Here is a 144,179-nt window from a genome sequence, read left to right on the forward strand (position 1 = left end):
TGTGTGTGTGTGTGTGTGTGTGTTCACTGATCTGATGCCATTGTAAATCACTCAATAAGACAGGATGGAAGGCTGTGCTGCTGTCCAGCCACTGTCTGCTTGGCTCAGACTGCATCTTTTCAGGTAGATGCAGGATATCATGCACAGCAAATTATCACGTGTTAAATCAACACCGACAGTGTTAAATTAACACTGTACTTAGTGCTGACGTTGTCATACTTTATCAGTGTTAGGGAATTAACACGTTCATTGTTACGCAATAACATCTTATATTGTATTTTTAACCATTACACCAAGAGGTATCTCTTGACAAGGCCACTCAGTGTTGAGTTAAGGACAATACAATAATATTTACAAGCCTTTATTGCCACATGCTCTTATGTAAGCATTTACAAAGACTTCAGAACTGGCAGCCGACATGCTCAAATTGTAATTAACATAACCATAGACCCCTTAAACTGGTACAACACTTCCAGTCACAGGTGGCCAAAAATAAATATTTGAATGCCACGCACCCACTAACGAATCGAATATAATTTCCCAGTGTGCGTTGCCTTTGAGTGATTTGCAGTTACCACCCATGACTGTATTTGTTATTGACAGAGACATGGCTGTGGAATTCGTTCATTTTCAGTCCTGTGGACTTCACCAAGTGTTCCTGCTGTAGGTGAATGTTATTATTAAAATTAAACTGTTTATGACAATACTTTACATATATCATAAGGCCTTACTTTGATGGCCAAGTTTTCCCCTAACTGTAAGGAGAAGGAGAGGAGGACCAAGGTGCAGCGTGGTAAGTGTTCATTCTTTTAATAAAACAACTGAACACTGAACAAAACAACAAAAATGACAAACGAACAGTCCTGTAAGGTGACGAAAAACACTAAACAAAAAATAATCACCCACAACTCGAAGTGGGAAAACAGGGTACCTAAATATGGTTCTCAATCAGAGACAACGATAGACAGCTGCCTCTGATTGAGAACCACACACGGCCAAACACAAAGAAATAGACAACATAGACATACAAACATAGAATGCCCACCCACATCACACCCTGACCAAACAAAAAATAGAAACATACAAAGCAATCTATGGTCAGGGCGTGACACTAACCCAATGGCGTTAGGCACCTCCTGGTTTACAGGCCACATCAGGCCTGCAAGTCACATTATACTGGCTTGCAAAGTGATGTGTAATTCCTATTAGAATCCAGCCAGAGTTAGGACATCCAACAATTGGAATTTTTATTCACCCGCAACCTGCATTCACAATTACTGTCAGGGTTTGGAGACTGCCTAAACCATTCAAAAAATCAACACTAGTTAACACTGGCCAATTTGCTGTGTATGTCTATATGTCTATGTGTTCATGCACTAGTACTGTATGGGTGTAATATGTTTTTATGTGTGTGTAGTGTGTAATGTGTTACATGTATATGTAATGAGCCTGTTGAGTAAATGTATGTTCGTGATATGGTAGCACATGGTTTGACCTATAGATATTAATACCATGTAACCTGAAATGATGGTTTGCCAATGCACACTGAGGCAGAACAGTACAGAAGCACGAGAAGTGAATAGTGAGTTGAGATAAGAGAAGCGAAACTGGGGGTTCTAGTATCATTAAATCATTTCATCCACTTCTTTGATTATGTAATTATTCCCTACACCGCATCATCATCTCCTTCAGTCCTCTTTTCTCTCATTCTCCCACTTCCCTCTGTGAGAATGGTGGTGTTTATGGTAGGTGTGTAGTTACAGATGGTTCTGGAACAAGTCAGAGGTATTAACAGACAATTCCTGACTGCGGTCAGTTTAGGAGAGGTGATGACGACCATCATGTGAGCTGCCGACCCCCCATCCTTCTCTCTCTCTCTCCCCCTTTCCATCATATTTTCTATTTCTTACTTTTTCAGGAGATCTGTCTCTCTCTGTTTCCCTCCCTCACTACAGAGACTTGGAGGCATGTCAGGACCAGCAGCCACACAGACCGGTTGCAGCTGAGCTTCAGCTGTGACAGCCTTTTTGCTTCTGGGGAGAGGAAGAGGGAGAGAGAGAGAGAGAGAGTGAGAGAGAGAGAGAGAGAGAGAGAGAGAGAGAGAGAGAGAGAGAGAGAGAGAGAGAGAGAGAGAGAGAGAGAGAGAGAGAGAGAGAGAGAGAGAGAGAGGGGGCTAGAGAAACTCTAATACTGACAGCTCATTGAAGATCCTCTTCAAGTCTCTCCTATTCAAAGGATCTTCCTCTCTCACAACTAAAATAGCTTCTGCTCACAGCGTTTCGGATTTGTAACCGGTTTTCCAAATGTAGCAAATTTTTTAAGTAGCTACAGTCACAATGGCACCCGCAATAAAAGGCAACAAAAAAACTAAAACAATTCTGATTGTACACTAAAAAGAGGGATAATGGTGGAGAGGAGAAGAGGAATGAAGAGCATGGGAGGGAGGGAGGGAGGGAGGGAGGGAGGGAGGGAGGGAGGGAGGGAGGGAGGGAGGGAGGGAGGGAGGGAGGGAGGGAGGGAGGGAGGGAGGGAGGGAGGGAGGGAGGGAGGGAGGGAGGGAGGGAGGGAATGGGAATGCCAGCAGGAGAGTCATGGAGTAAGGGAGGGTAGAGGGTTACAGAAGCACAGAGGCAGAAAAAAGAGAGTTTGAAATGGGGAGAGGAAGCGGTGCACAGAGTGAGGGAGCGAGAGAGAGAGAGAGAGAGAAAGTGAGAGAGGAATACGGGGGAGCTAGGTTGATATCTGCAGCGCTCCAGCTGTGAGCTTAGCCTCCCCCGTCACAGTAGACTCAAGTGAAAGCTTTCACCACTGCTTAACCGCCAGAGAGAATGCAGGGGGAGGGAGGGATGGATAGAGAGAAGGTTTGAGGGAGAGAGAGCACAGGAGAAGAGAAGGGGAGAGGAAAGGGATGATGCAGAGTGGATGTCTGTGTTTATTCTGTCTCTCAGAGGAGCTGGGCTCAGAGGGAATGGCTGATTAGAGGAGAGGTGGATGTCAAGTGTAGAGCTAGTCTTTACCCCCCCCATCTCTCTCTCTTTCTTTCTCATTCTCTCTCTCTCTTTCGCTCTCAATCTAGTCTCTGAGATGCTGTTAGTTAGTGATTGAGGAGAGGGGGGATTGAGCAGAGTACTGAGTGAGTCCTTCTATAGGTGTCCTTCTATAAGTGTCTGTCTGTGTGTGTGTGTGTGTGTGTGTGTGTGTGTGTGTGTGTGTGTGTGTGTGTGTGTGTGTGTGTGTGTGTGTGTGTGTGTGTGTGTGTGTGTGTGTGTGTGTGTGTTACATTGACAAACAATAGAAAAATACCACTGACTGTTTAGATATATTCTGAATAAACCATCTCTCTCCCTCTGTCTGTCTCTCTCCAGGCAGCATGAACCGTCCGGGGGCGGTCCCTGCCTTCCTCAGGACCCCCACGGTGATCCCGCCCCCACTGGACATGAAGCAGTTCCTGCAGTTCCCCATGGACACAGCTCCACCACAACACAGCATGGGCCTGTTCCACAACTTCAACACCAACAGTTACTCAACAGTGAGTAAACGGACTCCACACACACATGCGCACACACACACACACACACACACACACACACACACACACACACACACACACACACACACACACACACACACACACACACACACACACACACACACACACACACACACACACACACACACACACACACACACACACACACACACCTCATACTAACACATCATAGACACAGACTAACACAGCATACACACACATGTAGACTCCCCATCCCCCTGTGTCAGCTTCTTTTACAACTTCAGGACTGTGGCTGAGTGGACAGCAGCAGGCAGGCACACATACACAGGGTCACCTCTCCACTTGGCCAGGTTCCCAAGAGCACGAAAATAAAGCATACACAATGAGTTTCCACCCTGACTGTATATTCAGAGGTCATACACTCTGTTTTAGCAGGGGAAATATAGCCTACTGTTTACTGTAAAAATACATCTATACACTGTACGTGTTTGTTGCCAACTTCATATTCTGCCTTATGCAGTACATTGTGAATAGTCAATGCTATCTATCTAATGACGTGGCACTGACTAGTCAGACCAAGGGGAAGATTTCACACATCAACTCTAATGTCTCAACACATCAAACAGATTAGCATTCCACAGAACATCCAGCTGCATGGTTGTTTCCATGTGTGTGTTTACATTGAAAAGCATATACACAAAAACAGTCATATTCAAAACAACATGGTCATGTTTACAACAACACAGGACAGAACGCAGCAGAGAGATATAGTAAATGACTAGCCCATAACTTGAAATATACCACTAGTGCAGTCTTGATGCAGGCTGTCTGACAGAATATTATTTGTACTTGTACCTGTCGCAGTGTGTCTGACAGATTATTAATCGTAATTGGCTTTGGTTTCGCATAATATTCCTGGATAGAGGACAGTGGGATGAATGTGCCTGTCATTTAGAGGTGTCTTCTCATGAATGAAGACAGGGGATGTATTCTAATGAAGTGGTGTGGTTTTATAGGATGACCCTCAATAATCAGTGGACAAGTGATTACAACTCCCTGTGGCAGCATGAGGCTCTGCATATACACAAAATGACCAGGCAAGCGTTTTACTGCAATACAATAAGTTATGGCTAATCAATTATAAGTGGCACAGCCAGCGTTCCACATAGTCAGCGTTTTTAGACAAGGCCCCATTCAGTTCATTTCCAGATTGGGTTTCAAGTGAAGGTCAGCGACAAACAGTGGTGCACACGCACGCGTGAGAGCGGCACACACACAGATGGGCTCACACATGCGCGCACACACACGCGCAGCAGACCAGGTTACCATCCAATCATTTTATGCACGTAAAGTTCGTCCGATAAAAATGTAATGAAAGGAAACAGCAATGATGGAAACAGCAAATTTGTCGGTAACCTTCCAAATGTCGACAAAACCAAATTCGCTAGTCAAGGTGGGATCTTTTTGTGTCTGTGAAATTGATTATGCTAGAAATGGCGGTGGAAACGCTATTATGTCCAAGTGTTGATATAATAACCGTCATATGGAAGTAAAGTTGGAGTCAAGCGATGACATGTTGTGTGGTCCCTCCCACTACAACTCGGGAAGGCAAGTTATGATGAATTTAACAGGGTGGTGAAAGGTGATGAGCTTGATGCTCCTTTCCAATAAATATCAAGGGTTTTATTTTGGTGACATGATGATTACTTGGTGTTACCTTAGATTGTAAACTGTCATGGTCAAAACATAGAGGGTGGGTTGCACCAACATGGTTTAAATTCATCTAGGATTAGAGCTAATCTAGGTTTTGTAAATTTAGATTTTAAATTAATCAGAGATGTGTTGTTCCACTTCATTTTAAATCTGATCATTAAATCTATGATTAACGGTTTTAAACTATGATTAGTGACATGTTACACCAATATATGATGTATTTTGTGAGTTGAAGCGAAGTAGCTAGCCTACTTGACAAATGAGGCCACAAAGTTGCTGTTCCTTGATAAAATAAACAATGTAATGTTAGAACTACTGAAACTCCATCGTGAAAGGTTCTCATGGGTTGGCGGATTTGAAATAAAATCTGTTATTTGCCAGTACTAGACAGAAAACGAATTGGTTAGCTAACATTAGCTACTGTAGCTAGCTAGTTTATAAACTGAGCTAGCTAGCATACACTATAATTTATAATTGTCATTACTTAAGGTTATTTAGACATGTATTATTTGTCCGCTAGCCACCTCATCATGGCATGTCAAAGAAGTTCAAAATTCTTCATTTAGGAAAAAAAACTATAGTTGGAGCTGATGGAGGAATTTAGTAACGTACTGGAGGATTAAAAGACAGACAACACGACTGTCAAAAAGAAGGAAAAGACCTGGGCCATTTTATGCAACAAATGCAATGGATCGACATAGATTAAAGCAAAAGCCAAAAAGGATGTGGCAGAGAAGAGGCGGGGGCTATTTCAGACCGGAGCCGGATAGGGGCCTCCGTCCAAGGGATTAATCCTATCACCCAGAAGATATGCGAGATGATTCCCAAACAGTTTGCCCCTCTCCATAACCCCAATGATGACAACGGACAACTTGACCCACCAATATTTAGTAAGCATAAATAACTGGTAAATATCAATGCCTATAATGCACGTTAAAACTAATGTTAATGCTACTTCAAATCAAATCAAATCAAATTTAACTATATAGCCCTTCGTACATCAGCTGATATCTCAAAGTGCTGTACAGAAACCCAGCCTATAACCCCAAACAGCAAGCAATGCAGGTGTAGAAGCACGGTGGCTAGGAAAAACTCCCTAGAAAGGCCAAAACCCAGGAAGAAACCTAGAGAGGAACCAGGCTATGAGGGGTGGCCAGTCCTCTTCTGGCTGTGCCAGGTGAAGATTATAACAGAACATGGCCAAGATGTTCAAATGTTCATAAATGACCAGCATGGTCAAATAATAATAATCACAGTAGTTGTCGAGGGTGCAGCACGTCAGGAGTAAATGTCAGTTGGCTTTTCATAGCTGATCATTAAGAGTATCTCTACCGCTCCTGCGGTCTCTAGAGAGTTGAAAACAGCAGGTCTGGGACAGGTAGCACGTCCAGTGAACAGGTCAGGGTTCCATAGCCGCAGGCAGAACAGTTGAAACTGGAGCAGCAGCACGACCAGGTGGACTGGGGACAGCAAGGAGTCATCATGTCAGGTCGTCCTGAGGCATGGTCCTAGGGCTCAGGTCCCCCGAGAGAGAGAAAGAAAGAGAGAAAGAGAGAATTAGAGGGAGCATACTTAAATTCACACAGGACACCAGATAAGACAGTACTCCAGATATAACAAACTGACCCTAGTCCCCCAACACATAAACTAATGCAGCATAAATACTGGAGGCTGAGACAGGAGGGGTCAGGAGACACTGTGGCCCCATCCGATGATACCCCCGGACAGGGCCAAACAGGAAGGATATAACCCCACCCACTTTGCCAAGGCACAGCCCCCACACCAATAGAGGGATATCTTCAACCACCAACTTACCATCCTGAGACAAGGCCGAGTATAGGCCACAAAGATCTCCGCCACGGCACAACCCAGGAGGGGCGCCAACCCAGACAGGAAGATCACGTCAGTGACTCAACCCACTCAAGTGACGCACCCCACCTAGGGGTGGCATGAAAGAGCACCAGTAAGCCAGTGACTCAGCCCCTGTAATAGGGTTAGAGGCAGAGAATCCCAGTGGAGAGAGGGGAACCGGCCAGGCAGAGACAGCAAGGGCAGTTCGTTGCTCCAAAGCCTTTCCGTTCACCTTCACACTCCTGGGCCAGACTACACTCAATCATAGGACCTACTGAAGAGATGAGTCTTCAATAAAGACTTAAAGGTTGAGACCGAGTCTGCGTCACATGGGTAGGCAGACCATTCCATAAAAATTGAGATCTATAGGAGAAAGCCCTGCCTCCAGCTGTTTGCTTAGAAATTCTAGGGACAATTAGGAGGCCTGCGTCTTGTGACCGTAGCGTACGTGTAGGTATGTACGGCAGGACCAACTCGGAAAGATAGGTAGGAGCAAGCCCATGTAACGCTTTGTAGGTTAACAGTAAAACCTTGAAATCAACCCTTGCCTTAACAGGAAGCCAGTGAAGGGAGGCTAGCACTGGAGTAGCAGCCGTATTTAGCACTAACTGAAGTTTATTTAGTGCTTTATCCGGGTAGCCGGAAAGTAGAGCATTGCAGTAGTCTAACCTAGAAGTAACAAAAGCATGGATTAATTTTTCTGCGTCATTGTTGGACAGAAAATTTCTGATTTTTGCAATGTTACGTAGATGGAAAAAAGCTGTCCTTGAAACAGTCTTGATATGTTCGTCAAAAGAGAGATCAGGGTCCAGAGTAACGCGGAGGTCCTTCACAGTTTTATTTGAGACGACTTTACAACCATCAAGATTAATTGTCAGATTTAACAGAAGATCTCTTTGTTTCTTGGGACCTAGAACAAGCATCTCTGTTTTGTCCGAGTTTAAAAGTAGAAAGTTTTCAGCCATCCACTTCCTTATGTCTGAAACACAGGCTTCTAGCGAGGGCAATTTTGGGGCTTCACCATGTTTCATTGAAATGTACAGCTGTGTGTCATCCGCATAGCAGTGAAAGTTAACATTATGTTTTCGAATGACATCCCCCAAGAGGCAAAATATATAGTGAAAACAATAGTGGTCCTAAAACGGAACCTTGAGGAACACCGAAATGTACAGTTGATTTGTCAGAGGACAAACCATTCACAGAGACAAACTGATATCTTTCCGACAGATAAGATCTAAACCAGGCCAGAACTTGTCCGTGTAGACCAATTTGGGTATCTAATCTCTCCAAAAGAATGTGGTGATCGATGGTATCAAAGGCAGCACTAAGGTCTAGTAGCACGAGGACAGATGCAGAGCCTCGGTCTGACGCCATTAAAGGGTCATTTACCACCTTCACAAGTGCAGTCTCAGTGCTATGATGGGGTCCAAAACCAGACTGAAGCATTTCGTATACATTGTTTGTCTTCTGGAAGGCAGTGAGTTGCTACGCAACAGCATTTTCATTTTTTTTTGAGAGGAATGGAAGATTCGATATAGGCCGATAGTTTTTTATATTTTCTGGGTCAAGGTTTGGCTTTTTCAAGAGAGGCTTTATTACTGCCACTTTCAGTGAGTTTGGTACACGTCCGGTGGATAGAGAGCCGTTTATTATGTTCAACATAGGAGGGCCAAGCACATGAAGCAGCTCTTTAAGTAGTTTAGTTGGAATAGGGTCCAGTATGCAACTTGAAGGTTTAGATGTCATGATTATTTTCATCATTGTGTCAAGAGATATAGTACTAAAACACTTAAGTGTCTCTCTTGATCCTAGGTCCTGGCAGAGTTGTGCAGACTCAGGACAGCTGAGCTTTGGAGGAATACGCAGATTTAAAGAGGAGTCCGTAATTTGCTTTCTAATGATCATGATCTTTTCCTCAAAGAAGTTCATGAATTTTTTACTGCTGAAGTGAAAGCCAACCTCACTTGGGGAATGCTGCTTTTTAGTTAGCTTTGCGACAGTATCAAAAATACATTTTGGATTGTTCTTATTTTCCTCAATTAAGTTGGAAAAATAGGATGATCGAGCAGCAGTGAGGGCTCTTCGATACTGCACGGTACTGTCTTTCCAAGCTAGTCGGAAGACTTCCAGTTCGGTGTGGCGCCATTTCCGTTCCAATTTTCTGGAAGCTTGCTTCAGAGCTCGGGTATTTTCTGTATACCAGGGAGCTAGTTTCTTATGACAAATGTTTTTAGTTTTTAGGGGTGCAGCTGCATCTAGGGTATTGCGCAAGGTTAAATTGAGTTCCTTAGTAAGGTGGTTAACTGATTTCTGTCCTCTGATTTCTGTCCTCCGTCCTTGGGTAGGCAGAAGGAGTCTGGAAGGACATCAAGGAATCTTTGTGTTGTCTGAGAATTTATAGCACGACTTTTGATGCTCCTTGGTTGGGGTCTGAGCAGATTATTTGTTGCGATTGCAAACGTAATAAAATGGTGGTCCGATAGTCCAGGATTATGAGGAAAAACATTAAGATCTACAACATTTATTCCATGGGACAAAACTAGGTCCAGAGTATGACTGTGGCAGTGAGTAGGTCCAGAGACATGTTGGACAAAACCCACTGAGTCGATGATGGCTCCAAAAGCCTTTTGGAGTGGGTCTGTGGACTTTTCCATGTGAATATTAAAATCACCAAAATTAGAATATTATCTGCTATGACTACAAGGTCCGATAGGAATTCAGGGAACTCAGTGAGGAACGCTGTATATGGCCCAGGAGGCCTGTAAACAGTAGCTATAAAAGGGGATTGAGTAGGCTGCATAGATTACATGACTAGAAGCTCAAAAGACGAAAACGTATTTTTTTTTTTGTAAATTGAAATTTGCTATCGTAAATGTTAGCAACACCTCCGCCTTTGCGGGATGCACGGGGGATATGGTCACTAGTGTAACCAGGAGGTGAGGCCTCATTTAACACAGTAAATTCATCAGGCTTAAGCCATGTTTCAGTCAGGCCAATCACATCAAGATTATGATCAGTGATTAGTTCATTGACTATAACTGCCTTTGAAGTGAGGGATCTAACATTAAGTAGCCCTATTTTGAGATGTGAGGTATCACGATCTCTTTCAATAATGGCAGGAATGGAGGAGGTCTTTATCCTAGTGAGATTGCTAAGGCGAACACCGCCATGTTTAGTTTTGCCCAACCTAGGTCGAGACACAGTCTCAATGGGGATAGCTGAGCTGACTACACTGACTATGCTAGTGGCAGACTCCACTAAGCTGGCAGGCTGGCTAACAACCTGCTGCCTGGCCTGCACCCTATTTCATTGTGGAGCTAGAGGAGTTAGAGCCCTGTCTATGTTGGTAGATAAGATGAGAGCACCCCTCCAGCTAGGATGGAGTCCGTCACTCCTCAGCAGGCCAGGCTTGGTCCTGTTTGTGGGTGAGTCTCAGAAAGAGGGCCAATTATCTACAAATTCTATCTTTTGGGAGGGGCAGAAAACAGTTTTCAACCAGCGATTGAGTTGTGAGACTCTGCTGTAGAGCTCATCACTCCCCCTAACTGGGAGGGGGCCAGAGACAATTACTCGATGCCGACACATCTTTCTAGCTGATTTACACGCTGAAGCTATGTTGCGCTTGGTGACCTCTGACTGTTTCATCCTAACATCGTACTTCACCACAATGTTAACGTTATCAGCCCCGTTACACCATGTTGCATAACATCATCATTCGTACCAAGGCTGGGCATATCATAAGCCCCAATTCAATTGTTGTACAAAATGGGCACGTAAATAGCCTACTAATAATGAGTTAATTATCATAAAACTCAACAGGATTCAACCTGTATCTAAGTATTCTCTGAGGACCTCGTTTTGGTCTCTCCACAGTAGATATGCTGCCATTTGATCAGTTAATAACTTCTTGTCAATAGGGGGGGGCGCTGTTTTCACTTTGGAAAAAATCGTGCCCAAATTAAACGGCCTCGTACTCTGTTCTAGATCATACGATATGTATATTATTATTGCTATTGGATAGAAAACACTCTGAAGTTTCTAAAACTGTTTGAATTATATCTGTGAGTAAAACAGAACTCATTTTGCAGCAAACTTCCAGGCAGGAAGTGAAAAATCTGAAAACAAGGCTCTGTTTCAGGGCCTGCCTATTCAATTGCCTAATATTTATCGATATGCATGCACTTCATACGCCTTCCACTAGATGTCAACAGGCAGTGGAAGGTGTAATGGGGTGTCTAGCTTGATCTGAGGTCGAACAAGAGCTCTTGGAATGACGTGTCCAGAATTTCCTTTCTCTACCTAGGCGCGGGAAGCACCTCCATATTGTCTTATGATAAGAGTTCGGTATACACGGCTAATATCTCCGGCTCTGTTTTTATTTGATACATATTAGAAAAACATCATAAAGTAGGTTTTTTCAACCGAGTTTCATCAGTTTATTCAACGTTTATTGGGACTTTTGGAGTTTTCCGTTCTTTGCGTCGAGAGAAACTGGGAACGTCATCAACATTGGCTAGCATTGTGGCACGAATTCGACAGGAGAAAAGGACATTCTAAAACCAAACAACGATTTATCCTCGACCTAGGACTCCTTGTACAAGATTCTGATGGAAGCTCAACAAAAGTAAAAACAATTTATGATGTTATTTCGTATTTCTGTGGAAAATGTTATTCCTATTCTCTTCCGTTTTGGCGGGCGCTGTCTCGCAATAACGCAAGCTGTTTGTTATGGTAAAGTTATTTTTAAAAATCTAACACGGCGGTTGCATTAAGAACCAGTGTATCTTTCATTTGCCATACAACAAGTATTTTTATGTAAAGTTTATGATGAGTTCTTTGGTCAGATTAGGTGAGTGTCCAAAATATCAATCAATGCTACATATTCACAATGTATAACCACGGTTTGCAGCTCTAAATATGCACATTTTCGAACAAAACATAAGTGTATTGTATAACCTGATGTTATAAGACTGTCATCTGATGAAGTTGGTCAAGGTTAGTGATTAATTTTATATCTTTTGCTGGTTTTTGCGAATGCTATCTATGCGGTGAATAAATGTGGTTGTGTGTTTGGCTATTGTGGTAAGCTAATATAATGCTATATTGTGTTTTCGCTGTAAAACACTTTAAAAAAAAAATTTGAAATATTGGTTGGATTCACAAGATGTTAATCTTTCATTTGCTGTACACCATGTATTTTTCATAAATGTTTTATGATGAGTATTTAGGTATTTCACGTTGCTCTCTGTAATTATTCTGGCTGCTTTGGTGATATTTGTGATGGTAGCTGCAATGTAAAACTATGATTTATACCTCAAATATGCACATTTTCGAACAAAACATAAATTTATTGTATAACATGTTATAAGACTGTCATCTGATGAAGTTGTTTCTTGGTTAGTGACTAATTATATCTATATTTGGTCGGTTTTGTGATAGCTACCTATGCGGTAGAAACATGGTGAAAATATGCGGTTGAGTCTTTTGCTATTGTGGTTAGCTAACAAACACAATATGTATTTACGCTGTAAAATATTTTAAAAATCGGAAATGATGGCACAAGATGTTTATCTTTCATTTGCTGTATTGGACTTGTGATTTCATGATATTTATATGCTATTATTTACTTGTGGCGCTATGCTAGGCTATGCTAGTCAGCTTTTACTGATGAGGATGCTCCCGGATCCGGGATGGGTGTTAAGTAAAGGTTAAACCACCTCAAGTGGCAGTTTAGAATTAATCTCCAATCTAAGTTTTTATATTTTTTTATTAATTGAACAACAGGCTTAAAATTAATCTAGGTTTAAAGTGAAAACTAAACTTAGATTAGAGGAAGGATTTAATTTAACTAGGATTCATTTAAAACTATGTTTAAAATTTGGTGCAACAAGATTAATAGATAAACCTTGATTTAACCCAGTTTAAGAGTTCATCCATGTTGGTGCAACCCCCCCATAGATTCAATGGTTATAAAGATGGGTAGAGGTCTGTCAGTAATAAAGAGATCCTCTGCTTTTTTGACACCACTCCACCACTCTCTAGTTTTAGCTTATCTTGATTATTGTCCAGTCATATGGTCAAGTGCTGCAAAGAAAGACCTAGTTAAGCTGCAGCTGGTTGAGAACAAAGCGGCGCGCCTTGTTCGTCATTGTAATCAGAGGGCTAATTGTAATACTATGCATGCCAGTATCTCTTGGTTAAGGGTTGAGGAAAGACTGACTGACTGCGTCACTTCTTATTTTATACAAAACATTAATGTGTTGGAAATCCCAAGTTGTTTGCATAGTTAACTTCTACTTCATCACAATCCCGGATCCGGGAGCACCCCCATCAGTAAAAAAGCTGACTAGCATAGCCTAGCATAGCGTCACAAGTAAATACTAGCATCTAAATATCATTAAATCACAAGTCCAAGACACCAGATGAAAGATACACATCTTGTGAATCCAGCCATCATTTCTGATTTTTAAAATGTTTTACAGGGAAGACACAATATGTAAATCTATTAGCTAACCACGATAGCAAAAGACACAACTTTTTTTTCCCACCATTTTTTTCCTGCATAGGTAGCTATCACAATTTCGACCAAATAAAGATATAAATAGCCACTAACCAAGAAAGAACTTAATCAGATGACAGTCTGATAACATATTTATTGTATAGCATATGTTTGTTAGAAAAATGTGCATATTTCAGGTATAAATCATAGTTTACCATTGCAGCCACCATCACAACTCTCACCAAAGCAACTAGAATAACTACAGAGACCATCGTGTATTACCTAAATACTCATCATAAAACATTTCTGAAAAATACACAGCGTACAGCAAATGAAAGACAAAGATCTTGTGAATCCAGCCAATATTTCAGATTTTTTAAGTGTTTTACAGCGAAAACACAATATGGCATTATATTAGCTTACTACAATAGCCAACCACACAACAGCATTGATTCAGGCCAACAATAGCGATAACGAATAAACCAGCAAAAGATATTAATTTTTTCACTAACCTTCTCAAACTTCTTCAGATGACAGTCCTATAACATCATATTACACAATACATATAGAGTTTGTTCGAAAATGTGCATATTTAGCGGCACAAATCGTGGTTATACAATGAGAAAAGTAGCCAAACTGCCAACAATATGTCGGGAGAAATCTTGGGAGAGGCACCTAGTCTAATCAGTAACTAATCCTAAACTTGACTAAAAAATACAGGTTGGACAGCAAATGAAAGATACATTAGTTCTTAATGCAATCGCTGTGTTAGATTTTTAAAATTAACGTTACTACGACATACAGCGTGCGTTAAAGCGAGACCGCACTGAGATTAATGGCGGAATATGAATTTTAAATTTTTCAACAGAACAACGAATTAACATCATATATAGTTCTTACTATTTGATGAGCTCCCATCAGAATCTTGGGCAAGGTGTCCTTTGTCCAAAAGAATCGTTGCTCGGTTGTAGATTGTCGCCTTCAACGTTGGAATTAGCAGTAAACATTAGCCATGTGGCAAAGACGTGTCCAACTCCCTAAAACGCAGCATAAATAAATATCCGAAAATCGCAATATAATGATATAAACTGATATAACTCGGTTTAATATAACAACATTATGATGTCTTTAACACCTATATCGAATAAAAACAGAGCCGGATATATCTAAGGGCTATAAAGGGAGCTTTCTATAACGACAGCCAGAGGTCCTTTCTGCGTCCTGGCGAAGAGGACAAAGGACGGACCCCACGTTCCCAGCCCATTTATAAGCTCTCAGATCTGCCTAGCAACACCATTTCAATTCTCACTATTCACTGACATCCAGGGGAAGGCGTATGCAGTGCATCTCAACCAATAGAAGACAGGCAGATTTATAAACGGATCTCAGAACAGCCAGCAGAATTCAGCATTCTCACATCCTCATAGGAAAATTGCTCTAACTCCAGTTCTGTTTTACTCACAGATATAATTCAAACGGTTTTAGAAACTAGAGAGTGTTTTCTATCCAATAGTAATAATAATATGCATATTGTACGAGCAAGAATTGAGTACGAGGCAGTTTAATTTGGGAACGAAATTATTACAAAGTGCCAACAGCACCCCCTATTGAGAAAAGGTTCATGTACACACAGCACTGACACACACACTTACCCCACCAGACATGCCACCAGGGGTCTTTTCACAGTCCCCAGGTCCAGAACAAATTCAAGGAAATGTACAGTATTATACAGAGCCACGAGTGCATGGAACTCCCTTCCATCTTATATGGCAAAAAGCAAGTGAACAGCAAACCTGGTTTCAAAAAACAATTAAAGCAACACCTCACAGCACAGTGCCTCTCCCCCATGTGACCTACTTGTTCTGTGTATGTACTGACATGCATGTGTAACTGATAGATGCACACACACACACACACACACACACACACACACACACACACACACACACACACACACACACACACGTTAATGTTTTTTAATGTATGTATATTTTAAAGTATTTTGTCTGTAATGTCTTTTTCGTTACGTGTCGGACCCCAGTAAGACTAGCTATTGCCATTGGCATCGGCTAATGGGGATCCTAATAAATCTAATGCTTGGCTGCCGTTTGACAAATTAAAATAATCTTTCTCTTTTTATGTTTATTTTTTGATAATAATCTCATCATGTAGGCTATACCCACACTACAGTCTGTCCACGAGCTGTTGACTAGAGCGCATGTGCCAATACCAGAATGGACACATTCGCTATATAACTACATTTTTTTGTGACAAATCCATCAGTAGAGTTATATAAAAAATAAAAAGGGATTGAGTAGGCTGCATAGATTACATGACTAGAAGCTCAAAAGACGAAAACGTCATTTTTTTTTTGTAAATTGAAATTTGCTATCGTAAATGTTAGCAACACCTCCGCCTTTGCGGGATGCACGGGGGATATGGTCACTAGTGTAACCAGGAGGTGAGGCCTCATTTAACACAGTAAATTCATCAGGCTTAAGCCATGTTTCAGTCAGGCCAATCACATCAAGATTATGATCAGTGATTAGTTCATTGACTATAACTGCCTTTGAAGTGAGGGATCTAACATTAAGTAGCCCTATTTTGAGATGTGAGGTATTACGATCTCTTTCAATAATGGCAGGAATGGAGGAGGTCTTTATCCTAGTGAGATTGCTAAGGCGAACACCGCCATGTTTAGTTTTGCCCAACCTAGGTCGAGACACAGTCTCAATGGGGATAGCTGAGCTGACTACACTGACTATGCTAGTGGCAGACTCCACTAAGCTGGCAGGCTGGCTAACAACCTGCTGCCTGGCCTGCACCCTATTTCATTGTGGAGCTAGAGGAGTTAGAGCCCTGTCTATGTTGGTAGATAAGATGAGAGCACCCCTCCAGCTAGGATGGAGTCCGTCACTCCTCAGCAGGCCAGGCTTGGTCCTGTTTGTGGGTGAGTCTCAGAAAGAGGGCCAATTATCTACAAATTCTATCTTTTGGGAGGGGCAGAAAACAGTTTTCAACCAGCGATTGAGTTGTGAGACTCTGCTGTAGAGCTCATCACTCCCCCTAACTGGGAGGGGGCCAGAGACAATTACTCGATGCCGACACATCTTTCTAGCTGATTTACACGCTGAAGCTATGTTGCGCTTGGTGACCTCTGACTGTTTCATCCTAACATCGTACTTCACCACAATGTTAACGTTATCAGCCCCGTTACACCATGTTGCATAACATCATCATTCGTACCAAGGCTGGGCATATCATAAGCCCCAATTCAATTGTTGTACAAAATGGGCACGTAAATAGCCTACTAATAATGAGTTAATTATCATAAAACTCAACAGGATTCAACCTGTATCTAAGTATTCTCTGAGGACCTCGTTTTGGTCTCTCCACAGTAGATATGCTGCCATTTGATCAGTTAATAACTTCTTGTCAATAGGGGGGGGCGCTGTTTTCACTTTGGAAAAAATCGTGCCCAAATTAAACGGCCTCGTACTCTGTTCTAGATCATACGATATGTATATTATGCTATTGGATAGAAAACACTCTGAAGTTTCTAAAACTGTTTGAATTATATCTGTGAGTAAAACAGAACTCATTTTGCAGCAAACTTCCAGGCAGGAAGTGAAAAATCTGAAAACAAGGCTCTGTTTCAGGGCCTGCCTATTCAATTGCCTAATATTTATCGATATGCATGCACTTCATACGCCTTCCACTAGATGTCAACAGGCAGTGGAAGGTGTAATGGGGTGTCTAGCTTGATCTGAGGTCGAACAAGAGCTCTTGGAATGACGTGTCCAGAATTTCCTTTCTCTACCTAGGCGCGGGAAGCACCTCCATATTGTCTTATGATAAGAGTTCGGTATACTATAATATCTCCGGCTCTGTTTTTATTTGATACATATTAGAAAAACATCATAAAGTAGGTTTTTTCAACCGAGTTTCATCAGTTTATTCAACGTTTATTGGGACTTTTGGAGTTTTCCGTTCTTTGCGTCGAGAGAAACTGGGAACGTCATCAACATTGGCTAGCATTGTGGCACGAATTCGACAGGAGAAAAGGACATTCTAAAACCAAACAACGATTTATCCTCGACCTAGGACTCCTTGTACAAGATTCTGATGGAAGCTCAACAAAAGTAAAAACAATTTATGATGTTATTTCGTATTTCTGTGGAAAATGTTATTCCTATTCTCTTCCGTTTTGGCGGGCGCTGTCTCGCAATAACGCAAGCTGTTTGTTATGGTAAAGTTATTTTTAAAAATCTAACACGGCGGTTGCATTAAGAACCAGTGTATCTTTCATTTGCCATACAACAAGTATTTTTATGTAAAGTTTATGATGAGTTCTTTGGTCAGATTAGGTGAGTGTCCAAAATATCAATCAATGCTACATATTCACAATGTATAACCACGGTTTGCAGCTCTAAATATGCACATTTTCGAACAAAACATAAGTGTATTGTATAACCTGATGTTATAAGACTGTCATCTGATGAAGTTGGTCAAGGTTAGTGATTAATTTTATATCTTTTGCTGGTTTTTGCGAATGCTATCTATGCGGTGAATAAATGTGGTTGTGTGTTTGGCTATTGTGGTAAGCTAATATAATGCTATATTGTGTTTTCGCTGTAAAACACTTTTAAAAAAAAAATTGAAATATTGGTTGGATTCACAAGATGTTAATCTTTCATTTGCTGTACACCATGTATTTTTCATAAATGTTTTATGATGAGTATTTAGGTATTTCACGTTGCTCTCTGTAATTATTCTGGCTGCTTTGGTGATATTTGTGATGGTAGCTGCAATGTAAAACTATGATTTATACCTCAAATATGCACATTTTCGAACAAAACATAAATTTATTGTATAACATGTTATAAGACTGTCATCTGATGAAGTTGTTTCTTGGTTAGTGACTAATTATATCTATATTTGGTCGGTTTTGTGATAGCTACCTATGCGGTAGAAACATGGTGAAAATATGCGGTTGAGTCTTTTGCTATTGTGGTTAGCTAACAAACACAATATGTATTTACGCTGTAAAACATTTAAAAAATCGGAAATGATGGCACAAGATGTTTATCTTTCATTTGCTGTATTGGACTTGTGATTTCATGATATTTATATGCTATTATTTACTTGTGGCGCTATGCTAGGCTATGCTAGTCAGCTTTTACTGATGAGGATGCTCCCGGATCCGGGATGGGTGTTAAGTAAAGGTTAAACCACCTCAAGTGGCAGTTTAGAATTAATCTCCAATCTAAGTTTTTATATTTTTTTATTAATTGAACAACAGGCTTAAAATTAATCTAGGTTTAAAGTGAAAACTAAACTTAGATTAGAGGAAGGATTTAATTTAACTAGGATTCATTTAAAACTATGTTTAAAATTTGGTGCAACAAGATTAATAGATAAACCTTGATTTAACCCAGTTTAAGAGTTCATCCATGTTGGTGCAACCCCCCCATAGATTCAATGGTTATAAAGATGGGTAGAGGTCTGTCAGTAATAAAGAGATCCTCTGCTTTTTTGACACCACTCCACCACTCTCTAGTTTTAGCTTATCTTGATTATTGTCCAGTCATATGGTCAAGTGCTGCAAAGAAAGACCTAGTTAAGCTGCAGCTGGTTGAGAACAAAGCGGCGCGCCTTGTTCTTCATTGTAATCAGAGGGCTAATTGTAATACTATGCATGCCAGTATCTCTTGGTTAAGGGTTGAGGAAAGACTGACTGACTGCGTCACTTCTTATTTTATACAAAACATTAATGTGTTGGAAATCCCAAGTTGTTTGCATAGTTAACTTCTACTTCATCACAATCCCGGATCCGGGAGCACCCCCATCAGTAAAAAAGCTGACTAGCATAGCCTAGCATAGCGTCACAAGTAAATACTAGCATCTAAATATCATTAAATCACAAGTCCAAGACACCAGATGAAAGATACACATCTTGTGAATCCAGCCATCATTTCTGATTTTTAAAATGTTTTACAGGGAAGACACAATATGTAAATCTATTAGCTAACCACGATAGCAAAAGACACAACTTTTTTTTCCCACCATTTTTTTCCTGCATAGGTAGCTATCACAATTTCGACCAAATAAAGATATAAATAGCCACTAACCAAGAAAGAACTTAATCAGATGACAGTCTGATAACATATTTATTGTATAGCATATGTTTGTTAGAAAAATGTGCATATTTCAGGTATAAATCATAGTTTACCATTGCAGCCACCATCACAACTCTCACCAAAGCAACTAGAATAACTACAGAGACCATCGTGTATTACCTAAATACTCATCATAAAACATTTCTGAAAAATACACAGCGTACAGCAAATGAAAGACAAAGATCTTGTGAATCCAGCCAATATTTCAGATTTTTTAAGTGTTTTACAGCGAAAACACAATATGGCATTATATTAGCTTACTACAATAGCCAACCACACAACAGCATTGATTCAGGCCAACAATAGCGATAACGAATAAACCAGCAAAAGATATTAATTTTTTCACTAACCTTCTCAAACTTCTTCAGATGACAGTCCTATAACATCATATTACACAATACATATAGAGTTTGTTCGAAAATGTGCATATTTAGCGGCACAAATCGTGGTTATACAATGAGAAAAGTAGCCAAACTGCCAACAATATGTCGGGAGAAATCTTGGGAGAGGCACCTAGTCTAATCAATAACTAATCCTAAACTTGACTAAAAAATACAGGTTGGACAGCAAATGAAAGATACATTAGTTCTTAATGCAATCGCTGTGTTAGATTTTTAAAATTAACGTTACTACGACATACAGCGTGCGTTAAAGCGAGACCGCACTGAGATTAATGGCGGAATATGAATTTTAAATTTTTCAACAGAACAACGAATTAACATCATATATAGTTCTTACTATTTGATGAGCTCCCATCAGAATCTTGGGCAAGGTGTCCTTTGTCCAAAAGAATCGTTGCTCGGTTGTAGATTGTCGCCTTCAACGTTGGAATTAGCAGTAAACATTAGCCATGTGGCAAAGACGTGTCCAACTCCCTAAAACGCAGCATAAATATCCGAAAATCGCAATATAATGATATAAACTGATATAACTCGGTTTAATATAACAACATTATGATGTCTTTAACACCTATATCGAATAAAAACAGAGCCGGATATATCTAAGGGCTATAAAGGGAGCTTTCTATAACGACAGCCAGAGGTCCTTTCTGCGTCCTGGCGAAGAGGACAAAGGACGGACCCCACGTTCCCAGCCCATTTATAAGCTCTCAGATCTGCCTAGCAACACCATTTCAATTCTCACTATTCACTGACATCCAGGGGAAGGCGTATGCAGTGCATCTCAACCAATAGAAGACAGGCAGATTTATAAACGGATCTCAGAACAGCCAGCAGAATTCAGCATTCTCACATCCTCATAGGAAAATTGCTCTAACTCCAGTTCTGTTTTACTCACAGATATAATTCAAACGGTTTTAGAAACTAGAGAGTGTTTTCTATCCAATAGTAATAATAATATGCATATTGTACGAGCAAGAATTGAGTACGAGGCAGTTTAATTTGGGAACGAAATTATTACAAAGTGCCAACAGCACCCCCTATTGAGAAAAGGTTCATGTACACACAGCACTGACACACACACTTACCCCACCAGACATGCCACCAGGGGTCTTTTCACAGTCCCCAGGTCCAGAACAAATTCAAGGAAATGTACAGTATTATACAGAGCCACGAGTGCATGGAACTCCCTTCCATCTTATATGGCAAAAAGCAAGTGAACAGCAAACCTGGTTTCAAAAAACAATTAAAGCAACACCTCACAGCACAGTGCCTCTCCCCCATGTGACCTACTTGTTCTGTGTATGTACTGACATGCATGTGTAACTGATAGATGCACACACACACACACACACACACACACACACACACACACACACACACACACACACACGTTAATGTTTTTTAATGTATGTATATTTTAAAGTATTTTGTCTGTAATGTCTTTTTCGTTACGTGTCGGACCCCAGTAAGACTAGCTATTGCCATTGGCATCGGCTAATGGGGATCCTAATAAATCTAATGCTTGGCTGCCGTTTGACAAATTAAAATAATCTTTCTCTTTTTATGTTTATTTTTTGATAATAATCTCATCATGTAGGCTATACCCACACTACAGTCTGTCCACGAGCTGTTGACTAGAGCGCATGTGCCAATACCAGAATGGACACATTCGCTATATAACTACATTTTTTTGTGACAAATCCATCAGTAGAGTTGAAAATGCAATGGAAACCCATTTAACTTGTATTGTTTATTCGGTACATGGGGATTAAACCCGCAAAATGTATTTTATGTGCACTACATCATCACGTACAGCCTTTATCCGCAACCAGTCCATTTTATGGAAACACATCTCTGGTGGGAAAATGTGCTTACTGTTTTTATTGGGATTTTAGAATATTTGCATGAAAATGTGTTGCCAATTGGATGGAAACCTAGCTAGTGAGACTGAGTATGACAGAACATATTTACCCTGATAACCTCTAGAGGGTGCTAGAACAGAGGCTGAAAGTACGCCAGACCGAGCAGACACAAGAATTTGATAGAAACTTCACAGACATTGATAAGTAATGTATGAGATTGAGAGAACCACTAAAGTTTCCTAGTTGTTGTCAGATAATGAGTGACATTCTGATGAGGACCTGTTATTGTAACAGTCTGTGCTTAACCTCCGCCATGGGTCATTGGACAAGCCTATTCGGAAATGAATCAAGTATGGGTAGCTGAGAAGGAAGAACCTTAATCTTTCCCCAGTTGCCTCAGCTATAAAAAACAAGTTAAACTACCTCGTACCCCTGCACACTGAGTCAGTACTGGTACTCCTTGTATATACAGTGCATTCGGAAAGTATTCAGATAGGGGTTGCTCAGCTCGGACACCAATAACATAGTCAAAAAAGGGGAACTGTAGCCAACATAACCTTCACTCCAAATCAAAACTCCAAACCTACAACCTGATTTTAGACAAAATTACCTGGAACAATACTTACTACCAAACCAACGACCAGCAAAAGAAACAGAAACCTGAAAACACTATTCAACCTGGAAATGAGTGAGTAATGTTTAGTCTGATGCTACTTTTAAAGCCAAGAAGAAAAATCAATTACAATAATATATTTCTACTATAAGGACTGAATTCTAAGTTAAGGCTACCAAGCTTGCTAGGACAGAACTTATCTGGCTGCAACTTCAATTAGTACCGAGGTCTGAAGTGAGAGGTGTCAAAGCCCTTGAGCCCAACAATGGTAGGAGAGTTTCACAGCCTCCCCCACCCAAATGCAGAGGCCTTTGAAGCCCCCTCTCTCTGTGCAGTGGTCATTACAGTAAAGTACCCTCTGGATTCATCTCTTTTTGAACTGATATGCAGCCAGGACACTTCAATTGTAAATTACCTTAATAAGAAACAATATTGTTGCTTTGATCACATCAGAAGATTTACTCCAGAAAGGAGTGCCTTGACATCGCAAAATACAAAATACAACAGCCACAGGACAACTTTGTATGGGCGTCATAAAGGACCATTCGCCGAAACTCAAGAGATATAGCTAGCTAAAATCCTCATTTTGCCCGTGGAAAAAAAAACAGTGGACAGAGACTTGCTAGATACGTTAGCTAGCTAGCTGGGATTTTCTACAAGGAATCTGCCTCCCGGAAAAAGAAAAAAGCTTCTAACAAGTGGGTGTGACACCTACTCCCATTGCCTGCTGCGCTGCTGCTTGGATTCCACCTGGCGATCTGTTCGCCTTCTGCCTTGGTCTGTCTCCCCCTGTCTGGTACAGGTACCCCCGCCACACTCCCCCTTCTCTCCCGAGCTTTCGCTCGCCTCCAGCACACACGCACTTTTATTTATTGTTTATTGTTTACTCCATGTGTAACTCTGTGTTGTTGTCTGTTCACACTGCTATGCTTTATCTTGGCCAGGTCGCAGTTGCAAATGAGAACTTGTTCTCAACTAGCCTACCTGGTTAAATAAAGGTGAAATAAAAAAATAAAATAAAAAACGTACACACACACTGCAGACTTTGTACTGATCAGAATTTTAGGTAGGCTAATTAACTTGTGAAGCTTATTATGTGAGCTTACTCAGAAACACTTTAATTAACTACTATAGGCCTACTATTTATTTATTTATTTATTTTATCTCATACTTTTATAGCCTACTGGACTCATAGAGAGGTACTCTCTCAAGATATCTTGTTGGGGTGATTGACTCTTTGAACTTACAACGATTAGCCCCAAGTTGTCATATTTTTTTCTTGTGTTTATGCTATTTGTTTCATGACACCTGCGTGATTTGTTGACTATGAACTTGCTTGTTTACCCAACCATGGGACAGAATATGTTTGTTCCCAAACACGGGACTCTGACTCTCTATTGGTTACACAGACTCTTGGCCTCCCGTCCTATTCTAACTACCTCTCGCCGGCTTTGTATTCATGTTACCTGTTGAAATTGCTCTACAATATGATCTTGTTGCCATCTGATGCACATTCAAATGTCATAAAAAATCAACACTGCAGAGCTCTCCCTGTCCTCTGCCGTGCCCTGATTGTATTACTGCTGATGATATCTGGAAATGTGCATGTACACCCTAGCCCATCTACTGTTGCTATCCCCAATTCTGACTTGTGCTCTGATATCTGTTTCACTGATTTCTGCTCTCGTAAAAGCCTTGGTTTTCTGCACGTTAACACTAGAAGCTTATTACATAAAATGTATCAATTGAAAGTGTGGGTTCACAGCTCCAATCCAGATGTGCTGGTCATTACTGAGACGTGGTTAAGAAAGAGTGTTTTGAACACTGATGTTAACCTTTCTGGTAATAACCTTTTTTGGCAAGACATATCTTCCAAAGGTGGTGGAGTGGCAATCTTTACCAAGGAACACCTTCAGTGCTCGGTTGTCTCCACAAAATCTGTCCCCAAACAATTTGATTTGCTGGTTTTAAGCATTAAACTTTCAAATAACTCTTTATTGACTGTTGCTGGGTGTTCTCGTCCAACCTCAGCACCAGCCTGTAACTTACCTCCCCTAAGCTCTCTCAGGGCCCCTTACACTAAGTCTGAATTTGTCCTGATAGGTCACCTAAACTGGGACATGCTTAAACCACCTGACCAATCCTAAAGCATTGGGACTCCCTAAATCTTTCTCAGATTATTACGAATCCCACAAGGTATGACTCCGAACACCCAGAAAAGGCTACTATCCTTGATGTTATCCTCACAAAAAATCCTGATAGGTATCAGTCTGGTGTTTTCTGTAATGACCTTAGTGATCACTGTTTTACAGCCTGTGTTTGTAATGGCTGCTCAGTGAAATGACCTGTCCTGATTTGTCATAGACGCTTGCTAAAAAACTTTAATGAGCAAGCCTTCCTTCATGACCTGGCCTCTGTAAATTGGTAAAGAATCAGCTTGATCCCCTCTGTCGAAGACGCTTGGACCTTATTTTTTGATATTGTGATCTGGCAGTTACTCCACCTCAAGAATTCCATTTGGCGAAAGGCTTGGCACACACATACTCAGGCTGACTGGCTCTCATTCAGGCAAATGAGAAATAAGTGCACTCAAGCTATCTGGAAGGCCAAAGTTAGTTACTTTAAGGAGCAGTTCTCTCTCTGTGGGTCTAACCCCAAGAAGTTCTGGAAAATGGTTAAAGACCTGGAGAATAAACCCTCCTCCTCACAGCTGCCCATGTCCATTAATGCTGATGATGTGGTTTTACTGACAAGGAGCACATGACTGAGCTCTTTACTCACCACTTCATTATGTCTGGATTCCTATTTGACTCAGCCTTGCCTCATTGCTTGTCCAACATTTCCTCATCTCCCACCCCTTCTAATGCGAGTAGCCCCAATGCTCCTCCCTCTTTTTCCCCTGCCCCGCTACAAAGTTTCTCCCTGCAGGCGGTCACTGAGTCTGAGGTGCTAAAGGAGCTCCTTAAACTTGACCCCATAAAACATCTGGGTCAGATGGTTTAGATACTATCTTCTTTAAGGTTGCAGCCCCTATCATCGCCAAGTCTATCTCTGACCTTTTTAACCTGTATCCCCTCTCTGGGGAGGTTCCCATTGCTTGGAAGGGATCCACGGTGCATCCTTTATTTATAGGGGGAGATCAAGCTGATCCTAACTGTTATTTTACATTTACATTTTAGGCCAATTTCTATTTTGCCCTGTTTATCAGAAGTGTTGGAAAAACTTGTCAATAATCAACTGAGTGGATTCTTGATGTCTATAGTATTCTCTCTGGTAAGCAATCTGCTTTCTGCTCAGGTTATGGATGTGTCACTGCAACCTTAAAGGTCCTAAATGATCTCACCATTGCCATTGATTCTAAGCAATGATGTGCTTCTATTTTTATTGACTTTGCCAAAGCTTTTGACACGGTAGACCATTCCATTCTTGTGGGCCGGCTAAGGAGTATTGGTGTCTCTGAGGGGTCTTTGGCCCCTCAGAGACCCCTTCCCCGCAGGAGGCCTTTTGCCTTTTGGTAGGCCGTCATTGTAAATAAGAATTTGTTCTTATTAACTGACTTGCCTAGTTAAATAAAGGTCAAATAAAAATAAAATAGAATATAAATGTATAATGAGGACAATAAACAGGCAGTGCAGTGAGGGAACAAGTTCCTGATGCTCTGTGGGGCTGGCTGCTACACTGAATGCTCCATGATTCACTTCTAAAGAGTTTGGGTGCACCACACACCACACACCATACAGTATCATACTATCCCATGGAGCGAGTGCTCCCCACCTCTATCAAGAGTACAGATTAGAGTATATAATGATTTCTCTGCCAGCCCCGTATGGTGTACAGTTCAGCCATGGGTGGAGGTATGAAGAGAGGAGGGAATGAAAGAAGGGACGTAAAAGTGGCTTAATGAGTGAGGTCATAATGGCAGAGAGGAAGTAGAGACGGGTGGAGAGAGGGTGGAGGGAGAGAGATCAATCAGCCTGTTCAAAACAGCTAGACAAACAGAGGAAGAGGGCTACAGAGAGAGAGAGAGAGAGAGAGAGAGAGAGAGAGAGAGAGAGAGAGAGAGAGAGAGAGAGAGAGAGAGAGAGAGAGAGAGAGAGAGAGAGAGAGAGAGAGAGAGAGAGAGAGAGAGAGAGAGAGAGAGAGAGAGAGAGAGAGAGAGAGAGAGAGAGAGAGAGAGAGAGAGAGAGAGAGAGAGAGAGAGAGAGATGTTATGAGACAAAGATGGCTAACCGAAATTGACAATAGGACATGAATAGGTGCGCACACACACTGTGACTTCACAGAACACCTTGTTGTTGGCATACAGTATATAGAGAGTGAGTGGTGAATACAAACAAATTAATTTGGAGAGACAGCTGTATTCTAGAGTAAGGATTGAGAGAGCGAGAGAGAGAGAGAGATGGGTGGGTGGGAAGTGGTAGGTGGGGGGCTCTGGGATTGAATATCCTTATAACACATCAGGAGAGAGAGAAGGGAAAGAGAGCGAGAGAGAGAGAGAGAGATAAAGGGAGAGGGAGAGTGAGCACTCTGAAGTGCGTTGTGATTAAGGGAACAAAGAAAACTCAAGGTTAAAGATGAGGAGTATAAATATTGCCAGGAACTGTTATTGAACCACTTACATATGGGAGTATAATTACACCTTAACCTGGTGTTTGGAAGTTGAACGTGAAAATAGACTCTCATTTTGCAGCGTAATTTCACAGCAGCAGTCAGTGATTAGAAGTTAAGTAAAACCCCAACGTGCTTTTGGCTGCAGAGTGGAGAAACACCCAGCCTGGGTTGTAGTTACCTAGCAGAATGGTCAGAACCCTCAGCATGCCCACTTATCCTGTTTGGGACCGTTTTGGTCAGGGTATACTGTAAACAACAGCTATCTGGGATGGCTTGAGTCTGATCAACATGGTCAACATGCCTTTCTTAAGAGCAGTGAAGTGTTAAAACGTTATTAAAAAAAATCTACACATACTGTAAAAGCCTTGTGCATTCGTCTAAGAAGACGTTACTCAAATCAGATTTTAGTTGTCTGTTATCATGGTCTGTCCAACCCTAATGGGAGTTGTTAGTGGTATCAGTGTTCCCCTAGGATTTTTTTCAGCAGCGGTGTCAGAGTTAGCTGGTGGGGGTCTTCCTGGGGTCTTCCATCTAGGGTGTGGGGGCTTCCTGGGGCATACATCTATACATATATATATATATATATATATATACAGTGGCAAGAAAACGTACGTGAACCCTTTGGAAATACCTGGATTTCTGTATAAATTGGTAGTCAAATTTGATCTGATCTTCATCTAGGTCACAACAATAGACAAACAGTCTACTTAAACTAACAAAACACAAAAAACACACCGTGTAAACATTCACAGTGCAGGGTGGAAAAAGTATGTGAATTTGGATTTAATAACTGGTTGACCGTCCTTTGGCAGCAATAACCTCAACCAAACGTTTTCTGTAGTTGTGGATCAGACCCTCATAACGGTCAGGAGGATTTTTGGATCCTTCCTCTTTACAAAACTGTTTCAGTTCAGCAATATTCTTGGGATGTCTGGTGGGAACTGCTCTCTTGAGGTCATGCCACAGCATCTCAATAGTGTTGAGGTCAGGACTCTGACTGGGCCACTCCAGAAGGCGTATTTTCTTCTGTTGAACCCATTCTGTTGTTGATTTACTTCTGTGTTTTGGGTCGTTGTCCTGTTGCATCACTCAACTTCAATTGGCGGACAGATAGCCTAACATTCTCCTGAAAAATGTCTTGATAAACTTGGTAATTCATTTTCCATCGATGATAGCAAGCTGTCGAGGCCCTGAGGCAGCAAAGCAGCCCCAAACCATGATGCTCCCTCCACCATACTTTACAGTTGGGATGAGATTTCGATGTTGGTGTGCTGTGCCTTCTTTTCTCCACAGATAGTGTTGCGTGTTCCTTCCAGTTGGTGTGCCACTCAAGGACATTCAGAGACTTGTCCCGAAGCCACTCCTGCATTGTCTTGGTTGTGTCCTTAGGGTTGTTGTCCTGTTGGAATGTGAACCTTGACCACAGTCTGAGGTCCTGAGCACTCTGGAGCAGGTTTTCATCAAGGATCTCTCTGTGCTTTGCTCCATTCATCTTTCCCCTCAATCCTGACTTGTCTTACAGTCCCTGCCACTGAAAAACATCCCCACAGCATGATGCTGCCACCACCATGATTCACCGTAGGGATGGTGCCAGGTTTCCTCCAGACGTGACGCTTAACATTCAGGCGAAAGAGTTCAATATTGGTTTCATCAGACCAGAGAATCTTGTTTCTACTGGTCTCAGAGTCTTTAGGTGCGTTTTGGCAAACTCCAAGCAGGCTTTCATGTGCCTTTTACTGAGGTGTGGCTTCTGTCTGGCCACTCTACCATAAAGGCCTGATTGGTGGAGGGCTGCAGAGATGGTTGTCCTTCTGGAAGGTTCTCCCATCTCCACAGAAGAACTCTGGAGTGCTGTGAGAGTGACCATCGGGTTCTTGGTCACCTCCCTGACCAAGGCCCTTCTCCCCCCTATTGCTTAGTCTGGCTGGGTAGCAAGCTCTAGGAAGAGTCTTGATGGTTCCAAACTTCTTCCATTTACGAATGATGGCGGCCACTGTGTTCTTGGGGACCTTCAATGCAGCAGAAATGTTTTGGTAACCTTCCCAGATCTGTGCCTCGAAACAATCCTGTCTCGGAGCTCTACGGACAATTCCTTCGACCTCTTGGCTTGGTTTTTGATCTGACACGCACTGTCAACTGTGGAACCTTATATAGACTGGTGTGTGCCTTTCCAAATCATGTCCAATCAATTGAATTTACCACAGGTGGACTCCAATCAAGTTGTAGAAACATCTCATGGATGATCTATTGGAAACAGGATGCACCTGTGCTCAATTTCTAGTCTCATAGCAAAGGGTCTGAATACTTATGTAAATAACGTATTTCTGTTTTTTATATTTAATAAACGTGCAAACATTTCTAAAAACCTGTTTTTAGCTTTGTCATTATGGGGTATTGTGTTCAGATTGATGAGAAAAAATTATATTTTATCTCTTTTAGAATAAGGCTGTTACGTAACAAAATGTGGAAAAAGTAAAGTGGATTGAATACTTTCCGAATGTACTGTATTTTTTTGTTTTGTTGCAGTGGCAGTGAAAAAAAAATGAAATCTGTCTCTCTATCTCTCTTCTTGCTTCTCCTTCATTTTGGAAGAAATGAATTTGTTCAAAACTGTTCAACTATTATCTTTCTCTCTCTTTTCAGTCAACTACTTACCATGTGTTATGCACTGCAATGCTAGCTAGCTGTAGCTTATGCTTTCAGTACTAGATTCCTTATCTGATCCTTTGATTGGGTGGACAACATGTCAGTTCATGCTGCAAGAGCTCTGATATGTTGGAGGACGTCCTCCGGAAGTTGTTATAATTACTGTGTAAGTCTATGGAATTGGGTGAGAACCATGAGCCTCCTAGGTTTTGTATTGAAGTCAATGTACCCAGAGGAGGATGGAAGCTAGCTGTGCTCCGGCTACACCATGGTGCTACCCCACAGAGTGCTGTTGAGGCTACTGTAGACCTTCATTACAACACAGTGTGCTGTGCTATTTGGTGACAAGTGAATCTTTTTAGTATAGTTTTATCTAAAAAAGATAACTTTTTAAATGTTTTACAATTTACATTTTTATGAAATTCACTGAGGATGGTCCTCCCTTTCCTCTTCTGAGGAGCCTCCAATGGTACACAAAAGCCCAAAAACAAAGGGATAATTTATGTAGGATGGGGAGTCTGTAATCAGGGCCCCCTGTCTGTAATTGGGGCCCACCCAAGACCCAAGTCACAGACAGGTCCAGCAGCTGCTGTTGAACAAAAACACACTCTCCTGTCATTATCAATCAAGGCTCTCTCCCTTTCTCTAACTCGCTCTCCTTTTCATTCATTCACCCCTCTCTCTCTCTCTCTCTCTCTCTCTCTCTCTCTCTCTCTCTCTCTCGCTCTCTCTACCGATTTTCCCGCAATAGGGGCTTTTCTCAAAGTGTTTCATTAGATAGCCTAACTCTGCTACCAGCCCACCACCATGGCACAGTAACCTAATATGTCTATCTGCTCCCCTACTCAGAGTAATTAGATTTTCTATATAATCCCTCTCCCCTCTGCCTCATCCCCTTTCCCTCCAGATGGACCCGGTACAGAAGGCAGTGATGAACCACACCTTCGGCCCCCCCATGATGAAGACCAAACGACCCATCATCTCCTGCAACGTCTGCCAGATCCGCTTCAACTCAGAGGTAAGCTAGAAAGGCACTATCCATTCATCTATCCATCCCTCCATCCACACATTTACCAGGCCTTCTATCTTAGTATTCCACACATCTATCTATGGACTACATCATAACCTGATGTAATGTCAGTGATTGACTGTACTGCTGGAGCAGGTGTCAGGTCAGAACTGTGTCTGTGATTTCTAGGCTCCACTTTTAGCCTTTGGGCAGCCCTGCTTATCTTACATTTTGCTGGCACTTCCCAGAAAGGAGTTATGAATATTATGCAACTGTGTTCTGGGAGGCTAGGGAACGAGAGACCAGGGGCCTGAGATGTTGAGGTTGGATTGTGTGAGTGAGTAACTGTGGGGATGTCTTAGAGAGGAATCACACTAGAACAACAACCGAGTGCTTCTGATATAACGGATAGAAAACAATAGGACAGTGCATCATGGGGAGGGTCGTGATAGAGGGCTTGTGAAGGGTAAGTGAGGGTGAATTACACAAAGCACATTCCAGCATATCAGTCTTGGGACAGGGCACCAACCCAAAAATAGGATGACTGAGGGAGCGTAACTAAAGAATGAAGTGGTTCAACTGAAGAGGGGGTTTAAGTGTCCCCATAAATCTGCCAGCGGTGTTTACTGATACTTTCACAGTTGAAAAACAAATAAATCATAAGATATACATCCACAACAGTTCTTTGGCTCCAGGGCTGGGCTAATTAGCATGATACAACCATGGTGTGTGTGTGTGTGTGTGTATGTGTGTGTGTGTGTGTGTGTGTGTGTGTGTGTGTGTGTGTGTGTGTGTGTGTGTGTGTGTGTGTGTGTGTGTGTGTGTGTGTGTGTGTGTGTGTGTGTGTGTGTGTGTGTGTGTGTGTGCGTGTGTGGCCCTTGTGGGATTACTCTGAGCTGTTTGTTCCATCGGCATGGAAAAGTGATTAGGATCTTGGATGGTTCTGCACACATTCCAATAGAGAGAGGGGGGTCTGACAGTTGATAGGTGCTTTTGACACTGACTGCCTTCTGAAACGTCATAAAGACAGAAGCTCTCAGCTCTGTACACAATTTAATGTGAAGTCCTCACATTATCCACTGCTCAGTTTGATTGCATGTCTTTATGTGTATTGTACTGTAACAACATATTAATGTCGCCTCCTCTTCCTTTCTATATGGTTGTCGTGTCTTTGACTATGCCAGATTAATTGCTATGACATGCTATTCTATAAAATAATTTCTCCGTAATTAATATTACCTGATTGAACTAATCATGTAAATATTAATTAACTAGAGAGGGACACCACGAAATAATATTTATAGAGCTGTTATCTTTCGAATAAACTCTTAAAGATTTAGTAAGATTTTACATCCATAAGTCACATTAATCGTCATTTTATTCAGTCTCATCTGAAAGTTGTAAGTCCTTGGTTATCTGCAAGAATCCTGGCTAACAAGTTGAATCAGCAATACAAAATTGGGTTTAATTATTTATTTACTAAATACCTAACTAATCACACAGAATCACACATATACAATTAAATCATAACTTGATCACCAATTACGTCATACAGAAAAACGTCCCTAGCAGGCGGAATAGATATGACAGCTTGTTACACAAAGGGAAGGGGCGGAGTCCTAGTGAAAGAGCGGGAGACTTGAACATAGGCGAGCTGTACTATCGTAAATACAGTATCTTATGCATTCTAAATTACCGCCCATTTGAAGAGGAAAATGCAATACATATTTACTCTGAGCTGCGCTTCAGTAGGTTGGTGGTAGATGGACCGTGTCGCCAACCCGAGTCCTCTGTCCTTTGAAGAATGTCTCTGGTCGTCACGGGATACGTTGTGTGTAGTAGACGGGATACTTGGACTGTCCTTCCTAACCTGCGTTTAGCTGTTGCTAACTCAACGGCTAGGAGATATCACTCCTGTAGTGAATACGAGTTCAAAGTTCATACCATTCACAATCAAAGTCCATGCTGATGTTGGCTTCATCTGTAGTTATTATCTGAACCATTCTGACACCGGATCGTCATCCTAGCGTACCCGGAACAGAAAGTTATATTCTTGTCCACTGGCTTTTATAGTGGAGGGAGAGGGGTGTGTCTGAAAAGTTTATAACCCATGCCTCGTCACAGGGGCGGGCCACTGTGAGCAGAGGAAAACTTATGACAGCACAGATCTCTCATTTGGAAGCTAAAATTACATTTCACCTCTTCACAAATAATGTCATATTCAAACATTTGAATTAAACAACAATTCCATGTGAATCCGATACCTCTGACGTTTAGACTTTCCACAGTAGAGTTTATGTCATTCTATCATTGATGAGAATGTGTCAGAGGGCAACCGAACTGACATAATATACCTTAAGTACCCCCGCATATGTTCAGTTGGTCGAATGACCAGAATATAGTTCATTTCCCCCAACTTCTGATGTTACCCAGAATCTCTATGTTAACCCATGGGTTTCCTTATGTCACATCAGTTATAGTAGGGAGAGAGAAAAAGGGGGAAAGAGGTATTTATGACTGTCATAAACCTACCCCCAACCCAACGTCATGACATGGTCCTCTCACCTTGCTTCTGTGTGTGTATTAGAACACAAACTTACTGTAAACAGATGTGGAGATATGGTCATATCTGAGGCTGAGTCAAAGCCTGATTTTCTGTTTATATACCCCTTCCCCTTCCCCTTCCCCTTCCCCTTCCCCTTCCCCTTCCCCAGATGTGAATGTTTGATCACCATTAAGATGTAGTAATAACTGTTTTCCTGCCATAGACTGCATAAAGGTTATTATAGTTTTTATTTTTCTATTCGTTTTCTTTCTCTTTTTTGGTTTATTTTTGTTTGGTTTGGTGTCAAAGATAATAGTTACACTATATTTTTGTTTTTCAAATGGGTTTATTAATTATTTTATTTCAGTCCCCAAAAAAATTCTATATTAATTTTGGTTTTGTTTCAGATTTATTTTACTATAATAATCTTGGACAGCATTGAGTACAACTGTTTTACTGTGGGAGGTTGGGGATCTATACAATCCATATCGCTGAAACGTTACAGATTTCGCAATAGGAATTTAAAGGTCATTTCAGATTGAGCCGACATGCAGCGTATACTGTGAGTTTCGGTGATATGGATTGAATAGAGACCTTGGTTTATAATGTTCACTGTGTATATATTACATGTTTTTTGTAGTGTTTCACAATGGGTATATAGAGTACAGCCCAGGGTACATTGGTCCACAATAGCATGAGTGATGGGCATATCCCCTAAACATAAAAGTCTCTTGCTCAGGGAAATCCAGTGTTTATGGCTGATGCTGTCACCTCTAAGCCAAACACAAGTTTGTACACACAAGCATGGCAAAAAAATATTGACGCATGCCAATGAATAAGGCACTAAATACTTTTCGGGAAAGGCCGTGGGTGGTGGATGCAGAGACAGGGGCGTCTCAGACTCCATAACAGCTGCACCGCTGTGGGGAGGGGCTCATGACCTGATCCTGTCGGAGGGGAAGCGGAGGGTCTTAATGATATCTATCTACATGCTCTAACCCCACTCTCGTGGACCCCCTCTCACATGGTCTACCTCTATGGTTAGGTGTCACTGCTCTAACCCCACTCCCGTGGACCCCCTCTCACATGGTCTACCTCTATGGTTAGGTGTCACTGCTCTAACCCGACTCCCGTGGACCCCCTCTCACATGGTCTACCTCTATGGTTAAGTGTCACTGCTCTAACCCCACTCCCGTGGACCCCCTCTCACATGGTCTACCTCTATGGTTAAGTGTCACTGCTCTAACCCCACTCCCGTGGACCCCCTCTCACATGGTCTACCTCTATGGTTAGGTGTCACTGCTCTAACCCCACTCCCGTGGACCCCCTCTCACATGGTCTACCTCTATGGTTAAGTGTCACTGCTCTAACCCCACTCCCGTGGACCCCCTCTCACATGGTCTACCTCTATGGTTAGGTGTCACTGCTCTAACCCGACTCCCGTGGACCCCCTCTCACATGGTCTACCTCTATGGTTAAGTGTCACTGCTCTAACCCCACTCCCGTGGACCCCCTCTCACATGGTCTACCTCTATGGTTAAGTGTCACTGCTCTAACCCCACTCCCGTGGACCCCCTCTCACATGGTCTACCTCTATGGTTAGGTGTCACTGCTCTAACCCCACTCCCGTGGACCCCCTCTCACATGGTCTACCTCTATGATTAGGTGTCACTGCTCTAACCCCACTCCCGTGGACCCCCTCTCACATGGTCTACCTCTATGGTTAAGTGTCACTGCTCTAACCCCACTCCCGTGGACCCCCTCTCACATGGTCTACCTCTATGGTTAGGTGTCACTGCTCTAACCCCACTCCCGTGGACCCCCTCTCACATGGTCTACCTCTATGGTTAGGTGTCACTGTTCTAACCCCACTCCCGTGGACCCCCTCTCACATGGTCTACCTCTATGGTTAGGTGTCACTGCTCTAACCCCACTCCCGTGGACCCCCTCTCACATGGTCTACCTCTATGGTTAAGTGTCACTGCTCTAACCCCACTCCCGTGGACCCCCTCTCACATGGTCTACCTCTATGGTTAAGTGTCACTGCTCTAACCCCACTCCCGTGGACCCCCTCTCACATGGTCTACCTCTATGGTTAAGTGTCACTGCTCTAACCCCACTCCCGTGGACCCCCTCTCACATGGGTTACCTCTATGGTTAGGTGTCACTGCTCTAACCCCACTCCCGTGGACCCCCTCTCACATGGTCTACCTCTATGGTTAGGTGTCACTGCTCTAACCCCACTCCCGTGGACCCCCTCTCACATGGTCTACCTCTATGGTTAAGTGTCACTGCTCTAACCCCACTCCCGTGGACCCCCTTTCACATGGTCTACCTCTATGGTTAAGTGTCACTGCTCTAACCCCACTCCCGTGGACCCCCTCTCACATGGTCTACCTCTATGGTTAGGTGTCACTGCTCTAACCCCACTCCCGTGGACCCCCTCTCACATGGTCTACCTCTATGGTTAGGTGTCACTGCTCTAACCCCACTCCCGTGGACCCCCTCTCACATGGTCTACCTCTATGATTAGGTGTCACTGCTCTAACCCCACTCCCGTGGACCCCCTCTCACATGGTCTACCTCTATGGTTAAGTGTCACTGCTCTAACCCCACTCCCGTGGACCCCCTCTCACATGGTCTACCGCTATGGTTAAGTGTCACTGCTCTAACCCCACTCCCGTGGACCCCCTCTCACATGGTCTACCTCTATGGTTAAGTGTCACTGCTCTAACCCCACTCCCGTGGACCCCCTCTCACAGACCCCCTCTCACATGGTCTACCTCTATGGTTAAGTGTCACTGCTCTAACCCCACTCCCGTGGACCCCCTCTCACATGGTCTACCTCTATGGTTAAGTGTCACTGCTCTAACCCCACTCCCGTGGACCCCCTCTCACATGGTCTACCTCTATGGTTAAGTGTCACTGCTCTAACCCCACTCCCGTGGACCCCCTCTCACATGGTCTACCTCTATGGTTAGGTGTCACTGCTCTAACCCCACTCCCGTGGACCCCCTCTCACATGGTCTACCTCTATGGTTAGGTGTCACTGCTCTAACCCCACTCCCGTGGACCCCCTCTCACATGGTCTACCTCTATGGTTAGGTGTCACTGCTCTAACCCGACTCCCGTGGACCCCCTCTCACATGGTCTACCTCTATGGTTAAGTGTCACTGCTCTAACCCCACTCCCGTGGACCCCCTCTCACATGGTCTACCTCTATGGTTAGGTGTCACTGCTCTAACCCCACTCCCGTGGACCCCCTCTCACATGGTCTACCTCTATGGTTAGGTGTCACTGCTCTAACCCCACTCCCGTGGACCCCCTCTCACATGGTCTACCTCTATGGTTAAGTGTCACTGCTCTAACCCCACTCCCGTGGACCCCCTCTCACATGGTCTACCTCTATGGTTAAGTGTCACTGCTCTAACCCCACTCCCGTGGACCCCCTCTCACATGGTCTACCTCTATGGTTAGGTGTCACTGTTCTAACCCCACTCCCGTGGACCCCCTCTCACATGGTCTACCTCTATGGTTAGGTGTCACTGCTCTAACCCCACTCCCGTGGACCCCCTCTCACATGGTCTACCTCTATAGTTAAGTGTCACTGCTCTAACCCCACTCCCGTGGACCCCCTCTCACATGGTCTACCTCTATGGTTAGGTGTCACTGCTCTAACCCGACTCCTGTGGACCCCCTCTCACATGGTCTACCTCTATGGTTAAGTGTCACTGCTCTAACCCCACTCCCGTGGACCCCCTCTCACATGGTCTACCTCTATGGTTAAGTGTCACTGCTCTAACCCCACTCCCGTGGACCCCCTCTCACATGGTCTACCTCTATGATTAGGTGTCACTGCTCTAACCCCACTCCTGTGGACCCCCTCTCACATGGTCTACCTCTATGATTAGGTGTCACTGCTCTAACCCCACTCCCGTGGACCCCCTCTCACATGGTCTACCTCTATGGTTAAGTGTCACTGCTCTAACCCCACTCCCGTGGACCCCCTCTCACATGGTCTACCTCTATGGTTAGGTGTCACTGCTCTAACCCCACTCCCGTGGACCCCCTCTCACATGGTCTACCTCTATGGTTAGGTGTCACTGTTCTAACCCCACTCCCGTGGACCCCCTCTCACATGGTCTACCTCTATGGTTAGGTGTCACTGCTCTAACCCCACTCCCGTGGACCCCCTCTCACATGGTCTACCTCTATGGTTAAGTGTCACTGCTCTAACCCCACTCCCGTGGACCCCCTCTCACATGGTCTACCTCTATGGTTAAGTGTCACTGCTCTAACCCCACTCCCGTGGACCCCCTCTCACATGGTCTACCTCTATGGTTAGGTGTCACTGCTCTAACCCCACTCCCGTGGACCCCCTCTCACATGGTCTACCTCTATGGTTAAGTGTCACTGCTCTAACCCCACTCCCGTGGACCCCCTCTCACATGGGTTACCTCTATGGTTAATTGTCACTGCTCTAACCCCACTCCCGTGGACCCCCTCTCACATGGTCTACCTCTATGGTTAAGTGTCACTGCTCTAACCCCACTCCCGTGGACCCCCTCTCACATGGGTTACCTCTATGGTTAGGTGTCACTGCTCTAACCCCACTCCCGTGGACCCCCTCTCACATGGTCTACCTCTATGGTTAGGTGTCACTGCTCTAACCCCACTCCCGTGGACCCCCTCTCACATGGTCTACCTCTATGGTTAAGTGTCACTGCTCTAACCCCACTCCCGTGGACCCCCTCTCACATGGTCTACCTCTATGGTTAGGTGTCACTGCTCTAACCCCACTCCCGTGGACCCCCTCTCACATGGTCTACCTCTATGGTTAGGTGTCACTGCTCTAACCCCACTCCCGTGGACCCCCTCTCACATGGTCTACCTCTATGATTAGGTGTCACTGCTCTAACCCCACTCCCGTGGACCCCCTCTCACATGGTCTACCTCTATGGTTAAGTGTCACTGCTCTAACCCCACTCCCGTGGACCCCCTCTCACATGGTCTACCGCTATGGTTAAGTGTCACTGCTCTAACCCCACTCCCGTGGACCCCCTCTCACATGGTCTACCTCTATGGTTAAGTGTCACTGCTCTAACCCCACTCCCGTGGACCCCCTCTCACAGACCCCCTCTCACATGGTCTACCTCTATGGTTAAGTGTCACTGCTCTAACCCCACTCCCGTGGACCCCCTCTCACATGGTCTACCTCTATGGTTAAGTGTCACTGCTCTAACCCCACTCCCGTGGACCCCCTCTCACATGGTCTACCTCTATGGTTAAGTGTCACTGCTCTAACCCCACTCCCGTGGACCCCCTCTCACATGGTCTACCTCTATGGTTAGGTGTCACTGCTCTAACCCCACTCCCGTGGACCCCCTCTCACATGGTCTACCTCTATGGTTAGGTGTCACTGCTCTAACCCCACTCCCGTGGACCCCCTCTCACATGGTCTACCTCTATGGTTAGGTGTCACTGCTCTAACCCGACTCCCGTGGACCCCCTCTCACATGGTCTACCTCTATGGTTAAGTGTCACTGCTCTAACCCCACTCCCGTGGACCCCCTCTCACATGGTCTACCTCTATGGTTAGGTGTCACTGCTCTAACCCCACTCCCGTGGACCCCCTCTCACATGGTCTACCTCTCACATGGTCTACCTCTATGGTTAGGTGTCACTGCTCTAACCCCACTCCTGTGGACCCCCTCTCACATGGTCTACCTCTCACATGGTTTACCTCTATGGTTAGGTGTCACTGCTCTAACCCCACTCCCGTGGACCCCCTCTCACATGGTCTACCTCTATGGTTAGGTGTCACTGCTCTAACCCCACTCCCGTGGACCCCCTCTCACATGGTCTACCTCTATGGTTAAGTGTCACTGCTCTAACCCCACTCCCGTGGACCCCCTCTCACATGGTCTACCTCTATGGTTAAGTGTCACTGCTCTAACCCCACTCCCGTGGACCCCCTCTCACATGGTCTACCTCTATGGTTAGGTGTCACTGTTCTAACCCCACTCCCGTGGACCCCCTCTCACATGGTCTACCTCTATGGTTAGGTGTCACTGCTCTAACCCCACTCCCGTGGACCCCCTCTCACATGGTCTACCTCTATGGTTAGGTGTCACTGCTCTAACCCCACTCCCGTGGACCCCCTCTCACATGGTCTACCTCTATGGTTAGGTGTCACTGCTCTAACCCCACTCCCGTGGACCCCCTCTCACATGGTCTACCTCTATGGTTAGGTGTCACTGCTCTAACCCCACTCCCGTGGACCCCCTCTCACATGGTCTACCTCTATGGTTAGGTGTCACTGCTCTAACCCCACTCCCGTGGACCCCCCCTCACATGGTCTACCTCTATGGTTAGGTGTCACTGCTCTAACCCCACTCCCGTGGACCCCCTCTCACATGGTCTACCTCTATGGTTAGGTGTCACTGCTCTAACCCAACTCCCGTGGACCCCCTCTCACATGGTCTACCTCTATGGTTAAGTGTCACTGCTCTAACCCCACTCCCGTGGACCCCCTCTCACATGGTCTACCTCTATGGTTAGGTGTCACTGTTCTAACCCCACTCCCGTGGACCCCCTCTCACATGGTCTACCTCTATGGTTAAGTGTCACTGCTCTAACCCCACTCCCGTGGACCCCCTCTCACATGGTCTACCTCTATGGTTAGGTGTCACTGCTCTAACCCCACTCCCGTGGACCCCCTCTCACATGGTCTACCTCTATGGTTAGGTGTCACTGCTCTAACCCCACTCCCGTGGACCCCCTCTCACATGGTCTACCTCTATGGTTAGGTGTCACTGCTCTAACCCCACTCCCGTGGACCCCCTCTCACATGGTCTACCTCTATGGTTAAGTGTCACTGCTCTAACCCCACTCCCGTGGACCCCCTCTCACATGGTCTACCTCTATGGTTAGGTGTCACTGCTCTAACCCGACTCCCGTGGACCCCCTCTCACATGGTCTACCTCTATGGTTAGGTGTCACTGCTCTAACCCCACTCCCGTGGACCCCCTCTCACATGGTCTACCTCTATGGTTAGGTGTCACTGCTCTAACCCCACTCCCGTGGACCCCCTCTCACATGGTCTACCTCTCACATGGTCTACCTCTATGGTTAGGTGTCACTGCTCTAACCCCACTCCCGTGGACCCCCTCTCACATGGTCTACCTCTATGGTTAGGTGTCACTGCTCTAACCCCACTCCCGTGGACCCCCTCTCACATGGTCTACCTCTATGGTTAAGTGTCACTGCTCTAACCCCACTCCCGTGGACCCCCTCTCACATGGTCTACCTCTATGGTTAGGTGTCACTGCTCTAACACCACTCCTGTGGACCCCCTCTCACATGGTCTACCTCTATGGTTAAGTGTCACTGCTCTAACCCCACTCCCGTGGACCCCCTCTCACATGGTCTACCTCTATGGTTAAGTGTCACTGCTCTAACCCCACTCCCGTGGACCCCCTCTCACATGGTCTACCTCTATGGTTAAGTGTCACTGCTCTAACCCCACTCCCGTGGACCCCCTCTCACATGGTCTACCTCTATGGTTAGGTGTCACTGCTCTAACCCCACTCCCGTGGACCCCCTCTCAAATGGTCTACCTCTATGATTAGGTGTCACTGCTCTAACCCCACTCCCGTGGACCCCCTCTCACATGGTCTACCTCTATGATTTGGTGTCACTGCTCTAACCCCACTCCCGTGGACCCCCTCTCACATGGTCTACCTCTATGGTTAAGTGTCACTGCTCTAACCCCACTCCCGTGGACCCCCTCTCACATGGTCTACCTCTATGGTTAGGTGTCACTGCTCTAACCCCACTCCCGTGGACCCCCTCTCACATGGTCTACCTCTATGGTTAGGTGTCACTGCTCTAACCCCACTCCCGTGGACCCCCTCTCACATGGTCTACCTCTATGGTTAGGTGTCACTGCTCTAACCCCACTCCCGTGGACCCCCTCTCACATGGTCTACCTCTATGGTTAGGTGTCACTGCTCTAACCCCACTCCCGTGGACCCCTCTCACATGGTCTACCTCTATGGTTAGGTGTCACTGCTCTAACCCCACTCCCGTGGACCCCCTCTCACATGGTCTACCTCTATGGTTAGGTGTCACTGCTCTAACCCCACTCCCGTGGACCCCCTCTCACATGGTCTACCTCTATGGTTAAGTGTCACTGCTCTAACCCCACTCCCGTGGACCCCCTCTCACATGGTCTACCTCTATGGTTAGGTGTCACTGCTCTAACCCCACTCCCGTGGACCCCCTCTCACATGGTCTACCTCTATGGTTAAGTGTCACTGCTCTAACCCCACTCCCGTGGACCCCCTCTCACATGGTCTACCTCTATGGTTAAGTGTCACTGCTCTAACCCCACTCCCGTGGACCCCCTCTCACATGGTCTACCTCTATGGTTAAGTGTCACTGCTCTAACCCCACTCCCGTGGACCCCCTCTCACATGGTCTACCTCTATGGTTAAGTGTCACTGCTCTAACCCCACTCCCGTGGACCCCCTCTCACATGGTCTACCTCTATGGTTAGGTGTCACTGCTCTAACCCCACTCCCGTGGACCCCCTCTCACATGGTCTACCTCTATGGCTAGGTGTCACTGTTCTAACCCCACTCCCGTGGACCCCCTCTCACATGGTCTACCTCTTTGGTTAGGTGTCACTGCTCTAACCCCACTCCCGTGGACCCCCTCTCACATGGTCTACCTCTATGGTTAGGTGTCACTGTTCTAACCCCACTCCCGTGGACCCCCTCTCACATGGTCTACCTCTATGGTTAGGTGTCACTGTTCTAACCCCACTCCCGTGGACCCCCTCTCACATGGTCTACCTCTATGGTTAAGTGTCACTGCTCTAACCCCACTCCCGTGGACCCCCTCTCACATGGTCTACCTCTATGGTTAAGTGTCACTGCTCTAACCCCACTCCCGTGGACCCCCTCTCACATGGTCTACCTCTATGGTTAAGTGTCACTGCTCTAACCCCACTCCCGTGGACCCCCTCTCACATGGTCTACCTCTATGGTTCGGTGTCACTGCTCTAACCCCACTCCCGTGGACCCCCTCTCACATGGTCTACCTCTATGGTTAGGTGTCACTGCTCTAACCCCACTCCCGTGGACCCCCTCTCACATGGTCTACCTCTATGGTTAAGTGTCACTGCTCTAACCCCACTCCCGTGGACCCCCTCTCACATGGTCTACCTCTATGGTTAAGTGTCACTGCTCTAACCCCACTCCCGTGGACCCCCTCTCACATGGTCTACCTCTATGGTTAAGTGTCACTGCTCTAACCCCACTCCCGTGGACCCCCTCTCACATGGGTTACCTCTATGGTTAGGTGTCACTGCTCTCACTAAGTACCTGAGGTGCTCTTCATGCAGCACTACTGCATTTCAAAAGCAGGGTTAGACACTATATCATACTTTCTATACTTTCCTAATGCTATAAACGGTAAGACTAGTTTCTATAAATATTCAAAATAAAGTACAGTCAGCACTCTCACTGAGGGCATTTTAACATATAGTCCTCTTTAAAAGAACCGATCTCAGTCTTCTTTAAAGTGAACTGTGGGGTAAAAAAAAAAGCTCTTTGTATTCACAGTGCCCTTGCCTTTGAATGAGGACTCAACTCTTTTGCCAGTTCACTTCACCTATTTTGTGGACCGTCCTCTTTGCGTTCACATTGCTATGTTTAGAAAGGAACCAAGATCTTTTTCCAACATTCCCTCAATGCACTCTGGGTTTTTACAAAGTGCAGGACAAGCCATTCCATCAGAATGTGTTATCGGACAGCCATATATACAGTACCTACTTACATGTTGTAAGCTAATTGATTGCATTTAATTAAAGGTGAGACATAGTAATTGTAATCAGAAGATACTATTAACATGTACATATTATTGGTAACAGAATAAATAGCAGAAGAATAACTGCATGTTAAATAATGCTGTAATCAAAAATTGTACACGGGCCACTGCCCCTTTAAGAGCTAGAATTGATTTTGTACCATATGTTGTGATTCTCACCAAATTTGTCTCACACTATTCAAACCCTACAATCGAATAAACAGCTTATAAAGTTATCTTAGTGTCACGATCGTCATAATAAGCGGACCAAGGCGCAGCGGGATATGAGGACACCTTCTTTTATTAGAGATGACGAAACGAACGCTTTAACAAAACAAAAGTGAAGCTACAAACGTTAGTGCACACACAAGCTACAAACGTTCAACATAGACAATTACCCACAAACACCTAAAGCCTATGGCTGCCTTAAATATGGCTCCCAATCAGAGACAACAATAAACAGCTGTCTCTGATTGAGAACCAAATCAGGCAACCATAGACTTTCCTAAACACCTACACTGAACACTACCCCATACATACTAAAAACCCCTTAAACAATACACACACCCTAAACTAGACAAAACACACAAACATCCCCCATGTCACACCCTGACCTAACTAAACTAATCAAGAAAATATATATAACAAAGGCCAGGGTGTGACACTTAGCCTATAGATCACATATTGCAAACAAATAATCTGAACTAAAAACTCCACACGTTTTGGAATTTCTGTGCATCCTTAACAATTGATAATCAATAGGCCATAACCAAAAACAGCACCCGTTTTTTCAGCAAACCTGCACATCATCATCTTCTCTCTATTGTGGCACCAATGTGAGTGGGTTTATGGCAGGTGAAACAGTGTTGCAGTAGTCTAGTGTGTGGTGCGGGACAAGCAATGACAAGCAAACCTGGGGAGCTTTGTGTTCACATTGCCCTAAAAAAGGGAACCAGACTGCGGAATTCCTGCGAACCGAACTCAGACCTCTTGAGATGGTCTCATTTCGGTTCACTTCGGGGGCTCTTTTGAAGGGTCTGAGTTCCTTTGGAGTGTTCACACTGGACAAAAAATTAAGCGAACTGCACTGAGTTCACAAAAATTGGGGAACAAAGTGAGAAAACACCCTGGACTGCATTTTCTGTCAGTCAATACTGGCTAAGCCATTAAACTGAAGAATTTGCTAAACTAGAGTCAATTAAAGGCTGAAGCTGAACACAAACCAAAATATCTGGATTGATTAATATGCGCAATGCGGAGGCAAGCGTATCACACTGTCTGCCAACAGTAATGTAATGTATGGCCACATCGGGTAATTATGAAATTGCAATTCATTCAAAGCAGCCACCAGCCACAGAGGACAGATTAGGCTGTCAGCTTTCAGCCCCGGCTCTCTCTGCTGCAAGACTGACGTCACACGCATCTTGACTGTGCTGCATTGGCCATCGTCACCACTGCAGCACCACCAAGCTGGACACCTCTCTCTCTCTCTCTCTCTCTCTCTCTCTCTCTCTCTCTCTCTCTCTCTCTCTCTCTCTCAAATGCAGAAGACACATTTCAGTTGAAGGCATTTAGTTGTACAACTGACTAGTTATCCCCCATTTCCCTTTCATTCTTGTCACTCTCAGTCCCTAAAATAGACCCTGCCCACTGGGTACAGAATTAGTTTTAATTTACATTCGGTTGAGTTGTCAACTCACGTGAAATCAATTTGGATTTAGGTTAAAAGTTGGGAGAAAAAAAATACAAAATTCCCTTATGTTGATTACTTTTTCAAATCCAATCAATTTGCCATGTTGATTCAATGTCAACATATTTCATTTCTTGGTTGAATTGACATGGAAACAACATTGGAAACAACATTTTTACCCTGTGGGTGCTTTCTTCTCCTTGTTCTGCCTCTTCATAAATCTTCATGTTTCTCCATCTCTCTTTCTCTCTGGCGTACTTCCTGTGTCTCTGTCTCCTCTGCATTTCTCTCTGTCCCTTATCCTCCCTCTTCTCTCCTCTCCCACCCACTCTGTCCTCCATCATGTTGCCTGTAGGCTGTACAGTAGATCTGGCTGCTAGACCAGTTCTCTCTGGTTCCTCTGCCTTTGTTGCTTTATAGATAAAACATCAAAGCCCCATCCTGCTCAGAGAGAAAAGGATTTCAGGGAAATTATCTCGTTCTCATTTTCTCTTTTAAATCTTTCCCATGCTTCTTATTCCCTCATTCATCTTAAATCCTACTTTTCATACACTCTTTTCATAACCCTTCTCAGCCTATTCCAAACATCATGTACTATTTTATAACTATTCAGTTCTTCCCATGACTTCAATGACCCTAAATATCTCTCTTTCCTCCTTCCTTCTAATCTCTTTCTAGACTTTCTCTGCTCTGTCCCCTCTTCATGTCTCCCTGTCCGTCTCCCCTCTCTGTTGTCAACTCTGCTCTGTTGTAATTGATAGCTGACCTTCATTGATCCCACAAGACCCAAACACTGGGTCAGGAACAGAGCTTCAGAACCAAAGCTTTCCCTCAGAGAGGACCATCAATGAGAGCGAAGGAGAGAGAGAGAATAAGAGAGAGAGAATAAGAGAGAGATAAGGGGTTTATAATCTGAAAGAGAGAGAGAGGAAAACAACCAAGTGAAAGTAGAGTGGGAGAGAAGCGAGAGAGCGGCAATGATGGAGAAAGTGGAGAGAGAGCATCAAGTGTTTCTCTCTGTCTGTCTCTTTAGTGCACATAGCTGTTGCTAAGTGGCGTCTTTACAACCCTCCTTCATCTCTAATCTGTGGGTTTTGGGGAGCAGGAGCCTAAATAAGACCTTCCGAGGACTTGGCTTACAGATGAAGGGCTATATGTGCATCTCTGTCATCGCCAATCAGGACTGGGGCTATATGTGTACCTCTGTCATCAGTAAATACTGCCCGGGGCTTAGGGAGGCATCCCTGACATGTCCCAGCAGCCCTCTAGCCTTGTTGATAACACCCTCACCCCCCCAGTGCCTCCAAGACCCAACTCTTTTAATAGCCTTGTAGCTGTCCACACCCCCTCTAAAATAAAATAAAATTGAATGTGTCAGCCAGATAGCTACTCACAAAGTATCGACTACCGATCGTTGTTCATGGTGCTGAAATTGCGACATGTCTACGTGGCTGCATGCCTATCAAATCAATGTGTTTTTTGTAGTGCCAGGGCCTGTATGGCTTTGCTTTAGCTAATGGATACATGTTTATTGGTAGGCATAATTGGTCTTAATTTTCTCATGTTAAGCCTAACATTTCATGGTGGTAATAATGTAATTACAGATTGCAGATTGTAACATTTATTTCCGATGCAACAGCATACTAATCAGCTACCAATTTTTTAAATATACAACTGTCCTGTATAGGCTACCTGAACCTGAATGACATGTGGTCTAAGGCACTGCATCTCAGTGCAAGAGGCATCACTACAGTCCCTTGTTCGAATCCAGGCTGTATCACATCCGGCTGTGATTGTGAGTCCCATAGGGCGGCGCACAATTGGTCCAGGGTAGGCCGTAAATAAGAATTTGTTCTTAACTGACTTGCCTGGTTAAATAAAAAATGTAGATATTTTTTCTTTAAATGAGCTGTCCTAACGCTCTCTCCCAGCTTGGAAAGTTGAAGAAAACAAGTCTATTAATTAAAAATAATACAATCAGTCCACCCTCAAAACACTAGCTTACTAGGGATTGTTTCATTATGCAGTGTACTATCTATAGCAGGTGTTCCCAAACGCGCAATGCCGTCGGGGGTACACCAATAAAAATGTTCAAACATTTATATATATATATATATATATAACGGTGCTATACATTTGGGTGAGGTTTTTTTCTCACCTGAGTAGCCTCGTTTCACTGTCAAAAATAAGATTAAACCATCTAGTGTTCAGCGAAATAACAACACAATGTCAAATACAGGTAGCCATGTCAAATAATTAACATCCAGTCACATTAATGTGGCTCATGTTGGTATCTGTACTGATGGTGCAAAAGTCATGACAGGGAGACATAGTGGTGTGGTAACGCGCGTGCAAGCAGTTGCTCCCGAAGCCACTTGTGTACACTGCAGCATCCACCGAGAGGATCTTGCTGCCAAGGGAATGCCTGACAGCTTGAAAGACATTTTGGACACTACAGTGAAAATGGTTAACTGTGTTAAAGCAAGGCCCCTGAACTCTTGTGTATTTTCTGCACTATGCAATGATATGGGCAGCGACCATGTAATGCTTTTACAACATACAGAAAGAAGTGCGCTGGTTATCAAGGGGCAAAGTATTAACACGTTCTTTGATTTGAGAGACGAGCTTAACATTTTCTTTACTGACCATCATTTTCACTTCAAATCAAATCAAAGTTTATTTGTCACGTGCGCCGAATACAACAGGTGCAGACCTTACAGTCAAATGCTTACTTACAAGCTCTAACCAATAGTGCAAAAAAAGGTATTAGGTGAACAATAGGTAAGTAAAGAAATTAAACAACAGTAAAAAGACAGGCTATATACAGTAGCGAGGCTATGAAAGTAGCGAGGCTACATACAGACACCGGTTAGTCAGGCTGATTGAGGTAGTATGTACATGTAGATATGGTTAAAGTGACTATGCATATATGATGAACAGAGAGTAGCAGTAGCGTAAAATAGGGGTTGGCGGGTGGTGGGTGGGACACAATGCAGATAGCCCAGTTAGCCAATGTGCGGAAGCACTGGTTGGTTGGGCAAATTGAGGTAGTATGTACATATGTACATGAATGTATAGTTAAAGTGACTGCGCATATATGATAAACAAAGAGTAGCAGCAGCGTAAAAGAGGGGTTGGGGGGGGGGCACACAATGCAAATAGTCCGGGTAGCCATTTGATTACCTGTCCAGGAGTCTTATGGCTTGGGGGTAAAAACTGTTGAGAAGCCTTTTTGTCCTAGACTTGGCACTCCGGTACCGCTTGCCATGCGGTAGCAGAGAGAACAGTCTATGACTAGGATGGCTGGGGTCTTTGACAATTTTTAGGGCCTTCCTCTGACACCGCCTGGTGTAGAGGTCCTGGATGGCAGGCAGCTTAGCCCCAGTGATGTACTGGGCCGTACGCACTACCTTCTGTAGTGCCTTGCGGTCGGAGGCCAAGCAATTGCAGTACCAGGCAGTGATGCAACCAGTCAGGATGCTTTCGATGTTGCAGCTGTAGAACCTATTAAGGGTCTCAGGACCCATGTAAAATCTTTTTAGTTTCCTGAGGGGGAATAGGCTTTGTCGTGCCCTCTTCACGACTCTCTTGGTGTGTTGGACCATTCTAGTTTGTTGTTGATGTGGACACCAAGGAACTTGAAGCTCTCAACCTGCTCCACTACAGCCCCATCGATGAGAATGGGGTTGCTCGGTCCTCCTTTTCCTGTAGTCCACAATCATCTCCTTAGTCTTGGTTACGTTGAGGGATAGGTTGTTATTCTGGCACCACCCGGCCAGGTCTCTGACCTCCTCCCTATAGGCTGTCTCATCGTTTTCAGTGATCAGGCCTACCACTGTTGTGTCGTCTGCAAACATAATGATGGTGTTGGAGTCGTGCCTGGCTGTGCAGTAGTGGGTGAATAGGGAGTACAGGATGGGGCTGAGCATGCACCCCTGGGGGGCTCCAGAGTTGAGGATCAGCATGGCAGATGTGTTGCTACCTACCCTCACCACCTGGGGGCGGTCCGTCAGGAAGTCCAGTATCCAGTTGCAGAGGGAGGTGTTTAGTCCCAGGATCCTTAGCTTGGTGATGAGCTTTGAGGGTACTATGGTGTTGAACGCTGAGCTGTAGTCAATGAATAGCATTCTCACATAAGTGTTCCTTTTGTCCAGGTGGGAAAGGGCAGTGTGGAGTGCAATAGAGATTGCATCATCTGTGGATCTGTTTGGGCGGTATGCAAATTGGAGTGGGTCTAGGGTTTCTGGGATAGTGGTGTTGATGTGAACCATTACCAGCCTTTCAAAGCACTTCATGGCTACGGACGTGAGTGCTACGGGTCTGTAGTCATTTAGGCAGGTTGCCTTAGTGTTCTTGGGCACAGGGAATATGGTGGTCTGCTTGAAGCATGTTGGTATTACAGACTCAATCAGGGACATGTTGAAAATGTCAGTGAAGACACCTGCCAGTTGGTCAGCACATGCCCAGAGCACACATCCTGGTAATCCGTCTGGCCCCGCAGCCTTGTGTATGTTGACCTGTTTAAAGGTCTTACTCACGTCGGCTATGGAGAGCGTAATCCCACAGTCGTCCGGAACAGCTGATGCTCTCATGCATGCCTCAGTGTTGCTTGCCTCATCTGGTAGGCTCGTGTCACTGTGCTTCCCTTTGTAGTCTGTAATAGTTTGCAAGCCCAGCCACATAAGACGAGCACCGGAGCCGGTGTAGTATGATTCAATCTTAGCCCTGTATTGACGTTTTGCCTGATTGATGGTTCGTCGCAAGGCATTGCAGGATTTCTTGTAAACTTCCGGGTTAGAGTCCCGCACCTTGAAAGCGGCAGCTCTGTCATTTAGCTCAGTGCAAATGTTGCCTGTAATCCATGGCTTCTGGTTGGGATATGTACGTACAGTCACTGTGGGGACAACGTCCTTGATGCACTTATTGATAAAGCCAGTGACTGATGTGGTGTACTCCTCAATGCCATCGGAAGAATCCCGGAACATGTTCCAGTCTGTGATAGCAAAACAGTCTGATCGCTTGCATGATGACGAGTTTCTCACACGACTGGCCTATCTGGGTGATGTTTTTTCTTGCCTGAATGATCTGAATCTAGGATTACAGGGACTCTCCGCAACTATATTCAATGTGCGGGACAAAATTCAGGCTATGATTAAGAAGTTGGAGCTCTTCTCTGTCTGCATTAACAAGGACAACACACAGGTCTTTCCATCATTGTATGATTTTTTCTGTGCAAATGAACTCAAGCTTACGGACAATGTCAAATGTGATATAGCGAAGCACCTGAGTGAGTTGGGTGCACAATTACGCAGGTACTTTCCCGAAACGGATGACACAAACAACTGGATTCCTTATCTCTTTCATGCCTTGCCTCCAGTCCACTTACCGATATCTGAACAAGAGAGCCTCATCGAAATTGCAACAAGTGGTTCTGTGAAACTTTTATTTAATCAGAATCCACTGCCAGATTTCTGGATTGGGCTGCGCTCAGAGTATCCTGCCTTGGCAAATCGCGCTGTTAAGACACTAGTGCCCTTTGCAACCACGTACCTATGTGAGAGTGAATTCTTGGCCCTCACTAGCACTAAATACAGGCACAGACTGTGTGTGGAAAATGATTTAAGACTGAAACTCTCTCCAATACAACCCAACATTGCAGATTTATGTGCATCCTTTCAAGCACACACTTCTCATTAACCTGTGGTGAGTTATTCACAAATTTCGATGAACAAATAAGGTTATATATGTAAGATGGTTAAATAAATAAATTATTGAGTATTATTATATTATTATTTGTGCCCTGGTCCTATAAGAGCTCTTTGTCACTTCCCACGAGCCGGGTTGTGACAAAAACTCACACTCATTCTTATGTTTAATAAATGTATCGTATAGTGTGTGTGTGTGGCAGACTTACAATGATGGCAAACAACAACATTTGAGAGTGTGCTGACCCTGGAGGGAGTACGCAGCTGGAGGTTGAATGTTTGAAGGGGTACGGGACTATAAAAAGTTTGGGAACCACTGATCTATAGCAATATACCGTATTTAGCTACTTTTTATAAACATGAGGATATAAGTACAAGTCGGCTTGAGGATAAATTCAGCCACTATTTATTGAATAAATCAGCAGGTTTTGTCTGGCTAATTGTCTACACGCAATATTTGAGGTAAATTAAAACAAATTAAATCCAACTTGAGCGACTCCCCTTGTCTCCTGAAGTCTTCCTGAAGTCCTCCTGTGCAAATGTTTTCAACACGACCTGTAGGTTCACCCAGTCAACATTTCCCTGTGGGGCCCAGATGTTGCTGCCCAAGCTGCTTTCTTAAGACTTCTTCGGGATCAGTGTCCCTTCCACGGGACGGTTGAGCAAGCGTAGGCTAATGCGATTAGCATGAGGTTGTAACAAGAAAATTTCACAGGACATAGACATATCTGATATTGGCAGAAAGCTTAAATTCTTGTTAATCTAACTGCACATTTCAAATTTACAGTAGCTATTACAGTGAAATAATACCATGCTATTGTTTGAGGAGAGTGCACAATTTTGAACATGAAAAGTTTTTAATAAACAAATTAGGTACATTTTGAACATAAATACAATGGTTCATTGAATCAGTCTAAAACTGTGCACATACACTACTGCCAACTGTGGCCAAAATCTAAACTGCACCTGGGCTGTAATAATACATTATTGCCTTTCTCTTGCATTTCAAAGATGATGGTACAAAACAAATACAGAATAACGTTTTATTTGTATTATCTTTTACCAGATCTATTGTGTTATATTATCCTACATTCCTTTCACATTTCCACAAACTTGAAAGTGTTTCCTTTCAAATGGTATCAAGAATATGCATATCCTTGCTTCAGGGCCTGACCTACAGGCAGTTAGATTTGGGTATGTCATTTTATGCAAAAATTGAAAAAAAGGGTGGATCCTTAAGAGGATGACAAAAGCATGGTTTTCTTTCAAGTTAAAAAGTGTATTTATAGCACATCAAATGCACTACAGGAACTCCAATTAAAGGGATAGTTCAACCAAATTACACATTTACACATTGGTTCCCTTACCCTGTAAGCTGCCTTTTGACAAGGTATGACAGCAATCTATACTTTGGTTTTATTTACCTGGCTGTTTCCAAATGCTAACTTTTCAGAATTTGTAGCACAAATTCAATGCAAGTCAATGATAAAAACATTAGTATTTTTCTTGTTTCTTGTCCAAATAATCCTAAATCAATAATACAATTCCAAAAAATGTGCATGTCAACAGTCAAGTTTTCAAGATAGAGCATATTCAGTACAGCAGTGTTTCCTGGTCCTGGGGACCCAACGGGGTGCACTTTTTAGTTTTTGCCTTAACACACACCCTTAATTCAACGGAACAACTCATCAGCAAGCCGTTTAATTAAAAATGGTACTGGATGACCAAGTCGTTGTTCTTGAGAAATCAAATCATGCGTCTGGTTGCTTCGTCTGTAGCATCATCACACTATTTGCTCTGTACTGAATGGGCTCTCTTAAAAATGTGACTACTAACATGTAAGGTTTTTGGGATTGTATTAACAGAGAACTAATAAACAAAATTCTAAAAGAGAGTTTGAGTAAAATATCTCTTTAATAGTACCTACCACCAGGGTTGGGGTCAATTACTTTTTAATTCAATCAATTTTGAAAGTAAACTGAAATTCAAATTCCTTATTTTTTTTATGTCATTGCCTCCTATGAGATGAAATTGGAAAATCAGTTTACTTCCTGAATTGAAACGGAATTGACCCCAACCCTGCCTACCACTCCATTCAGGAAAGCGGTGTTGAGTAACTTATGCTCGATCGCCTCCAAATTCTGGAAGTATTCATAGGGAAATCAGCCCCCTCGGGATGTGCTGCTGTCACTGTGTTACCATCTCGCTACCACATTAGGGTTCTCAGCATTGCACCATGTATACATTGGGTCTCGTTCATGTCCTTGAGTATGGTCAGTACTCTTGAGATCATTGTTGGTCTCTCGTTAGTAGTGGTAGGGATTGGTCTCTTGTTAGGAGTGGTAGGGGTAACTCTCTCATTATGAGTGGTAGGGGGGCTTCATGTCCAAATCACCCTAAAGTATCTTAAATGTATTATCTATCTCAGGGATGGGCAACTGTCGGCCCCCCTTTTGTAGGCCCTCTAAGCACCCCCACACCATCACACCTCTTCCTCCATGCTTCACGGAGGGAACCACACATGTGGAGATCATCCGTTCACCTACTCTGCGTCTCACAAAGACACGGCGGATGGAACCAGAAATCTCAAATTTGGACTCATCAGACCAGAGGACAGATTTCCACCGGTCTAATGTCCATTGCTCGTGTTTCTTGGCCCAAGCAAGTCTCTTCTTCTTATTGGTGTCCTTTAGAAGTGGTTTCTTTGCAGCAATTCAACTATGAAGGCCTGATTCACACAGTCTCCTCTGAACAGTTGATGTTGAGATGTGTCTTTTACATGAACTCTGTGAAGCATTTAATTGGGCAGTAATTTCTGAGGCTGGTAGCTCAAATTAACTTATCCTCTGCAGCAGAGGTAACTCTGGGTCTTCCTTTCCTGTGGCGGTCCTCACGAGAGATAATTTCGTTATAGCTCTTGATAGTTTTTGCGACTGCTCTTGAAGATCTTGAAATTTTCCGTATTGGCTGACCTTCATGTCTTAAAGTAATGATGGACTGTCATTTCTCTTTGCTTATTTGAGCTGTTCTTGCCATAATATGGACTATCTTCTGTATACCACCCCTACCTTGTCATAACACAACTGATTGGCTCAAACGCATTCAGAAGGAAAGAAATTCCACAAATTAACTTTTAACCAGGCACACCTGTTAATTGAAAAGCATTCCAGGTGACTACTTCATGGAGCTGGTTGATAGAATGCCAAGAGTGTGCAAAGCTGTCATCAAGACAAAGGGTGGCTACTTTGAAGAATGTCAAATATAAAATATATTTTTATTTGTTTAATACTTTTTTGGTTACTATATGATTTCATATGTGTTATTTTATAGTTTTGATGTCTTCACTATTATTCTATAATGTAAAAAATTAAAAACAAAGAAAAACCCTGGAATTACTGGTACTGTATATTGAACAAAAATATAAACAGTACATGTAAAGTGTTGGTCCCATGTTTCATCAGCTGAAATAAAGTATCCCAGAAATGTTCCATACGCACAAAAAGCTTATTTCTCTCAAATTTTGTGCACAAATTTGTTTACATCCCTGTTAGTGAACATTTCTCCTTTGGTATTTGGTTTTTAGTATTTTATTAGGATCCCCATTAGCTGTTGCAAAAGCAGCAGCTACTCTTCCTGGGGTCCACACACAACATGTGAGATCCATAGATTAGGGACTAATGAATTTATTTCAATTGACGGATTTCCTTATATGAACTGTAACTCAGTAAAATTGTTTATATTTTATATTTATATTTCTGTTCAGTATACATTGCCGGATGCATAACAGATACATGTATCTACAGCGCATTCGGAAAGTATTCAGACCCATTCACTTTTTCCACATTTTGTTACTTTCAGCCTTATTCTACAAATGATTAAATAAATGTTGTTCCTGATCAATAAACACACAATACCCCATAATGACAAAGAGAAAACACTATTTTTATCTGCAAATCTATTACAAATAAAAAACAGAAATACCTTATTTACATAAGCATTCAGACCCTTTGCTATGAAACTCGGAATGGAGCTCGGGTGCACCCTGTTTCCATTGATCATCCTTGAGATGTTTCTACAACTTGATTGGAATCCACCTGAAGTAAATTCAATTGATTGGACATGATTTGGAAAGGCACACACCTGTCTATGTAAGGCCCACAATTGACCGTGCATGTCAGAGCAAAAACCAAGCCATGAGGTTGAAGGAATTGTCCGTAGAGCTCCGAGACAGGATTTTGTCAAGGCACAGATCTGGGGAAGGTCTCCTAGAACACAGTGACCTCCATCATTCTTAAATGAAAGAAGTTTGGAACCACCAAGGCTCTTCCTAGAGCTGGCCGCTCAGCCAAACGGAGAAGGGCCTTGGTCAGGGAGGTGACCAAGAACCCGATGGTCACTCTGACAGAGCTCCAGAGTTCCTCTGTGAAGATGTGTGAAGTCTCTGAATGTCCTTGAATGGCCCAGGCAGAGCTCGGACTTGAACCTGATCGAACATCTCTGGAGAAACCTAAAAAAAAGTTGTGCAGCAACACTCCCCATCCAACCTGGCAGAGATTGAGAGGATCTGCAGAGAAGAATGGGAGAAACTTCCCAAATACAGTTGTGCCAAGCTTGTAGCATCATACCCAAGAAGACTCAAGGCTCTAATCACTGCCAAAGGTGCTTCAACAAAGTACTGAGTAAAGGGTCTGAATAGTTATGTAAATGTAGTATTTCCATATTTTATTTGTAGTAAATTGGCAGAATTTTCCAAACCTGTTTTTGCTTTGTCATTATGGGGTATTGTGTGTCAATTGATGAGGGACATTTAAAAAATATATATATATATTAGAATAAGGCTGTAATGTGGAAAAAGTCAAGGGGTCTGAATACTTTCCGAAGGCACTGTATATTTTGGGTTCTGATGGGTTTTGACAGTTGAACTAAGCTTGAGGCATTTATAAGTTCCATTCTTCTAGAATCAATGGTTACATATGCTTAATTTATAACTCAAAAATTGAGCAACTGTAGATTGCCCCTTTATAACGTTCTAATCTAACATGTTGATTGTATATTTGTTTTATAGAACATTGAAATAGTTCTCACATTGATGACAAACTACAGAGAGTGTGTGCTGCTCAGCTGCTGTGTGCTATTTTGTTTTGAGGGAGGACAGTTATAAAAACTTCAGCTCCAATGACAGCGACAGGCAGGGCAGACATTGGGGATCTCAGTGATAAATGAATGAGAGATTAAGGCATAATTGATCTGCTGAACTGCTGAAGAGTGCTCTAGCCAGGCAGCCAGCCAGCCAGCCAGCCACAGGGACAGGAAGGTACAGAGTAGGGACAGGCAGGTACCGAGCAAGGACAGCACAGGGCTTATGTGTAACGACTTTCGTCTGGTGAAGGAGAAGAGGACCAAAATGCAGCGTGGTAAGTGTTCGTCATATTTTCAATAAACTGAACACTAAACAAAATAACAACGAGGACAAAACAAAAACGAAACAGTTCTGCAAGGTGAACATACACTAAGACAGAAAATAAACACCCACAACCAAAATGGGGAAAACAGGCTACCTAGGTATTATTCTCAATCAGAGACAATGATCGACAGCTGCCTCTGATTGAGAACCATACCAGGCCAAACACAGAAATACAATAACATAGAAAAAAGAACATAGACTACCCACCCCAACTCACGCCCTGACCAACGTAACACAAAGACATAAAAAAGGAACTAAGGTCAGAACGTGACATTATGTGACAGCCTAAAGCCATCTATTGAGAGATATCCAGTCAACACTGTGGCTAGAGTTCACTCCACTGACCTCACTGGGTCTCAATAAATAAGCCTGTGGATGACAGATATTGTACTAAACAGTAAAATAGGGCTTAGGACACAACCACAGTGTGAAAATGACAGCAAGGGTGTGAGTGGTGTCCCATGACCATGCTAAGGCTGCTATTGGGGTGAGCGAATTATGTCACCTGTTACAGATTGGGTATCATTTTTCCCCAATATACACAGATATCAGATTAGCATGTTGCTCAGGTATTTGGCCTCAGTATCAGAGAGGCAAGTTCAAGCTTCTCAGCTACAGTATATGAATTTGCTATGAAGTGTATGAATATTAGTACCTACTGTATGTGGATTATGATGTGAAATATCATGCCCTCTCTTCCCCCTTGTTCTATTCTCAGAGCCAGGCAGAGGCCCACTATAAGGGGAACCGGCACGCTCGGAGGGTAAAGGGCATCGAGACCTCCAAGACTCGCCCCAAGGAGGGTGACAAGACGGCCGCTCCCCCCACTGCTTCCCCCTCTCCACCAGGCCCCTCACCATCCAGCCCAGACCCTGACACCAGCAAACAGGGTGTGTGTGCTCTATATCGTACACGCATGCACATGTGTGCATGTGTGTGCGTGTGTATGTTTGTGTGTGCGTGTGTATATGTGCCTGTCTGTCTGTGTGTGAACCAACACAGAGACATAACCTAAACACACACACAGATGTTTCAGTCAGGGACAGCTGTTTAGTCAGAAGTCGGGCGTGAAACAGAATAGAGTGTTACAGGTGGATGTCTGCTAAGAGACGCTTCTGTCATGAATGACAAGGATCAGGTTCCCAGGCATCATTCCTTCAATTAGCAGGCCAGATGACCCTGTGCTACACACAGTGGTTAACCTACAGTAACATTAAAAGTACTGTGCTGTACTACTGACCTTCTTTTCACTCTCTCCAACCTGAATAACCTGACATGACCCATGTGTCCCCCCCTACCCCGACTCACTCCAGATGGGGGAGACAGATGTGTGGCCCCCTGGGGCAGAGTTTTGACCCAGTAGGGTCAGACAAACTACTATACCGGTGCTGCAGGAGCAGGACCACCATTATCGTCCTCGTCATATTATTATCTGGTGTGATCTACATAATATGGTTGGAAACGTTCCATTTACTATTACTATCTGTTCTTTTCACAGGTGATTCCCAGCCCCACCCACATTCAAACAGCTCACCCATGACACCCAGCCCCATCCCCATGTCTGTGCCAGACACACCAGACACCCCCATGCAGCTCCCTGTGTGCCCACTCCTGCCCCCTCTGAGTACGCCCATGTCTACCACCTCCACCCCCTCCCCGGCCCTTGGTGTCCCCCAGGTGGACACCCCCATGGTGGGCCCCCCTGACACAGTGTCCCCAGCCCCCAGCCCCTCTTCAGGGGAGTCTGAGGAGGACAAAGCCAAGAAGCTGCTCTACTGCTCACTGTGCAAAGTGGCCGTCAACTCCCTCTCTCAGCTAGAGGCGCACAATAAAGGTAAGGCTCATTCCATCAAGAGAACTGATAACGCAATGTATAATAAAGTGTTGTCATTGAGAGTTCTGGCCTAGATAGATATTGCCATCTCGGAGGGAAAACTGTTTCCTATTGTGAAACAGATTATCCCGACAGTATTCCTGTAGGAAATTCTATATTTTCAGCAAGCTCAAATTTAGCCACACAAAGTGATACTTGAGCGTTTACAAACACAACATATTATGTGTCTTCTAAACACCCTAATCTCTGATATTGCCTCATAAAACTGCCAGTTTACCAGAATATGGCTGTTATGTTTAAGGATGAACAGTTCATAAAACTTTGTGTATACAGAGTCAAATAACTAGTTACACATGTAGTCATTTGGGCTTTTCCTATGTTATGTAAACACACTGGGGAGATTCTACATTTGTAGAAGTGTGAGCCCAGCTAACAATTCTAGGGAGAGAGAACATTTTTATAATGTTACCCGTAATGTTCAGTTGGTAGAGCACGGTGCTTGCAATGCCAGGGTTGTGGGTTCGATTCCCAAGGGGAATCAGTATGAAAATGTATGCACTCACTACTGTAAGTCGCTCTGGATAAGAGCGTATGTAAAAATGTAATTTTCCCTTGTGAGTGTCCAGTTTTCTGTTAGTTAGACCATTCTAGCATTCTGAAAACATTTTTAGCATGTTTTTGTGAACAACGTCAAGCAGAACTTATCTAGAACACAGTTAAAAGGTTCTCAGATTATACAATATTAATGTTATAGACCCTTTTCATGGGAATGTTTCAAGAACATTCCTATTTCCAGTTTTCTTAGGGTTAGGAGAATATTCCATCAATATCACATCAAACATGCACAGGGGCCCAGGTTTGCAGGGCAGACAGAAGTTGGCTTCACCTCCTTTCTTTCGCATGTCACACTTCTGCCGCATGGCGGCAACTGTGGGGGTGAACAACTCCTTGCGTGTCACAGGGGCATACAGGAGGTCAGCTTTTTCTTTACCTGTTAAGCTGGACAAGTCAAAGTGCCCTTTCTCCCACCACCACTAGGCTCCTGGCGCGACCACAGCCTTGGATGACATTACGTGAGGCCCGTAGGTTTAGATCCATAATCATGCATAGTACTGTATCTCATCCCAACCGTCCTGATTTAGGGTTCCCGAATTCAGTTGCTTCCTCCCATCCTCCAGTAACTTTGCCTGGTAAGCCAACAATAAAGTGGTCATGTTAAGTGCTGTGATTGTTAAGGCCGAGGCTTTGTACTTCTTATGGAAAATGGTGTCAGAAAAACGTTCAATCCAGGGAGGTAAGTGCCCGTACTGCTAGCAACGCCTCGTGTGGGGTGGAGATTGTCAGCCAGTGACGGCTCCACCATGAGAAGGTTAAAAAACCCAGATTCTTCCAGATTGTCATTGCTCGGGAAGCCCCTAGCCAGGATATTGCTGGTAAGGGGCTTATCCCATTATCTCTCTGAGGCCATCTGGGACTGCGGGAAGGAGCTGCTTAGAGGGGGATATGCGGGATGGGAGTCTTTTCCCATCATATAAGCCCCGCAAGGGAGCTTGCCAGTCTATTTCAAGTCTGGCCACGGCTCGCTTGCAAAAGTTGGGGAGACCATACTCCAAAAGGAATTCATCAGCTCCCCCATCTTGATGGCGGGATCTTGGGTGTTGAGAGGGGGAAGAGCCCGTTCATCTCCGTCTCAAAGTCGAGGAGACCCATGAAATTAATCCCATTGTTGTCCTCGTCATCCCCTAGTTCATATTCCCCCAACGCTCTGTCGTCAGACAGTGAGGGGAGGGAATCGGGGCTATCCATAACCTCGCCCCAGCTGGGGTCAGTAGTGGGGGTTGAGCCACTTGTTGTAAAAACAACGTGTAAGCTCTGGCCTTCAGTTAGGCGTCAGCTAGCTAGTAGAGACTAAAGCTAGCTGGGATGTGTGGGAACACTACAGCCGTGAGGATAGTGGTGTGTCAGCTAGCTAGCAGCTACACCTGCTAAGGCAAGCTGTAGCTAGCCCCGTGTGGCAGTTAGACTTTGGATAGGTGTTTTTCTAGTTAATACGAACAGGTAAGTGTAGGTTTGAACTAGATGAGAGAAAAGTGATAGCAATAGTACTGTGTTGCAGGTTGTAATGTTGGTGTGATTGGCAGCCCTTGTAGCAAGTTACCCAGGTTAGCTTAAGCGTTGGGACGAGAGCTAGCCCTTTGTTAGGGTGGTTAGCTTGCTTTGCAGCTAGTTGGACAGGTTAGCTTAAGCCTTGTGGCGGGAACAAGCCCTTAGTGTGGTTAGCTAGCTTTGCAACTAGTTAGCCAATTTGGCTAAAAGCTTACAGTGTGTGCTAATTTAGGCAGCCGAAGCCTTGTGGCGAGGGCTAACCGAGCCTCGATAACTAGCCATGTGGAGCTAGCTAGGCGGAGACTGACAAGTAGAAAATGAATTCTACTCGAAACGAAAACCTTTCGGTCGGTACTCAACTATCAACAGGAGCTGAAGTTCTACGTTTGGCAGTGTAAACCTCACGTTCTGAGAACAGTTAAGTAGGAAACCAGGAATTTAGTCAAGCTGAAGAGAGCTTATTGTGACTGCAATCACTTCCGCAAGGAAGAGTGGCGAGAATGACCAATTGGCGGGCGGTGGCTCCCTTTATGGAAGAGAGGGGCTCATCTCATTCACCACTTGACCTGTCTGTCTCCAACAGATGGTGTGTGATTGGTTAATTCGAGCCTGTGGACAGGCCCAGGCATATCCCAAAGTGAGACATCAAAACTAGTTTTTGAAATATAACCATGTGCTGGTGATGGGTGTATACTCTATATATACAGAAGTATGTGGACACCCCTTCAAATGAGTTGATTCAGCTATTTCAGCCATACCCGTTGCTGACAGGTGTATAACATCGAGAATGCAGTCAGACCAACATTGGCAGTAGAATGGCTTGTACTGAAGAGCTCGGTGACTTTCAATGTGGCACCATCATAGGATGCCACCTTTCCAACAAGTCAGTTCGTAAAATTTCTGCTCTGCTAGAGCTGCCCCGGTCAACTGTAAGTGCTGTTATTGTGAAGTGGAAAAGGCTAGGAGCAACAACGGCTCAGCCGCAAAGTGGTAGGCCACACAAGCTCATAGAACGGGACAGCCGAGCACTGAACTGTGTAACGAGTAAAAAATCACCTGTCCTCGGTTGTAACACTCACTATCAGCTTCCAAACTGCCTCTGGAAACAACGTCAGCACAATAACTGTTTGTCGGGAGCTTCATGAAATGGGTTTCCATGACCGAGCAGCCACACACAAGCCTAAGATCACCATGCGCAATGCCAAGTGTCGGCTGGAGTGGTGTAAAGCTCGCCGCCATTGGACTCTGGAGCAGTGGAAACGTGTTCTCTGGAGTGATGAATCACGCTTCACCATCTGGCAATCCGATGGACAAATCTGGGTTTGGCGGATGCCAGTAGAACGCTACCTGCCCCAATGCATAGTGCCAACTGTAAAGTTTGGTGGAGGAGAAATAATGGTCTAGGGCTGTTTTTTATGTTTCGAGCTAGGCCCCTTAGTTCGAGTGAAGGGAAATCTTTATGCTACATCATACAATGACATGACATTCTAGACTAATCTGTGCTCCCTAATTTTGGGGAAACAGTTTGAGGAAGGCCCTTTCCTGTTTCAGCATGACAATGCCTCTGTGCACAAAGTGAGGTCCATACAGAAACGGTTTGTCGAGATTGGTGTGGTAGAACTTGACTCGCCTGCACAGAGCCCTGATCTCAACCCCATTGAACATCTTTGGGATGAATTGGAACACTGACTACGAGCCAGACCTAATTGCCCAACATCAGTGCCCGACCTCACTAATGCTCTTGTGTCTGAATGGATGTAAGTCCCGCCGCAATCTTCCAACATCTAGTGGAAAGCCTTCCCAGAAGAGTGGAGGATGTTATAGCAGCAAAGAGGGGACCAACTCCAAATTAATGCCCATGATTTTGGAATGAGATGTTCGACGAGCAGGTGTCCACATACTTTTGGTCTTGTCGTGTACATCAGGAAAGAAACAGTATAGCAGAGGGGAGGATGAAGAGAGAAAAGGAGAGTAGAATTGGGTGAGAATAAGTATTTAACTGGACTGAGAAAGAAGAGATGTTTATTTTTTTTTAAAGACATAAGGGGCTGAATGTGAAATCACAGTGAACAATAGAAATGGGGGGAATGGTTTTGTGCTACATGACCAGATAGAATAGAGGAGGATATAGGCTACCAAAACTGCTGAATAATCCTGAACATTTTTGGCTGTGTCACTACAGCTCTCTAGTGGCGAGTCAATGTCACCACACTTTCTGACTCATTATACTTCGGCCTTTTTATGGCCAATTACAATGTGATCTTGTTCACCACACACTTCCGCCCCAAATAACCTGGGGACTAGGTTAATTACAATGATAGCCACAAACAAATGATGGTTTAAGGAACATACAAATACAAATACGCGACCTTAAAAAGAACACACAAAAAATAACTAAATTCTCACCTGGCTGCTGGGTGACCTAGTGCGGCTGAACGCTCCTGTCCTTTGTCGGCAGGTGTGAAATCTCATTTTTGGCAAAAATAGTTAAATAGTTCAAAGGTCAGGGTAGATTATTCCATATTACAATCATTCAGTCCCCTAATTTCTTAATAGTACAAAAAATACATAAAATATCAACGTTTTGATATTAACAAGAACATCATGAAATGTGTGCCTGAATTAGACTACTCTCCGATGGCATCTATAGGATATTAACTTACAAAATGTACAAATAAAGCACTCTCTCCATGGGTGACAGGTACCAAACACAAAACCATCCTGGAGGCAAGGAGTGGGCTGGGCCCCATCAAGGCGTACCCTCGGCTGGGCCCTAACCCCAGCCCTGAGCAGGCAGGGGGGCTGCCCTCGGACCCCAACACTCAGGAACGCACCTTCCACTGTGAGATCTGCAACGTGAGGGTGAATTCTGAGCTGCAGCTCAAACAGGTGAGTGAGTGACCACCATGACCACTGCTCCAGAGGGAAGTTTTCCCTAGGTACAGATCTAGGATCAGCTTCCCCTCCCCTCCCCAAATCCTAACCTTAACCATTAGTGGAGAAAATGCTAAACTGACTACAGTTCAGCCTCTAGAGGGAACTTTACTCTACACCTATACTTTTCATCTTCTCTTGTTCTCCAGCATATATCCAGTCGAAGGCATCGGGATGGAGTTGCTGGGAAGCCAAATCCCCTCCTCAGCCGGCACAAGAAGCGCACAGACTTTGTGGTAATGATCCAACTCTTTTTGTAGGCTATAGCAATACTTTCAATGCATTTAATCATTAATTGATCATTAAGTAATTTAGCTCTGGATTGCCAAATAGACAGCATACCCTTTCTCTGCCTCTTCTTTATCATTTCTCATTCTGACCTTTACACTGTTTCTCTCTCTGGATCTCACAGTCTTCCTTGACCTTCTCAAAGGACCTTCCAAAAACTCTGGGCCACGGACTGTTGCCCAGCCCCCTGGCTGTTGCTGCGGCGATGGCAGCCGCTGCCTCCTCCAATCAGCTGGCTCAGCTGCGTGTCCCTGGTCCCATTTCTCACCCTCAGAACTACCACCCCCACCACCACCTCCTACAGAGCACACTACAGGGCACGCACCTCAGCCTCTTACGGCCCGCCCCTGGGCCTATGCGCACCACCCATGGGCCAATCCTCTTCTCCCCTTATTGACGGTGGTGGGACGGGGGCCAATCAGGAAGATGCACACTGTGAAGTAAACAGGGAAAACCTCTTGATAGATAATCAACAGATGTTAAAACGGAAACATTTGACGGAGGAAAGACTATGCCTGTCCCTCTCCACCTTTCTTCATTCGACAACTTCCAAAGCAAAGGATTGACGGCTTGCAGTCGTTTTAAAGAGGAAGGTTGCATGACAGAGTCAGATGGACTTTCTGTACATGCTCTCCCTCCTTCAATCCTCCTCCCACATTTAGTTGACTCTGAGATACGTATAGCAAAAAAAAAAGTATAGGTCAAACTATACAAACTATGGCTGACTCAGTAAACTGAGCTCTGTTCTGTTTCCTGTTTCCTCCAAATCTCTGTAGTTTTGGTTCAGTGCTCACCCACCCAAAGCCATCTGCTATATAAGTTCCATAAAATAAATAAAAAGCACACTAGGTTAGACACAGTAGCTGCCTCTGCTCTTAGTAATATTTCATCATTCATAGTACAGTAGAACCAATAGTGCATTACTGCAAACCCCTGTTGGGGTGTTCAATAATCAAAGTGCAGTACCTACCTACCCCACTCTGTAGTTCCAGGTTCTAGATTAGGTGCCTGCTCTGCAGATCAAGGCACAAGGTACATTGTACTGTATGTTTCCAGGTACTAGATATATGTTCTAGTCTTGTGGATGATAGATGTTAGTCTATATATCCTCTGTTGTCAGATCAGGTGAAAGAGAGGAGGCAGGGAAGGAAGGAAGGAAGGAAGGAAGAGAGAGAGAGAGAGAGAGAGAGAGAGAGAGAGAGAGAGAGAGAGAGAGAGAGAGAGAGAGAGAGAGAGAGAGAGAGAGAGAGAGAGAGAGAGAGAGAGAGAGAGAGAGAGAGAGAGAGAGAGAGAGAGAGAGAGAGAGAGAGAGAGAGAGAGAGAGAGAGAAAGAAAGAAAGAAAGAGGGCTTCTAAACCCCACTGTGACTCAATGGAGAAATGTGTAGTGAATGCATCAAGATAGAGGGAAATGTTTTTAAGAAATCACAATAAGAAATTTGAATAATGAATGCAGTTAAAATGATGGACTTAAACCATTTAACTGTTGTTTTCCTAGCAGACCTCCACTTTCAGTCTTATTGTCTGTAAGAAGACAGAGGGAAAGGGAAAGTGGGACATTGCTATGTGCCTGAATCAAATCACATCCAATTTTATTTGTCACATGCGCCGAATACAACTTGTGTAGACTTTACCGTGAAATGCTTGCGTACGAGCCCTTCCCAACAATGCAGAGTTTAAAAATAAAATAGTAACACAAGAAGAATAAAAATACACAAGAATTAATACAGTAAGTACCAGATCAATATGCAGAGGTACGAGGTATTTGAGGTAGATACAGTGCATTCGGAAAGCATTCAGACCCCATCACTTTTTCCACATGTTGTTACGTTACAGCCTTATTCTAAAATTGATCAAAAATCCTCATCAATATACATAAAATACTCCATAATGAAAAAGCAAAAAATGTTTTTTAGAAATTTCTGCAATTGTATTACAAATAATAAACTGAAATACCTTATTTACAGTTGAAGTCGGAAGTTTACATACACTCTAGCCAAATACATTTAAACTCAGTTTTTCACAATTCCTGATATTTAATCCTAGTAAAAAGTCCCTGTCTTAGGTCAGTTAGGATCACCACTTTATTTTAAGAATGTGAAATGTCAGAATAATAGTAGAGAGAATGATTTATTTCAGCATTTATTTCTTTCATCACATCCTCAGTGGGTCAGAAGTTTACATACACTCAATTAGTATTTGGTAGCACTGCCTTTAAATTGTTTAACTTGGGTCAAATTTTTCAGGTAGCCTTCCATAAGCTTCCCACAATAAGTTGGGTGAATTCTGGCCCATTCCTCCTGACAGAGTTGGTGTAACTAAGACAGCTTTGTAGGCCTCCTTGCTCGCACACGCTTTTTCAGTTCTGCCCACAAATGTTCTATCGGATTGAGGTCAGGGCTTTGTGATGGACACTCCAATACCTTGACTTTGTTGTCCTTAAGCCATTTTGCCAACACTTTGGAAGTATGCTTGGGGTCATTGTCCATTTGGAAGACTCATTTGTGACCAAGCTTTAACTTCCTGACTGATGTCTTGAGATGTTGCTTCAATATAACCACATCATTTTACTTCCTCATGATGCCATCTATTTTGTGAAGTGCACCAGTCCCTCCTGCAGCAAAGCACCCCCACAACATAATGCTGCAACCCCCGTGCTTCACGGTTGGGATGGTGTTCTTCGGCTTGCAAGCTCCCCCTTTTTCCTCCAAACATAACGATGATCATTATGACCAAACAGTTCTATTTTTGTTTCATCAGACCAGAGGACATTTCTCCAAAAAGTACAATATTTGTCCCCATGTGCAGCTGCAAACCGTAGTCTGGCTTTTTTTATGGCGGTTTTGGAGCAGTGGCTTCTTCCTTGCTGAGCGGCCTTTCAGGTTATGTCGATATAGGACTCCTTTTTCAAGCTGTTCAAAGGCACAGTCAACTTAGTTTACAGTCGTGGCCAAAAGTTTTGAGAATGACACAAACATTACTTTCCACAAAGTTTGCTGCTTCAGTGTCTTTAGATATTTTTGTCAGATGTTACTATGGAATACTGAAGTATAATTACAAGCATTTCATAAGTGTCAAAGGCTTTTATTGACAATTACATGAAGTTGATGCAAAGAGTCAATATTTTCAGGGTTGACCCTTCTTTTTCAAGACCTCTGCAATCTGCAATGGCATGCTGTCAATTAACTTCTGGGCCACATCCTGACTGATGGCAGCCCATTATTTCATAATCAATGCTTGGAGTTTGTCAGAATTTGTGCTCCATCATGCTGGAAAAGGCATTGTTCGTCAAACTGTTTCTGGATGGTTGGGAGAAGTTGCTCTCAGATGATGTGTTGGTACCATTCTTTATTCATGACTGTGTTCTTAGGCAAAATTGTGAGTGAGCCCACTCCCTTGGCTGAGAAGCAACCCCACACATGAATGGTCTCAGGATGCTTTACTGTTGGCATGACACAGGACTGATGGTAGCGCTCACCTTGTCTTCTCCGGACAAGCTTTTTTCCGGATGCCCCAAACAATCGGAAAGGGGATTCATCAGAGAAAATGACTCAGCAGTCCAATCCCTGTACCTTTTGCAGAATATCAGTCGGTCCCTGATGTTTTTCCTGGAGAGAAGTGGCTTCTTTGCTGCCCTTCTTGACACCAGGCCATCCTCCAAAAGTCTTTGCCTCACTGTGCATGCAGATGCACTCACACCTGCCTGCTGCCATTCCTGGGCAAGATCTGTACTGGTGGTGCCCCGATCCCGCAGCTGAATCAACTTTAGGAGACGGTCTTCACAACAATTGAACCGCTCTCCTTGAAGTTCTTGATGATCCAATAAATGGTTGATTTAGGTGCAATCTTACTGGCAGCAATATCCTTGCCTGTGAAGCCCTTTTTGTGCAAAGCAATGATGACGGCACGTGTTTCCTTGCAGGTAACCATGGTTGACAGAGGAAGAACAATGATTCCAAGCACCACCCTCCTTTTGAAGCTTCCAGTCTGTTATTCGAACTCAATCAGCATGACAGAGTGATCTCCAGCCTTGTCCTTGTCAACACTCACACCTGTGTTAACGAGAGAATCACTGACATGATGTCAACTGGTCCTTTTGTGGCAGGGCTGAAATGCAGTGGAAAAGTGTTTGGGGGATTCAGTTCATTTGCATGGCAAAGAGGGACTTTGCAATTAATTGCAATTCATCTGATCACTATTCATAACATTCTGGAGTATATGCAAATTGCCATCATACAAACTGAGGCAACAGACTTTGTGAAAATGTATATTTGTGTCATTCTCAAAACTTTTGGCCACGACTGTATGTAAACTTCTGACCCACTGGAATTGTGATACAGTGAATGATAAGTGAAATAATCTGTCTGTAAGCAATTGTTAGAAAAATTACTTATGTCATGCACAAAGTAGATGTCCTACAAATTAAAATTTGTTAACAAGAAATTTGTGGAGTGGTTGAAAACAAGTTTTAATGACTCCAACCTAAGTGTTTGTAAACTTCCGACTTCAACTGTACATAAGCATTCAGACCCTATGCTGTGAGACTCGGAATTGAGCTCAGGTGCATCTTGTTTCCATTGATCATCCTTGAGATGTTTCTACAAGGTGATTTGAGTCCAGATGTGGTAAATTAAATTGATTGGACATGATTTGGAAAGGCACCCACCTGTCGATATAAGGTCCTACAGTTGACAGTGCATGTCAGAGCAAAAATCAAGCCACGAGGTCGAAGGAATTGTCCGTAAAGCGCCGAGACAGGATTATGTCAAGGCACAGATCTGGGGAAGGGTAACAAAACATTTATGCAGCATTGAAGGTCTCCAAGAACACAGTGGCCTCCATCATTCTTAAATGGAAAAAGTTTGGAACCACCAAGACTCTTCCTAGAGCTGGCCACCCCAGGCGCATGCACGCTGACACGGTCGCCATGTGTACGGTGTTTCCTCTGACACATTGGTGTGGCTGGCTTCCAGGTTAAGCGGGCATTGTGTCAAGAGGCAGTGCGGCTTGGTTGGGTCGTGTTTCGGAGGACGCATGGCTCTCGACCTTCTCCTCTCCCGTATCCGTACGGGAGTTGCAGAGATGAGACAAGACTGTAACTACCAATTGGATACCATGAAATTGGGGGGGGGAAAAGGGGTAAAAGTAAACAAATATATATTTTTAAAAGATTTTAAAAAGAACTGTCCGCCCGGCCAAACTGAGCAATCTGGCGGAAAAAGTCCTTGGTCAAGGAGGTAACCAAGATCCCGTAAAAGCCTGTTTTTGCTTTGACATTATGGGGTATTGTCTGTAGAAAAAAAACGATTTAATCCATTTTAGAATAAGCCTGTAACCTAACAAAATGTGGAAAAAGCCAAGGGGTCTGAATACTTTCCAAATGCACTGTATGTACATGAAGGCAGGCTATAGTGACTAGGCATGAGGATAGATAATAGTAAGAGTAAAATAAAGAACAGAGTATCAGCAGCAAATTATGAGTCTAAACTTTGTGAGTGTGCGTGTGTTTGTGTTGTGTGTATGTAGTGTATGCGAATGTATGTGAGTCCCTCTTAAGAGACTGGCCAATTTGGAACTGTTACAAGGAGTCAATTGGTTCGTTTGAGCATTCCTCCAGTTTCTGCCCTTATCTTATTAATTTGTATGGCTGTTGTCTAATTATTGTGTCTGTGTGTGTCTTTCTGTGATTGTGCGTGTGTGTATTCTGGATATAGATAGAGACCGATGAAGGGCATTATGCCTCAATGGTGACCACTTTCATTCAAACTGGAAGCGACTTAACGAGACTGCTAATTTCTGAACCTTTACTGGAAACTTTAGGATGACTGCACAGTCCCAACACAGTGTGGTATGTGTGTCTTAAATTCATTGTTTCTACACTGTGAACAACAGGGGAAGCCTTAGAGATATCTGATGGCGGCAGGCTCTTCCACTGAGAACACAAGGGAAGTGGGATTTCCCTTCCCGGGATGCTTGCTGACCTCCAATATTTTGTCAGCTGAGTGTGGCATGAGTGAGAGACACTGTAATGGAAGATGTTTTGAAGTTAAAAATTATGTCAAAGGGGTTCCAATTAACAGAGGGGAAATGAATAAGGACCATGAACCTGTGTCTGTTTTTCTCTCATATGCTTATCACAAGCATTGATGTATAGTAGTATAGTAGTATAATATGCAATATTAGCTCCAGAGTATTGCAATTAATGATATATTTTCACTTTAAAAGGAGACTGTTGTCCTGCTCTGCCTCATGTGTCCGTATTCCGTACCTAACCTCACCCTAACCCATACAAATGAGCAGGCTTGGGTTGGAGCCTGGTGTCACTGTAAAGTCACCAAACTGTTTCTCATACAGTATAAGAAGGGTAAAGGACTGGGAAATTGTAGCAATACTTACAGCACTCCTGCTAACGACTCTTGTTTACTGCAATAAATAAATGATATGTGTATAAATATATTAAATGTTATTTAGGAGAACTGTATTGAATCATTATTGTAAATGTAGACTGTTTTATCGATGTGAGCAAAAGAGCTTCCTTATTGTAAAAAAAAAAAACGTGTAGATGAATAAATTATTACAAAATGACTGGGGTGGTGATGCTGTACAGTATGTTCATAGAAATGCTATTGTATACTGATTGTTATTATGTCTGACCAGGGCAGAGTGAGCTTTGACTCCAAATTAATTTTAACAAAATGAGATATATAGTAGCAAACTGACACAGAGATTCTGTGCTGTGAAAACTCGGAACAAACCATAATTGAGTAACAGATCCGTCATGGAACAGAAAACACACCGCTATGCAGCACGTATGATGTCACTGAGGTTTACCAATGATAAGATTAGAGGAAGCTCAAGAGCTTAAAAAGAGAAGGAACCAGTTGAGTGACAGATAAACTATGAAAAGACTGTGTGACAGAACAACCACGACACATAGAAGAACCAAAGAACAAGATAACGCACAGAGAGACAAAGACTCCATGACAAACTTCAGAACTGAGGTGAGAAATAAACTTCAGGATCAGTAACCACCCAAGTTTTATTCTGTTATTTCTGCTGATACTCTGTTTGATTGTAATATTCCTGTGTTGAGCACTACCTGTGGGAGTTAATGCTCTCAGTTTCAGAGCAACTTCTGTAATGTGAGTTAATGATTCACCACAGAGAAAGATCTATAAATTTAAATGTACTTTCTTGTACTCTAGTATACAGTTGACATCTAACAGAACTGTCTGACATGTACATTTCTATTATGGTTTAAACTGTTCATTTCAAGGAATGAAAATGTATGGTTATTCCGTCAAAGGCAGCACAATATAATATTAAGTCTGCTGTACAATCCTAGTGTTAGATGAAAAAAAAACTGGTAAAAACAGGTTGGAAGCCCAAAAGGGCTTATATGAAAACCACACCACAAATATAAGTACAAATAATACAGCAAACAGGGTCCATTGAAACTGAGGGGGCCTTATTGGGCAGGAGGAAGAATAAAGAATTGTATTTTTGGCTGTGATCTGATATGAACAGAAAGTCAAACGACATAAATTAATTTACTGGAACCACAGAGCTGCAGAAACAACAAAAACAGCCTAGTCTAGGTTGGTTCTAAAACATGACATCATGGAACATATGACAGAGAACAATAATGGTTCACCAACTGATTTCAACAAGCTGACAGTTTTTTTGCCAAAGGGGAAATGGTCTAGAAGTTTAGCCCAGAAACCTGCACTTGTAGCATCCCTCTCTGACATCCCCGACTCATCTAACAGCCTGCTACTATTTGACTGACAGCTGATTTTGGAATTTACATTCTTTCTCTGTGTATGTGTAAATGATGTGATGTATTTTTACATAATTTATATCATTGTGTTTCCAATACAATTTCCCCTTGGGGAACAATAAAGTTGATCTTATCACTCTCCTCACAGGATGCTGAAGAACATCACAGGTGACATGGGGAATGGCTCCTTCTCCTGCCACCACTCCTCCTTTGAGGCCTTCCGCTGCTTTGGCGTGCTGTGGAGTTCGGCTGTGACCATAGTTGGGACGGTGGGGAACGTGATGACCATTCTGGCCGGGTGCGGACGCGTTTCAACTCGCTGATGGTGAACCTGGGCCTGGCGGACCTGCTGTACTGCACCCTGCTGCAGCCTGCCTGTGTTGACTCCTACCTACACCTCCGCTGGAGGGGCGGCGTCTTCGGCCTCCTCTTCCTCTCCAACTCCGTCTCCATCATCACACTGTATCTGATCAAGGCAAGTCGCTACCTGCTGGTGGCGAGGCGGTATATCTTTGAGTGGGTGTTCTCTCGGTGGGGCCTCGCCCTCCTCCTGCCCTCCACCAGCTTCGGCCGGCTTTGGCCCATTTACGTGTTTCTTCCCTGCAGGTGTGCACATGCAGTTTCCACCGCACCAGGGTGCGCCCTTACACCACCGTGCTGCTCTTCTTCTACTTCTTCATCGGCCTGGGCTGCGTGGTGCTTCTATTCCTGCTCATCTACAGGCGGGTCAGGGTGGCAGCAAGGGCACCGGTCAGCTACTGACTCAGCTGACGCTTATCACGAAGGAAGCCGACCTCATCAGAACCAGGGATGGAGAGGGACAGTGGCGTCGGGAGTGGGGTGGCCACCACCCAGAGCTGTGAGTTGAACAGCCAGGGGGAACTACCCCAATACAAGGGTGGAGAGGTGAAGGGGAACCCTGGGAAAGCCCAGTCCTCCCACTCCACCTGGGGGTCTGCTTTAACTTCACATTCAGCTCACCTAGCAGGGGGACAGGAGCCCCCCCTGCCCTTATCCCTGCGCTCCACTTGGCTGCTCCTGCCCCTATCACTGCCCCCTCCTCCACCACCTCTTCAGGGGACAATGGTGAGTTATCTTCCAGTGTTTCGTATGCTGTTTTGTCTGCTGAACATTGCTGATAAGTAGAACCGCACCCCCCAAGGTGCTCCACATGTTCTGTGCTAACCTCGCCTGACTCAACAGCTGTAATAACCCTGTGCTCTACACTGTCTTGAACCGCCAGTTTGGACAGACCTACCGGGCCCTACTGGCCAGGGCCACCAGACCCCTCTGGAAACATTGACCTTTACATTTTGGTAGTTTAGGAGGGGCTCTTATTCAGAGGGATTAATGTTGCATTCAAGAAAACTGGGAACTCTGAAAAAAACAATGTCAAATCATGACGACAGTAATCTTCAGGTCCGGAAGTCGGAGCTCTAGAAAGAGGCCGGAGCTCCCGACTTGGAATTCCGAGTTGGATGACCGTCCAAAAATATTTTTCCCAGTCATCTTGAACGCACTGAAGTCGGAAGTCTGAGATTTATGAGTTCCGAGTTATTTTGAAAGCGGCATTATAGTGCATTCGACTAAGCTGGGTAAGACAACCATAAAGTAATTATCACAGCACTTCAAATAGGGAAAACACTCTTCTCCCCCATTGGTCTTGATGGAGCTACTTCCTCCTCTATAAATTCCTCTCCTCCTTCCTGAATGTCACATTTACTATCAGCTCGCAAGGGAAAAATCAGCCATTCTGTGATTTCTTCTGGAAAGGGTTCAACGATTTTAGGCAAAGATTATGCTCACAAGGCTTATTTTTTTTCAGTTACAAACACCAACGTACACTTACTGTAAAGCCTTAGTTCTAATAGATGAAATGGCTTTCAAAGTTCACCTCTATCATGTACTGTAGTCATACAATATGATCAAACCGCATAAGGTCATCTATTCTTTCAGCAGGAAGCCAGAGGTCACCAACGGGGAGATATCACTGTATCAAGACCTGGGGGGTGTTAGTTATGCAAATAACTACATCCTCCTCTACATCTTGTATATATGTGTCATTGTATCTTGGTCTGTTTATAATAAAACAAATCTGTACTTTCATTACTTCTAGTACCTTACTTTCACTGGACACATAGGACATTCCCCTTTTACACATGGGAAAATTCTGCCCACCCTAGATCAGAACTTTTGAAATGTCCCTTTTTTCAAGTTCCAAAATGCATGTCCTAAAGAGATGTTGGAAGTCATAATGTCCTCAATGATATGATTAAATAGGTCTCCACCTCCTGGTAATTCAGAATATTTCATTTATTTATCATAGCACACCACACAGTCATATTGGTATAGATGTGGCATGATGTCATATTCTATGAGTATTACTGAATTACAATGTTTGTGAGATTCTCTAACACAGAGCAACGTGCTGTATAAAAAACAGTTTGATTGGTCTCATCCTAGCCTACTATTGTGGTTACTATCGCAATAGATATTTGTCACTGTGACTACTGAACAGACTGACACCAAACTCAAGATTTGTTGGGGGAAAAAATGTATAGCCAGGTTGGATCACATCTCAACATCAGTTTATTTTAACCCCTTTATCATCACATATGTCATTATCTGCAGACTATGCTGTAAAACAAGAAATACAAATGATAGATGCCATTCCCAATACATGTTAATCTTTCCTCGCTGTATTCAGGAGTTGTGAATCCTGAACGAACAGAGTAAAGTTTGCAATATCCCTGCTGCGGCTTGTACAAAATAACAACAGGCTTTCTGTGGTTATTTCACTCCAAGAGAATTCCCTGACCTGTAAATAGTGGTACATACCAAGTCACTCATTAATGATCACATTCTGCAGCCCATGCTGTGCCCTACAACACTGTACACCCACAGCGTATAGATTGACGTATCCCTCTATCATAAATCAGGTAAGTGGTCACCAGAAATGCTACACTCTAAAAGCAATCAGAAACCATAAAAATGATGATTCATGTGGTACAGTCTGAATTGGCCTAAAATGAAACCGACTGGACCCAAGACTTGGATATCACTCAGTCACTCATCTTCTCCAGCTCTTTGGAGTAGCGCCTTAAAATGTGTCCCTCCATACCATCCTGGGGTTGGATGCTGATTGATAATGTCTCTCAGTCACACATAATAGAATTCTTAACCCTGTCGGACACAAGTAATGTACCACGTAATATAAAGTCACATTTTCTCACAAGCAGTATTTTCCTCATATCAATGTATAATACAATGCTTGTGGGCTTTTCTACCTAGTAAGCAGACATGCAATGTCTGTTTTTAGTTGTTTTTGCTCAACCAGACCTTTTATCCAGTGTCAAATATGGTATTTGGACAAAAAACATTATTAAAAGACAAACAGAAGAAAGGAAGAAGTGCAAAAGTTTCATTACCTTTTCAAACACTAAATTAGCTTCTTTTTTTAAAGCTACAGTTGGTGTGAAGGCAATGCAAATATTATAAAAATGGGATTCACATTTTTTCCTTCTCAGAAATCAGCCATGTCACAACAGTGCAAAAAGTCTTACTAGATCTCTTAATGTAATATATATACACACATAGAAAAATTGTAATATGGTGTACCTGATGGGCACAACAGATGGTCCACGGAGCTTTTCTAATGTTACAGATGCAGGGTGAGAGTAGTAGCCTATATTTGTGTACTATGTAACCACGTTATGGTCTAATGTGCATCCTCAGTTTGGTTAAATATGGATGGACGTTGTCTTTGAATTATGGGTAAGTGCTTCCACAGTAGCAAGTCATATAGTTTGGTTAGACATTGTGTATTGTTGTGAATGCTGCGAGAGTGGTCATTCGCAGGGCTGCAGAGGGGCAGTGAAGGGGAGTCCGGGTAGAGTCCCCTCAAGGAAGGTTGTGTCGTCAGACAGGAAGTCAACGCATTCATACATGTTGTGGTCATTGAGGAACTCCTGGAGGGTGGGATTCAGGTCCTCATCTGGAATTACCATGGCAACAGAGAACATGGGGTCAGGACTCAGGGGCAGCTCTGGGGGAAGAGGGTCTCCAATTAGGCCTGAGGGAGGGAAGGTGGAGGGCTCTGTTGCAAGAAGTAATTTAAAATCAGTTATTTATTCTAGTTACAATCGAGACTCAACGGTTTCATTTGGAAAACAGCATTCTGCAACTCACTGAGGAAGCAGACATTAGGTGAAAAACACAGAACGGAATATCATTATTAGTGATACAAAACAGCCAGTTGTGGTTAATTAAAACACAGTCCACAGACATGAAGATGCATCTTTGGAGCATATGGTGCGGTATGGTAGTCCCTCCAGGATTTCAGTTTTTTTGTGTAGTATTTGCAGGGGAAAATGCTCGAGTTTTCTGCGGCAATTCTGACATTTTGCATAGCAATAGCCTTTTTTTTGCAAAAATGTGTTTAAAAAAAAATGTTGACGTGTGGCTTGATTGAATTATATGAGGTAAATGTGCGCCGATTGGTTGAAATTGCAAGCCCTCTTTCTGTGCTGCGGTGAATATTTTGATGATTTGACTGGTTTTATGCTGAAATAGTGCAGTGATTGGCCAAATTTGTAAGCACTCGCATAATAGGCAGGGAATTGTAGATTTCAAAAGAAATTGCGATTGCAGAATCACGGGAATGCTGGAGGGACTGGTATGGCAAACAGAGGAAGAGAAAGGGTGTAAACGGAGTCTGTGTAAATCACCTACCTCGCGCACTAGCTAACATTCTCTACAGAAAATGGCACATGCAGGCATATGCAGAACAATGAGACAATGGGGGGGGTGTTAAGGAAAACAGTAAACCAAAAGAAACCCAGCTGATTGAGGTGCCCTCCCTTCTATGGTTTAGCAGTCAGTAGGGAGACTTAAGGACCCCTACTTTGAAATGATCAGCTAAAGACAGAGAAACTTGAGGGCAGATAAAGCTCAAAAGCATGCTATTGTGTTTAGGAGCAGATTGCTGACTTCTGATGAGAAAAAGGGTCAGATGACACTTAAAGGGATTTGGTTGATTGGTGGTTTACTGGGAGGCTTGGCGACTCACCGAAGGCCTCTCCACCCAGACCATATCTTGGGTTCATTGGCCCTGAGCCTTCGCCTTCCACAGTGTCAGAATACATAGGCGACTTAGCCTCCAGTGTGTTCCTACAGTAACCAATGACAAATAGCCATTACACACAACCAGTTCCTGAGGTGACCAATGAGAGACTGGGATTACACTACAATTTTGATGGAGCCAGAGTATTTTCATATTACGAGCTTTCATTTACAAAATGGCCTCTGTTCGGAAAGCACAGGTAGAGTGGGGGCTAAGGGAGGCTCATGTAGGGATTTTCAGGTGACTTACAATCCACATGTTAAGGCTGGATAAATGAAATGATAAAAATACTCACTCTTTAGATACGAAAACCAACTTAGTTTTGATGTACTTAATGTATTGACTATCCGCTGAAAAGACAAAGGTAAATTATTTAGATTAATAGCAATCAACTCAACTTGCAAAAAGGATGTCAAATGCTTCATAAACAAACTATAAAATGCATCAAGAATCCAAACTTTCATTGCGCCACAAGATCCTTCTGGTACTCACCTCCACTCTTCTCTGTGTAGTACTTCCCGAAGGCCTCCACCTTGGGCGTGTCAGGGTAGAGGAAGAGGAGCGGGTTTTCCGGGACGTTCTCCTCCTCCAGGATCTGGAAGTTTCTGATGATCTCATGGAAAGGGATCTGGCCAAGGTCCACTTTGGTGAAGGGCTGCACCGAGCGCACATCAGGCTCACCTGGAGAGGGAGGACAAGGATAATAGATTAGATAAGGTAGTAGAGAATGTGTGGAAAAGGGGCAGGGAGGGCAATATAGGGGGACAGATAGGAGGATAAATTCACCCTCATTGGAAGCACTAACGTCAATCAATTATTCAGATGCTAAAATATAAAGGCGTCACTGTGTGTAGTACAAGACTTCCTAAATGTGACGTAGAAATCTTGCAAAAATAATTTATTGTTAAGTCTCTGTCCCATGCCATATGATCCTGTCGTCTCACCGGTGAGGGAGTAGTCCACCCAGGAGAAGGTGATGCCTCCATCTCTGATGCTCTCACTAAAGCGCAGGAGGAATGTACCCCTCCGTTTCTTCTTCAGGAGGGTCTTCTCTTTGCCTTTACTCACAAAACCCATGATAGAACTGCAGAGTGGAAAAGCATACACAGAGAAAACAAACCAGACCTTTAATAAGTTGTTGTTAAATCAAAGGACATCCATAAACTATTTCTCAAATAATGATTTTGTGAAATAACGGGCCAGCCTATCTCAGAGCCTCAAACTATAATGGGTCATTTTTTCTCCTCAGACATACCCATCTTTCCACAGGTTCTCTAAGTGACTCTTCACCATAAAAAGGATACCATCGAACCACACCCAAAAAGTGAAGTTGGTGTTAGGAACATTTTCCTGCAACACAGGGATGATTGAGGTTGGCACAGCTTAGACTGACATCAGTATTTCCACTGTCAGCATCATGCAGAGAGCTAACAAGTGACAAGATAATCACCTTGCTGAACTTAGTCCATGAGATTTTGCAGGCGTCGTAACTTTGCTGCTTTCCTGAAGGGGCAGAAAACAATAATTTGCCAAACCTACTTCACTGACATCTCTAGACCTGAAAGTCATGTAGCACTGTAAACATACCAGCCAATGAACACTATACCTAGGATTGAGATGGGTAGTAGACGTACCAAAGAGTTTGTGTGCGATCATGTCCAGCTGGTTAGATTCCAGACCCCGCGTGGTGGAGGAGAGGAACTGCCAGCTCAACAGCTCCCCTAGTTGGGGCCACGTAGCCGCGGGACAGTTGGCAAAGAACAGAAGGTTCTGCAGAAACACATTCTTAACAATTATTAAAACACACAAATATACATTTATTAAAAATATATATTTTTTAAAGAGTTGGCTAAGTAATTGTTTGAACAAGACATCTGATCAAAAGCTGGGGGACCTGTATTGATGACCTCTCACCTTTGGCTCGAGGCAAAGCATGTTGAACCAGAGGATGGAAGCCCAGGCACTCTGCTGCTGGCTGGAGTTGGAGATGATGACCACAGGGAGAGAGGATGTCTGGGGTGGGATGCAGTGGACAAAGGAACATGCATTCGTATGACCGACTACTGTAGCATGGACCTTATTACATTTAGATTGTTTTTAGCAGACAATCATCCAGGGAAACCAATGCAAGACCAGAACACCCTTACTGTGTCACAACATATGGGGCTGATAGCTAATGAGGGCACAGGGAATGACAGGAAGACTCACCTCTAAGGAGACTGACATGTCGTGCAGAAGAAACTCCGTGTTAAAGTTGATGATGTGCAGCTCCTCTGTGACGCTGAGAGAGAGCTGTCGGCACAGAGAGGTTCACCACCAACACATCCAGGATCAAACACACCCGCTGCTCAACTCTACTACAGCATGGCTAATGCTTTGAGTATTAAAGTGGATATATGTTGAAGCATGATGTAACTCACGTCATGGATCCCCTTGCCCCCTCCTCCAGATTTCTGCTCCTTCAGTGTCTGCAAATAACAATTAAATCTGTTTTGGTTAGTCCATCTCTGCTATAAGCCTCCCGGGTGGCGCAGTGGTCTAGGGCACTGCATCGCAGTGCTAGCTGCGCCACCAGAGTCTCTGGGTTCGCGCCCAGGCTGGGCTGGGTTCGCGCCCAGGCTCTGTCGCAGCCGGCTGCAACCGGGAGGTCCGTGGGGCGACGCACAATTGGCATAGCGTCGTCCGGGTTAGGGAGGGTTTGGCCGGTAGGGATATCCTTGTCTCAGTATGTAAAAATGTAATAAAATGTATGCACTCTACTGTAAGTCGCTCTGGATAAGAGCGTCTGCTAAATGACTAAAATGTAATGTAAATGTAAATAAGCAATTGTGATGACAAAATTGCATAATGCATCAGATAATTGATAACATAATTGATTCATCAAAACCTTTTAAACTGAGACTCAGCTATATGATGTTGCCATGAGCAACACCGCAGATGTTACAGATGAAAGTGATGCACTGACAGTGTATCTGCGCAGGTGCGCTTCGATAGCTACAACGTGTTAGCTGCGGAACCATAAACACTGGAGAAGTACAGCCTCGCGCTTCAATGTCCTTAGTTGTTGCGGAAATTGCCCCAATATTACAGTTTACCTTGTGCATCACTGACTACCTTTAAGCAAGTCAACTGCATACAGTTTCATGGTTAATTTCCACACAGCGTTGTGTAACTGACTACCAATCCATATCTCTCTGCCAACAAAAGCCTGTCTGTCCTACTGACTCACCAGATGTCTGAAGTCTGCCACCATGCCTCCACTCATACTCTCAGCCATGTTCAGGGCCTTACTGTTGGTCCCCAGGACATTGAACCGACGGTACCTACAGGCCAAGAGAACATGGAGTGACCGGGTGAATGTATAAAAGTGGTTTACATTTCTTTACATTCGTTGTCATGTTTTTACACTTCAAATTTGGCACAAATCTAGTCCCAAATGTCACATCTTACCCTTTGACCAAAGGAGCCTCCCTAGAGATGAGAGAAAGGGAGAGGAACATCCACTTCAGTATAATGGCCAATAGGGGTCACTTAATTCACTCATATCATTTTCTGACAATGTTCTAAAGTCATCTAGCTCAAAAGCAACGCAATGATCAATAAATCTAATGACTATCTACATGTCTGGACTAAAGCAACGAGAGCACTACGTAAGGCAGGCATCTAATATGTAAAAAACAACGGATTTAATTTCCCAAAGGTTCCATCTCACCTGTCCATAGACACGTTCACTTTCATGGCATGGTTCAGCTCAGGAAATTTGACGAGGAATCTAGAAGAAACACACGGAATTGTATAAATGGATGTCACATTCACTATGATATTCAATTCAGTGACGGGCTGGTTATTTAACAGCCGTCATAACTAGGAAAGAGTCTGAAGAACTCACCTGGTCTTGACTGAGAACTGGACATTGGTACGCAGGACCAAGGGGCCTTTCCCTTGGGGCATAGAGGGCTGAGTCTCCACCACAAAGGCGCTGAAAACACAAAATACCTTCTGTGAACAATAGTGAGAAAAAGGGAGCTGAACATATCATTAGTGTGCTTGTGTATTATTATTTGTACTGTTTGAGGATTTACTATGTTAGTGTGTAAACTTTGTTTATCAGAGTTGTTTATGAAAAACCTTTTGAGCAGGCTGGTGAGGAGGCTGTCCACCCTCTTCTGCAGCGCTGGTTTCTGCTTCTTCACAGGGTCGTGCTCATAGGTCACCTTCCCCATCAGCTCCTCCAGCTTCTTAAGGAACTTACGCACCTGGAACAGACACTCCGCCTCCGTTGTAAACCTAGAGAGAGGTCAGACAGGGGCCGAATAGAGGTCATACAGGAGATCACACAGAGGGGTCAGAGGTCAAACACAACAGAATGAACATGGTCTACCGCCGCAGGCTCTTTCTAAGAAAGGCTTCGTAGTCCCTCCTTCAGCAAGCCAGGGCAGATGTACTGAATGCTCAGAGTTACAGCAGACAGCAGTTAAAGATGGTTTAGGTCAGGTAGATCTACAGAGGTGAATGGCTGTACTGTACCACTTCTCCAACTGGTCCAGGCAGGTGCTGTCTGGGGCTCCAATGCAGGCCTTCTGCTGCCTCCTTTGCCACTGCACTAGCTCTTCCCTCACAAGCACACACAGCAGCTCCTCCGCACCGTCCAGCAGCATACCCATACCGGACAACATGCTCTACAGCGGAGACGGGGAGGACGAAGGGGAGAGAGGGGGGGGGGGAGAACCAGAGGAAATACATGTTATATGAATAATACACTTCATAATGTCCTAATTTATTATTAGGTAAATGTCTAAGGCGTAAATTGTTTAAGGTGATGTAGACTAGAGGGTTGTGGGTGGTACCTTCCTGGAGGCGTCCAGTCTGTTGAGTAGAGCCTGCAGCACCTTCATCTGTTCCGTCTTCTCCGCCGCGTTGGTGGTGCCTATGCACAAGAGCCTGAGTCATCGTCAAGTCAACAAATCAACTACAATAGAATGAGGTTACAGATGTCACCCGATAGAACGCGTCACTTCATAACTCACATCCATGACAAAAGAAAATTGACTCTTCATAGCCGTGTGGGCTTCAGGGAAATATATACAGTATCATATCCCTCAGTCTCTATCCTCTGCTTAATCGATTATCACAAATACAAAGGATGAGCTCACCTTCCATGTTATGAGTCTGGTATTTAAAATCAAACTCATCTTGTTGTTCCTCCAGACATTTCACTGTGTGTTCCATGCACTGCATTTACAACAACAAAACAGACAAACTGTCAATGGTGGTCTGTAAATCAAATGTTATTGTACACATATTTAGCAGATGTTATTGCGGGTGTAGCGAAATGCTTGTGTTCGTTCCTAGCTACAACAGTGCAGTAGTATCTAACAATTCACAACAATACACACAAATCTAAAAGTAAAATAATGGAATTAAGAAATATATAAATATTAGATTGAGCAATGTCAGTGCGGCATTGACTAAAATACAGTATATACATATGAGATGAGTAAAACAGTATGTTAACATAATGTCATGGTAGTAATGTTATCATAATGAAAAGTTTGGCAGCAACATTAGAGGAGAGCCCACCCCCCATAGGATGCTCATATCATGGTAGGCATTGTTACGTTCCCCAGTTTTCTGTGTTGTGGTATGTATTTGAGTGTGTGTTTCAGAAGATAGCTTCCTGAGTTCTCCATGGCTAATTGATAATTGGAGAGCTGACCACGCCCCCTCGTCAAGAAGCAGCTGACACTAATTACCTTTGCCACCTGAGGAATATAAAAGCCAGTGTTCTGTTCAGGAAAGGAGATCTTTTTTGGAGATTGGAGAGAGAGGAGAAGAGATGAGATAAGATAAGGAGTAGAGATTTGGAGATTGAGAGAGAGAAATTAGATTGTGATATAGTGTTGGTTGTGTATCAGAAAGTGTGGTATGTACTGTTGTTGGTAGCAGTTTTGCTATGTCCTGTGTTTGTGAGTGTTTGTGAAATCGTTAATAATTACTCTGTTTCATTTGTTCCCAGGGGGGAAGGAGAAGGCACTTTGGGAGTGCTTAGGCAAGAGGCCCGCGGGCATACATATACCCGTAGTATATTTACTGTCTAGGCACACTAGGTAAGACCTGGGCGGACCACCCCCTGTATTTTGGTTAGGGCACCAGGTGGTGCTAAGTTAGGTAAGTTAAGTGGGTAGGCAGGTTAGATAGGAGAGGGGGAACTTTGATATTTACTTTCTTTGCTTTGGTTCCGTCCAGCCCCTTTTCCCCATATTACCGTGTATGAAAATAAATCCTAGTAAACGGTAAATTCTGCTTTTGTGTCATCCTTGCTCGCACCTACAGTCCATACCTCTTGCACTTCAGAGAGTTGAGTTGTAGCAGGGAGTTGCGTTCCCTCTTCTCAGAGGCGTGCGTAACAGGCATTGCAACCTTTAGACTCACGGAGACGCTCACCTGAACTTTATTCTTAAGGTCTGCCATCTTGCGCTCAATGTTCCGCTGGCTGTCTGTCTCCATGGGGTTCTGCTGGACCTGCAGCAGCTGGACCTGAGAGGAAGAAGAAACACAGTATTGATGACCCTAAAGTCTTTCAAATGAGATGTACCGCCTCCTAAGGCGGTGAGAGAGTAGGTATACAGGATAACCCAATCCTGCACCCTATTCTTAAAAACCCTTTTATAATACACAGTGCCTTTGGAAAGTATTCAGAACCCTTTAATTTTTCCACATTTTGTTACGTTCCATTTTCGAATAATGGTGTATTAAATGTTTTTAAATCCTCAATCTACACGCAATACCCCACAATGACAAAGCGAAAACAGTTTTGTTTTTTTATGTTTGCAAATTTATACAAAATGAAAACAAATACCTTATTTTAGTACTCAGACTCTTTGCAATGAGACTCAAAACTGAGCTCAGGTGCATCTTGGTTTCCATCGATCATCCTTGAGATGTTTCTACAAGTTGATTGGAGTCCACCTGTGATAAATTCAATTGATTGGACATGATTTGGAAAGGCACACACTTGTCTATGGTCCCACAGTTGACAGTGCATGGCAGAACAAAAACCAAGCCATGAGGTTGAAGGAATTGTCCATAGAGTTCCGAGACAGGAATATGTCAAGGCACAGATCTGGGGAAGGTTACCAAAACATTTCTGCAGCATTGAAGGTTCCAAAGAACACAGTGGCCTCCATCATTCTTAAATGGAAGAAGTTTGGAACCATCAACACTCTTCCTTCAGCTGGCCGCCCGGCCTTGGTCAAGGAGGTGACCAAGAACGCAATGGTCAATCTGACAGAGCTCTAGAATTCCTCTGTGGAGATGAGAAAACCTTCCAGAATGACAACCATCTCTGCAGCACTCCACCAATCAGGCCTTCATGGTAGAGTGGCTGATGGAACATCTGGAGAGACCTGAAAATAGGTGTGCAGCAAAACTCCCCATTCAACCTGACAGAGCTTGAGAAGATCTGCAGAGAAGAATGGGAGATACTCCAAATACTGGTGTGCCAAGTTTGTAGCATCATACCCAAGAAGACTCAATGCTGTAATCGCTGCCAAAAGGTGCTTCAACAAAGTACTGAGTAAAAGGTCTGAATACTTACATAATGGGATATATATATATTTTTCATAAATTAACAAAAATTCTAAACCTGTTTTTGCTTAGTCATTATGGGGTATTGTGTGTAGATTGAGGGGGGAAAACAATTTAATCAATTTTAGAATAAGGCTGTAACCTAACAAAATGTGGGGGGAAAATCAAGGGGTCTGAATACTTTCGGTTCTTAAAGGCTCTGTGTTTGTCTAACCTGCTCAGCCAGCTCAGCGTTCTGCAGGATCTCCTTCTCTTTCGCCAGAAACCACTGGATGATGTTGGCCAGATTGTAAGGCTCCTCTTGGTACCTCTGGAGGAAGAGAGGGCGTGAAGAGTGGTTTTACTAGAGTAGTAGTACTTCATCAAAACCTTGAAGGGCTGCAAACTCAGTAGCTCTAAGACCCAGTTGACTACTGTTCTAGAAGGTTCTATCTACACTGAACAAAAATATAAACACAACATGTGAAGTGCTGGTCCCATGTTCCATGAGCTGAAATAAAATATCCTAGAAATGTTCCACACACACACACACAACTTCACAAATTTGTTTTAATCCCTGTTAATGAGTATTTCTCCTTTGCCAAGATAATCCATCCACCTGACAGGTTTGGCATATTAAGAAGCTGATTAAACAGCATGATCATTACACAGGTGCATCTTGTGCTGGGGACAATAAAAGGCCACTCAAATGTGCAGTTTTGTTAAACAATGCAATGCCACAGGTGTCTCAAGTTGAGGGAGCATGCAATTGGCATGCTGACTGCACGAATGTCCACCTGAGCTGTTGCCAGACCCTTGAATGTTAATTTCTCTACCATAAGCCGCCTCCAACGTCCATTTAGAGAATTTGGCAGTACGTCCAACCAGCCTCACAAGCGCAGACCACATGTATGGTGTCATGTAGGCGAGTGGTTTGCTGATGTCAACATCGCAAACAGAGTGACCCATGGTGGCGGTGGGGTTATGGTATGGGCAGGCATAAGCTACGGACAACGAACACAATTGCATTTTATGGATGGCAATTTGAATGCAGAGATACTGTGACATTATCCTGAGGCCCATTATCATGCCAATCATCTGCCGCTCTCACCTCATGTTTCAGCATGATAATGCACGGCCCTATGTGGTAAGGATATGTATACAATATCTGGAAGCTGAAAATGTCCCAGTTTTTCCATTGTCTCCATACTCAGACATGTCACCCATTGAGCATGTTTGGGATGCACATGTACGACAGCATGTTCCAGTTCCCGCTAATATCCAGCAACTTCTAACAGCCATTGAACATTTCACAGGACACAAACAAAATCCTGATCAACTCTATGCGAAGGAGATGTGTCACACCAAATACTGACTGGTTCTGATCCACACTCCTATCTTTTTTCAGCTATCTGTATTCCAAGTGATGTGAAATCCATAGATTAGGGCCTAATGAATTTTTCAATTGTCTGATTTCCTTATATGAACCAAAATCTTTGAAATTGTTGGTTTATATTTTTGCTCAGTATATTTATCAGACACCCCATAGAGAGCCACACCTGGAAGCTGTGTTTGAAACGGCGTATGTTGTGCTGCAGCAGGAAGGACTCTCCCCCCTGGACGAAGCGGCTGTGCTGGATATCCAGGTTCTCTAATAACACTTGGAACAGCACCATGGCAACATCATGGTCCCGCGCTGCACGATCCCTAAGGACGGAAACACAAGGAAACTGGTTTAGGAACTACATAAGAGCTTCATTCACCCCTTTTCCCTGACATTCTTTGGGTTTGTTCTACATGGACATCCCTGTGGTCCTTCAGACATCCCTAAATCAGTGCATAGTCACCCAGACCCTTTCAGTTTTTTTTGTGGCTGAAACAAGAAATAGTGCAGGATGAGTGGACTGCCTCACCAGTCTTGACCCTCTATCCAGTGTGCCAGGTAGTGGCGTACATCCATGGGGAAGGCATCCCCATCATAGAGCTCATCCACCTGTGTCAGGTACACAGACTCCAGCTGCCTCAGCTTCTCCCACTGGGCCATGCCTGGCTGGAGACAACACCACACGCATGCATATAATCAGTAATAACAGCCATACAGACAGAGTACACAATACGAGGTGAGGTTTGTTTACTAAGCTTGCACATCTAGGGACATTATCTTCTTTGCACTGCTGCCAGTGGTCTGACCACAAGACTACATGTTTATTGAACCTTTATTTAACCAGGTAGGCAAGTTGAGAACAAGTTCTCATTTACAATTGCGACCTGGCCAAGATAAAGCAAAGCAGTTCGACACATACAACACAGAGTTACACATGGAGTAAAACAAACATACAATATTACAGTAGAAAAATAAGTCTATATACAATGTGAGCAAGTGAGGTGATATAAGGGAGGTAAAGGCAAAAAAAGGCCATGGTGGCAAAGTAAATACAATATAGCAAGTAAAACACTGGAATGGTTGATTTGCAGTGGAAGAATGTGCAAATTAGAGAGAAATAATGGGGTGCAAAGGAGCAAAATAAATAAATACAGTAGGGGGAGAGGTAGTTGTTTGGGCTAAATTATAGATGGGCTATGTACAGGTGCAGTAATCTGTGACCTGCTCTGACAGCTGGTGCTTAAAGCTAGTGAGGGAGATAAGCGTTTCCAGTTTCAGAGATTTTTGTAGTTCTTTCCAGTCATTGGCAGCAGAGAACTGGAAGGAGAGGCGGCCAAAGGAAGAATTGGTTTTGGGGGTGACCAGAGAGATATACCTGCTGGAGCGCGTGCTACAGGTGGGTGCTGCTATGGTGACCAGCGAGCTGAGATAAGGGGGGACTTTACCTAGCAGGGTCTTGTAGATGACATGAAGCCAGTGGGTTTGGCAACGAGTATGAAGCGAGGGCCAGCCAACGAGAGCGTACAGGTCGCAGTGGTGGGTAGTATATGGGGCTTTGGTGACAAAACGGATGGCACTGTGATAGACTGCATCCAATTTATTGAGTAGGGTATTGGAGGCTATTTTGTAAATGACATCACCGAAGTCGAGGATTGGTAGGATGGTCAGTTTTACAACGGTATGTTTGGCAGCATGAGTGAAGGATGCTTTGTTGCGGAATAGGAAGCCAATTGGAGATTTAACTTTGGATTGGAGATGTTTGATGTGAGTCGGGAAGGAGAATTTATAGTCTAACCAGACACCTAGGTATTTGTAGTTGTCCACATAATCTAAGTCAGAGCCATCCAGAGTAGTGATGTTGGACAGGCGGGCAGGTGCAGGCAGCGATCGGTTGAAGAGCATGCCTTTAGTTTTACTTGTATTTAAGAGCAATTGGAGGCCACGGAAGGAGAGTTGTATGGCATTGAAGCTCGTCTGGAGGGTTGTTAACACAGTGTCCAAAGGGCCAGAAGTATACAGAATGGTATCGTCTGCGTAGAGGTGGATCAGAGACTCACCAGCAGCAAGAGCGACATCATTGATGTATACAGAGAAGAGAGTCGGTCCAAGAACTGAACCCTGTGGCACCCCCATAGAGACTGCCAGAGGCCCGGACAACAGACCCTCCGATTTGACACACTGAACTCTATCAGAGAAGTAGTTGGTGAACCAGGCGAGGCAATCATTTGTGAAACCAAGGCTGTTGAGTCTGCCGCTGAGGATGTGGTGATTGACAGAGTCGAAAGCCTTGGCCAGGTCAATGAATACGGCTGCACAGTATTGTTTCTTATCGATGGCGGTTAGGATATCGTTTAGGACCTTGAGCGTGGCTGAGGTGCACCCATGACCAGCTCTGAAACCAGATTGCATAGCGGAGAAGGTATGGTGGGATTCGAAATGGTCGGTAATCCGTTTGTTGACTTGGCTTTCAAAGACCTTAGAAAGGCAGGGTAGGGTAGATATAGATCTGTAGCAGTTTGGGTCAAGAGTGTCTCCCCCTTTGAAGAGTGATGCTAATGCAGAATGCCATAGGATGTTTTTGTGTTGGTTAAGAGTAGTCAGGTCTGGAGAGAACCAAGGGCTATATCTGTTCCTGGTTCTAAATTTCTTGAATGGGGCATGCTTATTTAAGATGGTGAGGAAGGCACTTAAAAATAAAAGAAACAGGCATCCTCTACTGACGGGATGAGAGTGTTTTGAAGTTGAGTTTTTGGAAAATAAAATATATAAAAGATACGTGTAAATAAATAAATATATATATGGGACAAGACGAGGACAAAGGACGTCTGACTGCTATGCCATCTTGGGAATCAAGAATGTATGTAACATGTAACAAGTATATGACTGAAACTCACTCATGGCCTGAGAGAAAGTACCCTTTGAATACTTAATACTCGTATTAATATTTTCCTACACCAAGTATAGGCTATGCCTCAAGAATCCGTTTCTGCGGTTGGAAAGTCTGTTTCAAAGTAAAAAGCCACCCACATGACATTCTGGAAAATGTAAACAAAACTATCATTGTAAAAACGGCTAGGTTCTGACTCGCTACAGGCAAGAACAAGGCAGATGTGTCCATAATATCCAGAGTTTTACTATCCATTGGTCACCACCACACAGTTGCACAAACATATCATATAAGAGCCTGTGTGGAACAGACGTGTCGATGACTAGCAAGAGTAATGTTACAGTGATGGCCGTCAACATCATGTTCTAACCGGACAGCACTAGTGGGCAGAACCGAAACCAATCCACATTAAGTGCACTAACTATTTAATCAACATTAAGTTCTGACAGGACCACAAAATTACTAGCGGCTGAGGACATATCCAACCAACCGCTCAGACGAACTCCAGCTAGCCGTTTTTACAATCATATAAATGTACGTCATAGACAAACGTTGTAACCCAACTAACGTTAGCTAGTTAATAGTTACCATTCTGACTGATTTATGCCCATTTATGACTGATTTATGCTCAGCAAAAATACGTTCATGCTCAGCGGTGTACGTGACATTCAGAAGGCTACATTTAGTTAGTTAGCTAACGTTAGCCAGTTGTCACTCACCTGTTACGTTACTGTAGTAAATGTTTCTGATTATCGATGACGCACTATTCGCAATGTTGTAGGATTGACAGCTCGTACGTTTTTAACAGAAAATATTTGTTGGTAATTGTGTAGATCATAAAACCAGAAACCGAGACAAACTTCGCTTCCTATTTATGGGAGCAGACATTTGAAACATGTCGGTTCACCTCCCCCCGATTTCATTAAAAGATCACGCACTTTGTTCGCTAAATGTCCCCTCCCAATTTCTCTTTGACCAACCCTGCAACCCACCATTTTGTTTCTTATTGCTGTTTTAGTTGGATCCAATGAGCCGAAATGGATGAAATACGGAAGTCCAGTTTCTGCCTTAAAACATTTCCAGAAGCTGATTGGTCCCATTGGGGTACGATTGGGCCATCCCGACAACACTGTTAAGCATTCATGATTGGTCAAAAGGACATGACAATCTATGATTACCGAATCAAGGTGGGACAAACTCAGTTTAGCAGAGGGAGTAAATGAAGAGGGAAGAGCGAGATCGAAACCTAGGACCATCTCAAAACACTTCCAAGAAATTACGTTTCGAAAGTGAGGTATGAAAACAGAAAGGTCCACCCTCTTTTCTTCCGGCGCTTGAATTCAAATGCCTGTATTCTTGACTTAAAGTAATTGCCATCAGACTGTACTGTATTTTTTTTATAAACTGATAATATTTCACAGGCTAACGTTAACTGATAACTGGAAATCGGCATGAATTAATTAATTCACAGGTTAGAAACATTAACTAATAGCAATAGACAAAGGACACAACAGACATACAACCAACAGTTTTCACAATGTTTCTGATTCTGAAAACACGCTATTCGCAATGTTGTATGATTGACAGCTGGCATGTTTCTAGCATAACATATTTTTTGCTAATTGTGTAGTTCATAAAACCTCGGATGCTGGATTTATTTTGTATTACATGAAGCTTGGCAAAGTAAGTGTCACAAACCATTTGCATTTCTCATTATTACCCTGAATAGAAGTTCATCATCCTACAGTTTTGAGAGATTACCTGGTTGCTGCTGTATCATGGTTGATAATGGTAATCAACAGCATCCCATATTTACACTAATATGAATCCTTTTCTTCCAGTTGGTGACTGACAGCTTGTTTTTCTCACGGAGGATTCTTTCATTATATTACATAAAATACAATTGATTATATCTTGGTAGTATAACAATATACAACTGTAATAATAGCCTACATTGACCATTGTGTTGAAATGAGCCACATAATGACTCAAATGCACAGTTTGGGCAAAATGTACCTGTGTTTCAAAGGAGGTTGGTGAGACCTTAATTGGGGAGGACGGGTTCATGGTAGTGGATGGAGCAGAATCAGTAGAATGGTATCAAATACATCAAACATATGGTTTCCATGTGTTTGATGCCATTCCATTCGCTCCGTTTCAGACATTATGAGCCGTCATCCCCTCAGCAGCCTCCACTGCTGTGTTTTGTATAATACATTTTGAAGTGAAGAAACAGATTGGTCGCGTTCCCCTGCTGAGATGTTGTATGCACCATAAAATGGTTGCGTGCCACATCGACTGCCGTTGCACACCCGATTTCTATAACATACGATGTGGTCAAATCAAAGTTTATTTGTCACGTGCGCCGAATACAACGTGTGTGTGTGTGTGTGGGTAAGTAAATAAATAAAATAACAGTAAAAAGCCATTTGAAAATAACAGTAGCAAGGCTATATACAGTCACCGGTTAGTCAGGCTTATTGAGGTAGTATGTACATGTAGGTATTGTTAAAGTGACTATGCATAAATCATGAACAGAGAGTAGCAGTAGCGTAAAAAGAGGGGTTGGCGGGTGGTGGGGCACAATGCAGATAGCCCGGTTAGTCAATGTGCGAGAGCACTGGTTGGTCGGGCCAATTGAGGTAGTATGTACATGAATATATAGTTAAGGTGACTATGCATATATGATAAACAGAGAGTAGCAGCAGCGTAAAAGAGGGGTTGGGGGGCACGCAATGCAAATAGTCCGGGTAACCATTTGGTTACCTGTTCAGGGGTCTTATGGCTTGGGGGTAAAAACTGTTGAGAAGCCTTTTTGTCCTAGACTTGGCACTCCGGTACCGCTTGCCATGCGGTAGTAGAGAGAACAGTCTATGACTGGGGTGGCTGGGGTCTTTGACAATTTTTAGGGCCTTCCTCTGACACCGCCTGGTGTAGAGGTCCTGGATGGCAGGCAGCTTTGCCCCAGTGATGTACTGGGCCATACGCACTACCCTCTGAAGTACCTTGCGGTCGGAGGCCGAGCAATTGCCGTATCAGGCAGTGATGCAACCGGTCAGGTTGCTCTCGATGTTGTAGCTGTAGAACCTTTTGAGGATCTCAGGACCCATGTCAAATCTTTAGTCTCCTGAGGGGGAATAGGCTTTGTTGTTCCCTCTTCACGACTGTCTTGGTGTGTTTGGGCCATTCTAGTTTGTTGTTGATGTGGACACCAAGGAACGTGAAGCTCTCAACCTGCTCCACTGCAGCCCCGTCAATGAGAATGGGGGCGTACTCGGTGCTCCTTTTCCTGTAGTCCACAATCTTCTCCTTTGTCTTGGTTAGCTGATATGTAAAATACCTATCCAGGCATTGTAAGATCTGGCATGCGTCAGAAATGCCTGGGCAGAGTCAACATGCCCATTGAAAGACTGAAACAATGATGTATATAAAGACTAAAGTGCAGATGCTATGTATTGGCCAATGAGAGGCTTTGAAGCCACCGGTTGGCCATATTGGTACTTTTCAGAAGAAGAGCTAGATAGAGGAGTCATCTTTGTATTTTTGCCAGCACCATTGAGGCTATCTATATTTTAAAGTAGGCCATTTATTCTCATAGGAATCCCCACCCAGTTAACTACTTTAAAAAGGTGGAAGCCCTCAATGGCAATGTCCATGCTAAAACGGGTTATATCTATGATGAATCCTCTATTGAAATACAGTAAATGGAGTTCTACAGAATTTATTTGAAATGTTAAGGACAAAATTAAATTTTAAGTATATTTACAAAAAAAAGTATACTTTTAGGAAAATGTTTTTCTATTCATTTCATTTTATTATTTGTATGTTTAGCTCAGATAATATAATTTAAAGTATGCATTAAGGTGTATGTAATATAATAAACATGGCAAAAACAAATTTAGACATTAATAAATGCATTTTCTATAGCTTTCAAAATCTTGTTCACAATGGTGGAGTACAAAAATGGAGAAGCTCCCACTGTCAGTTATCTAGTGTATATATAAATAATTGCTCTGGGCCCGGTTTCCCAAAAGCATCTTAAGGCTAAGTGTATCGTTAGAACCTTCGTAGGAGCATCATTAAATGTCTGAGCTTTTCCCAAAACCATCGTTATTAATGTTGCACTTGAAAACGCTCATAATCAAATCAAACTTTGTCATATGCGCCGAATACAATGCTGAATACAACATTTGATTAATAGTTTAGCAGTCTTATGGCTTGGGGGTAGAAGCTTTTAAGGAGCCTTTTGGTCTTAGACTTAGTGCTCCGGTACCATTTGGTGCTCCGGTACCGCTTGCCGTGCGGTAGCAGAGAGAATAGTCTATGACTTGGGTGACTGGAGTCTTTGGCAATTTTTTGGGCTTTCCTCTGACACCGCCTAGTATATAGGTCCTGGATGGCAGGAAGCTTGGCCCCAGTGATGTATGCACTACCCTCTGTAGCGCCTACCGGTCAGGATGCTCTCGATGGTGCAGCTGTAGAACTTTTTGAGGATCTGGGGATCCATGCCAGGGGTACGTGCTAATTCCCCTCAACAAGAGGGTAGGGGAATAAACACGTACCTCTGAGGGACCCCCGTGTTCAGGATCAGCGTGGCAGACGTGTTGTTGCCTACCCTTACCACCTGGGGGCGGCCCGTCAGGAAGTCCAGGATCCATTTCCAGAGGCAAGTGTTTAGGCCCAAGGTCCTTAGCTTAGTAATGAACTTTGTGGACAGTATGGTGTTGAACGCTGAGCTGTAGTCAATGAACAGCATTCTCACATAGGTGTTTCTTTTGTCCAGGTGGGAAAGTGCAGTGTGGAGTGCGATTGAGATTGTGTCATCTGTGTATCTGTTGGGGTGGTATGCGAATTGGAGTGGGTCTAGGGTATCAGGGATGATTCTGTTGATGTGAGCCATGACCAGCCTTTCAAAGCACCTCATGGCTATCGACGTGAGTGCTACGGGGTCGGCAGGTTAGGCAGGTTACCTTCGCTTCCTTGGGCACAGGGACTACGGTAGTCTGCTTGAAACAGACTCGGTCAGGGAGAAGTTAAAAATGTCAGTGAAGACACTTGCCAGTTGGTCCGCGCATGCTTTGAGAACACGTCCTGATAACCCATCTAGCCACGTTGCTTTGTGAATTGTTGACCTGTTTAAAGGTCTTGCTCACATCGGCTAATGAGAGTTCTCACATTCGTCCGGAACAGCTGATGCTCTCATGCATGCTTTATTGTTGCTTGCCTCGAAGCAAGCACAAAAGGCATTTAGCTTGTCTAGTAGGCTCGGGTCACTGGGCAGCTCACGGCTGGGTTTCCCTTTTGTAGTCTAATAGTTTTCAAGCCCTGCCACATCGGACGAGCGTCAGAGCCGGTGTAGTAGGACTCAATCTTGATCCTGTATTGACGCTTTGCCTGTTTGATGGTTCATCTGAGGGCGTAGCAGGAGTTCTTATAAGCGTCCGGATTAGTGTCCCGCTCCTTGAAAGCAGCAGCTCTAGTCTTTAGCTCAATGAGGATGTTGCCTGTAATCCATGGCTTCTGGTTAGGATATGTACGTACGGTCACTGTGGGGACGACATCGTCGTATCACTTATTGATGAAGCCGATGACTCCTCATTGTCATTGGATGAATACCCGAACATACTCCATTCTGTGCTTGCAAAACAGTCCTGTAGCGTAGCATCCGTGTGATCTGACCACTTCCGTATTGAGTGAGTCACTGGTACTTCCTGCATTAGTTTTTGCTTCTAAGCAGGAATCGGGAGGATATAACTATGGTCAGATTTGCCAAATGGAGGGAGAGGGAGAGCTTTGGATGCGTCTCTGTGTGTGGAATAAAGGTGGTATATATATATATTTTTTTTTTCTCTCTGGTTGCACATGTGCTGGTAGAAATGAGGTCAAACGGATTTAAGTTTGCCTACATTAAAGTCCCCGGCCACTAGGAGTGCCGCTTCTGGATAAGCATTTTTTTGTTTGCTTATGGCCTTATACAGCTCGTTGAGTGCGGTCTTAGTGCCAGCATCGGTTAGTAGTGGTAAATAGACGGCTCTGAATAATATAGATGAGAACTACGCCTGCCTCAGACTCGTAGAACAGCTAAGTGCGTTATTAAATGTTTTTTTGCCCTCCTTTATACAGAAGATCTCCGCTGAACATGGAATCACATCTCTTTGTGACCGCCAATAACTTCAGAACAAAGTTGACTACAAATACAACGTTGCCAATGTCTTTGCAGTTGATACAAGCATTAGAATAATCCTCCTCAATATTTGCAGCCGTAGGTGGAAATATCTCTCTAGGAGCTGATCCGTCATCAGTATTGTGAAATAAAGATCAGTTGAGATTAGAATGGAGAAAGCTGATCTGAGAACAGCGGTCAATTTCTTTCGATCCTATCAGTACCGACACATGCTCCAACGACGCACTTAGTGAACGTTCTGTCAGCGTGGTGTTTCAATAGTGTGCAACAGCAGAAAAGGGGAAATTAAAGTATTATCGGATTTAAAAAAATAAATTCTGCCCCTGCCTCCCGGGGTCCTCCTTGCTAGCTTGTGGCACCGGTAGACAGTGTCCTTCGCTCCCGCCTGCCGAACACCTGTCTCACCATCGATAAACAGAACTGCAGGAAAATGGTGGCCGGCAGGCAGGGACGAGGGACACATTTACGCCACCTACTGTACTGGAGCGCCCCTGCCTCTCCTAGCTTAAAAATGGACCAATATAAGTATAAAGAAGGGTTCCTGCAGATGCAGGTGCCCTGAATTTCAGGCTGCAATTGCACCCTTCTCTGGTGTTTTGGGAAGCGCATGTTACATCTTCGGCCGTTGTAGGAGAGCTGCATCATTAAAACACTTGTAAGCCTAAAAACCGGGCCCTGGAACACACAGGAGGTTGGTGGCACCTTAATTGGGGGAAACGGTTGCGTGGTAATGACTGGAGCTGAATCAGTGGAATGGTATCAAACACATGATTTTCAGGTGTTTGATGCCATTCCATTTGCTCCGTTCCGGCCATTATGAGCCGTTCTCCCCTTAGCAGCCTCCACTGCTGGAAAAGTGTTGCAAGTTATTTTGCAATGACTAAATTAAGTTTATATTCAATCAGTCATTAGTACAATAATTCTTACTTGATTCACTCAACTCCACTGATATAATGACGTTTTTGGTTTGGTCAATGAAGACACTCAAAAGTAGTAGTAAAAAACAACTAGCTAAAATTATAATTTAATCAATCAAGGGCAGTTGCAAACTTTCATGTATCAAGGAAAAATGGCTTATAAATCAATTAGTTGATATTTTTACAAATAGCCAGCTTGACTTTCGGTCCATATGTTTCTAGAGGACACAGAACAAACAAAACAACATCTGAAAGGTAGTACCGTTACAATAGTCCCTGCACTGGAAGTATCAGATGTGTAAATTGAGTCTGACCTGACCAATAGTACCGAAGGAGGACAGAAAGGGTTTAGGATGACAGGATTGGGGGAGTAGAGGTCAAGTGCGTCTAAGAGTTTACTCAGTGGTTTCCTGAGACCACTTCCTGGTCCCCAGATCTTTTTATGCTGCCATTGGCTAAAGCAAAATAATATCTGGCTACCAACCAACCAGGCTACTGGCTGTTTACTGTATGGTGATGACTCCCTCCTCCCAACTGTACTCATTAACTATCAGGTCCTCCTCCTGCTTCATGGAGGACAGCAGGTACTTGATCCCAGCCTTCACCCCCGTCTTCACTCCAGCCCCGGCCACGTAACCCGCCACGCCCACCGTTCCCCCAGTGACGGCCATGAGGGCGTCAGTGCCCAGGTTGACGGCGCTGAGGATGGCTCTCTCCTTGGCCGTCTCGGAGCAGTTGACAGAGGTGTAGTAGACGGCCGTGCCCAGATTGTAAAGGGTGCTGACGACAGGGATCCACTCCACCACGTTGTACACGCGGTCCTCCTTTTTGTTGACGCAGTTCCGCTGAGGGCTGCACCGCGCCTGCCGTCCTGAGGCCCCAGGTGACTCCTCATCCTGCACCTGCCACTGTCGAATCCAGCATTCTGAGTCCAAGTACTCAGAGGGCACCACCCGGCTGCCTGACATCAGAACCGCCTGGTACTGCCCTCCGTTACGGGACACACCAGCACACTGGGACCCCAGGCTCTCACAGACACTTACCGGCTCCTCCAGCCCCCCTGTAGTGGCTCCCTGCACTGTCTCCCCCAAAAGCAGGGTCCCGTTTACCCTGGTCCAGCTCTGACACATCTCCTCCTGCTTCCCTCTTCCAGAGGCCCTGTGCCCCCCCTGACCCACCCCAGCCCTGGCCAGCTGCTGTATGTTGAACATCACTGCCTGTAGGTGGCGCTCTGCCTGAACCTTCACCATGTGTGAGGCAGGGTGGGGGGGGTGGCTCTGGGGCGGGACGCCCCCCTCGCCATAAGGCTCTCCACCTCTATGAGGAGCTCCTCTGTGTCCTCCACCCCCAACAGGTTGTACATTCTGAGTACCAGGGTCTGGGCCTCCCGAGAACAACCTGCCGCCACCAGCACCGGCACCAGGGATAGGCCCAGGAGCTCCCGGGGGAACAGGGCTGAGGCGGGGTCCTGCAGTGTAGAGGCAGACAGCAGCTCCTCACAGCTGGTGTTGGCCTGGACGAGGATTCGGCCCTGCAGCTTGGCCTTCAGTGTGGTGACGATACGCTGGGCAGACTGGGCTCTGGCCTCATCCTGCACCACCCACTCTTCAGGGGACGCACTCTCCGCTGCATTTGATGGGAGACCAAGTTGGGTCTGGGACCCCAGGAGTGACTGCTGCTCCTTTTTGATAGTCTCCCCCTCCCCTAAAACGGAGGTCTTGGAGAGCGGAGTGGTCTTCAGAACAGGGGGAGTTGTTCTACACAGAGCCTGTTCAATCAGCAGCAGTTGGATAAGAAACATACCCCTCATCTTGGGGTGCATCATTTTACCTGTGAGAGTTCTACTCCAATACTGCTGCACACAGGAAGCTGGAGAAGACATAGAGGAATAAAATAAATGTTTTACCATAATAGCACCTGTTTGAATAAAATCTTGCTCAACATTCGTTATTTGTCGAATGTGGTTGTAAAATGATTTGCTTTGGCATTGTCTGTCAGTAAAGGAATTAACCAAAACATGCGAAAGCGCAAACTCTCCAACTGGCTTTTTGCCATCTCTAGCTCTCTAGCTAAGCCCTCTTTGCAGCTGCACTATTTCCCTCAAAACAAATATAACAATGTGCTTTCCTGAACATCATGTTGTCTATGTAAAGCAAATAGTATTCCCCCAGCTAGCACATTGGGTTCCTTGGAAGTTGTGGGAATGTACGTTTTTGGTTTCCCATTGGTTCTGGGAACGAAGCCATAAGTTTCCTGACCAGTAAAACTGAATGTTTTTTTTAAACCTTCTGAGAATGGAAGTGAACATTTTCCTGTTTTGGGAACGTTCATTTTTAGGTTGCAGGGAGGTTCTGAAAATGTTTTACTATGGTTCCCTGAGTTTTCCTGGGAGGTTATATTAATATTCTGAGAATGGAAATTATAGGTTATTTGGAGGTTTTTGAATGACTTCCTTAAAACTTTTAACTGAATGTTTCAATAAGACTGCTAGCTTAGTTTTGAACTCCAAGCACAGATAGGACACATGGAAATTAATTTGCTTAAGCATTAATCATGAAAATAAATGTTTTATTGTGGCATGGCATTAGTGATATTCAAACCTATGATCTGTTCTATATCCATGGAATTAGTCCACTGCGCCACAAGGATGGAGCTAGCATGCCATGTTTTTTTTAAACTCCTACAAAGCTGTTCATTTTAGTGTATTCAAACAGACCCCATTTCCAAGGAAACAAGCACTCATTAATATCAGGTGTGGCCAATTAGTTGGTGTGGACAAAACACATGAATACACTTAATTAACAAGAGAGAGTGCGTTCTGTTTATGCTGAGAATGCAATGTATATGTTTTTAAATAACATTCTTACAACGTTCTTTAAACATGACAAATGTTTTCTTGTAGGTTTTATGGAAAGTTTTCTTAATATTCTGAGAACATGACTTTATATAGAACCATGAGGAAACCTGTAAAGGTTATGCTGAAGTACTGAAATTCCCAAAGAAGAACTTTCTCTGAATGGAACGACAAGGATCTCGTCACAGCATCTCTGTGCATTCTAATTGCCATCAATAAAATACAATTGTGTTCGTTGTCCGTAGCTTATGCCTGCCCATACGATAAACCCACCACCATGGAGCACACTATTCACAATGTTGACATCAGCAAACCACTCGCCCACACAGCGCCATACACGCTGTCTGCCATCTGCCTGGTACAGTTGAAACCGGGATTCATCTGTGAAGAGCACACTTCTCCAGTGTTTACGGTTACGAAGCCGAACTGCAGTCAGGTCAAGGCCCTGGTGAGGACAATGAGCATGTAGATGAGCTTCCCTGAGTAGATTTCTGATAGTTTGTGCAAAAATTATTCGGTTGTGCAAACCCACAGTTTCATCAGCTGTCTGGTTGACTGGTCTCAGACGATCCCGCAGGTGAAGAAGCTGGATGTGTAGGTCCTGGGCTAGCGTGGTTACACGTGCTCTGCGGTTGGTAGGCTGGTTCTTTAAAATTACATTGGAGGTGGCTTATGGTAGAGAAATGGACATTAAATTCTCTGGCAACAGCTCTGGTGGTCATTCCTGCAGTCAGCATGCCAATTGCAGGCTCCCTCAACTTGAGACATCTGTGGCATTCTTGTGTGACAACTGCATATTTTAGAGTGATCTTTGATTGGGCAAAGGAGAAGTGCTCACTAACAGGGATATAATACAAATTTGTGCACAATTCCAGAGAAATAAGCTTTTTGTGTATATGGACAATTTTCTGGGATCTTTCATTTCAGCTCATGAAACATGAGACCAACTCTTTACATTTATATTTTTGTTCAGTATATGAGGAAACCAATAGGATACGTTATGCTGAAGTACTGAAATTCCCACCTAAGAAACATCCTTCACCATTCCCGGAACATTGTGGGAAGGTTGTATGCAAAATAACCATAGGACAACCACACTCTCACCAAGCTTTAAGAAACATATGGTTCTCAGAACATTATGTGCTAGCTGGGCCTCTTTACTTTTTTTTTAAGTAGTCTCTTTTATTTTTTATAAATGTATCATATTTTAGGATACAATTGGTTGTCTGTCTTAATCAGACGGACGTGAGTTCATATTTCATAGTTCAAAGTTGTGTTATTGACTGCACACATTTTCCAACTTATCAAAGACAGTTATGAAGTAGAAAATCAAATATTTACCAGAGTTCCCTGTTATCTCCCCACAATGTAATTTCAATAGTATACTCACCCACAGCTTACATAAAAAAGTCATGTTTTAATATGCATCTTAATAAACAGTTGAACACTTACCTCAAACATCTGTAGTATGTGATACTCGGAGCCAGGTTACTTCATTATGTAACACAGCTTTTGCCCAAATGAAACCCTAGCTGTTCTCTTCTTCTCCAATAGGGTTTTCGCCCCTCACCAAGGACACCCTTCACCCCTCCTTCTCACTTACCCGCTTTCTCTCCCCTTTCTCTTTTTCTGAGTTGGCCTCATTGCTCAACGGGCAGGACAGGGCTGGAATGTTGATTCACATGGAGAGGGTCCATGTTTTCTAATGCTGTTTTGTTTGTTTTCTCTCTCTGTCTCTGTCTGTCCCTGTAGTAGAGTAGTGCTTTGTTTTTGACCTAGATACTTGGCAAAAATCTTCCCTCGTGCCCTGAGTAGATTATAATTTTTTGGTCAAGGGGCGGGGAGAGACAACTTCATCAATTCACTGATCATTAGTCCACAAAATTAAACAAAGCCGACTCATTGAACCAGACATCACTCCCCTCCTCATTTTTGTTTTACTGCCAAAAAATACTTTACTGATATTGACTAATGCATTGTTGGGAAAGAACTTGAAAGAAAATAATTTCACTGTACTTGTGCACATGACAATAAAATATGAAACACACTAACACCCCCCTTCTTTAATAACGAGAATCCTACGTGCTGAAATCTAAGGGAAAACGCACCTCCTTTTTCTCCAAAGGCTCTATTCACTGAGCCTTTCTCTCTATAGAAAGTGGATAAAAGCCCATGTCTTTGGCACTGGGAGCTTTCAGCAGAGTAAAGCTTTGCCCTGAGGATCCATGCCATCATTATATGTGAGCTATTGGAACCTGGACCTCCCTCTCTCACACTTCTCTAAGAGCCCTGTTGTGAAAGTCATGCTACATCCCATTCCCTCTTCTTCAGCTCGCCAAGTGTTTTCATAAAACAACTGAACAATGTGTTCCAGATTGAGCATCCTGATGGTTCAGTGATCAACAGATTGAGAAAGTATTTTGTCAAACTAATCGCAAAAGATGTAGTTCTAGGAAGTACATCTTTGCTATTAATATTATATTTTTAATGCGATGATGGGTATAACATCATCATCTCAACTGTATATAACAGCTTGTTTAAAATCAACTAAGAAAGTAAATGAGTACATTTTAGCCCCTGTTCTCTCTGGTTTCAATCTGAACAATCTGCTGTCCAATTGTGACATGCTCCAATTGTGGTGAAACGACCGGCCAGTTGCCTTCACTTCAGTTCTGTGTTTGGTTCTCTCTCTTCTCGCTTTTCTCTCTCTCATGCCAAAGTGCTATTTTCTTCCTTTCTCAGAGCTGAGTACCCACACTTTCCCTCTAAGTGAGTGGGGTTCTTGTTCACTATTCAAACGTGGGGCCAAAGGCTAGCCCTGGCCAACAAATGGGACAGAGGAGGTGGGGAAGTTTGGGTGTATCCAAGCTTCTAAAACTATTTATTATTGGCCAGATGAGAGGATAAGTCTGAAATTGCATCACTTCACAGCTCCAACCCAACATGTTATCAACAGTTTATAGGCACTAGAGGGAACTCTTTCACCATGAGGGGGTTTGCTGGGAAGAGGGATCTGGCCCTGGAGCACAGTGCGTTGTCTGGTACATCCTCCTACACTGCAGAAGAGACTATACACACCCCTCCACTCTGTGATTTTAATATTTTAAAGAATCTTCCTGGAAGAAAAGGTAAAAAATATTTTGGTCATTATTGTTACGATCAGTTTCATGGACCTAATGTGGATATAAGGTACTCTGGCACATATCATGTCCCATGTGATAATCTGATGTTGTATGCAATTATCGTTTTGTATTCTTTTATCTGTACATTAAACTGTAGCATGTTCCATTTCTGCACCCAGGTGACCAAGATGCAACAAGATAATATTTGTCAAAAATGTATCTTTAAGTGATTCTTGAAAGTCAGGACAATCCTTGTTAGTCAGGGAAATTTTATTTTTATAGTTGGAAAAAATAAAGAAGATTTAGTTGCATTATTTAAAGACATGCTCAGGAACTTTGGCAACTACGAAGTATTTTTTTTAAACCTCCAGCTTTGGTCTGGATGTGTCTGTGTAATTCATGCATGCATAATCTATGAGCAGAATTGCTGTTTTACCTCATTTAGCCACTAAATCCCAAATTTGAAAGTGACTGTTTTTCTGGAAGCTGTGCTGCGCTGCGCTGTTTTCCCTTCATTATTCCCCACATGCACCAGCCCCTAGCAATTCAAGTTCTAGTCAATGAACTTCAGCCCCTCATCATTTGAGTGACAGCTAGCAAGTACACAAAAGTACCAGAGAATCTCTGTAAGTAAAAAAAAAAAAAATCTAATTTAGTGACATTTTATAAGGGAAAATATTAGTTTTGAGAATTTTCTAAATATTTTCTATATTATTAATTTACATGTTGGCTCTATGCCCAGAAATGCCCTGTCCAGAGCAAAGGACCCCAATTCAAATACTCCAAAAGTGTTTAAAATTCTAAACTTCCAATCATAAATATGTAGTTTCTTGCAATAGCCCTCTGTGACTTTTTAAAGAATATTTCTCTCAAAACTGATTCTTAAATGTGTCCGGAGATTTGGTCAACTCCGTAAGATTTGTCTAAAATCCTAAATTAATCAGGAATAAGCAGGGTCAGCTATACCATAAGGACCCCTTCTTCATGTCTTCATTACATGTAGTGCAACAAGACCATTCATGGTCTGTAAAGTTCTTTACTTTTGACAGATTTAAACAAATAATATTGAAATTAAACTGTCAACTCCATGTCCCTGATAGAATATACATTTTGGTTCAAATATATTTATTTTAATTAGGTTTTAAGGTCATAAAGCAACTGAGGAAATACAAAATTGCTACTTTGTATTCCACTTGAATTAAGAAGAAAATTTGGTCATATCCGTGAAACATCAACTCTGTCAGATTTTTGTCTAACGTGAACTCTATCAGACTGCTAAAAGATCTGATAGAACACAATATCACACAAAGAAAAAAGTATTTCAGCAGATTTTGTGAGGCTTAATTCATGCAAAAATACACACACTTTTGTGCGACTTCATGGAAAAATACATTTTTCAGGGTCAAACTTCTAAACAATCTTTTGAACGTTATTAGAGCAATGCATGATGGGCAATGGTCTTCTACACTGCCTTTTTTTTGTGTCCCACATTTATTTATTTATTTTTAAAACGGCGTTAACAACCCAATATTGTTAATCAACCAGGTCACTGAAACAGTTTTTTTTATTAATGCCAATACTGTTTTCTATGCTTGTTTTCACATAATACTTTGGGTGTACTGGTGTACTTGTAGTCAGAAAGGCCCTTTTTTTTAATGTAGGCAACAGTAGGCCTACACGATTTTCTTCATAATGCATTTAAAATTCCGTGGAGCCTACATTACAACATTTTCTTCATAATGCATTTAAAATTCCGTAGACCCTACATTACAACATTTTCTTCATAATGCATTTAAAATTCCGTAGACCCTACATTACAACATTTTCTTCATAATGCATTTAAAATTCCGTGGAGCCTACATTACAACATTTTCTTCATAATGCATTTAATACAAGGCTCCACTTTCTTTTAATCAGTTATTTGGTGATGGTCCTTCCCTTCCTCCTCTGAGGAGCCTCCACTACCATGGTTGTATACACATCTTAAACAGGTAGTTTGTAAAAGTGTAGAATGTCTTTGTTTTGGGTCCACACTGGTAAGTTAACTTATATAAATTAGACAGTCACAAAGGATTTTCTTCTGAGTAACTGGTCACGGACATTGCACTTTCCAGTCAGCATCAGGCAACTTTGATGTAAACCTTGATCACACCTGTAGTGACTACTTCTATCCGCCATGCCCATTGTTGCTTATCCATTGTTTACTAGATACAGTACCAGGCAAAAGTTTGGACACACTTACTCATTCAAGGGTTTTTCTTTGTTTGACTATTTTCTACATTGTAGAATAATAGTGAAAACATCAAAACTATGAAATAACACATATAGAATCATGTAGTAACCAAGAAATTGTTAATAAACAAATCAAAACATATTTTATATTTAGCCACCCTTTGCTTTAATGACAGCTTTGTTTCACCTGGAATGCTTTTCCAACAGTCTTGAAGGAGTTTCCACATATGCTGAGCACTTGTTGGCTTCACTCTGCGGTCAAACTCATCCAAAACCATCTCAATTGGGTTGAGGTTGGGTGATTGTGGAGGCCAGGTCATCTGATGCAGCACTCTATCACTCTCCTTCTCGGTCAAATAGCCCTTACACAGTCTGTAGGTGTATTGGGTCATTGTCCTGCTGAAAAACAAATAATAGTCCCACTAAGCGCAAACCGGGATGACGTATCGCTGGAGAATGCTGTGGTAGCCATGCTGGTAAAGTGTCCCTTGAATTCTAAATAAATCACAGTGTCACCAGCAAAGTACCCCCACACCCTCACACCTCCTCCTCCACACTTCACGGTGGGAACCACACATGCGGAGATCATCTGTTCACCTACTCTGCGTCTTACAAAGACCAAAGATCTCACATTTGGACTCATCAGACCAAAGGAGAGATTTCCACCGTTCTAATGTTCATTGCTCATGTTTCTTGTTCCAAGGAAGTCAAATCAAATTTCATTAGTCAAATGCGCCGAATACAACAGGTGTAGTAGACCTTACATCCAGTTAAAAAAAAGAAAACTAACAAGTAATTAAAGGGCAGCACTAAAATAACAATAGCGAGACTATATACAGGGGGGTACCGGTGCAGAGTCAATGTGTGGGGGCACCGGTTAGTTGAGGTAATATGTACATGTAGGTAGAGTTATTAAAGTGAATATGCATAGATGATAACAACAGAGCGTAGCAGCGGTGTAAAAGAGGGGGGGGGGGGGGGGGGCAATGCAAATAGTCTGGGTAGCCATTTGATTAGATGTTCAGGAGTCTTATGGCTTGGGGGTAGAAGCTGTTTAGAAGCCTCTTGGACCTAGACTTGGCGCTCTGCTACCGCTTGCCGTGCGGTAGCAGAGGGAACAGTCTATGACTAGGGTGGCTGGAGTTTTTGACCATTTTTAGAGCCTTCCTCTGACACCGCCTGGTATAGAGGTCCTGGATGGCAGGAAGCTTGGCCCCAGTGATGTACTGGGCCGTTCGCACTACTCTCTGTAGTGCCTTGCGGTCGGAGGCCGAGCAGTTGCCATACCAGGCAGTAATGCAACCAGTCAGGATGCTCTCGATGGTGCAGCTGTAGAATATTTTGAGGATTTGAGGACCCATGCCAAATCTTTTCAGTCTCCTGAGGGGGAATATGTTTTGTTGTGCCCTCTTCACGACTGTCTTGGTATGCTTGGACCATGTTAGTTTGTTGGTGATGTGGATACCAAGGAACTTGAAGCTCTCAATCTGCTCCACTGCAGCACTGTCGATGAGAATTGGGGGTTGCTCGGTTCTCTTTTTTCTGTTGTCCACAATCATCTCCTTTGTCTTGATCACAGGGGTTGTTGTCCTGGTACCACATGGCCAGGTGTCTGACCTCCTCCCTATAGGCTGTCTCGTCGTTGTCGGTTATCAAGCCTACCACTGTTGTGTCATTGGCAAACTTAATGATGGTGTTGGAGTCGTGCCTGGCCATGCAGTCATGAGTGAACAAGGAGTACAGGAGGTGACTTAGCACGCACCCCTGAGAGGCCCCTGTGTTGAGGATCAGCGTGGCAGATGTTTTGTTACCTACCCTTACCACCTGGGGTCACCCGTCAGGAAGTCCAGGATCCAGTTGCAGAGAGAGGTGTTTAGTCCCAGTGTCCTTAGCTTATTAATGAGCTTTGAGGGCACTATGGTGTTGAACGCTGAGCTGTAGTCAATTAATAATATTCTCACATACAGTTGAAGTCAGAAGTTTACATACACCTTAGCCAAATGCATTTAAACTCAGTTTTTCACAATTCCTGATATTTAATCCTAGTAAAAATGCCCTGTCTTAGGTCAGTTAGGATCAACACTTTATTTTAAGAATGTGAAATGTCAGAATAATAGTAGAGAAAATTATTTATTTCAGCTTTTATTTATTTCATCACATTCCCAGTGGGTCAGAAGTTTACATACACTCAATTAGTATTTGGTAGCATTGCCTTTAAATTGTTTACCTTGGGTCAAATGTTTTGGGTAGCCTTCCACAAGCTTCCCACAATAAGTTGGGTGAATTTTGTCCCATTGCTCCTGACAGAGCTGGTGTAACTGCGTCAGGTTTGTAGGCCTCCATGCTCGCACATGCTTTTTCAGTTCTGCCCACAAATGTTCTATAGGATTGAGGTCAGGGCTTTGTGATGGCCACTCCAATACCTTGACTTTGTTACCATTAAGCCATTTTGCCACAACTTTGGAAGTATGCGGGGGTCATTGTCCATTTGGAAGACCCATTTGCGACCAAGCTTTAACTTCCTGACTGATGTCTTGAGATGTTGCTTCAAAATATCCACAATTTTACTTCCTCATGACGCCATCTATTTTTTGAAGTGCACCAGTCCCTCCTGCAGCAAAGCACCCCCACAACATGATGCTGCCACCCCCGTGCTTCACGGTTGGGATGGTGTTCTTCGGCTTGCAAGCATCCCCCTTTTTCCTCCAAACATAACGGTGGTCATTATGGCCAAACAGTTCTATTTTTGTTTCATCAGACCAGAGGACATTTCTCCAAAAAGTACGATCTTTGTCCCCATGTGCAGTTGCAAACTGTAGTCTGGCTTTTTTATGGCGGTTTTGGAGCAGTGGCTTCTTCCTTGCTGAGCAGCCTGTCAGGTTATGTCGATATAGGACTCGTTTTACTGTGGATATAGATACTTTTGTACCTGTTTCCTCCAGCATCTTCACAAGGTCCTTTGCTGTTGTTCTGGGATTGATTTGCACTTTTCGCACCAAAGTACGTTCATCTCTAGGAGACCGAACGCGTCTCCTTCCTGAGCGGTACTTCGGCTGCGTGGTCCCATGGTGTTTATACTTGCATACTATTGTTTGTACAGATGAATGTGGTACCTTCAGGCATTTGGAAATTGCTCCCAAGGATGAACCAGAGTTTTTTTCTGAGGTCTTGGCTGATTTCTTTTGATTTTCCCATGTTGTCAAGCAAAGAGGAACTGAGTTTGAAGGTAGGCCTTGAAATACATCCACAGGTACACCTCCAATTGACCCAAATGATGTCATTTAGCCTATCAGAAGCTTCTGAAGCCATGGCATCATTTCCTGGAATTTTCAAAGCTGTTTAACTTCACTAGGTTAGGGAGAAGCATTCGGAATTTTGGATGAAAAGCATCCCCAAAGTAGACTGCCTGAGTAGATTTGGATAGAAAACACTCTAAAGTTTCCAAAACTGTTAAAATAATGTCTGTGAGTTTAACAGAACTATCCACCATACAAAGACTTAGGACCCAGTTCACGATCTCTATGGCTTCTTCTACATGTGGCCAGTCTTTAGGCATTGTCTCAGGCTTTTACTCTGAAAAATGAGGGAGATACAGCACTTTCAATGAGTGGACAGTGGAAATTTCCAGACTTGAGTCCAGCGCATGACCGGGAGCCCCCTTTCTTGTTTCTCCTTTTCTATTGACGAAGCTTTTGTCCGGTTGAAATATTGTTGATTATTTATGACAAAAACAACCTGAGGATTGATTTTAAACATCGTTTGACATGTTTCTATGAACTTTTATGGTACTTTTTTGATTTTTCGTCTGTCTGTTGTGACCGCGCTTTGTTCCAATGGATTGCTGAACAAAACGCACCAACAAAACTGAGGTTTTTGGACATAAAGAGTGACATTATCGAACAAAACGAACATTTATTGTGTAACATGGAGTCTTCGGAGTGCAACCATATGAAGATCATCAAAGGTAAGTGATACATTTTAGCGCTATTTCTGACTTTTGTTACTCCTCTTCTTGGCTGCTAACTGTTTGTAATGATTTGTCTGCTGGGCGCTGTTCTCAGATAATCGCATGGTATGCTTTCGCCGTAAAGCCTTTTTGAAATCTGACACAGTGGTTGGATTAACAAGAAGTTTATATTTAAACCCATGTATAACACTTGTATGTTTCATTAACTTCTAGTTCCTCCCAAACCCGGATCCGGGAGCACCCCCATCAGTAAAAAAGCTGACTAGCATAGCCTAGCATAGCGTCTATACTAGTAAATACTAGCATCTAAATATCATTAAATCACAAGTCCAAGACACCAGATGAAAGATACACATCTTGTGAATCCAGCCATCATTTCTGATTTTTAAAATGTTTTACAGGGAAGACACAATATGTAAATCTATTAGCTAACCACGTTAGCAAAAGACCACTTTTTTTACTCCACCATTTTTTTACTCCATCAGTAGCTATCACAAATTCAACCAAATAAAGATATAAATAGCCACTAACCAAGAAACAACTTCATCAGATGACAGTCTGATAACATATTTATTGTATAGCATATGTTTTGTTAGAAAAATGTGCATATTTCAGGTATAAATCATAGTTTACCATTGCAGCCACCATCACAACTCTCACCAAAGCGACTAGAATAACTACAGAGAGCAACGTGAATTACCTAAATACTCATCATAAAACATTTCTGAAAAATACACAGCGTACAGCAAATGAAAGACACAGATCTTGTGAATCCAGCCAATATTTCAGATTTTTTAAGTGTTTTACAGCGAAAACACAATATAGCATTATATTAGCTTACCACAATAGCCAGAAACACAACACCATTTACCAGCAGCAAAGGTTAGCGATCGTAACAAACAGGCAAAATATATATAATTTTTGACTAACCTTGATATTCTTCATCAGATGACAGTCCTGTAACATCATATTACACAATGCATATAGGGTTTGTTCGAAAATGTGCATATTTAGCGGCACAAATCGTGGTTATACAATGTGATTAGTGGCCAAAACTTCAAGCAATCTGTCCGGCGCCATCTTGGAGAGGCACCTATTCTAATCGATAAGTAATCATAAACTTGACTAAAAAAATACAGGTTGGACAGCAAATGAAAGATACATTAGTTCTTAATGCAATCGCTGTGTTAGATTTTTAAAATTAACGTTACTGCGCAATACAGCGTGCGCTAAAGCGAGACCGCACCGAAATTCATGGCGGAATTATTATTTGACATTTGTCAACATAAATGTACTCTTCTCCTGTAGAAATAGCAGCTAACGCTAGCTATGTGCCGGAAAGGTGTCCAACTCCTGATAGCGCGTCACAAAGAAATCCCAGAAAATCGCAATAAACTGATATAAACTGCTATAAGTCGGTTTAAATTAACTACCTTATGATGTCTTTAACACCTATAACGAATAAAAACATGACCGGAGATATAGAACTGCTAAAACGAAAGCTTTTGCAGGACGCCATTGTGATGTCCCTCTTGCGCCAGGCGCCCCGTTGAAAAGAACGGTACTTCCGTTCCATGAGCTTTTATAGTGGCCCAGATGGTGCAATCCACTCCATTCAAATTCTCACCGCTTACTGACATCTAGAGGAAGGCGTATGCAGTGCATGTAGCCCCATAGCTTACATGGGGACTTATAAACTGACCCTAGAACAGGGACCTCGATTTCAGAAATCTCACTTCCTGACAGGAAATGTGCTGCAGAATGAGTTCTGTTTCACTCAGAGAAATAATTCAAACGGTTTTAGAAACTAGAGAGTGTTTTCTATCCAATAGTAATAATAATATGCATATTGTACGAGCAAGAATTGAGTAAGAGGCAGTTTAATTTGGGAACGAATTTTTACAAAGTCGAAATGGCGCCCCCCTATTGACAAACGGTTAATCTTTAAAATGAGTATTTCTGTTTTTGAATTTGGCGCTCTGCAATTTCACTGGATGTTGGCCAGGTTCAACCCCCTAGAGAGGTTGAACGCAAACCAGACTGGATGCCATATCGCTGCAGAATGCTGTGGTAGCCATGCTGGTTAAGTGTGCCTTCAATTCTAAATAGATCACAGACAGTGTCACCAGCAAAGAACCCCCACACGATCACACCTCCTCCTCCATGCTTCATAGTGGGAACCACACATGCGGAGATCATCTGTTCACCTACTCTGCATCTCACAAAGACACAGAGTTTGGAACCAGAAACCTTACATTTAGATTCATCAGACCAAAGGACAGATTTCCACTGTTCTAATGTCCATTGCTGTAAGGATCGACGCTGGTAGAGACGAGAAGCTTGTACAGAGAGTGAACATTGAATTATCAACGGACATGGAAAGGGACAGGATAGGACAGTGTCTGGAAATGAACACATAACGACATTAATGCAGACACCGGGAACAAACGGGGAAGCAGACAGTTATAGACGGGGCAATCAACTAAGGGAAGGAGTCCAGGTGAGTCCAATGAGCGCTGCTGTGCGTAATGATGGTGACAGGTGTGCGTAATGAATGGCAGCGGGAGCAGGCGGGACAATTGCTAGTGTTTCTTGGCCCAAGCAAGTCTCTTTTTCTTATTGGTGTCCTTTAGTAGTGGTTTCTTTGCAGCAATTCGACCATGAAGGCATGATTCACGCAGTCTCCTTTGAACAGTTGATGTTAAGATGTGTCTGTTACTTGAACTCTGTGAATAATTTATTTGGGCTGCAATTTATGAGGCTGGTAACTGTAATGAACTTATCCTCTGCAGCAGAGGTAACTCTAGGTCTTTCTTTCCTGTGGCGGTCCTCACGAGAGCCAGTTTCATCATAGCGCTTGATGGTTTTTGCGACTGCACTTGAAGAAACTTTCAAAATGCTTGACATTTTCCAGATTGACTGACCTTCATGTCTTAAAGTAATGATTGACTCTAGTTTCTCTTTGCAAGAGAAAGCTGTTCTTGCCATAATATGGACTTGGTCTTTTACCAAAATAGGCTGTCTTCTGTATACCACGCCTACCTTGTCACAACCCAACTGATTGGTTCAAACGCATTAAGAAGGAAAGAAATTCCACAAATGAACTTTTAACAAGGCACACCTATTAATTGAAATGCATTCCAGGTGACTACCTCATGAAGCTGGTTGAGAGAATGCCAAGAGTGTGCAAAGCTGCCTCAAGTCAAGTGTGGCTACTTTGAAGAATCTCAAATATAACATAGATTTGGATTTGTTTAACACTTATTTGGTTACTACATGATTCCATATGTGTTATTTCATAGTTTTGATGTCTTCACTATTATTATACAATGTAGAAAATAGTAAAAATAAATAAAAACCCTTGAATGAGTAGGTGTGTCCAAACTTTTGAATGGTACTGTATTTACATTGCATTCGGAAAGTATTCAGACCCCTTCCTTTTTTCCACATTTTGTTACGTTGCGGCCTTATCCTAAAATGGGTTAAATGTTTTTTTCTTCTTCATCAATCTACACACAATACCCCATTAGGACAAAGCAAAAACATGTTTTTAGAAATGTTTGCAAATGTATTAAAAATAAAAAACAGATACCCGTTTGCATAAGTATACAGACCCTTTGCTGGGAGACTCAAAATAGAGGTCAGGTGCATCCTGTTTCCATTGATCATCCTTGAGCTGTTTCTACAACTTGAGTCCACCTGTAGTAAATTAAATTGATTGGACATGATTTGGAAAGGCACACACCTGTCTATATAAGGTCCCACAGTTGACAGTGCATGTCAGATTAAAAACCAAGCCATGGGGTCGAAGGAATTGCCCGTATAGCTCCGAGACAGGATTGTGTCGAGGCACAGATCTGGGAAAGGGTACCAAAAAAAGTCTGCAGCATTGAAGTTCCCCAAGAACACAGTGGCCTCCATCATTCTAAAACAGAAGAAGTTTGGAACCACCAAGACTCTTCCTAGAAGAGCTGGCCGCCAGGCCAAACTGAGCAATCAGGGGAGAAGGGCCTTGGTCAGGGAGGTGACCAAGAACCCGATGGTCACTCTGACAGAGCTCCAGAGTTCCTCTGTGGCGATGGGAGAACCTTCCAGAAGGACAACCATCTCTGCAGCACTCCATCAATGAGGCCTTAGTGGTAGAGTGGCCACTCCGTAGTAAAAGGCACATGACAACACGCTTGGAGTTTGCCAAAAGGCACCTAAAGGACTCTCAGACCATGAGAAACAAGATTATCTGGTCTGATGAAACCAAGATTGAACTCTTTGGCCTGAATGCCAAGAGTTCCTCCTCACGTATGGAGGAAACCTGGCACCATCCCTACGGTAAAGCATGGTGGCAGCATCTTTCTGTGGGGATGTTTTTCAGCGGCAGGGACAAGGAGACAAGTCAGAATCGCGGGAAAGAAGAACGGAGCAAAGTACAGTGAGATCCTTGACAAAAACCTGCTCCAGAGCACTCAGGACCTTAGCCTGGGGTGAATGTTCACCTTCTAATAGGACAACTGCCCTAAGCCCACAGCCAAGACAACGCAGGAGTGGCTTCGGGACAAGTCTCAATGTCCTTGAGTGTCCCAGCCAGAGCCCAGACTTGAACCTGATCAAAAATATCTGGAGAGACCTGAAAATAGCTGTGCAGCGACGCTCCCCATCCAACCTGACAGAGCTTGAGAGTATCTGCAGAGAAGAATGGGAGAAACTCCCCAAATACAGATGTGCCAAGCTTGTAGCGTCATACCCAATAAGACTCGAAGCTGTAATCGCTGCCAAAGGTGCTTCAACAAAGTACTAAGTAAAGGGTCTGAATACTTATGTAAATATGATATTTCTTTATTATAATCTAAATTTTTTAGCAAACATTTCTAAAAACTTGTCATTATGAGGTATTGTGTGTAGATTGATGATGAAAAAAAACAATTTAATACATTTTAGAAATAGGCTATAACGTAACAAAATGGGGGAAAAGTCAGTGTCTGAATACTTTCCGAAGGCACTACATTTAAAAACTATATTAAAGGGCAAGCCACTGACGGAGTTGACAACAGATACCGAAAACAGAAATATTTTTGTCTCTAAAAAAGAAAGTTCAATACAAAAAAATGTAATATTGAAAAATATTCATTTGAATATTCCCAATAAAAACAACCATTCTATCTGCAAGACAATCTCACACTCAATTTTTTCAGCATATTTTGTTACGTTTTTGTGGATCTTAATGTGTGAAAATACACACATTTTGTGTGACTTATTCGTAGGAAAATACAAAGAAAACGGGTGTGACATCATTCATAGGAAAATACATTTTTGGGGGACAAACTTCGGAACAATATTTTATTATTTATTGGAGCAATGCATTTTGGGCAATGGTGTTCTACACTGCCTTTTTTTGCATCCCACATTTATATAAAATAACAACCCAATATTGTTAATCAACCAGTTTGTCACCAAAATACTTACAATGTAATAGTAGCCTTAAATTTTGTATTAGTATTATTATTAATGCCAATCCTCTTTTCTATGCTTGTTTTCGCTTAATACTTTGGGATACTGGTGCTATGTCGGATTTTTAGGATTAACAAACAGATTGGAGTAAAAAGCTGTATTTGTCTGTTTTTGTTGTGTGGTATCGATGAACATATTTGTTTGGGGAATAGGGTTACATTTTCATGATGGGAAATTAATTCATTAATAAATGTAGGGAAACAGAACACCTGCAACATAAAATCTTTGGTTTAAATTCCCCTGGTGCAACTGCATGGTATTTGCAACTATAACAAGTCTGGACTGTGATCAAAAAGAGCCATATCAATGCAGTTAAACAAGTTAATGTAAAATAAGGAATTATGTTGGCTTACACTTATGGCACTTCCAAGGCCTTTTCATGATCAAATCAAATCAAATTGTATTTGTCACATACACATGGTTAGCAGATGTTAATGCGAGTGTAGCGAAATGCTTGTGCTTCTAGTTCCGACAATGCAATAATAACCAACAAGTAATCTAACCTAACAATTCCACAACTACTACCTTATACACACAAGTGTAAAGGGATAAAGAATATGTACATAAAGATATATGAATGAGTGATGGTACAGAACGGCATAGGCAAGATGCAGTAGATGGTATAGAGTACAGTATATACATATGAGATGAGTAATGTAGGGTATGTAAACATAAAGTGGCATAGTTTAAAGTGGCTAGTGATACATGTATTACATAGAGATGGCAAGATGCAGTAGATGATATAGAGTACAGTATATACATATACATATGAGATGAGTAATGTAGGGTATGTAAACATTATATTAAGTGGCATTGTTTAAAGTGGCTAGTGGTACATTTTTACATAATTTCCATCAATTCCCATTATTAAAGTGGCTGGAGTTGAGTCAGTATGTTGGCAGCGGCCGCTAAATGTTAGTGGTGGCTGTTTAACAGTCTGATGGCCTTGAGATAGAAGCTGTTTTTCAGTCTCTCGGTCCCTGCTTTGATGCACCTGTACTGACCTCGCCTTCTGGATGATAGCGGGGTGAACAGGCAGTGGCTTGGGTGGTTGTTGTCCTTGATGATCTTTATGGCCTTCCTGTGACATCGGGTGGTGTAGGTGTCCTGGAGGGCAGGTAGTTTGCCCCCGGGAGTGATGCGTTGTGCAGACCTCACTACCCTCTGGAGAGCCTTACGGTTGTGGGCGGAGCAGTTGCCGTACCAGGCGGTGATACAGCCCGACAGGATGCTCTCGATTGTGCATCTGTAGAAGTTTGTGAGTGCTTTTGGTGACAAGCCGAATTTCTTCAGCCTCCTGAGGTTGAAGAGGCGCTGCTGCGCCTTCTTCACAACGCTGTCTGTGTGGGTGGACCAATTCAGTTTGTCCGTGATGTGTACACCGAGGAACTTAAAACTTTCCACCTTCTCCACTACTGACCCGTCGATGTGGATAGGGGGGTGCTCCCTCTGCTGTTTCCTGAAGTCCACAATCATCTCCTTTGTTTTGTTGACGTTGAGTGTGAGGTTATTTTCCTGACACCACACTCCGAGGGCCCTCACCTCCTCCCTGTAGGCCGTCTCATCGTTGTTGGTAATCAAGCCTACCACTGTAGTGTCATCCGCAAACTTGATGATTGAGTTGGAGGCGTGCATGGCCACGCAGTCGTGGGTGAACAGGGAGTACAGGAGAGGGCTCAGAACGCACCCTTGTGGGGCCCCAGTGTTGAGGATCAGCGGGGTGGAGATGTTGTTACCTACCCTCACCACCTGGGGGCGGCCCGTCAGGAAGTCCAGGACCCAGTTGCACAGGGCGGGGTCGAGACCCAGGGTCTCGAGCTTGATGACGAGTTTGGAGGGTACTATGGTGTTAAATGCTGAGCTGTAGTCGATGAACAGCATTCTCACATAGGTATTCCTCTTGTCCAGATGGGTTAGGGCAGTGTGCAGTGTGGTTGCGATTGCGTCGTCTGTGGACCTATTGGGTCGGTAAGCAAATTGGAGTGGGTCTAGGGTGTCCGGTAGGGTGGAGGTGATATGGTCCTTGACTAGTCTCTCAAAGCACTTCATGATGATGGAAGTGAGTGCTACGGGGCGGTAGTCGTTTAGCTCAGTTACCTTAGCTTTCTTGGGAACAGGAACAATGGTTGCCCTCTTGAAGCATGTGGGAACAGCAGACTGGGATAAGGATTGATTGAATATGTCCGTAAACACACCAGCCAGCTGGTCTGCGCATGTTCTGATGATGCGGCTGGGCATGCAGTCTGGGCCTGCAGCCTTGCGAGGGTTAACACGTTTAAATGTTTTACTCACCTCGGCTGCAGTGAAGGAGAGCCTGCAGGTTTTGGTAGCGGGCCGTGTCAGTGGCACTGTATTGTCCTCAAAGCGAGCAAAAAAGTTATTAAGCCTGTCTGGGAGCAAGACATCCTGGTCCGCGACGGGGCTGGTTTTCTTTTTGTAATCCGTGATTGACTGTAGACCCTGCCACATACCTCTTGTGTTTGAGCTGTTGAATTGCGACTCAATTTTGTCTCTGTACTGGGACTTAGCTAGTTTGATTGCCTTGCGGAGAGAATAGCTACACTGTTTGTATTCGGTCATGTTTCCGGTCACCTTGCTCTGGTTAAAAGCAGTGGTTCGCGCTTTCAGTTTCACGCGAATGCTGCCGTCAATCCACGGTTTCTGGTTTGGGAATGTTTTAATCGTTGCTGTGGGTACGACATCGTCAATGCACTTTCTAATGAACTCGCTCACCGAATCAGCATATTCGTCAATGTTGTTGTTGGACGCAATGCAGAACATACTCCAATCCGCGTGATCGAAGCAGTCTTGAAGCGTGGAATCAGATTGGTCGGACCAGCGTTGAACAGACCTGAGCGAGGGAGCTTGTTGTTTTAGTTTCTGTTTGTAGGCTGGAAGCAACAAAATGGAGTCGTGGTCAGCTTTTCCGAAAGGAGGGCGGGGGAGGGCCTTATATGCGTCGCGGAAATTAGTGTAACAATGATCCAAGGTTTTACCAGCCCTGGTAGCACAATCGATATGCTGATAGAATTTAGGGAGTTTTGTTTTCAGATTGGCCTTGTTAAAATCCCCAGCTACGATGAATGCAGCCTCAGGGTGTTTGGTTTCCAGTTTACAAAGAGTCAGATAAAGTTCGTTCAGGGCCATCGTTGTGTTTGCTTGGGGGGGGATATATACGGCTGTGATTATAATCGAAGAGAATTCCCTTGGTAGATAATGGGGTCGACATTTGATTGTGAGGAGTTCTAGATCAGGTGAACAGAATGACTTGAGTTCCTGTATGTTGTTATGATCACACCACGTCTCGTTAATCATAAGGCATACCCCCCCGCCCCTCTTCTTACCAGAAAGATGTATGTTTCTGTCGGCGCGATGCGTGAAGAAACCAGCTGGCTGCACCGACTCCGTTAGCGTCTCTTGAGTTAGCCATGTTTCCGTGAAGCAGAGAACGTTACAATCTCTGATGTCCCTCTGGAATGTTACCCGTGCTCGGATTTCATCAACCTTATTGTCAAGAGACTGGACATTGGCGAGTAGTATGCTAGGGAGTGGAGCGCGATGTGCCCGTCTCCGAAGCCTGACCAGGAGACCGCTACGTTTGCCTCTTTTACGGCGTCGCATAGGGTCGCCGGCTGGGATCAGATCCGTTGTATTGGGTGGAAGGCAAAACACTGGATCCGTTTCGGGAAAGTCATATTCCTGGTTGGAACGATGGTGAGTTGACGTTGCTCTTATATTCAGTAGTTCCTCCCGACTGTATGTAATGAAACCTAAGATTACCTGGGGTACCAATGTAAGGAATAACACATAAAAAAACAAAATACTGCATATTTTCCAAGGAACGCGAAGCGAGGCGGCCATCTTGGTCGGCGCCGGAAGTGATGATTATTACGGTTGTGTCAATCATGTTATATACTTAGGCTATTGTAACAAAGCATATGCCAGCATTGTAGGCCTACTGCCTCTGCCCAGAGGCCTACTAGGCTTTCAAGGCAACAGGTGTTAGAGCTCACTTTTCCACGTATAAGTTCTGGTTAGACTCCCTGTTGCAGCTTTCACTTTCTTTCACTACATTGGTGGCAGTGTTGGGATCACGTCCAGCTCACATCTAGTTATGTGATCTTGTGATGGGAAGCATTCTGTTTTTCAACATTGTGTTAGATATAATTACATTTTATTGATTTATTTATTCATTTCACCTTTATTTAACCAGGTAGGCAAGTTGAGAACAAGTTCTCATTTACAATTGCGACCTGGCCAAGATAAAGCAAAGCAGTTCAACACATACAACAACACAGAGTTACACATGGAGTAAAACAAACATACAGTCAATAATACAGTAGAAAAATAAGTCTATATACAATGTGAGAAAATGAGGTGAGATAAGGGAGGTAAAGGCAAAAAAAAGGCCATGGTGGCGAAGTAAATACAATATAGCAAGTAAAACACTGTAATGGTAGATTTGCAGTGGAAGAATGTGCAAAGTAGAAAGAAATAATGGGGTGCAAAGGATCAAAATAAATAAATACAGTAGGGAAAGAGGTAGTTGTTTGGGCTAAATTATAGATGGGCTATGTACAGGTGCAGTAATCTGTGACCTGCTCTGACAGCTGGTGCTCAAAGCTAGTGAGGGAGATAAGTGTTTCCAGTTTCAGAGATTTTTGTAGTTCATTCCAGTCATTGGCAGCAGAGAACTGGAAGGAGAGGCGGCCAAAAGAAGAATTGGTTTTGGGGGTGACCAGAGAGATATACCTGCTGGAGCGCGTGCTACAGGTGGGTGCTGCTATGGTGACCAGCGAGCTGAGATAAGGGGGGACTTTACCTAGCAGGGTCTTGTAGATGACCTGAAGCCAGTGGGTTTGGCGACGAGTATGAAGCGAGGGCCAGCCAACGAGAGCGTATAGGTCGCAGTGGTGGGTAGTATATGGGGCTTTGGTGACAAAACGGATGGCACTGTGATAGACTGCATCCAATTGATTGAGTAGGGTATTGGAGGCTATTTTGTAAATGACATCGCCGAAGTCGAGGATTTGTAGGATGGTCAGTTTTACAAGGGTATGTTTGGCAGCATGAGAGAAGGATGCTTTGTTGCGAAATAGGAAGCCAATTCTAGATTTAACTTTGGATTGGAGATGTTTGATGTGAGTCTGGAAGGAGAGTTTACAGTCTAACCAGACACCTAGGTATTTGTAGTTGTCCACATATTCTAAGTCAGAACCGTCCAGAGTAGTGATGTTGGACGGGCGGGCAGGTGCAGGCAGCGATCGGTTGAAGAGCATGCCTTTAGTTTTACTTGTATTTAAGAGCAATTGGAGGCCACGGAAGGAGAGTTGTATGGCATTGAAGCTCGTCTGGAGGGTTGTTAACACAGTGTCCAAAGAAGGGCCAGAAGTATACAGAATGGTGTCGTCGGCGTAGAGGTGGATCAGAGACTCACCAGCAGCAAGAGCGACATCATTGATGTATACAGAGAAGAGAGTCGGCCAGAGGCCCGGACAACAGGCCCTCCGATTTGACACACTGAACTCTATCAGAGAAGTAGTTGGTGAACCAGGCGAGGCAATCATTTGAGAAACCAAGGCTATATAGTCTGCCGATGAGGATGTGGTGATTGACAGAGTCGAAAGCCTTGGCCAGGTCAATGAATACGGCTGCACAGTATTGTTTCTTATCGATGGCGGTTAGGATATCGTTTAGGACCTTGAGCTTGGCTGAGGTGCACCCATGACCAGCTCTGAAACCAGATTGCATAGCGGAGAAGGTATGGTGGGATTCAAAATGGTCGGTAATCTGTTTGTTGACTTGGCTTTCGAAGACCTTAGAAAGGCAGGGTAGGATAGATATAGGTCTGTAGCAGTTTGGGTCAAGAGTGTCCCCCCCTTTGAAGAGGGGGATGACCACAGCTGCTTTCCATTCTTTGGGAATCTCAGACGACACGAAAGAAAGGTTGAACAGGCTAGTAATATGGGTTGCAACAATTTCGGCAGATAATTTTAGAAAGAAAGGGTCCAGATTGTCTAGCCCGGCTGATTTGTAGGAGTCCAGATTTTGCAGCTCTTTAAGAACATCAGCTGACTGGATTTGGGAGAAGGAGAAATGGGGAAGGCTTGGGCGAGTTGCTGTGTGGGGGTACAGTGCTGTTGACCGGGGTAGGGGTAGCCAGGTGGAAAGCATGGCCAGCCGTAGAAAAATGCTTATTGAAATTCTCAATTATAGTGGATTTATCAGTGGTGACAGTGTTTCCTGTCCTCAGTGCAGTGGGCAGCTGGGAGGAGGTGTTCTTATTCTCCATGGACTTTACAGTGTCCCAGAACTTTTTGAGTTTGTGTTGCAGGAAGCAAATTTCTGCTTGAAAAAGCTAGCCCTGGCTTTTCTAACTGCCTGTGTATATTGGTTTCTAGCTTCCCTGAAAAGTTGCATATCACGGGGGCTGTTCGATGCTAATGCAGAACGCCATAGGATGTTTTTGTGTTGGTTAAGGGCAGTCAGGTCTGGAGTGAACCAAGGGCTATATCTGTTCCTGGTTCTAAATTTCTTGAATGGGGCATGCTTATTTAAGATGGTGAGGAAGGCATTTTTTTTTAAATAACCAGGCATCATCTACTGACGGGATGAGATCAATATACATGAAATTGAAATTCTTAAGTTTCTTCAAGTGCAGTCGTAAAAATCATCACGCGCTATGATGAAACTGACTCTCATGAGGACCGTCACGGGAAGGGAAGACCCAGAGTTACCTCTGCTGCAGAGGATAAGTTCATTAGTGTTACCAGCCTCATAAATTGTAGCCCAAATAAATGCTTAACAGAGTTCAAGTAACAGACACGTCTCAACATCAACTGTTCAGAGGAGATTGTGGGAATCAGGCCTTCATGGTCGAATTGCTGCAAAGACAACACATTTGGTGTTCGCCAAAAGGCATGTGGGAGACTCCCCAAACCAATGGAAGAAGGTACTCTGGTCAGATTAGACTAAAATTGAGCTTTTTGGCCATCAAGAAAACGCTATGTCTCGCACAAACTCAACATCTTTCATCACCCCGAGAACACCATCCCACCATGTTTTTCACCGGCAGGGACTGGGAAACTGGTCAGAATTGAAAGAATGATGGATGGAGATAAATACAGGCAAATTCTTGAGGGAAACCTGTTTCAGTCTTCCAGAGATTTGAGACTGGGACGGAGGTTCACCTTCCAGCAGGACAATGACCCTAAGCATACTGCTAAAGCAACACTCGAGTGATTTAAGGGAAAGATCTGAATGTCTTGGAATGGCCTAGTCAAAGCCCAGACCTCAATCCAATTGAAATCTGTGGTATGACTTAAAGATTGCTGTACACCAGCGGAACCCATTCAACTTGAAGGAGTTGAAGCAGTTTTGCCTTGAAGAATGGGCAAAAATCCCAGTGGCTAGATGCAAAGCTTATAGAGACATGCCCCATGAGACTTGCAGCTGTAATTGCTGCAAAAGGTGGCTCTACAAAGTATTGACTTTGGGGGGGTGAATATTATGCACGCTCAAGTTCTGTTTTTTAATCTAGTTTCTTGTTTGTTTCACAAGAAAAAATATTTTGCATCTTCAAAGTGGTAGGCATGTTGTGTAAATCAAATAATACAAACTCCCCAAAAATCGAATTTAATTCCAGATTGTAAGGCAACAAAATAGGAAAAATACCAACGGTGGTGAATACTTTCGCTACCCACTGTATTTAAGGTAGTCTCGAGCTATTGCTTGCCTGAGGTAGAGTATCTCATGATAAGCTGTAGACCACACTATCTCCCGAGATACTTTTCATCTGTATTTTTCGCAGCTGTTTATGTACCACCACAGACTGAGGCTGTAACTAAGACAGCATTGAATGAGCTGTATTCCGCCATAAGCAAACAGGAAAACGCTCACCCAGAGGCGGCACTCCTAGTAGCCATGGACTTTAATGCAGGGAAACTGAAATCTGTTTTAACAAATTTCTATCAGCATGTTTAATGTGCAACATGAGGGGAAAAAACTCTGGACCACCTTTACTCCATACACAGAGACACATACAAAGCTCTCCCTCGCCCTCCATTTGGCAAATCTGACCATAATTATATCTTCCTAATTCCGGTTTACAAGCTAAAATTAAAGCAGGAAGCACCAGTGACTAGATCAATAAAAAAGGGTTCAGATGAAGCAGATTCTAAGCTATAGGACAGTTTTGCTAGCACAGACTGGAATTTGTTCTGGGATTCCTCCGATGGCATTGAGGAGAACACCACATCAGTCATTGGTTTCATCAATAAGTGCATCGATGACGTCGTCCCCACAGTGACCGTACGTACATACCCCAACCAGAAACCATGGATTAGAGGCAGCATCCGCACTGAGCTAAAGGGTAGAGCTGCCTGCTTTCAAGGAGCGGGACTCTAACCCGGAAGCATATAAGAATTCCCACTATGCCCTCCAAAGAACCATCAAACAGGAAAAGCGCCAATACAGGACTAAGGTTGAGTCGTACTACACCGGCTCTGACGCTCGTCGGATGTGGCAGGGCTTGCAAACCATTACAGACTACAAAGGGAAGCACAGCCGAGAGCTGCCCAGTGACACGAGCCAACCAGATGAGCTAAACTACTTCTATGCTCGCTTCGAGGCAAATAACACTGAAACATGAGAAAAGCAGTTATTTCGGAAGACTGTGTGATAACGCTCTCCACAGCCGATGTGAGTAAGACTTTTAAACAGGTCAACATTCACCAGGCCGCGCGGCCAAGACGGATTACCAGGATGTGTACTACAAGCATGTGCTGACCAACTGGCAAGTGTCTTCACTGACATTTTCAATCTCTCCCTGTCCGAGTCTATAATACCAACATGTTTTAACCAGACCACCATAGTGCCTGTGCCCAAGAACATTAAGGTTACCTGCCTAAATGACTACTGACTCGTAGCACTCACGTCTGTAGCCATGAAGTGCTTTGAAATGCTGGTCATGGCTCACATCAACACCATTATCCCAGAAGCCCTAGACCCACTGCAATTTGCATACCGCCCCAACAGATCCAGAGATGATGCAATCTCTATTGCAATCCACACTGCCCTTTCCGACCTGGACAAAAGGAACACCTACAGTTGAAGTCAGAAGTTTACATACACTTAGGTTGGAGTCATTAAAACACATTTTTCAACCACTCTACAAATTTCTTGTTAACAAACTATAGTTTTGACAAGTCGGTTAGGACTTCTACTTTGTGCATGACACAAGTCATTTTTCCAACAATTGTTTACAGACAGATTATTTCACTTATAATTCACTGTACACAATTCCAGTAGGTCAGACGTTTACATACACTAAGTTGACTGTGCCTTTAATGGGACTATCATTTGTTTTTCAACAGGATAATGACCCAATACACCTCCAGGCTGTGTAAGGGCTACTTGACCAAGAAGGAGAGTGATGGAGTGCTACATCAGATGACCTGGCCTCCACAATCACCCGACCTCATCCCGGTGGAGATGGTCTGGGAGGAGTTGGACCACAGTAGCCACAATGTGGAAGCATTCCAGGTGAAGTTGGCAAAGCTGTCATCAAGGCAGAGTGGTTACTTTGAAGAATCTAAAATCTAAAATATATTTTGATTTGTTTAACACTTTTTTTTGGTTACTACATGATTCCATATGTGTTATTTCATAGTGTAGATGCCTTCACTATTATTCTACAATGTAGAAAATTGTAAAAATAAAGAAAAACCCTTGAATGAGTAGGTGTCCAATCTTTTGACTGTTACTGTATATTTAGAAACACATATTTGAATCACTGTTCTGCAAAATATGGTTAAACTATTGAAGTATTTGCTGTGCTAGACATAAGGAATAATGTTTGTTTCATAAATGTTGTTTTCTGTTCCAAAAAAATTAAATACATACCAAAATGCAAACAAAAGTAGCCCTGGAGCATTATGTATTGCTATAAAACAAAACAAAAACTTAACCATTTGATATTGTAGAAAATGACAGGAACAATTATATGATTTCTTTTAAGACAGTGAATGGTCTTGTCTTGTGACTAATGAAAGAGATACATTTTTGTAATTTAATTTTCCTTATTGCAGTTTCACAGGAATCCCCCAAGGGCTAATCAAAGTTCCACTGGAAAAGCAAACACAAGTTATGTGCAAAGCTCAGCTGCTCAGACTTAATTACTTTTATTTTCAGGGTAGTGTTCCCGAGAGTAGGCTCTGAGTGCCAAATTTCCTATATAATGGCACCTTATTTCCAATAAAATGTACTAACTTTGACCAGAGTATTGGTTAAAAGTAGTGCAGCATAAAGGGAATAGGGTGAAATTTGATAGGCAAAGGCTGTGAAATATCGTAGTTGATACGATGGAATATGCCATCCCTGGTATGTGCAATTTCAGTAATTAGCCCAGACTAGCATTTCATACAGCTGAGATAATGATTGAAAACCATTTGAAAAATCAAGAGACAAAAGAGCAGTAATCATATTGTGTGGATTTTTGTTTTTCCGAGCATTCTCAGAGCATGTAATCTTGACCACTGGTTTGAAAACAGATGCAGAAGTTAAAAAATGAAATAATCATAATGAAAACTGAGAGAGAGAGAGAGAGATGAAGAGAAAGAACAAGGGAAGATGATCTGCCAGAAAGCTCTTTTTCCTCAAAGGTGTTAACTGTCTTTTATGTTTTTGTCTCCTTTCAACTAAACAAACTGTAATCCCATTATCTTTTGATAACCACATAATAATCACCATTTTAAAATGGTTGGTATTACTGTAGTATTCACCTTGAGATTTTCTAACGATGACACATTTTTCCCTTACACCCAAAAGTACTTGTTACATTTGGACAGGAAAATTGTCCAATTCACACACACTTATCAAGAGAACATCCCTGGTCATCCCTACTGCCTCTGATCTGGCAGACTCACTAATCACAAATGCTTTGTTTGTAAATTATGTCTGACTGTTGGAGTGTGTCCCTGGCTACCTGTAAATAACATTTAAAAAAACTAGAAAACTGAACTGTCTGCTTTGCTTAATGTAAGGAATTTGAAATGATTTAAGTACATTTAAAACTGGGTGTCTTTCACATTTAATTGAGTAATTTTCTATTACGGTATCTTTACTTTTACTCAAGTATGTCAATTGAGTACTTTTTCCACCACTGCATATATACAAAAGTATGTGGACACCCCTTCAAATTAGTGGATTCGGCCACACCCATTGCTGTCCGGTGTATAAAATCGCACACCGCCATGCAATCTCCATAGACAAACATTGGCAGTAGAATGGCCTTACTGAAGAGCTCAGTGATTTTCAACGTGGCATAGGATGCCACCTTTCCAACACGTCAGTTCGTCAAATTTCTGACTTGCTTGAGCTGGTCCGGTCAACTGTAAGTGCTGTTATTGTGAAGTGGAAACATCTAAGAGCAACAACGGCTCAGCCGCGAAGTGGTAGGCCACACAAGCTCACAGAACGGGGCCTCCGAGTGCTGAAGCTTGTAGCGAGTAAAAATCGTCTTTCCCCGATTGCAACACTCACTACCGAGTTTTAACTGCCTCTGGAACAACGTCAGCACAAGAACTGTTAGTCAGGAGCTTCATGAAAGGGGTTTCCATGGCAGAGCAGCCGCACAGAAGCCTAAGATCACCCTGCGCAATGCCAAGCATCAGCTGGAGTGGTGTAAAGCTCGCCGCCATTGGACTCTGGAGTAGTGGAAACGCGTTCTCTGGAGTGATGAATCACGCTTCACCATCTGGCAATCCGAAGGACAAATCTGTGTTCGGTGGATTCCAAGAGAACACTACCTGCCCGAATGCATAGTGCCAACTGTAAAGTTTGGTGGAGGAGGAATAATGGTCTGGGGCTGGTTTTCATGGTTCGGGCTAGGCCCCTTAGGGAAATCTTTACGCTACAGCATACAATGACATTCTAGACTATTCTGTGCTTCCAAATTTGTGGAAACAGTTTGGGGAAGGCCCCTGTTTCAGCATGACAATGCCACCGTGCACAAAGCGAGGTCCATACAGAAATGGTTTGTCGAGATCGGTGTGGAACAACTTGACTGGCCTGCACAGAGCCCTGTTCTCAACCCCATCGAACACCGTTGGGATGAATTGGAACGCCAACTGCGAGTCAGGCCAAATCGCCCAGCATCAGTGCCCGACCTCACTAATGCTCGTGGCTGAATGGAAGCAAGTCCCCACACCAATGTTCCAACATCTAGTGGAAAGCCTTCCGAGAAGAGTGGAGGGGGCACCAACTCCATATTAATGCTCATGATTTTAGAATGAGACGTCCGACGAGCATGTGTCCACATACTTTTGGTCATGTAGTGTGTTACACAACATTGTGATTTAAACTCATTATGAAAGAGAACTAATAATGTAGAATGGGACAGAGGTCTCTCAGGGGAAACACACACTGAAACACCCACGCGCAAACTAATAAACCAAGGTTAGGGAGCTCTCAGAGGTAACTGTCTCACACAGCACCGAATACATAAAAACACATAAACCAAGGCTTAGGACGTGATTGAAGGTGACGTACATTATTTGATGAGGAGTGTCTTTGCAATTATTTTACATTGTTAATTTGTAGAAGAAAAATACATAATTGGTTAAAGAAGAGAGAAGTGAAAATAAAGTGATTGTGGAGCTCTCTTAGGAAATGCAGGTGGTTCAGTAATACTGCGTTAGACTGATTCATCAGTTCAGTAATATGGTTACCTTGATTAGGGTTTGACCGTGGGATGGCAGCTGTGGAAACCATGTGTGGTTAGCATGTTCTCTCATCATGTGTGTGCACAGTCGTCCATGCGTGTGTGTTTGAACAACTTCAGGATGGTATCCGTCGGATATATATTCCTGCGATGGAGAGAAGCTTACTTGTTCATGTTCATATTATTACACCCTGTCACTCTGCCCTAAGGGTAAATGGATTTAAACCCAGGCATAATCCATATTCTGAACAGAGTATAATTACGTTAGTGAGGGAAGGCAGCAGGGCGGTTATGGATGGCAGTTGTGGTAGAAAAGCGGTGAGACCAGTCATCAATGTTGTTGGTGTGTGGAAGTTTGTTTGCTCCCTGTTATGTCTGACAGCCTGGTGACAATGTGGGAAAAAACAGCAGCCTCCTGTCCTCAGGAAACACAATACATTTAGAACTGAGGAAGAGAGTGCGCATGCACACACACAGACACACACACACACACACACACAAAGACTTACCCACACTCGCAAAGACAACGTATCATACAGGTTCCCAGACTCACAAAGAAAGGGAACATGTACTTTCTCTCGCCTTCTCCAAAGACAATTTACACACACGCGCTGTTTAGCGTGTTGGTAACACATCTACCCCGGCAGAAGTCATTCAGGTATTATTTCCAGCCGCCTCTAAAGTAATAAAACTCTTGTCAAACACTAATGCGCTTAGTGACTGTTACATAAATATAACATTGAATAGACTTCTACTCAGCTGATTTGTCTGCCTTTGCAGTGAGAATGGACATACAACACTGCACTGTATCCTGCAGGTAGTCTATCAACATACTTTAGGTAGTTGGCAGCCTTTTTAGGCATTATCATCCAACAATGCACTGATAAGTAACATCGAACAACATGTCTTGTTCAAAACATAATTAGGACAAAGTTAGTCTCCGTTCCCAATGACTCATAAGTAATTACAAATGTTTTCAATGAACCCGCCCACCCCAACCCCGTTGTCCAAGATATCTGCCACATATAGAGACATCAGAACCAGAAGCGCAGACACATACACCCACAAGACGCACCCCCCCCCCCCCCCCCCCCCCAGCACACACAGACTCATCAAACCTTTTTGTGAAATGTGACAAAGACGATAAAAGGTTATTTCAACAGACATACAGTCACAAGGCTTTAGAATGGTGAGCTGCACCATCATGCTCAATGCGAGGAAAGTTGGGTGCACACTGTAGAGACTCATGCTGCCACAGTCAATGGTTCAATCAACTGCCCTCAATGGTCTGATCAAAAGTTGTTCCTTCCATCTCAAGACTACAGAAGGCAAGAGTCATTACTGCTCTCACCATTCGATCATTTGCTCATTTGCCTGGAAATGTCAGGGCCATGCACTCATCTATTGACACCCTTTCACTTCTTTGACACAAATCCGAATAAACATTGATGAAAAGATTGAAATATTGATTTCATCAAGCTGAGATAGTTTCTCAGCTTGATGAAATCTCTCTCTTATCTGAACACAATAAGAGAACAAAATTCAATAATTTTCTAGCAGCATTCTTAACCAACTCATTTTGAGACCGCAAATATATGCAGTGAGCTCTATTGTACCTGTAAGGCTCTATATTGACCCCATCAATCATGTTAATTAATCATCCACTGACCTCAACATAATTAGAATGATGTCTGGGTACAAAATACTTTCACTCAAAGGTATATTTACTGAGAGGATAATACAGTATGCTTAAAAAGTAGTTTAGGTTGACAGCATCTGTTAAAAAAATTGACACTAATTTAAATGTATAATTTAACAATGTCTCTTGACACATCCAGATATTGAAGATAGAGTGTACTGTAAATGCAATGGCTTGGGACTGATGGAATGCAGTAAACCACTGCATTACCAGTGCAATTGAAAAAAATGTAATGGGTCTGGAAAATCGTATTGCAATTTTCACTTCTGTAATTCTCGAGTTAACTGTTAGTTATTCAAACAGTAGCCTACCATTCTGGTAAAAGGTCATGAGCATTGCTAATTGCTGTGGTTATAATCAAATGTCATGCACCAGTTACTAAGTATGATGAGAGAGAGAGAGAGGCGAATGTGTGCTCTCCTGTACCTATAATAATTGGGCAGATATTAGGAGAGAGAGATCGTGGTGGAATTTTGATAGGCAGTGGACATTTCATTGTCCTTGTAGAACATAGGAGGGTTACATGGAGGAAGCATCAGGTCCTCTGTCATCAACATAAGATTGAACAAATATCAATAAGGTAAGAATTTTTCATTAACATACATTCTTGAGAAAAAAAACTTTTACTTTAAGTAATTATCTTTTTACAGTTTTGTATTTCTTTTTACATGTCAAAAAGACAGTCAAATTCATGTATCGTCCTGTCAAAACGTAGACATTCCTTCTAGACCTTATTTTTGTTAGTCTACAAGTAACTGTCACTAAGCTATAGCATATATATGCCTATGCATTAAATGTCTAAATGATAGAGCAGGCAAAGTGTAGGCAGTAAACGTTCTAGAGCACGGCAGTAGACTATATACCTTATACTGTATGTATACGACTAAAAGTAAGATATGCCTACATTGCATTGATTGTTCAGGTCTTGTGTTGCCAAACGTCAATAAATGTGCTCTGATATTTAGTAAATAGTGTGATCTGATAGCATCCAGTGATGTGCTTTTTTTCTCAGTATTTATTTGTGCAATATAATTTGGGGGGCTTGGAAAATACTTCCTGTACGTTGTATCATAAATTCAGCTATTATGTCATGTTGAGAAATAATTGCTAAATATACTTCTGGATTATTATAATTTTTTTACCATTACTTATTTTAAAAGGGTCTGTTTTACAAAATGCATACATTAATACAAAAAATGTCCCAGTACAAATATATGCCTATTTAAAGATACATTTTACGCATCCCGTTTCTCATGGTTGGCATGGCTGGCATTTCTCCTCCTACAGTTTACACAGTATCCCACATGGACAGCATGATGGGAAACAGCTGGGCACTGGCCATATTGACTTTACTGGTTATCCTCATCTCATGTCCAATGGAGTCTACAACTCACAACTGCAGGTACAGACTGCTCTAGTGTCTATACTAAACAAAAATATAAATGCAACATTTTCAAAAATGTTACTGAGTTACAGTTCATATGAGGAAATCAGTCAATAGAAATTAATTAATTAGGCCCTAATCTATGGATTTCACATGACTGGGAATACATATATGCATCTGTTACAGACACCCTTGAAAGAAATGGACCTCAGGATCTCATCACAGTATTTTTGTGCATTCAAATGATAAAATGCAACTGTGTTCATTGTCAGTAGTTTATGCCTGCCCATACCATAACCCCACCACCACCATAGAGCACTGTTCACAACGTTGACATCAGCAAACCGCTCGCCCACGTGACACCATGCACAAGGTTCTGCGGTTGTTAGGCTGGTTTGGACGTATTGCCAAATTCTCTAAAACGACATTGGAGGCAGTTTATGGTAGAGAAATTAACATTAAATTCTCTACCAACAGTTCTGGTGGACCTTCCTGCAGTCAGCATACCAACATACCTCGCTCCCTCAAAACTTGAGACATCTGTGGCATTGTGTTGTGTGACAAAACTGCACATTTTAGAGGAGACTTTTATTGTGCCCAGCACAAGGTGCACCTGTGTAATGATCATGCTCTTTAATCAGCTTCTTGATATGCCACACCTGTCAGGTGGATGGATTACCTTGGCAAAGGAGAAACGCTCACTAACAGGGATGCAAACAAATGTGTGCACAAAATTTGAGAGAAATAAGCTTTTTGTAGTTATGGAACTTTTCTGGAATACTTTAGTTCAGCTCATGAAACCAACACTTTACATATTGTGTTTATATTTTTGTTAAGTATATATATATTACATTTCTATGGATAAGGTTTTGTCCTTTCCTCACAGTTGAACTGGTTCATGTAGTAGTTGGTCTGTTTATTCATCATACAAAATAATTCTAAATCATTTGAGTTATTTAATGATACAAACAATCTGCTCTCCCAGTTCAGACAAGACTACCTCAGCAGTGATTTAACTCATTCTAAGAGGTACAGCGACATCGACTATGACACCTTTGTGGGTCTGATGGGCAAGAGAAGCGCAGGTAAGAGTCTGGGACTCCGCGGTCCAAAGAGAGCCTTTGTTTTCTGTCACTGGTAGCGGGTTCTTCCACAGTATACATGATATGGATGACCGTGTGCCCACCATCTAGAAATGTTATCAGCTTTTTAACATTTTATTTGTGCGATACACAGTAGGTTTAACTAATGCAGCATGTCTGTGACCTAAAATGTCTGAAGATTAATTAATATGTAGCATTATGCAGTGGTAACATACTGTAATATGTGATCATCTTATTTCTAGGTGTAAATGCTCTACGGCCACAAACAGTACAATTTTATCCAACGCCTTTTGGTGAAAATGTTACATATGTAATTAGGTTTTTAAAGAACCAAACTCTTTTTCTGTAGCAGACATAGATGGCGTCTTTGTCGGCCTCCTGGGTCGCAGGAGCTCCAGGTCAGGTGAGTAACTACCCACTGGGAAAAACACTGATTCACCCAGTTTTACATATCAACAACAAAAACCTCTAATGACATTGAATCAACGTAGAAAACTGATTGGATTTTTTAAAGTCATCAACATAAGGAAAGTATTTTTTCACCCAACTAAATCCAATGACATGCATTGTTCTGTTGATTTCACATTCAATTCAGGTTAGTTGACAACCAAATATAAATAAAAAATAGACCTTTAACTTATGTCTGTGCCCAGTGGGTAGCTACTGTACACTACACAGAGCAGTTGCTGGGGAGACGGAAGGCAAAACCTGGAGACAGTTTGCCCTCCAGTGGCATTTTGTGGAATTCCCAAATGCCAAAGTAGATGACTATTGAATGCTGATGACTATTGAATACGTGTTTCATAATTAAGCCTGTTTAACTTGTTGATCTGTACGTGGTGAGAGCCATTCCTCAGCCCTGGAGAGGGGAATACCCACAGCCAAGAGGAGGAATTCTCATCAAGAATGGGAGACTGAGGCACGTAGGACTTTCTCCTGACTAGAACCAACAAATGTGATCATATTACTCCAGTACTAGCCTCCCTACACTGGCTTCCTGTTAAGGCAAGGGCTGATTTCAAGGTTTTACTGCTAACCTACAAAGCATTACATGGGCTTGCTCCTACCTATCTTTCCGATTTGGTCCTGCCATACATACCTACACGTATGCTACGGTCACAAGACGCATCCTGGCCATGTTCTGTTATAATCTCCACCCCGCACAGCCAGAAGAGGACTGGCCACCCCTCATAGCCTGGTTCCTCTCTAGGTTTCTTCCTAGGTTTTGACCTTTCCCAGGTTTTTCCTAGCCACCGTGCTTCTACACCTGCATTGCTTGCTGTTTGGGGTTTTAGGCTGGGTTTCTGTACAGCACTTTGAGGTATCAGCTGATGTACGAAGGGCTTTATAAATAAATTTGATGAAATGACCACACCAAACATTACAAAAACACTTCAAAGTCATCTGTGATTGAGACCCATACATGTTAGAGACCATTATGGTCTAATATGGAGTGAATTGAATATTCATAAATCAATTCTAACAGAAAGCCTCCAAGATTGTATCAGTTATCAGCCCTGTGCTGGCTGGAATGTTGTGCTACTGCTTAGTGCTGCTCTGTCATCTTGCTAGATCTAACCACAGTTTTGTACTCCTTACCATCTCTGCTTAGATTTGCACCCGGTGTGTAGGGTCCTGCTTCGTCCACGACGCCAGACTGTATTCACATCATTCACCCAGAGTTCCTCGAAATAGGATTTACTAAGAAACCAGTCTTGCCGTGATGCCACTATGCTTATTTCTCACCACCACAAGAGGATGATTCTGTAAACACACATGTAAAGTACTGCAAACTAATGTAATGTTATTTCTGTATTTTACAATATGTTACCTAATGTATTACAACCATGTCTAAGTTATACCAGATTAAGGGTCATATACCGTACCAGCCTTTGGTAACCCCTAGAGCACCTCTGTCTGAGATGGCATTTTACACAGTCAATAAAATCAGCCTATCTGATGAGAGATTAGACATAGACAGCTGAGTAAAATTATGCCTTTGAGAACATACTGCAAAGTATGGTTATGACACAAATAACCATATGGTCGCTGCCAACATAAACAGATACAGTTCTATACACAGTTCTCTTTTACAGGAATGTGAACTATATAGCAGATTGTAGGATTGGGTTGCTTGTACCAACACACACCCCCCAGAAAGAGAAAGCCGGAGGCTTGGTAATAGGCAGGTGTTTAAGGCAGACTTAACTCTGATCCATGTGATCTTCAGTTAAGAACAAATTCTTATTTATAATGACAGCCTACCAGGGAACAGTAGGTTAACTGCCTTGTTCAGGGGCAGAATGACAGATTTTACCTTGTCAGCTCGGGGATTCGGTCCAGCAACCTTTCGGTTACTGGCCCAACGCTCAAACCACTAGGCTACCCTCCGCCCCAACGAATGGTGACATTATACAAGAATGATGCCTTTGTGGTTGAAGGAGTGGAGTAGACCTGCCCCGCACCTTTCACACTGACGCATGTGACTAACGTCATGCACTGTTTCCCCCCCATAGAGTACATTCAGACTCGACAGCTCCAGAGCTTTTATGAGCCATTGTCACCCATCTGGACAAAAGCCAGTTGGGTGACTAAGATCTCCACTGTAGTAAAGAACAGGACTTAGTTATTTGATCAGTATTGTGAAATGAACGCTCGTAAGGTGAACAGGAAGTAGATAGGACAAGAAAGTGAGGAGGATACTCCCAAGTCATTCTTGTTTAAAATACAGAATCTTACAGCATACATGCTGATTTGGTTTACTGTTTAAGTTACAATGGCTGTACATGCAGGCTGCCATGTGACAAATGTCAATACACCTATACAGACCCTCTGTTTGTGAAAATGGTGTCTGACCAATATACAGCACCACGTACAGGATGTTAAGTTAACTCATGTCTATAAAAACAGACATCAACCAGTGAAATACAGGGCTATAGACATAAGTCCCATTTGAACTGAAGATTAAAAGACAAGACACCCTGTGAGTTTGGTTTGAGGTGATCAATGAGTCACTTTGCTCAAAAAGTATAATATACTGTAAAAGCATACCGAATAAGAATATGGTATCATATAATACAATGAAGATTCATAAAAGTTAAAACAAAATCAGTCAGCGACATCAGCTAATGACATCACACACACCAAACATCCCCACCCAGTCATTTCCCAGAAAACACTCCCCTAAAAACTCTTGAATCATCCTATCCATCAAACAAATAAACACAATATTATCCAATCAAACATGGTGCAAAAACTGTTCTCTAGAGATCGGCTAACTGAACATGCACAGCGACATGTCCGTCTTGTTTTTAGTCATAGTGCAGTTTCAAAATGTGCAACTTACGTTGCACACAATCATGCTTCACAAGGCACAAGCTACTGGGGCTGATTGAGAGAGTCTCCCAGGTTTAAAGTGACCCTCTCTCTCTCTCGTTACCACTCTCCAACAGTATGTCTGAAATACCTGCTGGTCTTCTTATTACAGACAATACTTTATACAGGTATAAATAAAACACAAATCTAAGACCAAGTTTGGTTTTCAACCCCTAGTAGCTTAGGTTGATTAGGGTAGGAGACGCTGATCCAAAATCCTTTCTGATAAATTTAGTTAATCTAGTCAGCTCAATGTTAAAGTGAGGAGTGGTCAAACTGGTTACAGTGGGGAGTAGCAAGATGAACCAGTCCAGCAGGAATCTCCTACAGTAACAATGGCCCAGGACCACTCACCAAGTCATACTTTAATTATTTGATGATGCCTTAAGAGTGGTCCAAGAACTGAGGGATTTAAAACAGGTATTTGAAACAACAATCATGTTAAATATCTTAAAAAATTGAAGGGCTGTTGACATTTCAACATGGAGGCTGTGTGGTAAACTTATTTTTTTACACAAAAAAATAAAAAAGGGATGGGTTGGTGCCAGTGACAACCCAACCAACAGCGTCACACATTCTTCACCACTGACACAATCCTTCACAACAGCACACTTCTTTGGGAGGCACCATAGTTGAGTCTTTTCACTTCTGTAAAAATGTGTGCAGGTGCATCCATACAGATGCATCTGCACACATGCACGCTCAAAAGCAACCATTAACACACCTCACTCTCAGATACACAAGGCTGCTACTGCTTGTCATCCTGTGCAGCAGCAGGCGGGTCTTTCTCCCCTGCTGCAGCAGGAGGCATCACTACCGGTTTCCTGTCTGTCCTGGACGGACTCTCCACCCTCGCCAGTGGCCCCCTCGGGATGGCCGGCTGCTCTTTGGAGTACGAGTGTCCACCCTCTGACCTGTCCCATGCCTCATTCTTGTAGCCCAGGGGGGCCGGGGGCTGGTAGCGGTACCTGTAGCCAAAGGCACGCAGGTGGTAGGTGTAGTACTCCAACAGGTACATGAGAGACGCGTCCACATAGTGGAAAGACACAGACAGGTCCGAGCAGCAATTTGGCCCCTACGGGACAGTACAGAAGACCAGGGTTAGAGCCAGGATGGGGAAAGCAAAAGGGAGGGGGTACAGACAGTGAGGGAGGCCCAAGGCTCAGTTTAGCATTACAACAACAAACTGAACAAGGGACAATGATTCATCTAACAATTTAGTAGTAAAACTAAAATGTAGTAGTCGTATCATGTCAGTAAGTCAAAAACAGTGTGACCGTGCAAGGAGCTAAATTATAGTGTTCAATCAAAAATGGATCTTTTGACCAATGGATAAAAATAATTGTTAAGATACTACTAAGAAAACCAAAGGGTCCAAACCTCATGTGTTTATCATAATTCGTTCAACATTTATTGGAGTTTTTACCCTTGTAGAATGGCCAAGTTTAAGGAGACTAAATCCATGTAGGCCAGAAAAGTGGTCAATTTTTATTTTATTTTTTAAAATTCAGGAAAATAGTATTGCATCAGCTAGGCTGGATGCTGTGCGATTGAGACAAGACATATTTTCATGTTTTAGTATAAGCTTTTCATATTAATGAGAAATTCCTGTCCCCCCCCCCAAAGATTTCTCAGAAAAACAAGCATCTCTGAAAAGTCAGAGCATACCGCAAGCTTTTTATTTTTCCAAAGCATTTTACATTTAAACTGAACAAAAATATAAATGCAACAATTGAAAAGCTGTTACTGAGTTACAGTTCAAATAATGCATTTATTTCAATGGACAGATTACCTTAGGGCCTAATCTATGGATTCACTACTGGGAATACAGCTATACAGTGCATTTGGAAAGTATTCAGACCCCATCACATTTTGTTACGTTACAGCCTTATTCTAAATAGTCCCCCCCCCCTCTTCAATCTATACACAAAACCCCATAATGACAAAGCAAAAACAGGTATTTAGACATTTTTGCAAATGTATTTATCCTGACTAGCCTCCTAGTCCCTGCAGCTGAAAAACATCCCCAGAGCTGCCACCACCATCCTTCACCCGTAGGGATGGTACTGGCCAGGTGATGAGTGGTGCCTGGTCTCCTCCAGACGGGACACTTGGCATTCAGGCCAAAGAGTTCAGTATTGGTTTCATCAGACCACAGAATCTTGTTTCTTATGGTCTGGGAGTCCTTTAGGTGCCTGTTGGCAAACTCCAAGCAGGCTGTTGTGCCTTTTACTGAGGAGTGGCTTCCATCTGGCCACTCTACCATAAAGGCCTGATTGGTGGAGTGCTGCAGAGATGGAACTCTGGAGCTCTGTCAGAGTGACCAACGGGTTCTTGGTTACCTGCCTGACCAAAGCCCTTCTCCCCCGATTGCTCAGTTTGGCCAGGCAGCCAGCTCCAGGAAGAGTCTTGGTGTCTCCAAACTTCTTCCAATGACGAATGATGGAAGCCACTGTGTTCTTGGGTACCTTCAATGCTGCAGACATTTTTTGGTACCCTTTCCCAGATCTGTGCCTTGACACAATCCTGTCTCAGAGCTTTATGAACAATTCCTTTGACCTCATGGCTTGGTTTTTGCTCTGACATGCACTGTCAACTGTGGGACCATAGACAGGTGTGTGCCTTTCCAAATCATGTCCAATCATTTGAATTTACCACAGGTGGACTCCAATCAAGTAGAAACATCAAGGATGATCAAAAGAAGAGATGCACCCGAGCTCAATTTCAAGTCTCATAGCAAAGGATCTGAATACTTACGTAAATAAAATATATATTTTTTTATACATTTGCAAACATTTCTAACAACATATTTCTGCTTTGTCATTATGGGGTATTGTGTGTATATTGATGATTTTAGAATAAGGTTGTAACGTAACAAAATGTGAAAAAAGTGAAGGGGTCTAAATACTTACTGAATGCACTGTATACCTGTAGGTCACAGACACCTTAAAACAAAGTAGGGGCGTGGATCAGAACACCAGATATTGACAGGTTACCACCATTTGGACAAATCACCTTCGCATAGTTGATCAGGCTTATGGCCTGTGGAATGTTGTCCCACTCTGTGCAAAGTTACTGGATATTGTCAGGAACTGGAATATGTTGATCCAGAGCATCCAAAACATGCTCAATAAGTGACATGTCTAGTGAGCATGCAGACCATTGAAGAACTGGGACATTTTCAGCTTCTAGGAATTGTGGCGGATGAACGGCACGCCAATAGGTCTCAGGATCTCGTCACAGTATCGCTGCGCATTCTAATTGCCATCAATAAAATGCAATTGTGTTCGTAGCTTATGCCTGCCCATACCATAACCCTAGCGCCACAGAGCACTCTGTTCACAACGTTGACATCAGCAAACTGCTTGCCCACACGACAATACATGCTGTCTGCCATCGGACCTGTACAGTCGAAACCGGGATTCTCCAGCGTGCCAGTGGCCCACTGAAGTTGGTTACGATACCGAACTGCAGTCAGGTCAAGACCCTGGTGAGGACAACATGCACGCAGGTGAGCTTCCCTCAGACGGTTTCTGACAGTTTGTGCAGAAATTCTTCGGTTGTGCAAACCCACAGTTTCATCAGCTGTCCGGGTGGCTGGTCTCAGACTGTTCCGCAGGTGAAGAAACTGGATGTGGAGGTCCTGGGCTGGCGTGGTTACACGTGTTCTGCGGTTGTGAGGACTTTGGACGTACTGCCAAATTCTATAAAACGAAGTTGGTAGAGAAATGTATATTAAAATCTCTGGCAACAGCTCTGGTGTACATTCCTGCAGTCAACATGCCAATTGCAGGCTCCCTCAACTTGAGACATCTGTGGCAGTGTTGTGTGACAAAACTGCACATTTTATAGTGGCCTATTGTCCCCAGCACAATGTGCACCTGTGTAATGATTACACTGTTTGTTCAGCTTCTTGATATGCCACATCTGTCAGGTGGATGGATTATCTTGGCAAAGGAGAAATGCTTACTAACAGATCCTGACTGGTTGCATCACTGCCTGGTATGGCAACTGCTCGGCCGCAAGGCACTACAGAGGGTAGTGCGAACAGCCTAGTACATCACTGGGGACAAGCTTCCTGCCATCCAGTAACTCTATACCAGGCAGTGTCAGAGGAAGACCATAAGACACTCCAGCCATCCTAGTCATTGACTGTTCTCTCTGCTACCGCATGGCAAGCGGCACCAGAGTGCCAAGTCTAGCTCCAAGAGGCTTCTTAACAGCCTGTACCCCAAGCCATAAGACTCCTGAACATTAATGAAATAGCTACCCTGACTATTTGCACCCCCCCCCCCCCCTTACACCACTGCTACTCTCCATTGTCGTCATCTATGCAGTCACTTCAATAACTCTACCTACATGTACAATTGAAGTAGGAAGTTTACATACACTTAGGTTTTTCAACCACTCCCCAAATTTCTTGTTAACAAACTATAGTTTTGGCAAGTCGGTTAGGACACCTACTTTGAGCATGACACAAGTCATTTTTCGTACAATTGTTTGTTTGTTTACAGACAGATTATTTCACTTGTCAGGGGTTCACCTAGGGGTCATGATAGGGGCTGTACAAAATGTTTCATGTATTATAATAATTGATTATGCTTGTTGTATTAATAAGGGGAGGGGGTTATAAGACCCCTCCCTCCTTATATATATATATAGGGTCCTAGACTACAAATTAACAATATATATACACATGAGTTTTAATATTGTTCCACAGTACTTTTCTAGTCTCTGCCTCTTATAAAGAAACTGTCTGAGAAATGTGTGAGCTCAGGGTGTCTGAGAAGAGCCTAAAAGATAATAGATGCAGACACAGAACTCCCCAGGGAGTGTAAGAGATGAGAGACTAGTCAGACATTCCACTATCAATCAAAATTGGGGAGTGGACAATTAACTGCTAAGCTTTTAGATAACACTGAAACTTTATGTTTGTGTAGCTGTGGATGCATGGGCTTGGTCTCATGAGTAGAAGGTAATGATGTAGGCAGTGACATCACTAAGGCTGGACTTCAGGTTTAATAAAATAACTTGGACCTTTGACTATTTTGCAGAACATACGTTTTATGTTCCTGTTGTCAACTTCTGTCTGCAATTGCATTAATAAAAGGTTTTTGAATGATTTAAATTAAAGATAGTCATAATGCTAATTTCACCAATGAGCCAGTGATTGGCAAGGAAACGAACCCCAACACACCATCACAATTCCAGTGGGTCAGAAGTTTACATACACTAAGGTGACTGTGCCTTTAAACAGCTTGGAAAATTCCAGAAAATTATGTCATGCCTTTAGAAGCTTCTGATAGGCTAATTTACATAATTTAAGTCAATTGGAGGTATACCTGTGGATGTATTTCAAGGCCTACCTTCAAACTCAGTGCTTATTTGCTTGAGTAAATAAGTCCTATATCGGCATAACCCGAAAGGCCGCTCTGCAAGGAATAATCCACTGCTCCAAAACCGCCATAAAAAAGCCAGACTACAGTTTGCAACAAAGATTGTACTTTTTGGAGAAATGTCCTCTGGTCTGATGAAAGAAAAATAGAACTGTTTTGGCCATAATGACCATTGTTATGTTTGGAGGAAAAAAGGGGAAGCTTGCAAGCCGAAGAACACCATCCCAACCGTGAAGCATGGGGGTGGCAGCATCATGTTGTGAGGGTGCTTTGCTGCAGGAGGGACTGGTGCACTTCACAAAATAGATGGCATCATGAGGTAGGAAAATTATGTGGCTATATTGAAGCAACATCTCAAGACATCAGTCAGGAAGTTAAAGCTTGGTCGCAAATGGATCTTCCAAATGGACAATGACCCCAAGCAAACTTCCAAAGTTGTGGCAAAATGGCTTAAGGACAACAAAGTCAAGGTATTGGAGTGGCCATCACAAAGCCCTGAACTCAATCCGATAGAACATTTGTGGGCAGAACTGAAAAAGCGTGTGCGAGCAAGGAGGCCTACAAACCTGACTCAGTTACACCAGCTCTGTCAGGAGGAATGGGACAAAATTCATCCAATTTATTGTGGGAAGCTTGTGGAAGGCTAACCGAAACATTTGACCCAAGTTAAACAATTTAAAGGCAATGCTACCAAATACTAATTGAGTGTATGTAAACTTCTGACCCACTGGGAATGTGATAAAATAAATAAAAGCTAAAATAAATAATTCTCTCTACTATTATTCTGACATTTCACATTCTTAAAATAAAGTGGTGATCCTAACTGACCTAAGACAGGGAATTCTTACTAGGATTAAATATCAGGAATTGTGAAAAACTGAGTTTAAATGTACTTGGCTAAGATGCATGTAAACATCCGACTCAACTGTACATACTACCTCAACTAACCGGTGCCCACACACTGACTCGGTACAGGGTACCGGTACTCCCGTGTATATAGTGTCAATATTGTTGTTTTACTGCTGCTCTTTTAAATTACTTTTCTCTTATTCTTGTCTGTATTTTTTTTTACCTGCATTGTTGGTTGGGGGCTCGTATGTAAGCATTTCACTGTAAGGTCTACCTACACCTGTTGTATTCAGCATTTCACTGTAAGGTCTACCTACACCTGTTGTATTCGGCGCATGTGACTAATAAAATTTGATTTGAACAGCGATAAACTATTTGTTCACAAAATTTGAGAGAAATAAGCTTTTTTGGCATATGGAAAATTTCAGCTCTTTTATTGAATCTTATGAAATATGGGACAAACACCTTACATGTTGCGTTCATATTTTTGTTCAGTGTAATTCTGCCCGTGTCAGGTTAAATTTCGCATACCGCGGAAATAACTTTACAGATGACCACAACAAAAAAATCATCTAAGTCTCTGCAGGAAGCGGCACTTCTCTGTCAACAGAGCACCGTGTTTATTATCAGATGTATTAAGTTAGGAAATCCGATTTTTTGAATATAAATGTTAGAGAAAGACCCCACTGAACAATCCAGAACATGAAGAATCATAATTTGTCTTAGTAAATGTATTTTATAACACGAGGAAGTGAAATTGCATCACTAAAGCGCATTTACACCCACTCTGGGCAGTGATTGTACGCCCTCAAATTACACACTTATCTGGGAACACAATTAGTCCCTAGTCTTTTCCTCTTCCCTTTCAACCTGTTCCAGTTCTGTCTTGGGTCAATAAGGAAATCTCATGAAATGCTGTACAGAAAACCAGGTACAGTACTATAGCAACCACAGTCATAGTCAGATCCTACTGACAATGAATAGCCTACACATGGCAAAACAAGGAATAACTGGTAGTTATTTTGTACCTATTATTTTTTTAACCCCTTTTTCTCCCCAATTAGAATCTTGTCTCATCGCAACAACTCTCCGAAAGGCTCCGGATGTGAAGGTCGAGTTGTGTCCTCAGAAACATGACCCGCCAAACTGCACTTCTTAACACATGCCCTATGGGACTCCTGGATCGAACCCAGGTCTGCACTGCAGTGCCTTAGACCGCTGAGCACCTCGGGAGGCCCAACTGGATGCTTTTTAAACCATATCAAATCCCAACTCAGCAGGAGTTGCTTTACATGTTTGTATCATGATAAAGCTAAGGTGAATGATAATTAGCCTTAAAAAGGCTTTACCCACCTTATTAACTGGCCACATTAGCAGGGATAGCAGCAGCACTGGCGAAACTGGTTTCACTAGGACATATCGTGTGTCATCTTAGGCTAGGTCTATTCAGTAAATATTCCATGACATCTACCAATGTGACGTCATGGAATTTTGGATGACTAATTGGCCAGCCAAATGACTACAGTTACCATAATAACAGTTCGAATAGCTCAACATATACACATACACACATTTTTTCACTCCTAACTGCATGTGTTGCCTTAGAAATAATACATTTGTATTTTAAGTGCTTTTCGCGACACCCAAAGTCACTTTACATACACAAGAAAGACTGCAGGATAAAAAGCAATACAATTACATTAAAATCGAATGAATAGAATGGGCATCGCAACTCAAGTCAATGATGGCATAATGGGTGGACTGGCGGCCATTGCGAGTGTACCCAGAGGAGCAAAGCAGGAAGTAAAATATGTGCTATGATTTATTGATTCAACTGACATTACAAAAAAATACATTCAATTGCATGAGCCACATCAGTTATCATTTTACATTACCATGGAAATTATTGCATAACATTACTGTCACAATTCCAGGGTTAGAGGTTCTAAGCCTGTTCTATTCATTCTATTTCCTCACAGCTATTTCATTCTATTATACTTTGGGGTTCCATGGTTGCCATGGCGCCACGAGGAAGCCTAGGTAGAGAGCTCCTGTACAATTGTAAATATTGTGTTGTTTTAAGTCTTTTTATGGGATTTTTTTAAACTAACTGTTTTTTAATGACTTCTTGAGTGTTATAGAGCTACAATATCCGATGGTTTTGACCCATGGAGTTGCTGGACAAATGGCAAGTCCGAATGTTACTGTAAATAAATGCATATTGCCTCGTATTGAACTAAATCACATCTAAGCCTCTAACTTACTTATTCAGCCCAACAACAGCCTCCAGGTACTTACCTCTGAGATGGGGTAGTAGCAGTAGCTCCAGTACCAGAAGCTCTTGGGGAACTTGGAGGTGAGGTGCTGCTCAGGGACAAAGGGGTGGAAGGTCTCCCTGAGGTTGGTGTCTCTGGCGTCCCCGGCCACCACCCCCACCTTCTCCATGCACTGGCCCATGGCCAGGTCCTCCACGTGGGTGGTGTGGGTGCACACCTTGGTCTTAAAGCCATCCACAAACCTCTTAAGGGCCTCTTTGCTCAGCACGTAGCCTGCCCCGCCGCTCATGTAGCCCTGCTTGGTGTAGGGCTTAAACCTGCGTCCAAAGTAGATGGGCTCCTCTGGCGTGTGGTTGGCCAGCACCCAGCGCAGGTTGTCCACGACAACGTAGGTGTCGTCGTCAGCCTTAAGGAACCAGTCGGCCTCGTCTCCATGGTTCTCCAGGGCGTAGTGGAAGGCCCGGATGGTCTTCCAGTAGAGCTGGTCGCGGCCTTCCTTGGTGCCCAGCCCCACAGTGGGGAAGTCAGGGTCGTCCACAGAGCTCATGAACACCACCACGTTACAGTGGCGGCTCCAGGTGTTCTTTACGTGGCGGGCCTTCTTCTGCAGGTTGTTGGGCCCTGTCATCACCCAGCAAAGGATGCGCACCTTCTTGTACAGCTCGTCTGCCATGTGGCTGTCCTCACCTGGAGTGGGGGGGGTTAAGAAGGACATTTACTTTTTTGCACTTGATTATTGAAGTTCATTATCCATCAGTCTGCATGTCTTCAGATCCAACTGCACAGAAACAAAGACCCCATTCTTCTAAATAACATGGATGATAAATGCCTTTTTATCCATTTAAAGCGTATTTAGGGATATGGAAATACCGGTTAAAGACACAGCATGATCTAATGACCAATTAGGTTACTGTTGCACTCTGTATGAAGATAAATACAGTAGACGGATTTGTCTGCACAAGAAGGAACTGCTAATGTTTATTCTAAGAAGACAAAGGCAAAACAATTAACATTGCGGAAAATGTGGAAAGCAACCCATGATGGTCATATTTACTTCTTCAACCCTAACCCTCTTTGGAACAAAGGTGGCTTCCGTTAACCGATTTACCAGATAACCAGGAACTACCATTTTAACATTTTTAACATTTAAGTCATTTAGCAGACGCTCTTATCCAGAGCGACTTACAAATTGGAAAGTTCATACATATTCATCCTGGTCCCCCCGTGGGGAATGAACCCACAACCCTGGCGTTGCAAGCGCCATGCTCTACCAACTGAGCCACACGGGACCACACCTACTACCATCCACTTCACAGCCTCAACAACCATTATAGACTGAAGTTTTAAATAACACTGGAGACCATCTGATTCATTATCAAGATAGACTTGGTAAGACAACCACATGCTTAACAGATAAGGATGTGCTAAGCACATAAGGAAGTACATGAGTCATGACTCTTTATAAATGCATTTATATTTGAGATCTCATCCATAAATGTATGTAACGTTACCGGCTCAGTGGCTCTATTTGAAATCTGTCAAGATCAGAAGATACATACAATCATGTCAAGCTTAGTGTTGACCCCTGGCTGTTAAAACTACAATCTCCTTCTGGCACTGTACCTTTGTGGTGGGGGTGGTTGAGGTTGAAGAGAGCCGACCTCTCCTTCTTCCAGTTCTTGCTGTCCTCCTCCAGCTCACGTAGCTGAGCCGCTGTCTTCTCCAGGCCATCGGGCTGAGAACGTGTGGAGAAGGTCCTCTCGAACCACACCTGACGTAGGAACACATAGAGCGTACAGGTCCCCACCAGGAAGCCTATGAGGAAGGCACAGCGCGAGCCCAGCGTCTTCATGACGAACTCAAACAATGTGCCTCAAGCTGAATCCCTATTTCAAGAGTCAAGACAAACAAGAGAGGCAGGGCCAAGAAGGGCAGTCTTAACTTAGAGCTGGGTTTCCCAAACTCTGTCCTTGCCCCCTCCCTCTCCCTCTGGATGTACATTTTGATTTTTGCCCTAGCACTACACATCTGATTCAAATAATGAACTCATCAAACTTTGATTATTTGAATCAGCTGTGTAATGTTAGGTGCACGTTTGGGAAACCCCCACTGTTTGACAGGCATGTACAAATGAATGCCATCCATGCTGGGCACTATGCAAATAAATGGGTGGGAGATTAGTATATGGTGTGTACATTATTGGAGTAGAGAGAACTCATTAGTTCATTTAGCTGACGACTTTCATTATAGCTAGTTATATGATAATGTAAACAGCATGCCAATACATTTTAGATCTGTGATCTCAAATAAAATACAGCTACGCTAGCTACATAGCTGACCTTGCCACACTTTGTTAGCTACCAAACAAAGTGTGGCAGGGTTAGACTGTTGGCTAGTAACAATACGTCTGGCGGAAATGTCAAATGAGAAATTGGTGGTTAGCAGGCCCTTACCACTAACGTTACTTGAACACCATTGCAGAAAAGTCCCTCTCTTGGGTCCAGTTGAAAAGTGGGGAAACTGTGG

The 144,179-nt window shown here is 43.3% G+C and overlaps 3 protein-coding genes and 2 pseudogenes across 13 annotated transcripts in view; 2 read left to right on the forward strand and 3 right to left on the reverse strand.

The window, feature by feature from the left end:
- Positions 1–3,361: 3,361 nt before the first annotated feature.
- On the forward strand, positions 3,362–63,731 carry LOC120025252 (zinc finger protein 385A-like). The gene is made up of 6 exons (XM_038969741.1): positions 3,362–3,529; positions 30,794–30,904; positions 56,891–57,062; positions 62,814–63,001; positions 63,196–63,282; positions 63,459–63,731. Exons 1-6 carry the CDS (start codon positions 3,371–3,373, stop codon positions 63,729–63,731), a joined length of 990 nt encoding a protein of 329 aa, XP_038825669.1. The 5' UTR covers positions 3,362–3,370.
- Positions 63,732–70,241: 6,510 nt separating this feature from the next.
- LOC120061219 lies at positions 70,242–73,657 on the forward strand (annotated as a pseudogene).
- Positions 73,658–73,684: 27 nt separating this feature from the next.
- On the reverse strand, positions 73,685–89,011 carry stat2 (signal transducer and activator of transcription 2). 8 transcript variants are annotated; one of them, XM_039010800.1, is made up of 24 exons: positions 88,792–89,011; positions 85,715–85,847; positions 85,361–85,508; positions 84,037–84,132; positions 82,680–82,772; positions 81,389–81,467; positions 81,083–81,162; positions 80,763–80,914; positions 80,364–80,522; positions 80,125–80,214; positions 79,948–80,007; positions 79,686–79,706; positions 79,465–79,558; positions 78,656–78,703; positions 78,444–78,527; positions 78,150–78,248; positions 77,870–78,005; positions 77,686–77,738; positions 77,491–77,585; positions 77,180–77,319; positions 76,728–76,916; positions 76,531–76,585; positions 76,182–76,282; positions 73,685–75,209 (listed from the first exon to the last, which is right to left on the reverse strand). In XM_039010800.1, exons 2-24 carry the CDS (start codon positions 85,843–85,845, stop codon positions 74,962–74,964), a joined length of 2,451 nt encoding a protein of 816 aa, XP_038866728.1. In that variant the 5' UTR covers positions 85,846–85,847; positions 88,792–89,011; the 3' UTR covers positions 73,685–74,961. The 8 variants fall into 8 exon arrangements, with proteins under 8 accessions (XP_038866728.1, XP_038866755.1, XP_038866746.1 ...); XM_039010827.1 differs by having other exon boundaries at positions 73,685–75,107; positions 85,715–85,851; XM_039010818.1 differs by having other exon boundaries at positions 73,685–75,158; positions 85,715–85,851.
- Positions 89,012–95,247: 6,236 nt separating this feature from the next.
- On the reverse strand, positions 95,248–99,608 carry LOC120061227 (annotated as a pseudogene).
- A 32,840-nt stretch (positions 99,609–132,448) lies between these two features.
- c1galt1b (core 1 synthase, glycoprotein-N-acetylgalactosamine 3-beta-galactosyltransferase, 1b) overlaps positions 132,449–144,179 on the reverse strand; it is a 12,147-nt gene continuing 416 nt past the window's right edge. For 2 of the 4 annotated variants that reach the window (XM_039010910.1, XM_039010901.1), the window contains 4 exons: positions 144,107–144,179; positions 143,277–143,424; positions 141,676–142,340; positions 132,449–134,207 (listed from right to left, as the gene is read on the reverse strand). The exon at positions 144,107–144,179 is cut by the window's right edge. In XM_039010910.1, the coding sequence (XP_038866838.1) occupies positions 133,881–134,207; positions 141,676–142,340; positions 143,277–143,424; positions 144,107–144,179 (1,213 nt within the window). In that variant the 3' untranslated portion in view covers positions 132,449–133,880. Of the gene's footprint in view, positions 134,208–141,675; positions 142,341–143,276; positions 143,540–144,106 lie in introns of all 4 variants that reach the window. The other 2 variants (XM_039010918.1, XM_039010891.1) reach the window with 2 other exon arrangements.

This window comes from Salvelinus namaycush, chromosome 2 (genome assembly GCF_016432855.1).
Source record: "Salvelinus namaycush isolate Seneca chromosome 2, SaNama_1.0, whole genome shotgun sequence".
Classification (NCBI taxonomy): domain Eukaryota; kingdom Metazoa; phylum Chordata; class Actinopteri; order Salmoniformes; family Salmonidae; genus Salvelinus; species Salvelinus namaycush.

Bases quoted from the DNA above. Each gene is read 5' to 3' on its own strand.
- LOC120025252 (XM_038969741.1), top strand. From the start codon at position 3,371: ATGAACCGTCCGGGGGCGGTCCCTGCCTTCCTCAGGACCCCCACGGTG. The intron at 3,530-30,793 runs GTGAGTAAACGG...CTTTCCCTCCAG, and splicing joins ACACCAACAGTTACTCAACA to ATGGACCCGGTACAGAAGGC. The intron at 57,063-62,813 runs GTGTGTGTGCTC...CATGGGTGACAG, and splicing joins CCCTGACACCAGCAAACAGG to GTACCAAACACAAAACCATC.
- stat2 (XM_039010800.1), bottom strand. From the start codon at position 85,845: ATGGCCCAGTGGGAGAAGCTGAGGCAGCTGGAGTCTGTGTACCTGACA. The intron at 80,523-80,762 runs GTACAGTACAGC...ACCTCTCTCTAG, and splicing joins CTGGACCAGTTGGAGAAGTG to GTTTACAACGGAGGCGGAGT. The intron at 79,559-79,685 runs GTAAGATGTGAC...CTTGGCCTGTAG, and splicing joins GAGGCTCCTTTGGTCAAAGG to GTACCGTCGGTTCAATGTCC.